General features: G+C 52.0%; 1 protein-coding gene across 1 annotated transcript; it reads left to right on the forward strand.

Annotated features, from left to right (window-relative positions):
- Nucleotides 1-13681: 13681 nt before the first annotated feature.
- CABP7 (calcium binding protein 7) lies at nucleotides 13682-83621 on the forward strand. The gene is made up of 5 exons (XM_044989438.1): nucleotides 13682-13790; nucleotides 66046-66189; nucleotides 74858-74970; nucleotides 77616-77769; nucleotides 83494-83621. The coding sequence occupies exons 1-5, from the start codon at nucleotides 13682-13684 to the stop codon at nucleotides 83619-83621; spliced, it is 648 nt and encodes a 215-aa protein (XP_044845373.1).
- The last annotated feature ends 60019 nt before the right edge of the window (nucleotides 83622-143640 follow it).

Genomic DNA, 143640 nt, shown 5'->3' on the forward strand with positions numbered 1-143640 from the left:
GTTTCATGAGCCCAAAAGCGACAGTCCACTGTGTGCATCTGTTCTGTGAATTCCAAAAGTAATGGAATGTTGCTCTATCCATGTCAGACAGCACATCAGGCAATTGTGAATCCTGTTGAGTTAGGAAATTCACGATTAACTGCACTGCCATCCACGATGTGTTAATGACAGTTAGCAGGACATTGGAGAGCAGTGCAGAATCCATCCTTTCACAAAGAGAGGGCGGGGCGAACAACAAACAAGGGCCGTTGAAAAAATACTGCAAACCGAAGAGAGAAACCCATGGAATGCTGGGACGGAAAGCAATGCATCGTGGGACATTGAGCCTGGACCCATGATGCACTGAAATCCACTTCCACCTTCCCACAAGATCTAGCAGCAGAAGGTGGTGAGCTGAACTGTGAGAAAGCTACCTACACTGCTCTTACTGTTGATGCTAGTGCCCCAAGTGTGGATGCCTTCTGCCGACTGAGGGAGTGTAGCGTGAACATGCAATATTAATTTTCTTATAGCTCTTTTTGATCGTCAACAAAGCTTTTGCCGACAAAACTCTGTGGTGTAGGCAAGGCCTTGAATGCACACCAGCAAACTATCCTGATGTAAAGGAAGTAAAAGGAAGGGGCAGAACTGTTTAAACTCTGCCCTTCAGTAGGTGTGCGTGCTTAACACATGCACTGGTGTCGGAAGTTTTTCCCCTAGCAGTACCCGTAGAGGAGTGCCCCTAGAGACTCCTGGAGTGGCGCCTCCATGGCATGGTATACAGGGGGAGGGATAGCTCAGTGGTTTGAGCATTGGCCTGCTAAACCCAGCGTTGTGAGTTCAATCCTTGAGGGGACCACTTAGGGATCTGGGGCAAAAATTGGTCCTGCTAGTGAAGGCAGGGGGCTGGACTCAATGACCTTTAGAGGTCCCTTCCAGTTTTAGGAGATTGGTATATCTCCAATTATTACACCTGAGCAACATATCTTGAAGCACACCAGTTACGGAAAAGGTAACTGTCTTTTCTTCTTCGAGTGACTGCTCATGTGCATTCCACAGTAGGTGATTCCAAGCTATATCTGTTGGGGGTGAGTAGGAGTTCATAGACACACAGGACGGAGTACAGCCCTGCCGAACCCAGCGTCCTCCTTGGTTTGGGAGACGATCGTGTAATGCGAGGTGAACGTGTGAACCAAAGACCATGTGGCAGCCCTACAAATGCCCTGAATGGGGACATGGACCAAAAAGGCAGCCAGCAAGGCTTGCCCCCTAGTCGAGGGTGCACTCACAATCGGGGGTGGGGGGACTCCCGCCAGGTCGGAACAGGTACGGATACATGATGTGATCGAGTTGGAGAGCCGCTGAGTGGAGATTGGCCGACCTCTCATGCATTCGGCCGAGGCAATGAACAGCTGAGAGGACTTCCTGAATGGTTTAGTCTGCTCCAGATAGAAAGCCAGAGCCTGTCACACATCCAGGGTGTGGAGGTGGCGCTCCTCACTGGACGCATGGGGCTTGGGGCAGAGGACCGGCAGGAAAATGTCCTGACCCATGTGGTAGGTGGAAACCACCTTTGGGAGGAATGAAGGATGTGGGCGGAGCTGGACCTTATCCTTACGTGGGTTCAGAGGTCAGGGCCCTCAGTTCCGAGACCCATCTAGCTGATGTGATCTCCGCCAGGAAGGCTACCTTCCATGAGAGGTGCGACCAGGAGCATGTAGGTAGCAGCTCAAACGGGGGGCCCATCAACCCAGCCAGCACCAGGTTCAGGTCCCACTGCGGGACTGGGGGCCTGACATATGGGAAGAGATGATCCAATCCCTTAAGGAATCGGCCAGTCATAGCATGGGAGAATACCGTGTGTGCCTGCACTGGCGGCTGGAGGCTGATATGGCTGCCAAGTGCATCTTGATGGCCGAGGGTGAAGGAGGTTGTCCAAAATGAGCTGGATCAGGGCAGCCAGGGGGAAAACGCCCTGCTCATCCGCCCATCGGGGGAACCAAGACCGCTCTGCCAAGTAGGCTCGGCACATGGAGGGTCGCCTGCTTTCCAAGAGGACACGCTGAACCCCCTCCAAGCACGTCCTCTCCTCTCGGCCTAACCATTGAGCAACCACACCATGAGGTGGAGAGCTGCTAGGTTGGGGTGGAGGAGGCAGCCCGGTCCTGGGAGAGCAGGTCTGGGCGGGATGGCAACAGCGCCGCAGGGTGACTGCCAGGCCCGTGAGGGTTCCGTACCAATGCTGCCTAGGTCATGCCGGGGCAATCAGTAGGATCCAGGCCCAGTCCATCTTTAGCTTTTCCAGGACCTTGACTATCAGTGGAAATGGGGGAAAGGCATAGAGAAACCGGCCCGACCAGGACAGGAGGAAGACATCGGAGATAGCACCCTGTCCCAGTCCCCCTCTCCCCTCCGGAGCAGAACCAGGGACAGCGACAGTTCTGCCGAGTCGCGAACAGGTCCACCAGGGGAGTTCCTCACTCTTGGAAAAGTCTGTACACCAACTGTGGGTGAAGAGACCACTCATGTTGAGAGGAGAAGTCCCTGCTCATGTGATCTGCCCACGAGTTCCAGGCGCTCGATAGGTGGTAGGCCTGTAGGCAAATGTTGTGGGCTATACAGAAGTCCCACAGCCTGAGGGCTTCCTGGCAGAGGGCAGAGGATGGGGCCCTGCCTTGCCTGTTGATATAAAACATCGAGGCCGTGTTGTCCCTGAGGACCCTGACCACCTGGCCCTCCAGGTGCGAGCAGAAGGCCGTGCACACCAGCTGCACCGCCCTGAGCTCCTTGACGTTTATGTGGAGGGCCAGGTCCTGCGCAGACCACAGACCTTGGGTCTGAACGTTCCCCACATGGGCTCCCCACCCCAGGGCCATTGCACTGGACACCAGCTCCAGCGACAGGGCCCTGTCTCTGAACAGGACCCCATGGAGCATGTTCCCTGGGGGAGGACCACCATGATAGGGAGGCGATCACCGGTTGGGGCACAGTGAGGACCTTGTCCATCCTATCCCTGGCCTGGGAGAACACTGAGGCCAACCAGAGCTGGAGGGGCCTCATCCTGAGTCTGGCATGGCAGACCACATACGTGCAAGCCGACACGTGACCCAAGAGCTGGAGACATGCTCTAGCTGTTGTGACTGGAAACCTTGTGACCCTGTCAATGAGCCCTTTCAGGGTCTCGAACCTGTCCGGTGGGAGGGAGGCTCTGGCCAATGTTGCATCCAGGACTGCCCTGATAAACTCTATGCGCTGTACTGGAACTAACGTGGACTTGGTGTTGTTCACCAACAGGTCCAGAGTGGCGCACAGAAAGAGCACCACGTGATCCCACACCTGCAACCGGGAGCTGCCCTTGACCAGCCAGTCATACAGATAGGGGAAGATCTGGACCCCCCCGGTGCCTGAGGTAGGCTGCTAATACTGACATACACTTTGTAAATACCCTGGGGGCAGTGGACAGGCCAAACGGAAGGACCATAAATTGGTAGTGCTCCTGCCCAACCATGAAACGGAGGTAGCGTCTGTGCCCCTTGAATATATGGATGTGGAAGTAGGCGTCCTGCAGGTCGAGGGCGGGGTACCAGTCCCCGGGATCCAGGGAGGGGATGATGGAGGCCAGAGAGACCATTTGGAACTTGAGCTTCACCATGTGCTGGTTCAGGCCTCGCAGGTCCAGGATGGGCCTCAGCCCCACTTTGGCAGGAGAAGTAACCCTCTTGTTTGAACTCCACAGGCACCAGTTCCACCATTCCTAGACCAAGGAGCTGCCCCACTTTCTGCTCGAGCGGGGCCTCGTGAGAGGGGTCCCCCAAGAGGGATGGAGGCAGAGGGTGGTTGGGCAGGATTGAGGACCCATTGGTCCGAGGTCAGCCACGACCACTCCGGGAGAAAAGCACACAACCAGTTGGAGTAGGGAAGCTTTATTGTGGGTTGATCCCTGATGAGAACTGGCAGGGGGCCCCAGGCGTCTCGTCAAAACCGCCGTTTCCCTGCCTGTTTGCCCTTGGAGAACCCAGGCTGGAAGGCAGACCGGGACTGCCTCTGTGGGCATTTCTTATTGTCCCGTGACTTTTTATAAGTGGGCTCATATTTAGCGTGGGTGGCCTGGGCAGGAGCCTGCTGCGGCTTAAATTTAGGTTTAGACGGAGCTGAAACATAGAGGCCCAGAGTCTGAAGCGTCGTGCAGGAGCTTTTCAGGCCATGCAGTTTTATATCCATTTGTTCCACAAACAGAGCCTTGCTGTCAAACGGGAGCTCCTGCAAAGAGTCTGTGCCTCACTAAAGGAGCAAAGAATCCTGTGGCACCTTATAGACTAACAGACATTTTGCAGCATGAGCTTTCGTGGGTGAATACCCACTTCTTCGGATGGGTATTCACCCACGAAAGCTCATGCTGCAAAACGTCTGTTAGTCTATAAGGTGCCACAGGATTCTTTGCTGCTTTTACAGAACCAGACTAACACGGCTACCCCTCTGATATTGTGCCTCACTAGACAGCCCAGACAGACAGAGCCACGATGCCCTTCTCATGGACACTGCGGAGGCCATGGACCGTGGCCGTGTCCACCGCATCCGATGCTGCCTGCAGGGTTGCCCTGGCATCAGCTCTACCCTCCTCCACCAGAGCTTTGAACTCCTTCCTGTCACGCTCCTGGAGGGAGTCCTTGAACTTGGGCAGAGAGCCCCACAGATTGAACTCAGACCGGCCCAGGGGAGCCTGATGGCTCGCCACCCATAACTGGAAGCTCGAGGACAAATAAATTTTCCTTCCAAATGAGTCCAGCCTCCTTGAATCTTTATTTTTCAGAGTAGGGGCTGGTTGGCCCTGCTGCTTCCTGTGGTTGACCGACTCGAGCACCAGGGAGTTAGGGGCAGGGTGGGTGTACAGGTATTCATGCCCCTTGGCGGGCACATAATACTCGGTTCTGCTCTCTCAGAGATGGAGGCCAATGAGGCTGGGGTTTGCCACAGGGCATGTGAAATTTTTGCCGCCCCTTTGTGGAGAGGCAAGGCCACCCTGCCCGTACCAAGGCAGACAGGACATTAGACAGGGAGTGTGAGGGCTCCTCCACCTCCTCTGTCTGGAGGTTCAGGCTTGATACCACCCTTTTTAATAGTTCTTGGTGGGCCTTTGCGTCCTCCTGTGGGATGGAGGGAGGAGGGGCCATAATCTCCTCATCAGGGGAGGGTGAGGAGGTGGGTGCGGTACTTTGCCTGTCCACCAGCACAGGAAGATCCACCAGCTGGTCGGTCTCTGGGCACGGTGCATCAGGGGCCATGGTGCCCACTGGTACCATTGTGCCGGCCATGGGGCCCGGTGTCCCTGCACCTGCTGTGGCACCAGGAGAGCGGGCTGTTCAGCCTGGCTGGCCTGACCTATCGATGGATGGCTACGAAGGAGGCCGGGCTGACATATGACCTGCCGCTGTCCCTGGACCTGGAGGAGCGGTGGCGGCGGGAGCGGTGCCGACCCCGAGACCGCGACCTTGACATGGAGCACCAGTACTGTCAGTAAAAGCTGCTCGGCAATCGGCTCCAACAGGCGGATCCGCGATGGCGACTTGCCGGCAATCGACGCCCGGGGCTGTGGGAGCACTGCCGTGGCAGGGTCCTGGAGCGAGACGACGAACGGGAATGGCATTGACATTCCTGTCGCAACCGGCTGCGATAGCCCCTCCAAGACAAGGACCTTCGGCAGCGTCTGCATCCGTCCCGTCAGTGTTTACTTCTCGAGGTGGAGCAGTTCCTGGAGTCCCAGTCAGACCGAACCCAGGCAGACAACCTGGTGAGAGTCTATGGCGACCTACGTGGACTATGCACGGGATGGTTGCTGAGCGGCGAATGGCATCGGGAACATTCCCTTGACCGAGACCGGTACCAAGTCGGGGGTGACTGCGGAGATCCCAGCGGTGGCTTGCCTCTGGAGTGTGGGTCCAACATTGGCGGTGCTCCTGGTACCAGCATGGACATGTCGTCCCGGGCCGCCTGCAGGGCGTGGAGGGCATCTGGACATCCAGGGAACCCTGCTTCGACTGGGCCAGGCTACTCCGCTCGACTCGAGTTGGAGGCCTAGAGGCCAATGGAGATCAAGGACTGCTCAACACGGGCCTAGTCTCTGTCCCAGATTTACTCTGGTGCTGCGGCGGAGAAGGCCTCTTCTTAGCCTTCTTGGCATGCCCCGCAGATGGGGGGCAGTGCCAACTAGTCGATGGCACTGGGGGGTCGCCACACACCATCACTGAGGTGCCCGGTGCCAATTCGGAGCGGTGCGCCGGAGTCGAGGTCAATGCTGACTCCATGAGGATGGCCAGGAGCCAAATGTCTCTCTCTCTCGGTCCGAGGCTTGCAAATCTTACAGCGATCACTGAGATGGCTTTCACCCAAACAGGGTAAACAGCCCATGTGCGGATCACTTACTGGCATCAGGTGCCTACAAGTGTCACACAACTTAAAACCCAGAGCACGGGGCATGCCCCATGTCCTGGCCCGGGCGCACTAAACTAAACTAAAGCTAATTGAGTATTAACTATAGGTCACATACACTGAACAAACAAGAGATCTGGGGATAAGCTACAGCCAAGCTGGAGCAGAGCAGTTCTGAAGCACCTTCACTGGCAGCAAGAAGGAACTGAGGGTGGGGGCAGCGCGCAGCCATGGAAGCGCCACACTAGGGGTCGCTAGGGATGCTCCCCCACGGGTACTGCTAGGGGAAAAGCTTCCAGCACCAGTGCACGTGGTGAGCACACACACGTATTGTGGAATGCACATGAACAATCACTTGAAGAAGAACAGTAGGAGACCAATATGGCTCCATCAGGAGCTCTTTAATGACCTGACAACCCCAAAGGAATCTACAAAAGTGGAAACATGGCCAAGTTGCTAAGAAGGAGTACAAAAGAATAGCACGAGCGTGTAGGGACAAAATCAGACAGGCCAAGGCACAAAATGTGTTACACCTAGCCAGGGACATACAAGGCAATAAGAGGTTCTTTAAATACATTAGGAGCAAGAGAAAGATGAAGGCAAGTGAAGTCTTCTAATCTTCTAAGGAGAGCTAATAAATGATGATGATAAGGCTGAGCGGTATAATGCCTATTTTGCTTCAGTCTTCACTAAAAGGGTTAATGGTGACCAGATAATCAACACAACTGTTATGAACAACAAGGGGGAAGGAATGCAAGACAAAATAGGGAACGAACCAGTTAAAGAATATTTAGATAAGATGTATTCAAGTCAGCAGGGCCTGATGAAATTCATTTATGGTACATAAGGGACTAACTGAAGCAATCTCAGAACTGTTAGCAAAAACTCTTTGAGAACTCCCAGGGGACAGGAGAAGGGCTGATATAGCACCTAGCTTTAAAAGAGTGCACAATGTGGACTGGGAATTATAGACCAGTCAGCCTAACTTCGATACCTGGGGAAATACTGGAACAGATCATGAAACAATCAGTTTTAAGCACCTAGAGGATAAAAGGGTTATAAGGAATAGCCAGCATGGATTTGTCAAGAACAATCATACCAAACCAGCCTAATTCCCTTCTTTGACAGGGTTGCTGGCCTAGTGGCAGAGGGAAAGCAGCAGACGTGCTAGATCATGATTTTAGTGACGCTTTTGACACAGTCCCACATGACATTCTCATAAGCAAACGAGGGAAATGTGCTCTAGACGAAATTACAGTAAGGAGGGAGCACAACTGGTTGAAAGACCTTAGAGTAGTTTTCAATGGTTCACTGTCAGACTGGGAGGATGGAGTCCCACAGGGTCAGTCCTGGGTCCGGTATGACTCAATATCTTCATTAATGACTTGGACAGTGGAGAACATGCTTATAAAATTTGTGGATGACACTAAACTGGGAGGGGTTGTGAGCACGCTGAAGGTCAGGATTAGAATGAAAAATGACCTGGACAAATTAGAGAATTGGTCTGAAATCAACAAGATGAAATTCAATAAAGACAAGTGCAAAGTGCTTCACTTAGGAAGGAAAAATTAAATGCACAGCTACAAAATGGAGAATAACTGGCTACGCAGCAGTACTGCTGGGAAGGATCGGGGGGTTACAGTGGATCACAAATTGATTGTGAGTCCCCTGTGTAATGCTGTTGTAAAAAGGGTGAATATCATTCCGGGCTGTATTAACAGGAGTGTCTTATGTAAGACATGGGATGTAATTGTCCTGCTCTATTCTGCACTGGTGAGGCTTCAGATGCAGTATTGTGTCCAATTCTGGGTGTCACACTTAAGGAAAGATGTGGATAAATTGGAGAGAGTCCAGAAGAGAGCAACAGCAATGATAAACAGTTGAGAAAACCTGCCCTAGGAAGAAAGGTTTAAAAACATTTATTAAAATAAATGTGTTTATTCTTGAGAAAAGAAGACCAAAGGGGCCCCTGATCATCTTTAAAAATTAAAGGGGTTGTTATAAAGAGGCCAAGCAGTGACCAATTGTTCTCCATGTCCATTGAAGGTAGGACAAGAAGTAATGGGCTTAATCTGCAGCAAGGGAGATTTAGGTTTGATATTAGGAAAACCTCTATTAGAGTAGTTAAGTACTGGGACAAGCTTCCAAGGGACGCTGTGGAATCCCCATCACTGGAGAACTTAAGAACAAGCTGGACAAACACCTGTCCGTGCCAGTCTAGGTTTATTTGGTCCTGCCCCCGCACAGCAGGCTGAATAGATGACCTCCCAAGGTCCCTTCCAGCCCTACACAGCTATGATTTTATACTTCCGCCAAGCAGTGTGCATCCACACCAAAGTAAGACGCCAGTGGCACGAGCTTCCTCGCAGCAGTGTCCTGCCAAAGCTCCCCCCACATCGCCATAGCAGAGTATCTGATAGGTCGCCTCTCCTGGTAAGCAAGCAGCGCTGTGATTAATCAGTGACAAAGTGAGAAATAAGTTGCAAAATGTAATCAGTGCTTGGGAGGAAGAAAGGAATAATTGAAAAGCGTTTCTGTGCCGGGATGGCTTTAATCAGTAGCTCCTTTTTGCTGCTGCAGGCTATTTTTCCACTGAAGATTACTGATTTTTACACAGATGCAGATTGGATACGCAGGGCTCAGACGATGCACCCCAAACTGGGGGCGCAAGGGGAGGGAGAACCATCCTGCAAATGGATGTCTTTATTCTGGGCTCTTTTTGATGTTCATAATGAAGGATTGAACAGAATTCTTCTCTCCCTTCCACCATGGCCAATAGCTCCAGCAAAAGCCGGAGAATGGCCCTGGCGTCACCCCACAGCGAGAGCAGAACCAGGCCCCTTGTTAGCACCTAGCCCCACGCCCAGCACTGATTGTCCTGAAGGCAAAGCACCAGGCCTTGCTGAGTACTAGTTACGGGGGTTTGGAATGGAGCTGGGATTTAGGACACAGCAGTTGAGGAATGACTTGGATTAGTTAGCCTGGAAGGAGGAGTTAGGGACTGATCCTGCTAACTACTGAGCACCTTCAGTTCCCAGTGAAGTTAGCAGGATATGAGGGTGCTCAGCACCACACAGGGTCAGGCCTTTCTAGGGGACTTGACTAAATTATCCCAGACTAAGACCCTGACTAAGGGATTGTCACTGAAGTCAATGGCAAAACAGCCATTGAGTGCAGCTGGACAGGGTCAGGCTGTGTGAAGGTCACAGTTTCCCTCTTCCTTTTGTGCCCTGTGCTGTGATACAAGATGGGGGGGGGGTGTCACTCAATGAAATCAAAGGGCAGGACACTTAAACCAATACAAAGAGATTCTCCTTCACACGGGGTGCAATCGACCTGCAGAACTTTCTGCTGCAGGAGGGCTAGATACCACAGCTGGATCTACAAAGGACCGGAAAATCCCACTGCCCCCTCATGCAGCCAAGGGCTATTAAACCCCCTGACCAGAAATGGTAGGCACAACGGGGACTTGTTTGTCCGAGATGGACCATTGCCAGAACCAGGACAACGAACACAGCTGGACTTATGGTCTTGCCTAGTAGAGCAGAAGGCGAGGTTAGCAGGTGAGGTGGCTGGATGGTCTGATCCAGTACAGCTGGAGCTGGGATACCCCGTTGAATGGAGGAGTGGGCTGACCCAGCATGAAAGGAAGGCAAATCACCACTGATCAGATTCATTTCAGCAGGAGGGAAGAGTGGACCGAGCAGACCAGTGACCTGGTGTTGCAAATTCAGAGTACAAACCCTTCTGTCAGAAACTGTGAGGGTGATGGTCATGCCTAGCGATCAGAGCTGGAGCAGTAATGCATGTTGGTCAGAGCCAGAGTCAGGAGCCCAGGGCGGGGTTGGAATGAGGCTGGAGCAGGCTGAGTCTTGGGGAGTCTATTGCCACCGACAGGCCGGAGTGAGCTCCAAACCCTGGAGTGACAGACTGAGTGGCTGGGCCACCTGTGAGGCTTATATACCTGGTCTGGGAGTCACAAGACCAGTTCCTGGCTTGTGGATTGGCTGAAGCCTAGCACAGGAGTGACTCATCACCTTACACCTTCTGTCGCAGAGCTATGGATGAACCCAAACCGTCCTGCACTAGGGAAAGCTCCAGTGCAACTAGTAGGTGATTCTGCATGGGCCCTGCTCCCCTCACACTGCCTGGGAGAGGAGCTGGGGGTGCCCTGTTTGCTGCATTGACCCCTACAGTCCCCATACATCAGGCTATGTTTTTTCTCATGGCCTGCTGAAGCTGCACACTCTTGTCAGTGACTATTGGTGCAGGGTGGCTTGCTGGCAAATATTCCCCATTAAGAAGGCCTGGGAGGCTGCTGTTGATCATTCAGTTCTACTGCCCAGAGCCTGAGAATGCATCCCCCTACCCGCTGCCGGGGGCAAGGCCAATTCCCTTGGATACGTTCTGCCCCATTGACAGTTTGATAGGTGACCCGCGGCCACTGGCTGCACCAACAAGGGGCGGGCTGGTGTTACCCATTGTGGGTGTCCTTGGCTCGTTATAGTCCTGCTGTATCACAGCACCTGGCTACTAAAGCCATAGCAGCTGCTAGGAACAAAGGAGGAGCTTGTGGCTAAAGCTGAGATGTGGGAGTCAGGAGGCTTAGGCTTGACCCTGTGACCTTTGGCAAGCTGTGTCTGCTCCCTCTGCCTCGGTTTCCTCTTACATACAGTGAGGATACTGGTACTGATCCGACCATGCAGGCAGGGAGGGGCTGTGTGAGGTTTCGGGAATGTTTGTAAAGTGCTTTGAGCTCCTCAGCCAGAAAGAGGTTAGAGAAGGACAACAGGATCACGGTGAAAGCCGTGCCCATAAAAACAGAGCGTAAGGCCCATGGCAGGAAATGCCACTGGCCTGGGGACCCAGACCAACACATCCCCATGAGAAACCATTTAACAGCCATTGTGCCAGGGAAAGGTGGCAGCCGGTTTAAATTCCTCTGTGGCTCTGCACAAGCAGTGGCAATGAGCCAGGGATTGGTTAGGAGTGTGCCATGGCACTTCACAGGCAGATATGAGGTTGGAGTTTCCGCCTGGAGCAGCCCACAATCTGAACAAGCCAAACTCAATTCCTCTCCCACCCACGCACATAGTGCCCCGCCCATGTGCTGCTCTTCTCACTGCTTGGATGAGATGAGAACACAGTCTCCATGATTTAGCCTCACAAACTTTAAGGCCAGAAGGACCGTCATGACCATCTGGTCTGACCTCCTGTGCACTGCAGGCCACTGAACCCCACCCACCCACTCCTGTAACAGGCCATAACCTTTGGCTGAGTTACTGAAGTCCTCAAATCCTGATTTAAAGACTCCATGTTACAGAGAATCACCTCTTACTAGTTGAAACCTGCAAGTGACCCATGCCCCATGCTGCAGAGAAAGGGGAAATTATTCAATCCCTGGTCTCTCTGTTGGGACTGCCCACAAGGGAGGGGGCCATTTGTGGTGGTAGCTATTACAATGCAGACCCACTGAGACCCAGCAAACTCGTTTCACACCAGCCACCCAGTTGCTATCAGGTGGTAATGACGTGCAGTTACTGCTGCAGTGCATCTCCTCTGCTCCCTACACTGGCTTCCCATCGAATATTGAACTGAGTTCAAGGTCTCAGTCCTGATCTTCAAGGTGCTCCATAGCCTGGGAACAGGGCGCCTAAAAGCCCTAAAGCTCCAGGATGGGGACTGTGGAATGAACTCCCCAAGCCACCCCAAACCTCACCACTCCCACGCCAAGGGCAGGACGCTTTGCCTTGACCATGTCCCCCCGGCGCAAGGAGGAGAGAACAAACTTGTGACAGGTGTTAGTCACATTGCTTAACGCCCGACTGGGAGATGCTCTGACGCTACAGTGTTGAGCACAGCACAAGCTCCTATTAGAACAGAACAGAACAGAACTGCACAGGCTCTGCCTCCCATTGCCGGGCAGCTGGAGCCAGCCAGTCCCTGGCAAGCCCATGAGACTGATCTGACTGAAATATCTTCCTGCACATTCCACAATGCCCCATTTCTCACCACTTCCTCCGAAGCATCTGGGACCCATCTCTGTTGGAGGCAGGAGCCTGGGCTAGATGGTCTGATCCCGTCCTAGGTTCTTGGCCTTCCTCACTGCACAGCTTGTGCACAGTCACAGTGCGATGGGGTCCTGCACACGTTCGATATGTGTGACCGGTTTGGCTGGGAGAACATAGGGGAACCATTGACAGCAGGATGAGACTGAGAGATGGGCACTCAGCCCTGCTGGAATGGATTTGTGTTCCCCACACAGCCCTGCACAATGTGACTCCCTACACACAGGCCTCTCCCAGGCGCTCTCCAGCAGTGCCTAGGCAGAGTTCTGCGCCTCCTTTGCTGCCACAAAAAGACTCCCTGGCTCTGGGCAACGAAGGGCAGGCTCCAGAGGCCAGGTCATAGGCCATCTGGCGCCATGTGGCATGGCACAAGAAACCCGCTGTCTGCTCCAGCTGCAGAGCCCTGCAAATGGAGCCAGGTTTAAAGACAGACCCAGGGCAAGGGGGGCCTTGTGGGAACTGGGCCGAGCAGAGTCTAGGAAGCCAAGGCCAGGGAGCACTAGCTAGTGACTCTCCAGGGCTGGGGCCCACCTAAGCCTGGTGTGAGCGGCCGGTGCTCCCTGGCCTTCCTCCCGCTTCCTGCAGGTGGTTTCAGTGCTTCGTTGCGCGGTGGCCGCTCAGATGTTCACTTGCTTGGCGGTGGGGGGAGCATGTGCGCGCCGGGAGCCAGGCAGAGGCAGAGGCAGAGGCAGAGGCAGGCACCGCACAGAGTGGAGAGAGGTTGCCACAGCAAGTCTAGGGCTGAACTCCTGCTGGGGAAACTTAGCGCACTGCCCGCCCTGCGGCACCCGGCCCGAAGCCAGGCAGCCCCCCAGAGGCCTCGGGGCAGGGGCTAGATGGGACCCGTGCTCCCGAGAGTCCTGGGGTGAAGCACTAGGGAGGATGCCCAGCCGTGTGCTGCTGCCTGCCTGAGAGCCGCGGGGATGGGGAGCGGGGTTTGACTGGAACGAGCCGCCAGCGGGACCGTTTTGCCGGGGGACCCACCGAGCCGTGTGTGTGGAGGGCGCAGGGCGGCCAGCGAGGCTGTCATCGCCCCCGGAGCCGCTCGCCCGCCCCAGCCTCTGCCGGCCCGGAGCGGGGCAGCTCTCGCTCTCCCGGGGGGCCGGCGGGTGCGGGGGGAGCCCTCTCCCCGGTCCCACGCTCCGGCCCCGCCAGGGCGCCTCGGATGAGAGCGGGGGGTCCCGCGGGGGATCCGGGCCGCTCCCGCCATGCCGTTCCACCCAGTGACCGCGGCGCTCATGTACCGGGGCATCTACACCGTCCCCAACATCCTCGCGGAGCAGCACCCCGTCGAGATCCCCGAGGACGAGCTGGAGGGTGAGTGACCGGCGGGCGGCGGGCGCCCGGCCCGGCGATCTGCAGAGGGGCTGCGGGGGGCTGCAGCTCGGGGCTCCCTCCCTTTGCGGGGTTACTTCGCCCGGCAGCCGCGCAGGGTGGGGGGGGGGCACCTGTTTCCTGGGAGCCGGTCGCGGCCGGAGTTTGGCAGCGGTCAGTGTCCGCTGCGATCGCCAGAGCCAGCCCTGCGGAGGCGGCCGGGGCTGCTGGGGGGTCGCGCTCGGGGCAGGCGCGGCTGGGCCGTGGGGCGAGCCGAGCGAGCTGCCCCGCAGGACGTGCCCGGTGCAGGGGGGAGCAGGGGCCAGACAAGCTGCCAGGGATTGGCGCCCCAGCGCCGGCGGGCTGGAGAGCGGCGGGGGGCCAAGCGCTAGAGCAGAGGGCACCTCCCACCCTGGCGGGGCTGGGGGCTTCCCTGCCAGGGCAGGGCCCTGCTCAGGGGCCGGGGAATCACCCCCGCCCCAGGGCTGCGCTGCGGCTCCAACTTGACCCCCGCCCCCCCGGCCGCCTCCCTGCTGGGCGCGCTGCGCCGGCCCGGAGAGCCCGGGGGCCGCTGTCCCCGTGCCAGTGCGGCAGCCCCGGGCGCCGGCTGCCAGCCACCGCCATTGGCATTCCGCTCGTGTCGGCCCGGGCGATCTGGGCGGGCTCCCGCCAGCCAGGCAGCCCCGCCGCGCTCCCCGTGCGCCCGGCCGCGGGCAGTGCGGGAAGCGGTGTCAAGGCAGGAGGCGCAACCCGGGAGGGGCGGGGGAGCCGGGCGCTCGGCGTGGGGTGCCGCATGCAACAAGCGATTGATCTACTGCCACAAAGGCACCGTGACAGGGCACGGCCGGTGCTCGCTGTCCAGCGCGGCCGGGTCACCCTCACAGGGCACGGCGGGTGCTCGCTGGCCCAGCGCGGCCGGGTCACCCTCACAGGGCACGGCCGGTCCTCCCTGTCCCCCAGCGCGGCCGGGTCACCCTCACAGGGCACGGCCGGTGCTCGCTGGCCCAGCGCGGCCGGGTCACCCTCACAGGGCACGGCCGGTCCTCGCTGTCCCCCAGCACGGCCCGGGTCACCCTCACAGGGCACGGCCGGTGCTCGCTGGCCCAGCGCGGCCGGGTCACCCTCACAGGGTACGGCCGGTGCTCGCTGTCCCCCAGCGCAGCCAGGTCACCCTCACAGGGCACGGCGGGTGCTCGCTGTCCCCCAGCACGGCCGGGTCACCCTCACAGGGCACGGCGGGTGCTCGCTGTCCCCCAGCGCGGCCGGGTCACCCTCACAGGGCACGGCGGGTGCTCGCTGTCCAGCGCGGCCGGGTCACCCTCACAGGGCACGGCGGGTGCTCGCTGTCCAGCGCGGCCGGGTCACCCTCACAGGGCACGGCGGGTGCTCGCTGTCCAGCGCGGCCCGGGTCACCCTCACAGGGCACGGCCGGTGCTCGCTGTCCCAGCCCGGCCCGGGTCACCCTCACAGGGCACGGCCGGTGCTCGCTGGCCCAGCGCGGCCCGGGTCACCCTCACAGGGCACGGCCGGTGCTCGCTGGCCCAGCGCGGTCGGGTCACCCTCACAGGGCACGGCCGGTGCTCGCTGTCCCAGCGCGGCCCAGGTCACCCTCACAGGGCACGGCCGGTGCTCGCTGGCCCAGCGCGGCCCGGGTCACCCTCACAGGGCACGGCGGGTGCTCGCTGTCCAGCGCGGCCAGGTCACCCTCACAGGGCACGGCCGGTGCTCGCTGGCCCAGCACGGCCCGGGTCACCCTCACAGGGCACGGCGGGTGCTCGCTGTCCCAGCGCGGCCCGGGTCACCCTCACAGGGCACGGCGGGTGCTCGCTGTCCCAGTGCGGCCCGGGTCACCCTCACAGGGCACGGCCGGTGCTCGCTGGCCCCCAGCATGGCCCGGGTCACCCTCACAGGGCACGGCCGGTGCTTGCTGGCCCAGCGCGGCCGGGTCACCCTCACAGGGCACGGCTGGTGCTCGCTGTCCCAGCGCAGCCCGGGTCACCCTCACAGGGCACGGCCGGTGCTCGCTGGCCGAGCGCGGCCCGGGTCACCCTCACAGGGCACGGCCGGTGCTCGCTGGCCCAGCGCGGCCGGGTCACCCTCACAGGGCACGGCGGGTGCTCGCTGTCCCCCAGCACGGCTGGGTCACCCTCACAGGGCACGGCGGGTGCTCGCTGTCCCCCAGCGCGGCCGGGTCACCCTCACAGGGCACGGCGGGTGCTAGCTGTCCAGCGCGGCCGGGTCACCCTCACAGGGCACGGCCGGTCCTCGCTGTCCAGCGCGGCCCGGGTCACCCTCACAGGGCACGGCGGGTGCTCGCTGTCTCCCAGCGCGGCCGGGTCACCCTCACAGGGCACGGCGGGTGCTCGCTGTCCCCCAGCGCGGCCAGGTCACCCTCACAGGGCACGGCGGGTGCTAGCTGTCCAGCGCGGCCGGGTCACCCTCACAAGGCACGGCCGGTGCTCGCTGTCCCAGCACGGCCGGGTCACCCTCACAGGGCACGGCCGGTGCTCGCTGTCCCCCAGCACGGCCCGGGTCACCCTCACAGGGCACGGCCGGTGCTTGCTGGCCCAGCACGGCCCGGGTCACCCTCACAGGGCACGGCCGGTCCTCGCTGTCCCAGCGCAGCATTGGTCACACTCACAGGGCACGGCCAATCCTTGTTGTCCCAGCACAGCGTGGGTCACACTCACAGGGCACGGCTGATCCTTTTTGTCCCAGCGCAGCATTGGTCACACTCACAGGGCACGGGCAATTGTTGTGGTTGCAGCACAGCGTGGGTCACACTCACAAGGCGCGGGCAATCATGGTTGCAGCACGGCGTGGGTCACACTCACAGGGCATGGGCAATCGTTGTTGTCCCAGTGCGGCGTGGGTCACACTCACAGGGTACGGGCAATCATTGTGGTTGCAGCATAGCATGGGTCACACTCACAGGGCCTGGGCAATTGTCATTGCTCCAGCGTGGTGTGGGTCACACTCATAGGGCATTAGCCATTGTTGCAGGCCTAGCACAGTATATCACAGCTGTACAGCATGGGTGGTTGGCGCTGTTTTAGCACATTATGTCACAATCTTATGACATGGGTGATTGTTGCTTTTTTTATTTTTAATCCCACTATGTCATAAGCAACTTTTACCTTCCTAGCCCCCTCTGACCCATGTGGCTTGTTTTTGTATAACAGTGTCACCGTGTAATTACAAATGCCTGTTGCTTTCTCACAGTGTGATTGGAGCAACTATTGCTCTTATATCCCAATAACAGCAAGGCATCTGGTGGCACCTTAAAGACTAACAGATTTGTTTGGGCACAAGCTTTTGTGGGTAGAAAACCCACTTCTTCAGGTGAAGAAAGCTTATGTTCAAATAAATGTGTTAGTCTTTAAGGTGCCACCAGACTCCTTGTTGTTTTTGTGGATACAGACTAACAGGGCTACCCCTGATACTTTACATCACAATGTATTTCTATCAGAGGAAGATATGAGTAACTGGTGCTTATGTGTTGCAGTGAGCTGCGTTTGTGTAACATTTTGTCACACTAGTACACTGACAAGCTGTTGTTATTATAATCACAACATGAGCTGAGTGACTGTTACTTTTCTATCCTATGACATGAACAGCTCCTGCTCTTCTTTTGTGTCAGGATATGATGAGGGTGGTTTTTGCTTTTCTTTAACTAGGTCACAATAATATGACAGGACCGCCTGGGTCCTAGCACAATGTAATGTGAGCAACTGTTGCTTTCTCATCACAATGCAACATGACTGTTGCTTTCCTATCACAATGTGTCAGGATACAATGTGAGCAACTCTGGCTTTCCTGTCATGAGAACAGCTGGGTCGCAGTGGCTATGTTTTCCGTCGCTCTTCCACTGTTAATTCCAACAGGGATTCTCTTCTTCCGATTTCCAAAGCAGACACAGGAGGGAGCAAGCACCAAGCGTAGGGGCCCTATAAAGCTTTCTCCATCCCATTCCTACTCACACACACCTCCAGCTGGCACCTCCTTCACCACCTCTGCCAAGGGCTAGTTTTCAGGCAATCTGGCGGTAGGAGGCAAACCATCCTCCCCCCTGCTGCTTGAACCCAAGCTGCCCAGAAATGCCTGGCAGCAAGTGGTGCTTCTGCCCCTGTAATCCCTGCTATGCCCACAAAGCTGACATTGAAATGTCCCCTTTGGATGTCTTGTGTGCAATGAGTTGGGGGCTCTCAGTTTAATGGCTGGTGAACAGGCGTGCACCAGGCAGAAACGTCCCCAGGTCCTTGCAGCCAGACTGAGCAGAGAGGCCAAGGACCACTAGGATCACAGAGACTGAAGTACCCTAGAAGTGGGCAGGGTAGGCTTGAGGCACAGGGGTGAGGTTGGGTGCAGAGAAGCTGGCCCTGCTCTTGTCTCTGTCCTGGGGCTGGAGAGAGCCCCCCCCCTCGCCCAAGACACCCTCCCCGGCGCTAAATCCTAGGGCTGGTCAGAACGTCCTTTTCATTGATATATGGCATATCACCACAGTGTTCCCCAGACATCCTGGTCTCAGGGCAGATTGGGATCGGAAGCTTTCTGTGGCCCAGAGATGCTCTGCTCACCTCTGTTCAGAGAGAGGAAGGCAGAATGGACAGCCAGTGCTTTTCAAGTGCAGAAAAGATGTTTCAACACAAACCCGCTTCGCGAAAACATTGGGCAGGTTTTGGTTTCATTGCCATGTGGAACGGGCACATCTCAAAACCACAAATGTTGGCACAGAACAGAATTGCCGTGCGCTGGCCAGGTCCGCAACCTGCACTGAGGTTGGCGCCACTGCAGCCACTGCAGCATGGGCTGGCACATCCCAGCTAGCTCACTAAAAACCAGCGGTGTAGCCAGGATGGCACAGGCAGCAGCACAGCCTAGCTGCCCAGTACTATCCCACCTGCGACCCTAGGTACATACTTGGGCACCTCACCCCTGCCACCGCCTGTGCCACCATGGCTAGCCTGCTATTTGTAGTGAGCTAACTCGGGTATGCCTGCACATGCTGGCCTGATTGCAGCATAGGCAGACCCTAAAGGAGAAAACATCCCAGCCGAGAGCAAGGTTCCTCCGCGCTCTTTGATTTCACTCAGGGAAGCAATGGGGCAGGTGACACCAATGAAGCTTGCTCCCACCTCTGTCCCTGCCAGGCTGCTGGCAAGCTTGGCACAGGAGGATTCCTGAGCACCTGGATCACCATAGGCATGTCAGAAGCTGGAGTGCCAGGAACATCAAAGCCCCTCTCTCCCTTGCCCCTCATGAATATGATCCTCCCCTCGACCTTCTAAAGTCTCCCCCTGCTCTTCTGTGGATATGGTGCAACCTGCCCATTCCCGCCCTGAATCATGGGACTTGAGGAACATAGGAACTGCTTGGCACAGACCATTTGGACCCTCTAGAGCAATGTCCCATCTCCCCGCTGTACTGGACCTAGACCGATGGCCCATGCAGTCCAACCAGCTGATGGCCCCAGCCGTATGGTGGCAAGTCTCCAGAGCTGTTCAATGCCTGATGTGAAGCCCCCATAACCCATCTTGTTAGGCTGTGCTGTGCTGATGTGCATTCTTTGCTGCGCTGCCAGCCTGGCCTCACCTTCTGCACAGAAATAGATGGGGAACGCTGGATGTGGAGTTTGGGGGTTCATGATCTTTGCAGGAAGTGGTGGGATTCCCTGTTGCTTGGGAAGCCTGGGTCTTTCTGTGTCACCTTAACCTGGGTTCATGTTTAAGTATGATTTGGGTTTTGTAGAAACCTGTGTTTCATTCTGAAGGGAGCCTGCACTCTCTGTTAGAGGTCGGGGAGCCGAGATGGGTGGGAGCCATATATAATATCCAGGCTGCTGCTCCTGTTCCTAAGCTCACGCTCTGCCTTTGATTCTTGCTTCCTGCTCACCCTCATTTCTTTCTCCCCGCTCCATCTCTGCTCCTTTTGCTTCCAGTCTCCCTCTTTAAATGGAACAAGAGCCCAACAACCCAGGAATACAGCAGCTGAACCACTGGGGTCAAATGCCTCCCTGCTAGAAGCCTGCTGAAGCCAGTGGGCTTCCATGAGGAAGACTTTGGTGCATGGTCTCAAAATTAGAGTGCAAGGAAGGACGATCTCATAGTTAAGGCTCCCAGCTGGGACTCAGGAGATCTGGATTCAATTCTTGTCTCTGCCACTGACCCCCTGCATGACCTTAGATAAGTCACTTAGTCTCCTTGGGTCTTGTGATGTTCCTTGTCTATTTGGACTGTAACTTCTCCAGGACAAGGACTGGATCTAACTGCACAGTGCCCAGCACAGTAGGGCCTGGATCATGGCTGAGGTTTCTAGCTGCTACTGTAATACTGAGGAGTTAACAGTGTTAACAACATTCACAGTGTCTCTGCATAGATTAATGCCTGACCCTGGGGCACTCTCCCATCCTGCCCCAGGGAGTTCCCCAGGTCAGTCACATTTTGTGTGAAACACACACATTCCCTTTTCACTGTCCCCAGGGGATGGGGTGCCAGGGGCTCTCAGTGAGCCATGTCTCCGCCATTCCTCATTATCTGGCCCTCTGTCCTGTCTCCTCCCCCTCTCTGCCTTTCCCACCTAAACAGCCTTGTCTCCTCAGACATATCCCCCCCCCACCCTGGCCCACCCCCATTCCTGATGCCTCTGAACATTTCCACTGCAGCGTCTTCTCTGCTCATCCTTCTGGAGTGGAGGGTTCAGGCTGAATGCAGCTGCCAAGGTGAGGCTGAACCATTGCTTCAGAGCAGCTCCCTGCACCTCTCAGGATGCTCCTGCATGCAGTGGGTCCTTCCAGCCAGCCCCTCCCTCAGCCCCCTCACAGGCCCCTGTTCTTCTTGGCCCCACACTGTGCTCTGAGCCCCCTCCTGTCTCATACCAGCTGCCCTGTCTAAGCCCTCCCATATGCAATATATAGCCTCACTTTCTGGTCCCACGCCCCCTTCCCCTCCTGCAGGCAGTACACCCTCTTCCTTTGGGTATGAACTCTGCCCCCATTCCCTGCTCTACCCCCCTTTTCAGTACAGCCTCCCTTCCCCACCTGTGCCCCTCTCTGGAGCCCGGCGCTGGGCAGAGAGCTTTCAAACCAGCCCGTCCAGGCAGCAGTGTGGCTTGACAGATCCAAAATCACCTACCTTAGAGCCCTTCCTTTGCTGTCCCCTGATCTTCCTTTATGGCCGAATCCCATGACTACCCCAGTGCTGTCCCACCTCTCACAGCCCTGTGCACTATATGGGCGAGCTTTCTGACTGGCCACTGGCTCCTAGTCCTTGTCCTGGGGGTTGTGCCTCTAAAGCCCCTGGTTGGCTTTGCAAACCTAATCCCCCATTTCCAAAGCCTGGTGGGATCATAAGCCAAGCCTCCCCTGGGAGGGCAGCAAGTGTTGTTATCCCTGTGTTACAGATGGGGAGACTGAGGCACAGGATATGAAGTGACTTGCCCAAGGTCACCCAGCAGGCCATTGACAGAACCAGGAATCGAACCCTGGCACTTTGGGCATCTGGCTCCACCCAGCCCCCTGTGCTCAACCTACTAGACAGCACTGCCCCTCACATCACCTTTCCCTCTTTTAAATCAGCAATGAAAGGAGCCGCCCCAGCCAGCTCACACCAGGGCACTGATTAAATTCCTCCCCCTAAAGGGGTCCCAGATCAGGGTATTTATCTTAGAAGCAATTGTAAGACTGGAATCATTTCCTTTAGACAGGATAGGAATAAGAGGGGACCAGAGTCTATGTAATAGTGACTGGGCTAGAGAAGGAAGATTCAGTGCTTCTGTTCTTGTTTCCTAACACAAGAACAAGGGGACAAACAATGAGATGGAGATGGGGGGCGGGTCAAAACCAAGCAATTTTCACACAATGCATATTCAGACTGTGGAACTCACTGCCACTGGAAGCCGGCAAGGCCAAGAATTTATAGCATGAATCAAAAGGGATTGGGCATGTATATGGACAGTGAAAATATGCAAAGTTATCCTAACTAATTATAACAATTGTGGAAGAAAGATAAAACCTGGTGCTTCAGGGTTTAAGCTGATCTGTGACTATAACAACCCAGGGTCAAATCTAATATGGGGTCAGATTATCCCAAACCTGCTACTACTGGGTTCTTACACCTTCTGCTGAAACACGTGCTGGCCACTGATGGAGAGAGAAAACAGGACTAGGTAGACCTGCCTATGTTCCTAAGTGAACTAAATGCCAGGGTATTGGAAGGTGTAGGCGTTTATCAGACAAGAGCTTGGTGGTGGCTGTCGGGGTGCCCTGAGCTGGAGGAGTGGGAACATTACCAACTCCCTGGTGTTCCTCTGCCTGGACATGCTCTCATCTGCACGGCAAGCTCTCAGTGTTTGGGTGGGACGCCCTTTTCTTTGGGGGGACTTGATACTTAGCTCAGTGGTGGCAGGACGTCCTCAGGCTCTGCAAGGTGGGAAAGTGCCAGCGCAGAAGACAATGGGCTGCTCAGGGCAGTGGTTTCACAGCAATCAGGACATTCCATCTACTGAGAGACCCCTTGGCACAACACATCAGCTCCTTGGAACCGTGTTATGAAGGACAACGTTTGTGTTTAAATCAGACTCATCCCATGGCTCCTGAGTTAGCAGGGATTCCAAGTGTGGATTCGGCCCACCAGCCGCTTTAATCCGGCCCTCAAGCTCCCATTGGAGAGCGGGGTCTGGGGCTTGCCCCGCTCCAGCCAGGGAGCAGGGTCAAGGGCCACTCCACGTGGCTCCCAAAAGCAGCAGTATGGCCCCACTCCACCTCCTATGCATAGGGGCAGCCAGGGGCCTCCACTCTGCACACTGTCCCCACCCCAAGCACAGACCCTGCAGCTACCATTGGCTGCAGCCTGCACCTGCCCCAGCCCTGATCCCCCTCCTGCCCTCCAAACCCCTCAGTCCCAGCCCAGAGCACCCTCCTGCACCCCAAGCCCCATTCCCCAGACTCACCCCAGAGCCTGCAACCCCAGCCAGAGCCCTCACCTCCCCCACACCCCAATCCCCAGCCCAGAGCCCCCTCCCGCACCCTGAACTCATTTCTGGCCCCACCCCCGAGCCCACAGCCCTCACCCCCTCCCACACCCCGACCCCAATTTTGTGAGCATTCATGGGCTGCTATACAATTTCTATTCACAGATGTGGCCCTCGGGCCAAAAAGTTTGCCCACCCCTGAATTAAACACTCTCCCTGGCTAGGGAATCTTGTCCTGAGAGTTACAGATCCAAATCCCAGCATGGGGCACTTCTGACAGTGACCCTGGAGGGGTCACCTGAGGGAACTGAACCTAGGACCTCTCAGTCTAAAAGTATGAGCCTCTACTGCTAGAGCTAAAGGTGCAGGCCCCCTGGCTTGGCGGCAGTAGCAGACACCTATAACACTATGTGTCCAGCCACTAGCAGGGGAACAAAGATCTGTACTGTGGTGATTTCCCTTGGCCAGATGTTTTCCAAGCCCGCTGGAGGGTAACAGGAGAATTTCTATTCTAGTCTAGTTCTTATACAGCCCTCACCACCATAGCACATGGGGAAGAAGCAGGTGATCCAGGTTCATGGACACTCCCGCCTGCCTGGTCTCGCTGTTTGACTTTGTGTTTTGTAGCAGCCATTTGTTGATAACATCAGCAGGATCAATTCAATTCAATTAGGCCTCAGCTCCTTGGCATCCGCAAACTGTTGCATATGGATGAGTTAGGAGCGGACATGGAGGCAGAGGGGCCAGGACACACAGTGACAGGACGAATGGGACAGAGACGGTGCCTTTTCTTATGTCTAAGTGCCAGGCACCCCAGCAGCACAAAGGAAACGATCAATCATTTTAATGAAGCTCAGATCATTACACTTGGCATCTTCAAGTTACTTACAGACATCAGCTAATTAATCCTCACAAGCCCCAGGGAGGTGGGGAAGTATTAGCGTCATATTTCAGAGGGGGGAATTGAGGCACACAGGGGTCAAAGCCAACATTTCAAACCTAAAGTTAGGTCCCAATTCTGAAAGTTCAGGCTACCTCTGTGGTTACTGGGAGCTTCTTAAAGTGAGGCCATGGGACAGCAGAGAAAGGCACAGTGCTCAGTATCTGCACTGCAAGGATACCCACCCAGCGCTGACTGAGGCCTTGTCCACACACACAACTAGCCCTGGTTTCACTGAAATCAGTTTTAAAACCCATTTAGCTAAATTGGTGCCAACCCTGGCCTGGCCTCTGATCTCAGTTTAGAACTGGTTATGCTGGCTCAGCTCCTGCCTGCTCACCACTGCCAGCTAAGCAAAAATAAACCCAGTTAAATGCAATTTAAGAGTGTCCACACAGGGGCTTTGAACCAGGTTAGTTAAAGTCATGCAACTTTGTGTTTGGAGACAAGGCCGGAAAGTCCAAAGCCTCACCCCAGTATGCAAGGGGCTCAGTGTAAGATTCTCTGGGCAGGAGGTAGCTTCTTCTTGGGTGGTTCCCAAGTCCTGGTCAATAGCTTGGAGGGGATGCCCCAGGGCTCTAGAGTTTGTGTTGGCAGCCAAGCTTTGGCATGTGTATCCAAATGGAATGGCTGAGGCCTGCCTGCCTTTTTATACTGAGACAGCCACCCTGTCTTTGGCAAGATGACATCTTTATCCCACCTAGTGCACCCATCCTGCTCCCACATTTCTGCCTGTTGAGCACCTCCTCAGCAACATCCCACAGTGAAATCCTGGCCTCAGTGAAGCCAATGGGAGATTTTACCACTGACATCCATGGAGCTGGGACTTTGCCCCGGAAGGGACCACACCTTTTACACAGGGTGGATCTGATGAGAAGGAGCAGCCCCCGCAGGAAGAGGTGGGAGTGGAAGCAAACAGGAGCAAGGTGATGGCCAGGCAGGCAGGCAGCTGTCTCCCACCTCCTGCTCATCCTGGATCCTGACATGAGCCCTGGGAAAACTCGGCCCCAATTTCACAGCTATGCCCCGAATGCCACGTTCTACTCAATCCACTGTGCAGTGGTGGAGAGCCGCCTGAGAGCTGCTCAGCAGCACTGGGGCACGGAGTGGTAGGGTCAGCCCAGTTCCCAGCAGACAGGCATCCATGTCTCAGAAACCACCACCACCATCATCACTAGAACTAACTTTCAGTCTCAGCAGAGAGGCTGGGTGATGAATGGGTTATGGAGCCTGAATTCCCTCTGCCAGCTGCAAGCATGTCTACACGGGACACTCTAGGAAATTAATCTGAATTAACTAAAGGTGTGAATTTAAACGGCATTATTAGTTAGATTGCATTAAACCCCTGTGTGGACACTCTTTCCAAATTAAAGTAACCTTAATTCACTTTACATTTAATTCACTTCCAATGTTAATTTGGATTAACTTTCCAAAATCTCCTACACCTAGAGAAGCCCTGAAAGGTGTCCCCTCCAGGGCGGAGCTGGGGAAGCCTGCCCCGCTCTGCCTGCGCTGTCTCAGCTCAGCAGCGGAGCAAACCAGGAGAGGAGCTTACTCCCTTTGGTGGAGGTCATTGTAGCCCACACAAGTGGAGAATATGGGTCTTTGTCACCCTCTAAGTGACTGGGCTATATAGGTGGCTAACAAGGCTGCTGCTGTAGCTGGTTAAAAGGATTCTGGCTTTAGCGCCTGTGGGAGACTCAGCTTTTAGCACTGTCAGTCACCAGTTCAAGGCCGCCTGATGGCCTGGGGGGTTGGTCTCTAGCTCACATGACAAGCATCAGTGTGTGGAGCCAGAATGCAGCTGGGGAAGTGCGTGGGGAACCAAAGACAATGCAGGCCCAGAGCAGTGAGTGCATGCACATGGCTGTAGCTGTGCAGGGGCACATCCCCCAAGCTAGCCCCAGCAGGAGGTGCTGGACTGATGGGGGAACCAGGGTGGGGGACCCTCTCAAGAACAGTCTGGAGGCCTGATACTGTACAGCATCTGGGCAGCTGGATTTTCAGACTAAAAAAGTTGATTTTATGGAGGAAAAAAGCCACAGGAAATGTACCAGGTTTTACCAGGGGGCTTAACTGTAACTCCCCAGGGGCACCTGGGCCCTTAGAAAAGGAATCAACAGCTGCACCCAGAGCCAGTGGGGCCAGACTAACCTCCACTGCTCCCTGCCATGCTGGGACTGCCTCTTCCTTTCAGAGATTCATGCACCCCCTCCATCTTCCACTTGCTTCACTTTCCTCCACCTGCTTCCCTTCCCCTTTCAGATCCACCCTTTGGCTCTGTCCAGCGCCCTCCCCCTTCCCTTGCCCTGCTCTGTCCTCCATCCACCAACAGCCCCAGCCCTTGGGCCAGGAAGGCAGAAGGAGCTAACTGCATGAGCTTGTTGGCCCTGGCACGTGGAGGTGAAGGGCAGCCAGCAGTGGAGGGCATGGGCTTCTTCCCATCTCCCCAGGGAGGCTGCCCGAGCTACCTTCAGAGGTGAGGAGGCAAATGGCGGGCTCCCAGCTGGGGCGCTTCTGCTTCTCCTGGTGACAGAGTCCCAGCCGGGTACCTGCTGCTCCTGTGTCACATGCCCTGCCTGGGGAGCGCTCCGTCACCAGAGGAGGGGGCTTAGGGCAGGCAGGGAAGGGGGGACCTGCACATTTTAACACACACACCAGTCTGCAGGGCAGCCAACCCATCTTTCCCCTGCGCTAATTGTGCTGATCTGGCCCTGAATCCTCACCCCCCACAGTTGGAAGGTGCTTGGATCTGGGGGTCTTGATTTTAAAAAGACCTTTGTTCAAATCAAGCCATTTGTGGCACGTTTCCCTGAGTTCCAGCTCTGGGCACTGCAGGAGCCACAAGGAGAACAGAGGCCTTGAAATGGCAGCTAAGCAAACACAGCTCCATCAGGGAATGCCACAAGCCAGAGACACTGAGCTTCTTAAAGCTAGAGAGACAAGGGGGACCTGGGCATCCCATCCCATCTCCCAGCCCTGCCTCCAGTTCACATTCTGCTGGGAGGGGAATCTGCCCAGACACCCACAGCAATCATTGTCTAGCTGCCAGAGCAGCTAGAGAGCCCCCAGGGAGGGCACAGAGCCACCCACCCTTCTCTCCCCCCTTGCTGTGTATTGGCACTGCCGGCAGGCACCCTTTCAGCCCGGATACTTGCTACAGAGTAGAAACTGGAGGGGTCTCAGAGGAGAGCAGCCCTGGGAATTGCTAAGGAGAGAGCAGAAGCTAAGGCAGTGTGACTAGGGGCCAGTAGCCCCTGGGGCTGTATTCACTCACTGGCGTAGGGCTAGCACCCAGAGGCTAATGGGAGCTGCCGCCCCAGAGCAGGGCAGAGCTAGTTATTAATAACTAGCATCTCGCTGTTCGACTCAGCGCTGCACAGGCCACTCACCGCGTAGGGCCCTGAGTCAGGTCCCCTGGCTCTCTCCATGGAGCCCCTCCCCTGGGGGTGCTTAGGAAGTCAGGTGCCACCCAGAGCAGAGGTGGAGAGCAAGAGGGTGGGGCTAGCGCCGGCTGCCTGGGTGCTGTTGATGGAGCCAGGTTGTGGCATGCGCCGGCGGGGGTTATTTCTAATCCTTACCCTGCCATTGGGCCTAGAGTTATCCAAGACCAGGCTGATCTTTAAAAACCCGCCCTTTGGAGCTCAGCAGTGCACAGCATGTGGACTGCGTGTAACCTTAGGGAAATCTGGCCTCTATCATCAAATTGTCCAACGCAACCCCTTGGTTTTTGGTGCCAACTTGGGGCACCACCTGCTTATTAGCCCCACTCCACCATGACTCCCATTGGCTCCCACTGTTATTTCCATTCTTCCCAGGAAAGAGCTTGCTGCCTGTAGGGGGCCCCCTTTGCACACACTCCAGTGGCAGACCAACAAGTCTGCCTGCCTCAATTTCCCCATGAAAGGAACAATCTCTCATTGTCCATTACAAAGTCCCTTCTCTGTGCATAATCTGGTCGGGTACACCAGGGCAGGAGTTCCCCAAACCCTTGTGGTGAAGCCATTCTTGACACACCCACCACAAACATACAAAGGTACAACTACTTTTCCATTGTCTCTGCAGGGGCCACTACCTCCAGGCTCCCCCCAAGAGCGAACAGCAGCACTGTGTTCCCCATTCCTCATGCAGGGCCCCCACTGTGTTCCCCATTCCTCATGCAGGGCCCCCACTTTCCAGACCCCCAACCTGAGAGCAACCAGTCTCCATAGCCCCCAGGTCAGGTGTCCCCAGGAGAACTCCCCAGTGTCCCACTCCCCAGGCAGAGAGTCCTACCCCTGCTCAGGGCACATCCCTCCCAAATCCACTCTCTTGCTTCTGAGCTCTGCTTCCCATCACTGAGCTGGAGCTGCCCCTTTTGCCACAGCCCCAGCCCGCTGCTCATAGGTCGCCAGCTTTGGGCAGGGCTCACCAGCTGTTCAGCTCTCTAGCAAGTCTCCTGTAGTGCTCTCCCAAACAACTCCTGCTGCTGCTTCCTGTCCCTGGCACCTCTTGGACAGCTCCCATCTCCTCCCTCTGTAGCCAAGCCCTGGTGTCCTCTTTTAAACCTAACTGGGGAGGCAGCTCACCCATCACAGGTGCACTGGCCTCTTCTCTCTTAAAGAGCTAGTGACATTCCCGTCTCCAGCTTAGGAACTAAATGGGCTACTGGCCATTGTGACCAGACAGTCCCCATCTGGCTGTGTAGCTGAGGGCTGCAGACGCTGGCAGGCCCGGGCTGCTGAGGGGGCTGCAGCTGCTAACACACCTGGGCTGGTAGTGCCTAAAGGCCAGTTGTGACTAGGGTGACCAGATGTCCCGATTTTATAGGGACAGTCCCGATTTTGGGGGCTTTTTCTTATATAGGCTCCTATTACCCCCCACCCCCTGTCCTGATTTTTCACACTTGCTGTCTGGTCACCCTAGTTGTGACAGAAGTGGAGCTGAGATGTAATAATCTGCAATCATTTTATGAACTGTGTGTGACCAGGTCAGCAAAGGAAAGCTATTTTGTAGTGAGTTATAAAGCTTTCCTGTGTGAATCTGATCCACCTTATACCAGGACTGTGGGAAGAACAGATGGTCCTTGTGGTCCCTCCTAACCCTATGATTCTAAAAACCAGGGAAGTAACTCAGTGGCTTGCCAGCTAAGAACATTTAGGTGCACATTAGGAAGACGATGGGGTCCAGCTGCTAGCTTGAAAGATCCTACATCTTGTCTCCAACACGTGGTTTTGCAGTGCTGGGACCTATCAGATCAAAGGGCTACACACAATTAAAAGAGCATTTTCGTTCCTAGAAGCTGGCGGGACCTGCGGGGCACTCCAGAAGCTGCTAGCTAGGCAGGCTGGTACAAAGAGCGAGAGACGCCTTAGGGAACTGCAAGCAGTGCCTTGAGGCTGGTTTGTGTTTAAAGTCTGTTCTCTCTAGAGTGCTGCTGTTCTAGATAAATGATCCTGTGCTTCAAAGGGGCCTTTTGGTCACTAATTACCACTGTCCCTGTTCCAGAAGAAACAGAATTGCAGATGCTGGACATAGGAGGTCAGGCCCGCTGGGGTTAGCACCAGGAATGCAGCTCTGCTGGTGTCTGAGAGTGGAAGAAACACATGTTTCCATCCCAAAAAAGAGGGGATGGCCTGAGAATGACCAGGAGGTGTTAGTCCCCCTACCTGTGACTCTAATAACCAGCCTTGGTACGAGGAGACCACATCCTAATACTTCTCCAGGGAGCTCTTCCAAAGGTGAGGAAGTACCATTATCCCACTTTACCACAGGGGAACAGTGGCACAAAGAGATTAAGTGACTTGTCCAAGGTCCAACAGGGCATCCGTGGTCCTTGAACTCAGCCCTCCCACGTCCCAGGCCCTTCCCCGGCGACGGGAACACAAGCCATCTCTCCTTCACACCTCGAGCTAGTCTGCCCCCATCACTAGCTCTTGTGGGAGGAGAATCAGATTTTACTGCTGTCTGCATCCCACCCTGGAGCAGAGGGATCAGTCGCTCCGACCTGCTTCTCCCATCAGTTCCCCCAGAGACATGCCAGTGGTGAGAGCTTAGCTGTTCCCACCTCCCTCGCCCTCCTGGAGGCTCAAGAAAGAGGGTGTGGAACCACTCGCCAAGCGAGGGAGGAGGGGCGGAAGGGGCCAGGAATGGCTGCACAGGTGGGTTAAGGGGAACCAGAGGCATTGAAGGGGTCAGGTGTGACCCTCAAGCGATGAATGGCTTTTCCCTCACTCATAAACGCTCACTTCAGACAGATTCCTGTTCCTAGCCCATGCCTTTCACTGTACATCCACACTGCGATAAAACCCCACTGCACCACGGCCCTGAGCCCGGGTCAGCTGACAGGCTCAGGGGGCTCTGGCTGCCGGGCAAAAAATAGCAGTGCAGACGTTGGGCTCTGGAACCCTCTCCCCTCGTGGAGTCCCAGCCTGAGGCCAAAGGTCTACACTGCCATTTTATAGCCCCACTGCCAGAGCCCGAGCCAGCTGAGCCAGGCCAGCCGTGGTCCTGTCACAGGTCTTTTATTGCAGTGTAGACGGACTCTAACAATCCCCTGCTAATCACCCAAGGAGCAGCTGCTTGCACAAGTTTCTCTCTCATGCACTCCCATGAACTGTCTCTTTCACTAATTCACTTTTCTCTCTTATCTGCATGTCCCTGTCTTGTGCCTCTCTCTCTCCTACCTCTTGCTTCATGGCAGATTGGCCTCTGCTCACATTTGTTCACTCTTCTCTCTGGCCCTCCCTTTCTTTTAATTCCCTCTCTCTTTCCGCTCCTACTGCTTGATCCAGCAGTGATGTCATAATGCAGCTTTGTGAGATCACTGTTTCCAGGACAACAAATTGTGATGTCACACAGAAAGGAAACCCCCACTTCAGGATGCAGCAGTCTCTTGTCCTTTGGTCCTAAGCAAATATTGATGATTCCACCTTTCCCTCCCAGTACTGAACCCATCCCCTTCTTCACCTAAAACCTCCCTGTTTACTCTCTGCTCAGCCTGGAGCAAAGAGCCTCCCAATTCCCAGCAAACTATTAAACAATGCTCCGTACAAATATCCTAAAAATTACTGTAGTGACACCACTGAGCTCCGCAGGGTTAGCTCCCACCTCTCTATCTAGGAGGCTCCCACTCTGCCTCCTGCTCTAGAAAAAATATCCTTCGTAGGAACAGATATTTTGATAACAGAGACCTCTTCAGTCTAGCACTCAAAAGACCCAATGGTTGGGCACTGAAGCTAGACAAAATTCAGCCTTGAAATAAGCACCATTTTTGACAGTGAGGGTAATAAACCATTGGAACAAATCACTCAAAGATGTGGCAGATTCTCTATCACTGTCAATTTTTAAATCCAGATGGGCTGTTTTTCTGAGATCTGCCCCAGTTCAACCTGGAATTCACTCAGGGAAGTCCTAGGGCCTGTTAAGTAAGACTAGATCATTACTTTGTCACATCTGAACCTCTCTCAGCACTAAATCATTAGCACAAGATTCTATCTCCAGTGCCCCCTGCCAACCAAACAAGGATCCGGGAGTGCTATAGGCTGCATGCACTATGTCCTATCACCATGGTCTCTTTTCTACTGGAGGTCGTACAGTCTAGTGCATAGAGCCCTAGAATCATAGAATTGTAGAACATCAGGGTTGGAAGGGACCTCAGGAGGTATCTAGTCCAACCCCCTGCTCAAAGCAGGACCAATTCCCAACTAGATCATCCCAGCCAGGGCTTTGTCAACAGGGGCGGCTCTAGGAATTTGGCCGCCCCAAGCACACCGGTCCCGCGGCTCCAGGGGACCTCTTGCAGACGTGCCTGCAGAGGGTCCGCTGGTCCCGCGGCTCCGGTGCACCTCCCGCAGGCATGACTGCGGAAGGTCCGCCGTAGCCGCCTGCCGCCCTCCCGGCAAAATGCCGCCCCAAGCGCGCGCTTGGCGCACTGGGGTCTGGAGCCGGCCCTGTTTGTCAAGCCTGACCTTAAAAACTTCTAAGGAAGGAGATTCCACCACCTCCCTAGGTAACCCATTCCAGTGCTTCACCACCCTCCTAGTGAAATAGTGTTTCCTAATATCCAAGCTAAACCTCCCCCACTGCAACTTGAGACCATTACTCCTTGTTCTGTCATCTGCTACCACTGAGAACAGTCTAGATCCATCCTCTTTGGAACCCCCTTTCAGGTAGTTGAAAGCAGCTATCAAATCCCCCCTCATTCTTCTCTTCTGCAGATTAAACAATCTCAGTTCCCTCAGCCTCTCCTCATAAGTCATGTGCTCCAGCCCCTTAATCATTTTTGTTGCCCTCCGCTAGACTTTTTCCAATTTTTCTTGTAGTGTGGGGCCCAAAACTGGACACAGTACTCCACATGAGGCCTCACCAATGTCAAATAGAGGGGAATGATCACATCCCTCGATCTGCTGGCAATGCCCCTACTTATACAGCCCAAAATGCCATTAGCCTTCTTGGCAGCAAGGGCACACTGTCGACTCATATCCAGCTTCTCATCCACTGTAACCCCTAGGTCCTTTTCTGCAGAACTGCTGCCTAGCCATTCGGTCCCTAGTCTGTAGCAGTGAATGGGATTCTTCCGTCCTAAGTGCAGGACTCTGCACTTGTCCTTGTTGAACCTCATTAAGTTTCTTTTGGTCCAGTCTTCTAATTTGTCTAGGTCCCTCTGATCCTATCCCTACCCTCCAGCGTATCTACCACTCCTCCCAGTTTAGTGTCATCTGCAAACTTGCTGAGGGTGCAGTCCACGCCAGCCTCCAGATCATTAATGAAGATATTGAACAAAACCGGCCCCAGGATCGACCCTTGGAGCACTCCACTTGAAACCGGCTGCCAACTAAACATGGAGCTGTTGATCATAGGAATCAAGAGCCCAGGATTCTATTCTTTCTTCTACCACATGTACTTGGGCAAGTCATAGCACCTCTCCTTTCCCTCCCACACTTTGTCTGTCTTGTGTATGGAGACTACAAGCTCTTCGGGAAGGGATTGTCTCTTATCAGGTGTATGTGCAGCACCCGGCACAGTGTGGCCCTGATCTTACATGTGGCCTCTAAGGGCTGCTGTAATATCAGTAGCAATGATTATCTACTGAACTACATGATTCCCGCACTAAAATGGAAAAGCCCCATCTCCTGTCAAATCAAGACCCCTCCAAACATCCCACAGCTTGTCAGCTTCAAACTGCCCTTAAATATATTCTGTATGACCTTAATCCTTCCGATTTCCTCATTCTGTCTGCCAACGCAGCAGGCCATCTAAAATCCCCCAGGAAAAGCAATTGTCGAGCTGTCTGGAAAAAAGGAGAAATTTCATGGGGGAGGCTTTTCCCCAGTTGCCATGTACCCTAAGGGAGACCCGAGAATATCCCCATATCAAAGGCATGGCACCCTTCCTGGCAAACGCCAGATACCACACCACTAAAATACTGCCTCAGACACAGGATCTGCCATTGAAGAGACCAGAGCAGGCTCCTGGCCCCAACACTGGCTATTACCAGCTGTTGCAGAGGAAGGGGGGAGGGATAGCTCAGTGGTTTGAGCATTGGCCTGCTAAACCCAGGGTTGTGAGTTCAATCCTTGAGGGGGCCATTTAGGGATCTGGGGATTGGTCCTGCTTTGAGCAGGGGGTTGGACTAGATGATCTCTTGAGGTCCCTTCCCAACCCTAATAATCTATGATTCTATGCCATAGCCTGCCCCTAAAGGAAGTCCACTCCTGACCTATTAGTTAGAAGCTGGTTCATGCCCTGAAGCATGCAGCTTTATAATGACTGTCAGTCCCCATGGACTAAAAAGGTGAGCCACTGAGCTGGCCTCGAATAGGGGAGCCCACACTGTGATCCATGCAGCTCTTACTGCTGGTCTGTGGAGAGCTGGCTGCTCACATGGTGCTCATGTAACTTACTGGGGGGTGTAGTACAGGTCACCCTCTGTGCTGATCTGCAGAGGTTATGAATCTGTTTCGGTCAGCAGTTACAGAGATGTGGCTCCTTCATTCAATCTGTAGCAGCTTCATGTGTTTAACTCTAGAGCAGAGGTGGGCAAACATCTGGCCTGCGGGACTGTCCTGGCTGGGGAGGCTACCCCCGACCTCTCCCCCCTCCCCCACAGCCTCAGTGCACCATGCTGCCAGCGCTCTGACCCATTGCTTGTGGCGGCATGGCTGGCTCCAACATGGTAAGGGGGCAGGGAGTGGGGCATCCCAGGAGGCAGTCAGGGAGCAGTTGGATGGGGTGGAGGTTCAGGGGGGGCGGTCAGGGGACGGGGAATGGGTGAAGGGGTTGGATAGGCATGGGAGTCCCAGGGGGCCTGTCAGGGGGTGGGGGTGTGGATACAGGTCAGGGCAGGAAGCGGGGGGGGGGGGGTTTGAATGGGGGGTAGGATCCCGGGGGGCAGTTAGGAGCAGGGGGTCTTGGGGGGGGCGGTCAGGGGACAAGGAGCAGGGGGGGTTGGATGGGTCAGGAGTTCTGAGAGGGGCAGTCGGGGGTGGGTTGTGGGAGGGGATGGATGGATGGATGGGGGTGGGGCCCAGGTTGTTTAGGGGGGCACAGACTTCCCTACCCAGCTCTCCATACAGTTTTGCAACCCGAATGTGGCCCTCGGGCCAAAAAGTTTGCCCACCCCTGCTCTAGAGAGTCCTGGTTCAATCCCAGGTATGCCAGCCAAGATGGCAGCTGTCATGCTGGCTTCTCTTCCTTGACTCCAGCTGCTGAACTGCATTAAAAGAAGCAGGGTCTGTTAAACCCGTACGTAACCTGCCTTGCTAGGTAAGCAATGCGTAGCGTTGCCATGGAGAAGTTATGAGGTTGAGAATGGCAGAGGATGAGATCCATGCAGAGGCTAATGGATCTACCCTCTAGCACAGTTCCCAAGCTACCTTTCCCACTCTACGTACTTTCTTCTCTGTGGCCCAGTGCCCCAGATACCACACGAACAAGGCTCATGAACTCTTATCATCCCACATCAGTCTCCAGACCAGCCGCTGGTTCCAGCAGATCCACCATCCTTTGCCAAGTAACTTCCCCATCAGAAGTTGGGTGACTGACCAGCTGGTTGGACATCAGAACAGTCTGAGAACTCCCTGGAGGAGCAGGTCTCTTCCAGGCAAACCAGCCAAAGGCTGCAGCCACCTTGCCAGAAAAAGGAAGAAAGATCAATCTCTCTCTCTCTCTCTCTCTCTAAACAGTCTTTAGGAAGAGTAAGGAAAGCAGTTGTAATACTAGAGCAGGAATTGGGCTGTAACAAACCTACATCAAAAGGCACTCCAGTGCAGCTTCACCTTTTATGCACACATCCAAGTTACTCGCTTCATACACGCTGTCAGCGCGTGCACTGGGGAGAGCACTTTTCAGTTCCAAGCAGACTGGAGGTGCTCTGCTCCACTTTCGAGAGGTAGGAGTTCAAGCGTTGTGTGTTCTTAATTCAATCACAGACAGTTACATCATTTTTTCATGTGTCTTGCATTATTAAAGGTATTCTCACAGCACCAGATTTAAGCAGGCAAGTTCCTGGCTGAGCTGTACATCAAGGTAGAACTGAATTATAAGGCTATTCCTCCCCCACCTTACATGTTATCAGTCACAGACTGGTCATGTCCATTATGATACTGCTATTTACAAACAGTGTCTAGCACCCTCCCAGGCCATATGTTCATGAGCAAGACCTGGGCAGCTCAGCTATAAGTCAAGTAAACTATTTTCCCATCTCTCTTCTGTCTTCTCTCCTTTACAGACAGCGAGCTGAGCCCACAGGCCTCCTTAAACCCCAGGAGAATCTAACATTAGGCAATAGCTTCCAAATCAATCTGAGAATGTTGTGTTGTCACCCCACTGCAGGGGCAGAGTTAAGGTTGTTGAGGTTATTTGAGTGTGATTGTGTGTTGTTATGGCAGAGCAACCTTAACTCTGAATTAGAGTTGCCAACTTTCCAATTTCAGAAAAACTGGACACCCCTGCTCTGCCCCCTCCCCTGAGGTCCCGTCCCCTGCTCCCTCCCCCAAGATCCCATCCTCTGCTCACTCCTCTCTGCCCCTCACACCCTGCACCCAGCTCGGAAACCTCTTCCAATTCTGCTCCTGCCCACGCTCCTCCTGTCCACCACCAAGCTGCTGATCCGCAGTGGCTGGTGGGTGCTGAGCGCCCACTATTTTTTTCCATGCTCCAGCCCCCACAGCATTGGCAGCTATGGTAGTGTGTACCTGTGCACGCACTTGAAAGATCCCCATATACAAAATATGAGAACTTGCTGTCACCCCATTATCTCGGGCATTTAACTCCACAGTGACAGGTTCATCATGTTTTAAGCTTATCTGTCATAAAAACAGTGAAGAACTTGCTGTTTGACGTCAACATGGAGATGTCTGTCTACTTGCCTTGCATCCAAGAGACTGATAAAAATGGCCCAGAGGTAAATATTTTTCTGCTTAGCATTATTTATAAGGTTGAATAATTATATACATGAGATAGGCACATTTCTGTTCTTTGTATTGTTGGCATTATCCCCATGAGCAGCGCCGGGCCCCGCTCTCCTCACCCGTCCCTCGCAAGGCAGCACATCAGGCCTGGTATCTGGTATGTCAAGCTGGATTCTTTGGATATTGCAGATAGGGTTACCACCGGGCTGCTTTTTGACTGGCCTGGCTGGGTTTTTTATGGATTTGCCAGTTGCCAGAAAAATAATTTAATCTGAGTCTGCCAGCCTTTTTTACACGGGGCTAAAGATTTGCATTGTTCTCCCAATATGCTGGGATAGCTCATGGTAAAAGTTTCTTTGTCCAGTTAAAGATGCTGCAGTGTTCCCACTTCTGCACTTTAAGCAATAACAGATCAAACCTGTTGAAAATACAGCAGTTGTCTGCAAACACACAGCGCAGGTGTGTGTAAGGCTTTGGCTACACTTACACTTCAAAGCGCTGCCGCGGCAGCGCTGCCGCAGCAGCGATTTGAAGCGCTAAGTGTAGTCAAAGTGCCAGCGCTTGGAGAAATCTCTCCCAGCGCTGTCCATACTCCACCTCCCTGTGGGGAATAACGGACAGCGCTGGGAGCCGCGCTCCCAGCGCTGGGGCTTTGACTACACTGGCGCTTTGCAGCGCCGCAATTTGCAGCGCTGGAGAGGGTGTGTTTTCACACCCTGCTGCAGCGCTGCAAATTTGCAAGTGTAGCCAAGCCCTAAGAGGGGTTGGGTCAGAAGAGAGTGAGGAGCCGTGCAATGGTGTCTGGCTTAGCTATCCGTGTTCTCTCGCTAGATCCTGTAAGTGGCTGTTAAAGGAGGGGTTGCAGAGTTGCCTTGTGGTTGGGATTGTGGTGGGCTTGCCTTGGCGGGGGATGGGTTCCAGGGGTTTTGCATTTCACAGGTGGTAACCCTAATTGCAGAGAGTGAGGGCTGATGTTACTGGAGCCTGATCCTCCTCCCGTTGAACTAATAGGACTTTTCCCATTTGCCTCGGCAGGATCAGGATCACACCCACAATGTTACCTAGGCCTGGTTCCTCCCACAGCCTGCATGGTCCCCCTGGGACTCTAGCCCACAGTTGGGGGATACACCATATTTCTCCCTTCTCCATTGCTTCATCCTCCCCTGCTGAGACCATTTCTCTGCACTGTCTCTCCCTTTCGGGGTGGGATCCACCAAATCTTCCTGGTGTGGAAAACAAGTTATGGCCTCTTTGTCTGTTGTCTCCATAGTGGCCATTGGTGGTTGGAAATGGAGAAGAGTCCAATCAGAACCTTGAATCCAGGACCTCCCTTACCTTAGGGTGTAGAATCCAGATTCAAAAGCAGATCTGGATTCAAATTTTACAGCTTGTGCCTCTCTCTGTAATGGGAGATACACCCCAAAGCACGGACACCCCAAAACTGGTAGAAGGCTTCAAAATAACTGTGCTTTGCCCTGAGAAGACGCTATTCATCTATATAGCAGCACGCTCTTTGCAAATGAGGGGCTGTAGCATTAGCCCCATTCTAGAAATGGAGAAACTGAGGTAAAGAGAAAGCATGACTTGCCTAGGATCATGCACTGAGTCAGCAGCAGAACTGAGTGGAACCCAGCTGTCCTGACTCCCAGCCCGTTGCTTTGTCCATTAAGACCCAGCAGGACCCAGTCTGCTCTACAGATCTGGATGTTGATCCAAACTTTGCCTCTCCAGCTCCATCTGTTCTCAAACGTGCGCCCTCCTGGTGCCTTTACTTTAATAATAATCATCACTAACTCTTGACAGCACCTTTCATTGGTCAGTTTCCACACACTGTACAGAGGAGGTCAGGATCATGATCTCCATTGTACAGATGGAGAAACTGAGGCACAGAACGGCAAGGTGACTTGCCCAAGGTCACCCAGCTACACAGCCAGGAACAGAATGCAGACCTCCTGAGTCTAGTGGACTATCTACTAGGCCACACTGCTCTCCTGCTAGCCTCCTTCCGGGCACGGGCAGGGCAGATGCAAAGAAACGAGGGACACTAACTCAGCCTCTGTACCAGAGACCCTTGCTAGCACTCAGCCAGGCAGAGCTATGAATCAATGGTGGCGGGGAGGGACAGGTGGGACACTGTGTCCCAGCCCCACCTGTGCTTCCACAGACCACTTATCCCAGGGGCTTTCCCAGGGCCAAAGCAGGAGCGTGGAGTTGGTGGCGGGGAGGACTCAAGTCACAGAACAATTAGCGAACAGCAAAGGTCGCTAATCAACGTCAGCGCCTGACAAGTCCGACCTGACAGGGAGCACTCGTCAGGCATCCAAATGAGCCAGGAGCTGGGGGGAGGCTCAAGACAACTTGGTCACTCCCCTCCATGCCTGATGCCTGTTTAACCCTCCTGCCCGCCAGACTTGGCAGCAACAAGGGCCAGGTTTAGTATCTAGAGGTTCGTTTTCAATAACATAATGCAAAAATCGGCTCAAGCCCCCACCCAGTGACCTGGGACAATTATACATCACCCCCTGGGGTGCATCTAATAGGCAATACTTCCCCTCTCGCAAGCACAGAATCTGAGTGTAGCAAAAGCCTTTTAATAAAGGAGGGAAACAATGCAGCATTATGTTGGGGAAACACCACAAACAGGATTCATAGCACAAACCATGAGCAAAAGACCCACCTCCAAGTAAGATTGGCAGTGTCCTTTTCCCCTCAGGGTCTTAAGTCCAGCAACCCAAAAGTCACCCAACCCACAGTTGCTGTCCTTGGTCAGTGCAGCCCTAGAGTTCAGAAGTTCATCTGCAGAGTTCACCTCCCAGCCTGGGTGGAAGCAGGGGGAGGTATGGAGGCATCTTACACTCTCTGCTGCTCAAGCCCTCAATGGCCGATTGCCATGCCTCTCTGTGGGGTTCTGCTCCAATCCTCTCCACCAGCCACCCAGCTGGCCACACCTCTCCACTAGCCATTCTGCTAGCTGCACCTCTCCACTGGCCGCGCCTCTCCGCCAGCTGTCCAGCTGTCCACACCTCTCCACTAGCCGTTCTGCTGGCCGCCCCTCTCCACCAGCCACCCAGCTGGCCACACCCTCTCCGCTAGCCATTCTGCAGCCGCGCCTCTCCACTAGCCGCCCCTCTCTGCCAGCCGCCCAGCTGGCCACACCTCTCCGCTAGCCATTCTGCTAGCCGCACCTCTCCACTGGCCGCGCCTCTCCGCCAGCTGGCCAGCTGGCCACACCTCTCCGCTAGCCGTTCTGCTGGCCGCACCTCTCCACCAGCCACCCAGCTGGCCACACCTCTCTGCTAGCCATTCTGCTAGCTGCACCTCTCCACTGGCTGCGCCTCTCTGCCAGCTGTCCTGCTGTCCACACCTCTCCGCTAGCCGTTCTGCTGGCCGCACCTCTCCACCAGCCACCCAGCTGGCCACACCTCTCCGCTAGCCATTCTGCTAGCTGCACCTCTCCACTGGCTGCGCCTCTCTGCCAGCTGTCCTGCTGTCCACACCTCTCCGCTAGCCGTTCTGCTGGCCACACCTCTCCACCAGCCACCCAGCTGGCCACACCCTCTCCGCTAGCCATTCTGCACCCGCGCCTCTCCACTGGCCGCGCCTCTCCGCCAGCTGTCCAGCTGTCCACACCTCTCCGCTAGCCGTTCTGCTGGCCACACCTCTCCACCAGCCACCCAGCTGGACACACCCTCTCCGCTAGCCATTCTGCAGCCGCGCCTCTCCACCAGCTGTCCAGCTGTCCACACCTCTCCGCTAGCCGTTCTGCTGGCCGCACCTCTCCACTAGCTGCCCAGCTGGCTGCGCCTCTTTACTAGCCATTCTGCTGGCTGTGCCTCTCCATTAGCTGTCCTGCTAGCTGCTTATCAATGTGGTTTAGGCTCCCCCCCAATTAACACAGCTCTCAATGATTTCAGCTGTTAGTAGGGGAGCCTCACTGCTGGTGCATCTGGATAGTCTTCTTGCATCAGAACCACTGGCCCAAAGTAGGTCTAATGCTTAGACCAAAGTATCAGTGATTTCAGCTCTGCAGCATGTAACAAAACACCTAATTGAGCCACACTTAGCTCAGTTATTACACAGTGAACAAATTAAAGTGACATTTAGAGCCCTCCAACAAAACCCACATAAATACCTATCCCTGTCTCTCTATGGGCTTTGGAGCCCATGTCCCCTGCTTAGCGAGTGCTGCATAGTTGAGGGTGAGTCCCCCAGTCAGACAATGCCAAGTAAAGTTCTAATGTCTTTGATTCACCTAACCAGGATAAGAACCCTTTATTACGCCTGCCCCAATAACAAAGAGACTGGGGATCCCACAGCAGCCAAAGTGACCATTTGGGCAAGCAGTCCCATCATGCTAGGCAGGGTGGGCGTGCCCATGCAAATGAAATCAGCCCCTGAAGTCCTTTTCCACAGCTCACCACCAGATGTCAGGGGAGAGCTCATTCTGACTCTGCGTACACCTGTGCTTCCCTCTCTCTGCTAATGGGACAGCTGTGGAGGCTCACAGTCCAGCTAGCAGTGCGGGGTCCTGGGGCAGGCAGCCACAGTCGGCGGGGGATGGGAAGAGTCGGATTTTTGAAATGGTGGCCCTAGGCAGCGCTCAGGTCTAGTGTTGGGAGACAGGGAGGGGCTGAGGAAGGGGGACGGGGACTGATCACCTCAGAGTTTTCTGCTCAGAGACACAGGCGGTTCACACAGTGAAGGAGGGGCTGGCGAGCACCCAGGAGTGCCCTCAGAGCAGTGCCCACCCCGTGCCATCGGAGTGTGCAGAGAACGACTCGCCAGACACTCTTTGCATAGCTGCCAGTTTATGTGACGTGCCTGGCACGCCCGTGTCTCAGCCCAGCTCACTGGGTGAGCACCCCTGTGATCCATGGTGAGGCTGGCCCCATTGGCCCTTTCCCGCTCATGAGTCACTCCCTGCCTTCCTCCTCCCTTGTCTGGCTGCAGGGCCCCCTTTCCCCCCTCCCTGCATGCCCCATCTGCCACCTGGGAGTGAGCTTTGTACTGCAGGTGCAGGGAACACTCAGGCCGGCAGGAGCCCTTTGATATTAGCCCCTGCCCCACAGGTAGATGGGGCCCATGGAGAGAGGTCTTCATCCCTCACCTTCAAAGGCCAGAGCCTCTCTGCGCTAAAGGCTGCCTCATGGGCTTCTGCCTGTGATGCTGCACAGCGGAGTTGAAGGATCTGCCAGGCTATCAGAGATGAGATTGACGGCTGGCATCATCTGACGGGGAAAGACGTTAGAGCATGGGTGCAAGTGGGCACGGGGGCATGGGAAAGGCTGGGGTGCTGCAGAGCAGCTGCTCCCCGCTGAGATATAGTTGCCAGATGCCCGGTATTTGACTAGAACTCCCGGTTGAAAAGGGATCCTGGCGGCTCCAGTCAGCATTGCTGACCAGGCCGTTAAAAGTCTGGTCAGCAGCGCAGCAGGGCTTCGGCAGGCTCCCTGCCTGTGTTGGCTCTGCATGGCTCCTGGAAGCAGCTGCATGTCTCCCCTCCAGCTCCTAGGTGTAGGGGCTGCCAAGGGGCTCCGAGCTCTGCCCCCACACCAAGCACCAGTTCCGTAGCTCCCATTGGCCAGGAACCGTGGCCAAATGGGAGCTGCGGTGGTGGCAGCACGTGGACCTGCGTAAGAGCCTGAGTGAGGACATACTGCTGCTTCCGGGAGCTGCCTGAGGTAAGTGCCATCCGGAGCCTGCACCCCTGAATGCCCCCGTGCACCCCAACCTCCTATCCCAGCCCTGATCCCCCTCCTGCCCTCTGAACCCCTCAGCAGTAGCGGATTTGCCATGGAGCCACTGGTGCCATGGCGCTGGGCCCACACTCCAGGGGACCCCGGCCAGGGCCACTCTTCTCCGCTCTCCTGCGGGGGGCAGAAGCTTGGTGCTGCTGGCACTGAGGCTCCTGCTGCAGTAGGGCAGCCGAACTCCCCCTCCCCTGCCTCCTGTCACAGCTTGCTCCCTTCCGCCCTCCCCCTCCCTGCCGCTGATCAGCTGTTTGCCGGCAGGAGAGCAGCCCCAGCACGCTCACCTGGGGAGGGGAGGCACAGAAGAGGCGGGGCGGGGCCTTGGGGAGGGGGATGGAACGAGCAGACCTACTCTGACTGCAGAGCTGCACAGCCAGGCTGAAAAAAGAAGGGGCTGCTCAGCAACCGGGACTTTGCAGCTGGACACCACCTTCTGGGTCCTAGTGCTGGCTGAGCTCCCTTCCGTGCACTGGGAGCCACCCTTCATCTTGTACAACAGTGAGTGCCCATGGTGGGGCAGAGGCAGTGGGGAAGGAAGGGGGTGGGATGAGGAGGAGATGGAGTGGTGGGGAAGGGGCATGGGATGGGGAAGAGAAGGGAATAGGGCAGGTGTCATGGAGTCCCTGGGCGATGCCCTGGAACTGCTCCCCACCAAGCCAGTCAGGACTCTGGGGAGCCTCCTCTCCCTTAGAGCAGACTGTCCCCAGGGCAAGAAGCTCCCACGGCTTCACCTCCTGGGTCTCTCCTTGGAGCATTCAGCATCCTCTGCCCCTCCAAGTCCGCCCAGGCGGGGTCCTGGGGAAGCCACAGGGTCCTGCCCCCCCACTTTGCAGTCAGACTTGACTCTCAGCCAGCCAGTAAAACAGAGGTTTATTAGATGACAGGAACACAGTCCAAAACAGAGCTTGTAGGTACAGCAAACCGGATCCCTCGGCCGGGTCCATTCTGGGGGGCAGTGAGCCAGACCCCCACGTCTGCACTTCACGCCTTGTCCCCAGCCAGCTCCAGCCTGAAAAACCCTCCAGCCCCTCCTCTCTGCTCAGCTCCTTTCCGGGGCCAGGAGGTCACCTGACCTCTTTGTCTCCAACACCTTTAGTTGGCACCTTTGCAGAGAAGGGGCCCAGGCCATCAGTTGCTAGGAGACAGAGTGTCAGGCATTTATGTGCACTGGCCATTTGCTCTGCAGCAACCATACGCCCTTATCCCACCACCTAGATACTTAAGAACTGAATAGGGGACACTGAGGCACCAACACTATATTCAGAGAAAACATTAAGAACATTCCCAGTTTGTCACAGCAGGGATCTGCAACCTTCGGCACGTGGCACGCCAGGGTAAGCCCCCTGGCGGGCCGGGCCGGGCCGGTTTGTTTACCTGCCACGTCTGCAGGTTCGGCCAATCGCGGCTCCCACTGGCCGCGGTTCGCTGCTCCAGACCAATGGGGGGCTGCAGGATGAGGGATGTGCTGGCCGCGGCTTCTCACAGTCCCCATTGGCCTGGAGCGGCAAACTACGGCCAGTGGAAGCCGCGATCAGCTGAACCTGTGGACGTGGCAAGTAAACCGGCCTGGCCTGCCAGCAGGCTTACCCTGGTGGGCCGCATGCTGAAGGTTGCTGATCCCTGGGGTAGGGGAAACGGGGGCCCAGCATGCAGATCCCCTTAGTAGCAGCTAGGGCTCCCCAGTTAAGCAGGCCCATCAAACCCTCACCCTGACAAGCCCGACCTCCCCTGCATCTGTACCACCCCCATGAGCCCCCCCGACACCCTCCGCACTGAGCCCCAACCACCTACACCTAGACCCCCACCCAAATGAACCCTGTAGATAAATCTCTGTATTAAGCATCTTCACATAACTTTCATATGACTTTGTATTATGCCTCTCTATATAACCTTGTATTAAGCCTATCCATATATAACCTCTAACTTTCATATGACTTTGTATTATGCCACTTCATATAACCCTGTATTAAGCTATTTTCATACAACTTTGTATCAAGTCTTTTGATATAGGAACTTTGTATCAGATCCCTATGTAGCAAAACCTATAGAAAACTTTGTGTTAAGCCCTGGTATAATGTTATAGCCCCTAAGGACAGTTAAAGTAGAAGAAAAATGTCTTTTTGCTAAGAGTAGAACAGGGGTAGGCAACCTATGGCACGGGTGCCGAAGGCGGCACGCGAGCTAATTTTCAGCGGCACTCACACTGTCCAGATCCTGGCCACTGGTCCGGGGGGCTCTGCATTTTAATTTAATTTTAAATGAAGCTTCTTAAACATTTTAAAAACCTTATTTATTTGACATACAACAATAGTTTAGTTATATATTATAGACTTATAGAAAGAGACCTTCTAAAAACGTTAAAATGTATGGCCGGCACGCGAAACCTTAAATTAGAGTGAATAAATGAAGACTCGGCACACCACTTCTGAAAGGTTGCCGACCCCTGGAGTAGAATAAGATCTCTCCTGCCCCCCCTTAATCAATTGCCGTGTTGAATGAATGAGGTGTGAATGAGCGAGGTGTGGAAGGCAGCACCTCCAGACAGCTAGTTGGAGAGGGGATGGAAGCCAGACCCAAGGACAATCAAACTTGTCAAGTGGGCTCACTAAAGAAGAGCAGAGACATATTGATGGCCTGGGGGCCGGGGGGGTTTAGAAGCCAGCACCTTCTGCTGGAAACACCCTCTTTGAACAGCACTGGGGCAACAGCCAGAAGGAAGCAGCACAAAGGACCAACTGACACAGACACAGATTTTGAATCTGGTACAGATTTGCATGAGAGGGAAGCTGCTATTAATGTGAGGTGTCTTGCTGAGGACCCCGGGTCTTGTCTTGTCAACATTGGAGCATCCATCCAGATCGGCAGAAGCCCGGCTCCACCCCTCCCCCAGCTAACTCACCTGGCCAGTGCAGTTAAGGGGAGCAACTAGCTGGTAACAACAACAGGACAGAGTGTGTTTGTGTGTGTGTATGTGAGTGCATGAGTGTAATATAGAGCATCTGCATATGATACAGTGTTGATTGATGCCACATTCATTGGTAATACATGCATTTGCCTTATTCCCCCTGAAAAGATCCTGGGCAGTACTTTTAAGTACAACAACCCCACCTCCCCTGCACCCAAACTCCCCCCTGCCGCTGAGCTCCAACCACTTTCACTTGGTCCCCCCTGCAGACTCCCATTGCCCCTGCACCTGGCACCTCCCTGTGCATCCAGATCCCCCACTGAGCTGCCTGCACCCAGACTGCCCCCCACAGAACCCTCTTACCCCCCTCTGCATCCCCCACACTAAGTCCCTCTGCACTTGGATCCTGCTGCCGGGCTGAGCCTCCCTGCCCACATCTGGGGTGCCTGGCACAAAAGGGGCAGGGCCCCAGGGTGTTTCTGTGCCAGGCCTGGCCCTTGTGCTGTGTCAGGGTCAGGTTCAGCCTCACTGCCAAGTCCCTGTCCCGGGGGGTGGGGGAGGCTGCAGGGTGACCTCCCACCTCCATGCAGCCAGTGGCCTGTGCTCCCCTGGCCATGGTGGAGCTTCCACATTTATTTATTATAAAAAATATTCAGAATTTTAAAATATTCTGCACAGAATTTGATGCAGAATTCCCTCAGGAGTATGGGGCGCTGTACAGCTGTGATGGTGGGACGGTGAAGGGGATCTGTGGGTGGGGGAGCTGGGCAGGGGTTTGGTGTGCAGGGTGCTGTGCAGTTGTGGTGGGAGGTCAGCGGGAGGGGTCTCTGGGCAGGGGGTGCTGGGCATAGGGATCTGTGGGGTAAGTCTCTGGGCGAGGGGGCGCTGGCATAAGGGCAGGGCACGGAGGCAGTGTGGAAGGGGCACGCTGGCAGCACAGGGCTGGGCGGGCCAGTGTGCATCTAGCAGTTTCGGGTTTGTAAACAGTGCCCTTGTGCTGGGCTGAGTGGGGCCACTCCCACTGCGCCTCATTGCCCCCAGCTGGCCCCTCGCTCTGCGGACCACCCCCCATCACAGGCCCTATTTCCCCAATGAGGGCCCACAAATATGTTTGGCAACGGGCCCACAAAAAGTTAATCCAGCCCTGCCCCTCAGTCCCAGCCCGGAGCACCCTCCTGCACCCCACCCCCTTCCCCTCCCCCAGTCCTGATCCCCCTCCCGCCCTCTGAACCCCTCAGTCCCAGCCCGGAGCACCCTCCTGCACCCCACCCCCCTTCCCCTCCCCCAGCCCAGATCCCCCTCCCGCCCTCTGAACCCCTCAGTCCCAGCCCAGAGCACCCTCCTGCACCCCACCCTCCTTCCCCTCCCCCAGCCCAGAGCCCCCTCCTGCCCTCTGAACCCCTCAGTCCCAGCCCGGAGCACCCTCCTGCACCCCACCCCCTTCCCCTCCCCCAGCCCTGATCCCCCTCCCGCCCTCTGAACCCCAGTCGCAGCCCGGAGCACCCTCCTGCACCCCACCCCCTTCCCCTCCCCCAGCCCTGATCCCCCTCCCTCCCTCTGAACCCCTCAGTCCCAGCCCGGAGCACCCTCCTGCACCCCACCCCCCTTCCCCTCCCCCAGCCCTGTTCCCCCTCCCGCCCTCTGAACCCCTCAGTCCCAGCCCTGAGCACCCTCCTGCACCCCACCCCCTTCCCCTCCCCCAGCCCTGATCCCCCTCCCGCCCTCTGAACCCCTCAGTCCCAGCCCGGAGCACCCTCCTGCACCCCACCCCCCTTCTGCCCCAGCCCAGAGCCCCTTCCATACTCCAAACCCTTCAGCCCTAGCCTGGAGCCCCCTCCCGTACTCTGAACCCCTCATCCCCAGCCCCACCCTAGAGCCCGCACCCCCATCTGGAGCCCTCACCACCACCCCACACACACCCCAACCCACTGAGCCAGCCCTGTGAAAATGAGTGAGTGAGTGAGGGTGAGGAGAGTGAGCAACAGAGGGAGGGGGGATGGAGTGGGGCGGGGACCCAGAGAAGGGGGGGGTCTCAGAGGAGGGGTGGGGCAGAGGGTGGAGCAAGGGTGTTTGGTTTTGTGCAAGTAGAAAGTTGGAAACCCTATGCTGGGGTGCAACGCTGTTTCCTGCTGTTGTGGCTCCTGGGCTCACAATTGCTTTCAGAGAGAGACCTGATGGTGAAAAAGATCAGACCCAGGTGCTGGAGGCAGGGACCCTGCAGGGCAGAAGGAGGACACTCCATGGCCAGCAGCCCGGGGAAGGTAGGGAGGGGAAGGTGTGAGCCATTGCTCAGGGTCCTCTCCATATCTGGCCTGGTGTTTCTATCTCCCCTGCCCCATCCAGCAAACACAGGCCCAAGCCCAGCCAGACTCCAGCCCAGGGATAAATGGACACAGACACCCTGCTCTCCTCCCAGACTATGGGTGCACAGACACACCGGAGCAGACAGCTCAGAAACTGGACATGCAGACACACCGGGCTGGGCCCCCCAGGCGCTGGCAGGACTCCAACTGCCACATTGAGCAGCTGGCCCCGCTACTGAGGCCGTGAGGTGCTCCTGCAAATCAGAGAGTAAATAACACAAGGTTGCTAACTATGTTTGTTTCCCCTTCACTATTTGTTTGGTTCATTTATTGAGACTAGATTTACCAGCTGGGACTTGCCAGAATCTCTTCCCTTCCTTCCTTCTCTTCTCTAATCACCCAGCATCTTCCAGTTCTCCAAGCCTATATAGAAATAACTGCCCAGGGCCTGAGCTCAACCCTGTATCTGAGGGAGGCCAGAGTTCCCACCTTCCCTCTGGGGATCCTGCAGATCTCCAAGCCTGCCCTTTGTCCCTGGGATTCCTGGGTCTCTGAGCAGAGACAAAGGCTGCCCCACCTTTGCAAGCTCCCCCACCCCTGAGTTGCGGATCGCTCTCAGCAAGCTGTGCGTGATGGACTGCTGGGAATCAGCCACTGATCCAGTGCTCTGGGCACTGTTTCCAATTAGCCCCTCCTCTGGGCGAGGGCCTGCAGAAGGAGAGGGGCTCCTGATTACCAGATCAGAGTGGGGCTGGGTACCTAAGGAGCAAATTAGCACATACACATTTCCATCCCCAGCTCTGGTAGTTAAGCTGGGGATGGAAATGGTAGTTAAGCTGAGGCTGTGTGAAAAGTAGGGCTGCAGGAGTCTGTAGAAGCACTGTGACTAAACTACAGGGGGTGTCTCTGAGCTCTGTGTGAGAGCAGAGAGGATGGGCACAGAGGGTGCCTCCCCTGCTGGAAGGGTACAGCCATTGCTGTGCTCTGGAGCTGGTCCCAAAGTCATCACTGATGGGTCTGAGCTCATCCACTCGGGAAAGTGAGACAGACACCACCGTCTGATGCTGTCTGATGGACACCAGTGGGAATTAACATTCCACCATCACTGCAGAAACCTAGTGGCCCCACACAAGAGATCTCATGCCCTCCAGGAACCCTCCATTCTCCCCACATGGCTGGAGCGGACAGGACTCTCCCCCAGGAGATGAGCCAGTCTCTGCTGAAGTTATTCCCTGCCCAGCAATGAGAGCGGCAGAGGAGAGAGAAAGGGAGTCTCTGCCACCCACCACTCACGGATGAGTTAGACACTGCGTGGATGGACAAGGGACGGGGGGGGTTCCCCTGTGACTGCTCGGCTCAGCAAGCACATGGAGACAGGCGCCAGGAGGAGAGACAGAGACTGGTTTTGACTGAACAAACATGACATCTGGAAGGCAGTGAGTGAGCAACTGATTTATCATGGGGATCTCCCAGAATAAATCACTTTGCGGGACTGACATGCTTGCAGTGGGGCCTGGAGACTTTAAGGAGAGAAAGAGCTTTTTTTGCAAAAGAAGTTTACATTAGGGGGCCTTAATTCTTTGATTGATCAAAATTCCCATGTACAAATGGGCTCTTCATTATGGTGAAAACAAATGAGCCTGGGTTCTCGCGGACCATTGGTGCAGATGGGACAACATCATCATCATCATGTTCCCATTATACCTCTGGCGTTTAGGGCAGCAACGAAGCTCCACTCCTGTCTGTTTCTGGCAAGTCTTTCAGTGGTTCCCCAGCTGTGCCCCAGGTTTCTCAGCTCAGCTTCCACGGCTCTTTGCCATGTTGTTTTTGGACAGCCTCATTTTCGCTTGCCTTCAGATGTCCATCTAATCGCTATTCTGGTAATAGGATCAGTTTCCATCTGAAGCACATGGTCAATCGATCTACAGTGCCTCCTGGTTACGATTGTGCTCCGGTCCTCTTGGCTGCACTGTGTGACTAGATCTTGGTTTGAGATTGTTCTGGGCCAGAAGAGGGGACAAGAGTGTGGCTTAAAGGGTTAAGACAACACACACCCATGCATGCAGGTCTGTTGTGCTCTCCTGATCCCCCTCATAGCATGGTTTGCTCTGGGGGGCAGAGTCTGCACCAAGTGAAAGGGATGTAAAGACAATTGAACCAGCATCTCCGGGAGGCAAACACCAGAACGGTGTTCGGGAGGGTGATCGGAGTGAAAAAAGGGTTAACAAGGAGGGAGGCTGAAGAAACTGACGTTGTTGTATAATGTATTTTGGTGCCCTGCACCCTGTGCAGGGCCAAACCCAAGCAGTGCGGTAACAGCTATGTGCTCATTTTGACCCCATGTTCCCCCCACATCCCCGGTGATGGAGGGGCTACAGGGCTACACCTGGGCAGCACAGCAGAGCTCCCACCCCCAGAAATTGGGCCCGTAGCACAGTACAGGCCGAGGTTGCCTAGGCCTTAGTTGGGCCCTGCCCGTGGCACATAACATGCATACGGCTGTGGGGGCCACTGGTATCCTCTAAGTAGAACAGAACTTACCCAGTTTGCAGCCTCCAGCCTGGAGCCAGACACCCTGCATTGTAATCAGAGTCTGGGCTCAAACCTGGATGCGCCTCGCCTGTAGGCAGCGGCTCAGCCACTACTGCTAACAGGGAGCCCCCAAGTCCCTAGGGGCCATGCCAGGCTGAGGCTGCTAGAAGCTGCTCTGGGCTGCTCGGAGGCTATGACTGACAGGGACTGGGAGCCGTAGAGCGGCTCTTTGAACTCAGGTTTCATGGCATATAAGGAGGCTTGGAAGGATCAGACTTTTATCGGGAAATGTCAATTTCACAGCACACACGCAGATCAGTGCAAAGATGTTTCCATCAATAATAACTGAGATTTACAGAGAGGCACAGTAAGAAATGCTGCTTCTGAGGGCTTGATTTGAGGAGATTGACTTGGTGTATTTTGCATGTGATGTTGACAATTTGTGCTGTACGGTTATAAAGCTTTAGCTTTCTGAATCTCAGCATCTACTGGCATTAAATAATTGTCTGACCCCCACGATTGTCTGACCCCTCCCCACAATTTCCCTAACAGTGAACATTTACACTGATTGAAATAAAAAAGCTTAAAAATAAATATCGACGTTCTCCCTCTAAATTATACAGAAATAAAGCTCCAATCCTGCCCCTCCTACGTGTGAGGAGCCAGCAGAGGATGAAAACCAGCTGCTGTTTGCTAGGCTTGCGTAGAGCTGAGTCAAGCCTCCCAGGAGGTGCTGATGTGGTAGAAGTAGGGATTCAAGGACCTGTCTCCTGTGTCTGTCTGCGTGTGGTGGGCAGGATCAGGCCAGTGATGCAAGCTAACAAAATCCAACTGACCCCAAAGCAAGGGCTCAAAGCCTTGCTCCTGCTGTGCCCCGATGACACAGCATGGCCAGAGTCTGAGACCAGTGTCGGTGCGGGCACTGCATGGGCTGCAGGTATGGGGCACAACAGAGGAGAAGCCAGTGGTAGAGTCCACACACAACACGCTGTGTCTGCAGGTACCAGAGCACCTCAGTGCTAGTTCCTGGGCTCCATAGCAAGTTGCCTTGGTCACATCTGCATTGCACAGGCATCCAGCCCGCACTGACTAAAACCCAACCTCCTCCTGCCCCAGTGCAGCCCTGGAATGGATTCTCTTGGTCACTGGAGCAGGTGGGGAGGGGGCATAGTCTCTTCTTGATTTGTCTGGAAGTTCTGGTGAGGTCAGTAATCCGCTGGGGATGGTCGCAGGATACTGCAAACCAGGGCCCAGCTACCATGGGAGTTAGGCACCTAGATGCCTTTGCAGCCTTTGGCCCAAAAGTCTAACTTTGCACGTCAGGGTTTGTTCCCCGGAGATGCAGTGATTGCTCAAAGCCAGGTTAGACAAAGAGCAGCAGTGCCACTTCGTATCCCCCAAACGGGCTGAGCGAGCGAGCGAGCAAGTGGCCAGTTGCTCTGGCAATAAGCAGTGGGAATTCATTTGTCTGCAAAGTCTGCACAGACCTGATTTCTGTAACGTCACAGACACAGCAAGATTCCAGCGGGTGGTCTATGGGTGGAGACATGTCTAGCTAAACTATTGAAAAGTTTGTTCACTGTCTCACATATGTATTAACGATGCAAATCAAGCAAGAGATATAAAGTTACATTCTCAAAGGGCATAAAGTACTTCATTATTATTGTTCATTAATTGTTATTATTCTTACTATTCAACAGTTACACTGTGCTAGCACCAGACAACTACAGCTAGCTCAGAGCGTCAGTGTGCTTGGTGGAGTACAAACAAATACTCAATGACCAAGTCTTAGCCACTGCGCACTAGCGAAGCGTTAGGAATTGTTTATTTGTATTACTGCAGTGTCAAGGGCAGGGGGCCTGAGGCAAAGCAATTTCGGGGGCCCCTTCCATAAAAAAAAGTTGCAATACTATAGAATGCTGTATTCTCATGGGGGTCCCTGCGGGGCAAATTGCCCCACTTGCCCCCCCTCTGGGCGGCCCTGGTGGAGGGGTCCCAGTCAGGGGCCGGGGCCTGACTGGGGGCATTCTGCATTCTTAGTGTGAATTAGGGAGCACATTTTATTTTAAATGTAAAGCCTTTATTATCTTATCTTCTTTAAAAAAAAATCCCTCATACTCTGTTTCTATTGCCCACTCGTCAAACACTGAAGCCCTCCAGTAGCCAGAAATTACCTTATACCTATCTCATAGAAGATAGATATAAGGTAATTGAAATTCCTGCTTCACCTCTCCCAAGTGTTATAGCCTAGTGAAGAAAGGACCTACCTTATATTCAAAGGGCCTGAGTGCGAGCCCTCTTGAAAGTTGTTCCCTTTATTAACATTGCTATTAACTCATTTCCTATCTCTTTCAAACTGATTCAAGGTTCATTCATCGTGAAGAGAGCTGATCAAAACCATTTCATGCAGAGCAGGAGCCAAATTGCAGCAAGAACAGATCAGCCACTGAGTGACAGCCCGGGGGGCTGGAACAATTTGTATAGTGGGGGTGCTAAGAGCCATTGAACCAAACTGTAAACCCTGGATATGATGGAAACCACTTCATGCCAGAGGGTGTGGCAGCCCCCCCAGTTCCAGCCCCTATGGTGACAGGCAGTGTAGTATAGTGGTTAGGGCACCAGGTCAGGGGGCCTGCGTGCTACTCCCCATTTGACCACTAATCTGCTGTGTGACCTTGAGGAAAACTCTTCTCCATCTACCTTGTCTGCTTGGATCCTAAGCTCTTCAAGCCAGGGACTGTTTCTTACGATGTGTCTGTACAACCCCTAGCACAGGGGTCCCCGGCGCGGTGCCCGCATTGCGCCATGGCGCCCGCGGGGGCAGCTAAATGCGCTCGCATCCTGGCCACTGGTGGAGCATCCGCCGAAATGCTGCCGAATTTCTGCGGCGTTTTGGCGGCGACACCTCTCGATGACGTCGCTTGTCGGCGGCAAGTGGCGTCATCGAGAGGCGTCGCCGCCGAAATACCACAGAAATTCGGCAGCATTTCAGCGGCTGCTCCACCGCCGCCATGGTCCTTCGTCTGGCACCTGCCAGAGGAAAAGGTTGGGGACCACTGCCCCAGCACAATGGAGCCCTGATCTCAGTGCTGCCACAATACCAATCACTATTAATAATGGTATGGGCTGGGTTAAACCTCACTGACACTGGGGCTGCAACCACCACCTTGCCCTTAAGGGAGCTGTCAGAAGCCATTCAGCTCCTGTATGGAGCCAGGCAGCTGAAACAATAGAAGCCTCCTCCCACAACAAAGACACTTATGAAGTCACTCAGCACTTTGAACTACATGGGCAGAGGGGCTCCGCTGGGTATTAGAATCATAGACTAGAATATCAAGGTTGGAAGGGACTTCATGAGGTATCTAGTCCAACCCCCTGCTCAAAGCAGGGTCAATCCACAGACAGACTTTTGTCCCAGATCCCTAAATGGCCCCCTCAAGGATTGAATTCACAACCCTGGGTTTAGCAGGCCAAAGCTCAAACTACTGAGCCATCCCTCCCACAAAACAAAAGTATTGTTTTAGCAGAGTGTGTGTAAGACAGAGAAGCAGGAGAAACACCACAGCAAGTGACAGCAAAGTCAGCAAGGAAGCACCAGACACAGCCACAGAAGAACTAGCCGTGTGAGCCTGAGACAAAGCTAAAGGAGAGCGCTTTGGGGCAGAGTGCTAGCTAAAATAGGCATGGATCTATGAGCAGAGAAACTGTCTGCTGCTGTTTGACTCCTCCTGCAATGAGGGATACAGGACTTCGTACGTTCTTTGGGGAAAGGATTGCATCAAAGATATCACTGATTCCACCTCCAATTTCTCCACCTTATGGACACAGCCTGCAGGAGCCCAAATTTTGGCTAACCCCTTGGGTCAAAAAGGGAAAATGATAATTAATAATATAATAAATAATAAGCAGTCATGGTCGAAAAAGGATGGACTATGCAAATAGTCTTAGAATCCCAGCTGTTGGAGAGGGGGAAACCAAGTGGGTCATCTGGCCTATCACATTACCAGGGCAGTGTGCCTGCAGTCTTCCCTGGTGACGTAAAGAAGGAAATTATCATCACCAGAACAGGATACCCTCAAGACTAGATAGGCTCCATCCCCCACTCTCAGAGCTCATGGGTTTCTGGCCAGCAAAGCCACCACTGGGAGTCCATTACCTTTCACCACACCCAAAGAGCAAATGGGTATTTTCAGCCTGTAATCTTTATTTTACAGGCAATGGTGGAAAATAGCTAAGCTTGGAAGGATTACGTTTTTATCGGTAAATGTCGGTCACCATGGATTTCACCACACATGCACAAACTGACAAAAGATATTGTCATTGATAATAGGCAAAATGTAGAGATAGGCAAGGAGCGAAAAATGCTGTTTGAGAACTTCTTAGGGTTTGAAGTGAGGCTATTTACTTTGTATCTAGTGACATGTGATGTTGACAATTTGTGTTTCAATGGTTATAAAGCTTTTACTTTCTGAATCTCAACATCTATTGTTGTAAAATAATTGTCTGACCCATCCCATTGTCAGATGTCTCCATAATTTCCTACAACCATGAAAATTCAAATCAATAAAGATAGAGGGGGAAATGCTTAAAAGGAAATATTTGTCAACATTATAAAAAACTGAAAAGTAAATTCTGCCACTCTTAGAAATAACAGCAAGAAGGAACAAAATTGAAAAATCCTTGGCTGGTGTGTAAGATGCTGCATGGTCTCTGCCCCATAAAATGCCCCGATAGGCAGTCTCCTTAGGACTTCAAAGGCATAGTATAGAGAAAAGAAAGCCCTGATAGTTCCATAGCTACATACGCCACAGGGCATGACAGCATTCACCTCTGAAATGGGGCCTTGTCACATTCTACAGCCAATCCCCTTCTGTCCTGCTCAGCAAATCCCTTAATATTTTCATTCCCTCCCTTCTCCTCTTCACACGCAGACCCCTCTATCTCACCTACCGTTCCCTCTCCTCTGCCCTGATCAGGGGTGGCTCCACGCACCAGCGCAGCAAGAGAGTGCCTGGGGCGGCAAGCTGGGCCAGGGAGGACGAGGAGGGCGGCAGTCAGGGAGCCTTCGGTGGCATTTCTGCGGGAGGTCTGCCGGTCCCACAGCTTCGGTGGCGAGTGTGCCAAAGGCTCGGGACCGGCAGATCTCCCTCAGAACCGCCGCCGAATCCGCGTGACTGACAGACCTCCCGCAGAAACGCCACCAAAGGCTGCCTCACTGCTGTGCTTGGGGCAGCAAAAAACATACAGCCGCCCTGGCCCTGATTCAGCCTGTGCTTCCCTTCCCGACAGCGGGGCTGCCAAACTCCATAGGAGGTGCTTGCCACACTGTAAAATCAAAGCCTCCCCCTCCCCAGTGGTTTCTGGCTCTTGGTGTTTAATTTACACCCTGCCATTTGCAGCTGGTGAGGTCTGGACAGGTGGGAACCTCAGAGTGAGCTAAATACATCAGACAGGGATACCAGCTGCCTCCACACCACACAGCTGCACAGAAGGAGAGAGCAGGGAAAGTCAGGGAGCTGATGCACTGCAAGCTACAGGCACAGGGCACATGCAACACATATAGAGTGATATTGACCAGAGATGAGCAAGCACGTCCAGTGCAGGACTAATTAGGTTTTCTGTGAGACTGAGGTCAGTACACCCAGCCATGCCAGAACACAACTGATATTGATACACACACGGGTCAACATAACATTACATACTCAAAGACACAGCACCATAGGCCCAGGGTGAGATTTTTCAAAAGCACCAAAATTAGAGCTAGTCCAAAAATCCCAATTATTTTTCATGGGACATTTTTTAAAGATTGGATTGTTTTCTGAATTTCCTGTGAAATTATTTTGTTTATTAAATCAAAAACTGAAACTGAAAGGCAAATGACTTTTTTTTCACTTTTCAAAAACACTTTTTGCGTTTGAGTAAAAACCAAATGATCTGTTTCCTAAACCTGAGTCAAAAATGTTTACCTAACAGCTGAACCTTTTGCCAAAATCCAAAACATTTTACAGTGAATGATTCTGTTTCCAGCTTGTTACTGAGAAAATGGACAAATGTTCATTTTGGTTGAGAAACATTTTTTGTCAAAACAATGTGTTCTGCACCCAGGTCTGCCACTTTGTGGCCCTGGACAAGTCACTCCCCACCCCCATCTGTAAAACTACCTACACTCTTGTTAAACACTGTGAGCTCTATGGATAAGAAGTGCTATATATGTGCAAATATTCGCTAGCTAGATGAGTCTCTCTCTCATATACACACAGTTACACACCCATACTATTATATGTAGCGTAATAATACCTGCTTACATTGAGTGCTTTCATCTTGCAATTAATTCATTAATGACTTTACAGTAGGGTGCATTGGGAACCTCAGATCAAAGGCCTGCTGCCTGTAAGCGTAGTGCGTTCTTTGCAATACAGTAGAGTATTCCAGTCAGAAACTGACACCGAAAAACCCACTGGGACAGAAACAACAGCAGCAAACACTCGGGGGTGGAAGGAGGGGAGGACTGCACTCAGACACAAGCCTTACAGAGTTGTGGGACTGCATAAATATTTTATTAAGATGATGTTTAAAAAAAGTGAATGGTACAGAGTTTAAGTGTAGAAGATTCTGGTTATCAGGGAATAGCGTACAGATTATCAAGGGGTGTGAAGTTCCGTTTAGTATCAGATGGCATAAGGAATACATAATCTGCAATATCCCCAAGTGGGAGTAAAAGGTTGATGGGTCAAAGTACAGACATTGAGCTATGAGGGTATCTTGTTCATATGATTGCTATGTTCAGGTGTGGAGTATAATGAGGGGATACGATGATGAGGATGGATTGACCCTCATTTGGTGAGATTTAACGTTCAGTGAGTTTATGGTTCCAGTTCATATGGTCCAATGGAAAAAGTCTCTCGGTCCCTTTCTTGTGTTCGATGCACAATGTTGCTCTGGCTCGCACCTCCTGGTACTGTCAGTGGCCGGTGTTCAGTGTAGATGTCCCTGGACCATCGGATGGTGTCTGAGACCATGAGGTGCCACATGAGCTGTGCGTAGCATCGACTGATCCCACAAGTCCTCAGCACACGCTCGTTGCAGGGGTCCCAGGCACCCAGGGCTCCAATGATCAGGGCATCCATCTGCACCTCGTAGCCCTTTGCTCTCAGGATGTCAGCCAAGGGGGTGTACTTTTCCAGCTTATGAGCTCGGCTTTGTGAAAGGTCGGGGTCCTGGTCTCAAAGGAGACCGTGACGTCGACGAAGATCATAGAATCATAGAATCTCAGGGTTGGAAGGGACCTCAGGAGGTCATCTAGTCCAACCCCCTGCTCAAAGCAGGACCAAACCCAACTAAATCATCCCAGCCAGGGCTTTGTCAAGCCTGACCTTAAAAACCTCTAAGGAAGGAGATTCCACCACCTCCCTAGGTAACCCATTCCAGTTCTTCACCACCCTACTAGTGAAAAAGTTTTTCCTAATGTCCAACCTAAACCTCCCCCTCTGCAACTTGAGACCATTACTCCTTGTTCTGTCATCTTCTACCAATAAGAACAGTCTAGATCCATCCTCTTTGGAACCCCCTTTCAGGTAGTTGAAAGCAGCTATCAAATCCCCCCTCATTCTTCTCTTCTGCAGGCTAAACAATCTCAGTTCCCTCAGCCTCTCCTCATAAGTCATGTGCTCCAGCCCCCTAATCATTTTTGTTGCCTCCGCTGGACTCTCTCCAATTTATCCACATCCTTCTTGTAGTGTGGGGCCCAAAACTGGACACAGTACTCCAGATGAGGCCTCACCAGTGCTGAATAGAGGGGAATGATCACATCCCTCAATCTGCTGGAAATGCCCCTACTTATACAAGGAAGAAAGGAGAGCAGTAGAACAGAGACCCTGGACTTCAGAAAAGCAGACTATGATTCTATGATTCTATGATATTTGCACTGTTTACTTTATCTGTGATTGCAGTGAGACTGGCCATTGCAATCTAGTATTTGTCAGGTTCGTTCTTTGTTCACCAGAATGAAGACCAGTACCATGTTTGCTTTTCTCCAAACTTCTCGTACCAGTCCAGTTCTCTAGAGACTCTTCAATGTATTAGTGTCAGTAATGGAGTAACTCTTTGAACTAATTCACTTAGCAGTAGTGGATGCTATTATAAGGGGATGATGAATTATGTATTCATGGGGCCCTTCCATCCCTAGGCTTAGTCCTTCCACATCACAGTTGTGTGGCACACTGATGGTAGGAAAATCGCCCCATCATTGTCCAGACTGTAGCGTTCTGTGACTAAAGAGATTTCAGGTCTGTCAATCTGGTTTCATTTGCCAGCTTTAAATTCACTTGAAAGAGGGAGAGCTAAAAAACCTCACATTACATGATTTCTAATTCATGTTTAATGTTCCTATTTATTTCAAATGGCCAATTTCTTACCTGATGTATCTGTTCTGTTCTTTTCCTTCCTTACATTTTTCTTCTCTCTATGAAAAAGCCACACGGTGAAAGGAATGAAATAGAGGAAGGCTGATCTGGGGCAAAGGAGCTGGCCTGGGGCTCAGGAAATCTGGGTTCCTTCCAGACTGCCACAGACTGGATGGCCATTGGCAAGTCTCTGTGGGCTTCATTTCCCATCTGTAAAATTGGGCTAATAGTTCTCCTTTTCTCATGATGTAGTCATGTTTCAGTGCTGGGGTTCCCGGGTGCTGTGATATAGCAGCAGGGATACAGTCGTCTCTCAGTGCTGGGGTTCCCAGGTGCTGTGATATAGCAGCGGAGATACAGTCGTCTCTCAGTGCTGGGGTTCCCAGGTGCTGTGATATAGCAGAGGGATACAGTCGTCTCTCAGTGCTGGGGTTCCCAGGTGCTGTGATATAGCAGCGGGGATACAGTCGTCTCTCAGTGCTGGGGTTCCCAGGTGCTGTGATATAGCAGAGGGATACAGTCGTCTCTCAGTGCTGGGGTTTCCAGGTGCTGTGATATAGCAGCGGGGATACAGTTGTCTCTCAGTGCTGGGGTTCCCAGGTGCTGTGATATAGCAGAGGGATACAATCGTTTCTCAGTGCTGGGGTTCCCGGGTGCTGTGATATAGCAGCGGGGCTACAATCGTCTCTCAGTGCTGGGGTTCCCAGGTGCTGTGATATCGCAGAGGGATACAGTCGTCTCTCAGTGCTGGGGTTCCCGGGTGCTGTGATATAGCAGCGGGGATACAGTCGTCTCTCAGTGCTGGGGTTCCCGGGTGCTGTGATATAGCAGAGGGATACAGTCGTCTCTCAGTGCTGGGGGTTCCTGGGTGCTGTGATATAGCAGCGGGGATACAGTCGTCTCTCAGTGCTGGGGTTCCCAGGTGCTGTGATATAGCAGCGGGGATACAGTCGTCTCTCAGTGCTGGGGTTCCCGGGTGCTGTGATATAGCAGAGGGATACAGTCGTCTCTCAGTGCTGGGGTTCCCAGGTGCTGTGATATAGCAGCGGGGATACAGTCGTCTCTCAGTGCTGGGGGTTCCTGGGTGCTGTGATATAGCAGCGGGGATACAGTCATCTCTCAGAGCTGGGGTTCCCAGGTGCTGTGATATAGCAGCGGGATACAGTCGTCTCTCAGAGCTGGGGTTCCCGGGTGCTGTGATATAGCAGCGGGGATACAGTCGTCTCTCAGTGCTGGGGTTCCCGGGTGCTGTGATATAGCAGAGGGATACAGTCGTCTCTCAGTGCTGGGGTTCCCAGGTGCTGTGATATAGCAGCGGGGCTACAATCGTCTCTCAGTGCTGGGGTTCCCGGGTGCTGTGATATAGCAGAGGGATACAGTCGTCTCTCAGAGCTGGGGTTCCCGGGTGCTGTGATATAGCAGCGGGGATACAGTCGTCTCTCAGTGCTGGGGTTCCCGGGTGCTGTGATATAGCAGAGGGATACAGTCGTCTCTCAGTGCTGGGGTTCCCGGGTGCTGTGATATAGCAGCGGGGATACAGTCGTCTCTCAGTGCTGGGGTTCCCAGGTGCTGTGTTATAGCAGCGGGGATACAGTCGTCTCTCAGTGCTGGGGTTCCCGGGTGCTGTGATATAGCAGAGGGATACAGTCATCTCTCAGTGCTGGGGTTCCCAGGTGCTGTGATATAGCAGAGGGATACAGTCGTCTCTCAGTGCTGGGGTTCCCAGGTGCTGTGATATAGCAGAGGGATACAGTCGTCTCTCAGTGCTGGGGTTCTCGGGTGCTGTGATATAGCAGAGGGATACAGTCGTCTCTCAGTGCTGGGGTTCTCGGGTGCTGTGATATAGCTGAGAGAGGGCAGTTGTGTCTCAGTGTCACGGGAGCCCAGGTTCTCTGTTGTAATCCAGAGCTGAAGGAGTTAACACAAAGACCTTGCAATGTAGGTTGGTTTCAGAATCTCTTTGCCTGAGAACCTGGTACAATTCTTCTTATCGACATTGATGGTTATGGAGCCAGTAACTGAGAGGCATTATAGCTGTGCGTGTGCATTGGCCGTGCCAGCACCTGCCTGGGGTTCTAAGCGGCCAACAGAGAAGCTTCTCCAAAGGGAGATCCACAGGAGGTGGCCCTAGAGAGTCACTGCCGCCTTCGCCAATGTCACCTTCCTACCAGGGGCGTTTCACTGTGCAGGGAGCCGGGCACTGGCGCCTGGAGAAGCAGGCAGTGGCCCTCGTGCTGTGGGCCTGGTGCAGCAGGGGCTGAGGATTTGAAGAACCCGCATTCTGGATGTCAGTGCTGCCAGGCGAACGGGAGGCCAAGTGTGCCAGCCTCTGCTCAGCTAAGTGCGTGAAGGAGGAGGAGCTGGAGCTTGGATGCAGTGTGGGGCAGGGAGAGAGGGCTTTGGGAAGGGGAGAGAGAGGGGATGGAGGCAGGACCAGTAGGGACGGGGGGGAAGGTGAGATAGGAGCATGCAGGTGACAGCAGGAGGTAACGAGGGCAGGGAGCAGAGAAAGGGGACCAAGTAAAGGAGAGTAGGGAGGGCCGGGAAGGAAGGAAGATCCTGGGAGGGCTGGGGGCGTGAAGCGGGACAGGGAGTGAGAGGCAGTGAAGGTAGGATCAGCACATCGGAGGGCTCAGGTGAGGGCGCCGCATACAAGAAGCGGGTGATGGCAACTGTGGGTCCCCTCCCATAGGGGCCATGTGCCACATGAAAACCAGCCCCTTGGGGACCCACAAACCACCAGATCTTCTCAAGAACACCCCCAGAATGGCAGGCAGCTGCAGCCTTGCCAGTCTAGAGGAGCCCGTGTAGCCAGAACGGAATGGCCGTGATCTGATGTACTGAGAAGGGAAAAGGTCACATGTATGTGCAGTGACCAGCCCCCGTGGGATTGGCCTGGGTGGGGTGCCGGGGGTCAGCTGGAGGGAGGCATGTAGGGAGCCATCACAGTATGTGAGCAGACCCTTCATTGCTTACCCACACGGCGCACACAGAGCAGCTCAGCAGTCCCTGCTCTTTAGCAGATTCCCTGGCAATTGTTTGGGCAGGTCCCTGCTATAGACGAGGAAGTGATGGCGGTGATTAATTTGCAGAACAGTAATGCGAAGCAGAGATATAATTACAGGCAAATGCCCAGAAAGCGGCTGGTGCGATGGTGAGCTGGATAGTTAAGTAAAGACACAGAGATGCCTATAGACTTAATCGCCTGTGTGGCAGCAGGAGAGGGGAGGTGTCGTGCTCACCCGCCAGCTAAATGCCAGCTTCCTCCAATCTGCAGAGAGCTGCCACTGCGAACTCTTGTCTTTGACACTGCCTGTTGAAATGATGGGTCCTGCTGGACCTGGGTCTGTCACATGACACAGGACAACTTTGCTGCTGCCTTTGGCTATTGCTACACTACAGTTTAAGTCAATATAAGTTATGTCGCTCAGGGGTGTGATGTAATTTATGGCAATTTAAGCTACCGCTGCTCACTGTGGGTGGAGTAATTAAGCCAACAGGATTAGAGTGGCTACACAGAGCACTTATAGCCGCATCAGTGCAGCTGCACTGCTGTAAGCTCGCTAGGATAGCCATGGCCTGAGGCCCTGCTTACAACACAGAATAGATCCTGGTACAAGGGCTAGGCATAAAAGTGCGGTGGTCCAGTGCTTGACTTGGTGTCATGAGGGCTGAGTTCAACTCCCAGGTCTGCCACTGTCTTAGGCCTGCTCCACTTAAAAGTTTAGGCAACATGGTTATGGTGCCCAGGGGTGTGAAGCACCATAGTTAAGCCGACCTAACCCCCGGTGTGGATGTGGCTTGGTCGACAGAAGAATTCTCCTGTTGACCCAGACACCACCGCTTGGGGAGGGGTATTAACTACATTGACAGAAAAACCCCTTCCATCACTGCAGGAAGAAGCTACACTACAGTGCTGCTGAGTGCAGACATGGCCATACTGAGAGACCTTAGACAAGTCACCTCTCCTCTCTGTGCCTCAGTTTCCCCATCTGTAGAATGGAGATAATGCCACTGATGCCGCTGTGTAAAAGAGCTTTATAATCTCTAGATTAGGGACCCAATCTAAAACACAGTGCAGTTCAGGAATCAGACCCAAGAAGCCCTCTGTAACTTCTAAGTATTATGCGACCTAGTTCACTTATAAGCCCTGTTTTCAGACACATCCCCTCTAAAATCAACAAATAAAGACCCATGGGAGTTTTGACACAGTCCCCACGTGACATTCTGATAGGTGAGCTGGAGAAATTCAGGCTCGGCAGAACTACCATTAAGTGGATACACAATTGGTTAAACAACTGCAAACAAAGAGTAACTATTCATGGAATGATGTTGGATTGGACAGAGGTTGCAAATGGGGTTCCACAGGGATCTGTTCTGGGCCCAGTGTTGTTTAACATCTTCATTAATGCCATGGATGTGAGACTAGAGAGCAGACTGACCGAGTTTGCAGATGACACAAAGCTGGGGGCGGGGGTTGCCAACACTTCAGAGGATAGAGCTAAAATTCAGAGGGATCTTGATAAATTGGAGAACTGGGCTATAGATAACAACATAAAATTCAACAAAGACAAATGTAAGGTGCTCCACTTAGGAACAAAAACCAAATGCCCAGGGATAACTGGCTTGGCAGCAGCACTACTGAGAAGGATCTGGGAGCTCTGGTGGATCACATCCTCAACATGAGTCAACAGTGAGATGCTGTTGCCAAAAAAAGCAAATGCAATGTTAGTTTGTATTACCAGAGGCATAGCATTCAAGTCACAGGAGGTGATAGTGCCACTCTACTCGGCACTGGTTAGGCCTCAGCTGCAGTACTGTGTCAATTTTGGTTACCAGTGTATAGAAAGGATGTAGAGAAACTGGAAAGGAACCAGAGGAGAGTGACAAAGATGCTCAAAGAGATGGAATGCAGGCTATATGCGCAAAGGTTGAAGGAACTGGGTATGTTTATGTAACCCTTCTGCCAGGTGGACCCAGCAGCCACCAGAGCCGGGTTCAATATCTAGGGGTTTCTTTCCATCGACACAGCACAGGACCAGCTCGAGCCCCCGCCTGGTAACCTGGGAAAATTACACACCACCCCGGGCACCTCTGGGAGGCAATACTTCCCCACTCACAAGCACAGAGTTTGAGTGCTGAAAATTAACTTTTAATGAAAGGAGGGAAGTCACGCGACATTAATTAGGGAAAATGCCACAAGCAGGATTCATAATCATAAAGCTGTGAGCAGGACGCCCACCCCAGAGTGCCTGGGGCTTTGCCTTCTGCCTCATGTTCTTGAGTCTAACAAGCAAAAATTCCTTTTCTGTGCCCCTCTCTGCCCCTCACCATACCCCACTCAGTGGTTGTCCTTTAGTCAGTGAGGACGCCAGGGTTTAGAGGCGCAGCTGTGTGTGTTTGCCTCCCACCCAGGGAGGAAGGCACCTTGCTTGCTTCAGCATCTGAGCACTTGCTTTGGTTGGCCGCCCTGCCAGCTGCAGTTCCTCTCCTCTGGCTGTCCCACCAGTCCTGGATCCTGCTGCCTCACCAGCCACTCATTCACTAGCTGACTGTGAGTCATCTTCTGCTGCTACTTGCCTCTCTGCTGTGACCTCTGCACATCAGTCTCTTAGGGCTTGGCTACACTTACAAATTTGCAGCGCTGCAGCAGGGTGTGAAAACACACCCTCTCCAGCGCTGCAAATTGTGGCGCTGCAAAGTGCCAGTGTGGTCAAAGCCCCAGCGCTGGGAGCGCGGCTCCCAGCGCTGTCCATTATTCCCCACAGGGAGGTGGAGTACGGACAGCGCTGGGAGAGCTCTCTCCCAGCGCTGGCGCTTTGACTACACTTAGCGCTTCAAAGCGCTGCCGCGGCAGCGCTACCGCGGCAGCGCTTTGAAGTGCTAAGTGTAGCCACAGCCTTAGTAATTCTGAACTCTGCAGGCTGTGCAGAAACTGCCCCACCTCAAGTGATTTCAGTTCTGATTATTTAAAATAGTAAAGAGGCTCCTAATGAAGCTTATACAGCTCTTTATCTGAACAGTGGGGAGGAATGGGTTAAACCAGTCTGGAAAGGACCCTAGTGGAGGTGCCACACACCTCCTGGCTAGAGCACCTGTCCCCACCCCTTTTACTTCCACAGGCCTCTGACCCCCTGGCTTAATGAGGTCCTTTCAGCCAAGGGTCACCCTCTCATTTAGGACAGGTTAAGCACAGTTCATTGAATATCAGGGTTGAAAGGGACCTCAGGAGGTCATCTTAGTGATGTCCAAAACCCCCTGCTCAAAGAAGGACCAATCCCTAGACAGATTTTTTGCCCCAAATCCCTAAATGGCCCCCTCAAGGACTGAATTTACAACCCTGTGTTTAGCAGACTAATGCTCAAACCACTGAGCTAGCCCTCCCCTCCTTGTTCACAATAATGCCAACATTGGTAACAGCATTTCACTACCCCTGCATTCAGTATACTAAGGTGCTTTGTAACCCAACACCAGCCAAAGTTGATCACTTTGAGCAACACAGCGCTCTATCTACTGGATAACTAAGCAGAGTAGGTGTGCTCATGTAAATACCGTTTGCTCTTGAAGTATCTCCCCCTCCCACCTAGTTCTCAGGGAAGAATTCAGCAGACCATGCTTACATCTAGTTTGGAAAAGAGGAGATTAAGCGGGGGACATGATACAGGTCTTCAAATACTTGAAAGGCTGCCGTAAAAAAGATGGAGAATAGTTGTCCTCTCTTGCCACAGAGGGCAAGACAAAAGGCGATGGGTTCAAAGTACAGAAGTGCAGATTTAGATGAAATCTCAGGAAAAACTCCCTACCTGTAAGAACAAGAGGACAACGGAACAGATGCCCAGGGAGGTCATGGAAGCTCCTTCCCTGGAGGCTTTCAAAAGGAGGCTGGAGCCATCTGTCTGGGATGGTTTAGGGTACGTCTACACTACCCGCCGGATCGGTGGGTAGTGATCAATCTATCGGAGATCAATTTATCTCATTTAGTGTAGACATGATAAATCGATTCCCCAATCACTCTGCCGTCAACTCCTGTACTCCACCGCCGCAAGAGGCGGAAGCGGAGTCGACGGGGGAGCAGCGGCAGTCGACCCCGCGCCGTGAGGACGGGAGAGAAGTCGACCTAAGATACATCGACTTCAGCGACACTATTCTCTCCCCCTCACCCCCAGTGTAGACCAGGCCTTTGACACAACTCCTGTATCTTGGCAGGGAATTAGACTAGATGACCCCTGTGGTCCCTCCTAGCCCTATGATTCTAAATTGGTAGAATTTTTCTACCTTGTTCCCTGCAACTCAAGCAGCTGGGTCTGGAGCGAGAGCTTCCCCCCAAATCCAGGCGGCGTGTGATGTTCACAGTTGGAACATTCACATAACCCTTTTTTAGACACGTGCTCACTCAGAACTCAGTAAATACCCAGGGTGCAGACACAACAGGGATGGCTTCGCTCCATGGTTATTAGAAATGAATCCATTAAACAGCAACAAGACACTTTCAAAGGGCTGCAGCTCGTGGGCTGGAGCTGGCGGCTGGCATGGTGTAGTGAACATGCTGAAACACCAGGGAATGAGCCGCTCTCCAGACATCACTGTAACAACGTCATTAGGCCAGAGCCAATAAAATCATGCCTGTAAAAGCTATTTTTAAGATTGGTTATTTTTCAACAAACAGGTATTTAGTCACCTAACTCCCATTGATTACCATGGGAATTAGGCATCTAAATACCTTAGAGGCTCTGGGCTTTGGTCTCTCTGTGCCTCAGTTTCTCATCTCTGCACTGGGGATAATAGTTCTGCTCTGCCTCCTGGGAACGTGTGAGGATAAACGTGTTAGAGATCATGAGGTGCTCAGGGACTGGCGCCGGAAAACGACTCTCGACAGATAATGCTGTGAGTTTAAGCAGCACATTTCCAGCTGAAGATCCCATCCCTACAGGACAGCAGACATTCCCAGTGAGAATCACTACCATGCCGAGGGGGTGGGGAGAATCGGACCCCTGTCTGAACTACCCCCTGGGAGTCAATGCCCCAGGGCAACCCAGCTGCCACACTCACTCCCCTCCCTCTCCACAGAGATCAGGGAAGCCTTCAAAGTGTTCGACCGGGATGGGAACGGCTTCATCTCTAAGCAGGAGCTGGGCACGGCCATGCGCTCCCTGGGCTATATGCCCAATGAGGTGGAGCTGGAGGTCATCATCCAGCGGCTGGACATGGATGGTAAGTCTCATCTCTCCTGTCTCTTCTGCCCCTGGGCGTGGCGCTGCCCCGCAGACCCTAGGACCTTCCTGGGACAGGCCTGCAGGGGCACAGCAGAGATCCCTCATTCCCCTGGGACTTCTCCCACATTCCTTCCTACTCCATCCTCTCTTCCTCTTTCAGCCGCTCCCCTTTGGAGGGCGATGCCTCTGGTCCCCAGTGCCCCTGCTCTCAGTACATGGGGCTAGGCATGGGCCTGGGGTGCAAAGCAGAAAGCCCAGTCGGGGAGGCAGCAAGCCAGGGCTGTCACAAGAGGCCAGCACTTCCCCAAGAGTGAGCCGGGCTGGACTGGGAGGAGGTGTGGCCAGGGAGGCTAGGGGATGCCCTCCCAGGGAGGGAGAAGGCAGAAACATCCCCCCTTCCAGGATGCTGTCCCCCACACACTCCATATCTTCCTGTGTCTGTGGGGTGATTCCAGCCCAGAGGAGCAGAGATGGCAGGGCCAGGAAAGCCCTCCCGGGTGGCCCATTCTGATTCCCTATCAGGGCAGGATGTCTCACTGCCTCGCTGGGGTCTGGGTAGCTGCAGCATCTCAGCCAGCAGGGAGTCACAGACTGCAGAAATGGGGTCATAGGTGCTGGAACTAGGGATGCTGGGGAGGCTGCTGCACCCACTGGCTTGAAGTGGTTTCCATTATATCCAGGAATTACAGTTTGGTTCAAGGGCTCTCAGCACCCCTCTATACAAATTGTTCCAGCCCCCCTGCATGGCGTCGTCATTTACCCAGCTCAGCCTGCTCCCCATGCCCCCAAACTACCGCAATCACACTGCCCCAAGCAAACCCCTCTCTGCCAAAGTGCCCCTTCGCTCTCTCCACTGAATTCCTCACTCCCTCTCCTACCATTGCTGTCATCTCTCTCCCATCTTTCGCTGTCTCTTTCCGGCTAGCTTTCTTTCACATCATCTTTCTCATTTTGGGTTTCTCTCCAGCTCCTTCTCCTGCCACCTCTTCATCTTTCACTTTCTCCATTTCTCTCTCCCGCTCATTCACTGGCTCCATCCCTCCATCTCTCATGGCTCTCTGGCCATCTCTCAGGGTCCCTCATATCCCCCATAGTAACTCTCATTGACACATATCCTGCAGCGGGGAATCGTACCCCTTAGCATTCTCCTCCTCCCTTATCTCTCTCCTTCTCTCCATCTCTCCTACACTGCTCCATCCTCTGTCTTCCTGCGCTCCGTTGTCTCGCTGCCGTGACTCTTAATGCAAGCCACATTGCCAAAGCTATTACAGATTTGATGTCACCAGCTAAAGAGAATATTTTCTTTGAGAATGGATATAATCTCTTTGCTGTAAAAGGTGACAGCTCAATGAAATACGCTCAGGTGTGTGAGTGTGACTGCAACTGTCTGAGTATGGGATGGACGTGCTGCCAGAGCTGCCTTCCTCCGCAGCCACTCACACTGCCTCTGCCCTCTGCCGCAGTGGAGCTGGAGCTGTGCTGTCAGCTCGCCACTCTTGTCTTGGAGTACCTGGGCCAGTGGGAAAGGAAATGCAGCTGATCCATATTCCAAGGGCTTCTCCTTTTCTCTAGTTATTTTCCATTTTTGCTGCCATCTGCTCATTGCAAGCACCTGATCCTTCTTGCCCTTTTACATTTCAAATATTTGTTAAAGAGGTGGAAGGCAGCTAGTTCTCAATGGTGGCAGATGACAGAACAAGGAGTAATGGTCTCAAGTTGCAGTGGGGGAGGTTTAGGTTGGATATTAGGAAAAACTTTTTCACTAGTAGGGTGGTGAAGCACTGGAATGGGTTACCTAGGGAGGTGGTGGAATCTGCTTCCTTAGAGGTTTTTAAGGTCAGGCTAGACAAAGCCCTGGCTGGGATGATTTAGTTGGGAATTGGTCCTGCTTTGAGTAGGGGGTTGGACTAGATGACCTCCTGAGGTCCCTTCCAACCCTGATATTCCATTATTCTATGATTCTAGTTATAGGCTCAATATTTAGAGTTTACAACAGGATTTACAAAATCCTAATAGGAATAGAAACATTTGTGTAAGATGTGGCAATGTGTGTACCGCAGTGCCTTCCGGGATGTGTCCATCACAAGAAAAGTAGCCTACTACTGCTACCAGGTAATGATATTGCTCCTTTACTTCAAGTGATGGAGCGCTGTACTGTGGATCTGAAGGCTTAGGGTTCTACCTCCCTGCTGAGCCCTGTAAGGGACTGTTTCAGCTGTAGGAATTTTTTTTTTACTGAAAGCAGTTTTAAATGCACACCTTCCCCTGCAGCATGGGGAACCTAAATATCACAGTGCTATGCTCAGCCCCAGAACCAGGAAATGAAATTGACCAGCCTACAGTCGTTTCACTGTCAAAGCTGAGTGCAGTGAAAAAATAAGCAACATGACCAGTGAACAATAAATTAGATTTCAATAAACCCTTTCAGATTTAATCTTCTAAAGTGCTCTTGGTAACAAGGATGAGGGGGAAATGCAGATATCTGTGTGCATGCATGTGGACTGTGTCCATTTAGGCAGTCAGCCAGCGTAACATTGGAACCAGAGTGCAGTTTGATCTCTGTTTCCCGTCGCACCATCTCTCCCTCCCACACATCTCAAACTGGAGCTGTAGTGGAGTCAGCTGTCCCTTCTGTGACCGGAGAATCCAGGGCGGGACAGTGCAGACTGGGAGCTGCAGGACCAGAGAGACCTCCAGGGGGTGTCTGTGCCCAGCAGCCTTGTAAAAGAATTCCCTGGAACTCATTACAGTCAAGTCCTGTCTCTTTTGCCATGAAGGATCCATCACTTTCCCTTATCTAACGGTTTGCTAGCAGAACCCCCGGCACCAGACAGCTCTGTGGCATGAGTCTGGGCTTGTTTTATGGTGGAGCCCCTTCCCCAGGCCTTTGCCCTCCCTCCCAGTCTCACTGTGTCCCCTCCAGACTATTCACCACACTGCCTCTAAGGCCACCCTCATCCTTCCCAGAAACCCTCATCAGCTCCCTTTAGTGCAACAGACTCAGCCTCTCCCAAGCCCTGTGGGACCTCCTACATCTCTGAGCTTGTCTTCTGCTTTCCCAGCCACTCCCAGCTCTCCTCCCAATCCCTCACCTTCCTGCTCACCTTCCACCCTGTAACGCTGGCAGGGCCTCTCACCTCCCCGTCAGGTTCCCTATGTTTGACCCTTTGAGCGCACTCCTGTCCCTGTTATTTCATTTGTTGTCCCCCGGAATCGCTTGGCTTCCAGGTCCTGTGGATCCTTCCCTTAGGCTGGGGGGAGGCTCCGCCCGCCCACTTCCTGGATCCCAATAGGAGGAACCTCTCACCTCCTTCAAGTCTCTCCCTAAAACCCACCTCTTCCAAAAATACTTCCCCCTCCCTCTCCTCCTGGGCCATCGCTTCTCTCATCTGTGTTAGAAGGGGTAGAGAATATCTTTGCCTCTGTGTCTGTAAGGAGCTGGGTACTCTACGATGCACTATAAACACTTAGTATAAATATTCATCATCATCATCATCATGGCGGCTGTGATGACATATGAGCTTCGTTTAGTGGCATTCAACGACCTGGTGTGACTACTAATTTGCAGCCTGTTTCTCGAAGGCTGGGAAGAGCTGGGCATCACCGCCCCAGCCCAGCTCTGCTGCACTGGCTTTGATCAGCTGTGCTTCTGTCAGTGACATCTCGTGGGTGCGGTGAGAGCTAGAGGGGATCAGAGAGCCTTAGGCCTGAGATCCAGAGCTGCTGGATTTGTTTCCTTGCAAAAGGTGATAACGTTACCAAGACCAACAGCAACATAAAGACTGCAGGGAACATGCTGCTAGCGAGACATGTGTCTATTGCACATATACCACACCCTGTCAAGTAAATAAAGGAGGGACTTGGGATGAGAGTTTGTGCTGGGCCTTCAGAAGGGGCTTTGAGATTCTGGGCTACTCCAGGGGCTCTGTGGCCCCCATCAGAAATTAGAGCAGCCCAAGGGGTGCTCTAATTTATGGAATCCTCCCAAGCGCTGCCTATGCAGTGCCTGCAGCAGTGCCGAATCCTTATAGAGGTGTGAGCTATGGAGATGCTCCCTCCGTGCCAGGGCTTGCAATGGGCACTGCATAAGGCTGGTTATGGCAATTCTACACCATGCCTGCATTGCAGCCTTTCCCCCAGCCCATTGCTGCAGAGTTTCATCCCCTATGCAGCAGCACAGCAGCATTTGGAAGCTGGGGCAAGGGACAGAACCAGTCCCTTTGTTTTTCCACACAATGGGTTGGACTCTGATCTCTCTGACATGGGTATAATCTAGAGCAGCTCCACTGTACAGATGGCCACAGAGTAATGGAGATCAGAGGCAGGTTTACAGTCCTTTGATCACTTTAAAATCTGCACCTGTTGCTCTTTTACTGATCTGGGACCTTAAACAGCATGTTAATTTATTGGATGGGGGGGGGTTCTTAACTTTTTAAAGCCCTTCAGGCAAGGCTGCCAGCTCCCTCCCTTATTAATTTTTATGCCAGCACTGGAGATCAAAGTTCTTTTTATCCACAGGACAGGTACAGCACAGACCCATGCAGGGCAAGCACCCCACTGCTCTGCCCCACCAATGTGGGTCAGCCCTGCCCTGTAGGGGTCCAGTTCTGGGCGAAAGGGGAGTTTAGCCTCCAAACATCATTCTCTCCTTGCTCTCAATGCCATCAACAAGGCCAATTCAGCAAGTTGTGGAGGTGGTTTTGTGAGATCCCAACTCATTTCACACCTTCCCCCTCCAAAGGCCTCCCAAGCCAGCCCCCCATCCATCCCCAAGGTCTTTGTCCTGCAGGATGGACTTGTCACAAAGCTTTGTTCATGGTGATGCATGGTGTCTTGAGCACTAGGCCTACTGGTGTAGGATAGACACCTGATTCCAGGGAGGGCAGCAGCTCCATCTCCAACACCCCCTAGTCTCTTTAAAGGCTTCCTGACCATAGAATATCAGGGTTGGAAGGGACCTCAGGAGGTCATCTAGTCCCCCAGACAGATTTTTGTCCCCAATTCCTAAATGGCCCCCTCAAGGATTGAACTCACAATCCTGGGTTTAGCAGGCCAATGCTCAAACCACTGAGCTATCCCTCCCCACGTGGAAGAGAAGCACGCTCAAAAAGCATGGCACGTGGCCTGCCATGCCCGATCCCCCCCTCCCACAGCCTGGGGATGATCTTGGCCCCCTGAGATAGGTTCGGAAATTGAACTCCCTGCATTTGGGCTGTTCTGTTTCCTGCCCAATCGGGCTTGTACAGGGATTGAAGGGTTCCCTTCGCCACCAGCAGCCAGACCGTGTTCAACTATGACTGAGACAGGGGGAGGCAAATATGTCACTCGTGTTTCATGTACTGCATGCCAGGTAGTTGCACGTGAGAACTCCAAACTCGGAAAACTAAAAGGACAATTTAGAAAGGGCATTCCAGCCATGTGCACACAGACTGATTTTGTGGGGCATCTTCACACTGTTCCCTCCTGCACCCTGTGCTCCTCCCTCCAAGTTCCATGCAGGTTGCTACAATGGGGAGGGGGTAGTTTAAATACCACTCTGTTCCTAGAAGAAACTCGGCCTCGTTAGCTAACATCTTTCCTTTCTGGACTGGTTAAACATACTGGTGCTCCAGCTTCCCATCCCCTTGTAATAGTGCTCTTCCTGCAGCATCCCCAAAGCTCAGATGGCCCATCTTCCCCGGTAACCCCTCCCCAGGTTCTGATCCCCAGCTCACCAGCGGCATTGTCACAGAAGCTCCCAGGCTCTGCTCTCCAGCTCAGCCCTTTCATTGTGTCTCAGAACCTTAGCAATGAGGTGGGATCAGAGTTTCTTGTTGTCCTTTGCTGGCAACAGTTCAGGGAGCCCTGTGATCTTTGGGGGTTTTTGTCTCTGAGTGTCCGATCCTGCTGGCGGGCTGCAGTTCTGGAGAGGGCCCTACTCTCTCAGAGACAGCGGAAGGAAGTTACCAGCATAAAGGAGAGCATTAATGCTGGCACCCCCTGGCTTTGCTGGCACAGGCCCCAGATCTCTGGGGTGGATATTAGCAAGTCCCAGAAGGAGGCTGCGGCCCTGTCTCACTGCCCACTAGTCTCCAGTGTATTGGCCTTCCTGCTGCCCACAAGCATACTTCCCTAATGGGACCTCCATACCTGCTTGCTCTGGGGCAGCGAAGGGAGAACCAATCAGACCAGGACTCTTAGACTCAGACTTTAAGGCCAGAAGGGACCATCATGATCACCTAAATCTGGCCACCTAGAACCCCACCCACCCATTGCTGTAACAGACCCCTAATCTCTGGCTGAGTTACTGAAGTCCTCAAATCATGATTTAAAGACTTCATGTTACAGAGAATTCACCATTTACACTAGTTTAAACCTGCAAGTGATCCATGCCCCACGCACCAAAGGAAGGTGAAAAAAACCCCAGGGTCTCTGCCAATCTGACCCAGTGTCTGTGTCCTGGGGACAGGTCTAAAGTACAGGCAGGTGGGAGAGCTACAGAAATGATCAAAGGTTTAGAAAACCCGACATGTCAGGGAAGGTTAAAAAAAGGGTTATGTTTAGTCTGGAGAAAAGAGGACTGAGGGGGGAACCTGATAACATTCTTCAAATACGTTAAGGGCTATTAAAAGGAGGATGGTGATCAGTTGTTCTCACAAGATGAACAGAGGGTCATCTCTGGCTGAGATCGTTCCCTATCTCCTCTGCTCATGTCTCTCTCACTCGGATTGTTCTCTCTTCTTTTTTCTCTGCCCTAGCTGTCTCGCTCTCCTTCACTCCATTCTATTTCCCTCCCATCTTTCTGCCTGTCATCTCTTTACATCTCCTCTGCATCACGCTCTCTCCTTCTCACTTACCCTTCGAGCCACATGATAGGCAGGAGCCCATGCTCACACTGACTGGCCAGGTCCCTCTCTTGGTGCCGATGGCTTAATCCATCGTGCCCATGTGGCTCACACTATCCCTGCCTCTGTCCCCCATGTCGCCCGCCCCTCCCGGCTGCCACAGATATTGCTATGCAATGGCATGTCCCCACACAGCATGGATGCTCTGTGCTGTGTTGATCAGTGGGGGATTCCCCAGCACCAGCCCAGAGGCTGTATCTGGCCCGTTAACAGGGCTGCATTTGGAAATCAGGGTTTGGCACAAGCAGCCAACCCTGCTGTGTGAACTGTGCAACAGAGCATTACCACACACGCGTCCTTTGAGCCAGGGGGACGGGGCGGGGCACAAAAGCCACTGGGCAGAGCTCCGGCCCTGTCAGAACTTCAAAGCTGTCGGAAGGGTTCAAAACTGACCCATTTTTCATCTATTCAAAATTTTGCATTTACTTATTTAAAATTGAATATTGAAAACACCACAGAAATGGTTATCAAAAAATTAACCTTTGGGAAAACATTTCAACCCAAAATATCAAGGGGAGGGAAGGGCAGGAGCTTTTTTGAAAATAAATCCCAGAAGATTTACAGCAGCTTGTAAGTTCTGGGGGCAGGGTCGGCCCCTTTGCTCCGGGTGTCTACAATGCCTAGCGCAACAGGCGCCAGGCCAGGGCCGGGGCTCTAAGGCGCTACCGCAACACAAATCATATTTTGACAGTGGCGATGATTTTTCTTGAAAAAACGAGTCATTTTGGGGAAAGTGCCAGCTTTTCACTGAAAATGAACCTTTCTGTTCAAACTGTGCCAACTCTCACCCCTACGAATCTCACTGTCCCTGTCGCCAGCTGGGCTCCTGCCTCACAGCCCCCTGGCTGCCCCCACAGGGTGCTTGTGGGCTGTTGAGCCCTGAGCTCCTCACTCTCTCATCCAAGTTCAGCCTATTTTCTTTCCTATTTCACATGCTCTGCTGCCTTTCTGCAAGTCCCCATCTCCACTGCTCCCAGCTCTGGGCCTGAGTCTCACCGGCACCAGCACAGAGTCGGTGGGAAAAGCTACTCAATCTAACCGGGAGCATTTCATGCCCCTTTGCACAGTTCCAGGTGTCGGGCAATGCAAATCAAGCCCTTGTTTTCACATACCCCAGCATCTCTTTCTGTTCAGGACCAGTCTCCCTGCCCCCACACCTGATTCTCTTGCAAGTTTCTTTTGTCCCATTCTCCCTTTACCACCCTCTGTCTCTCTCCTCTTCAGTTCTTCTTCCATAGCTATTGGGTCCCATAGGACTTGTGGTAGGGGAGGGGAGGCTAGGGAGGGATTTGGCCCGTTCCCGTCTTTCCACAGGCCCTCTAGTGCTGGTGCCCCCTGCTGGTGGTTGATGGGAAGAGGCAGCACTGAGGGGACAGGGGTGGATCTCTCCAGCGAGGCCTGGGGAATGGGCAGGATTCCCCCCCACCCCACCTCCAGCAAATCACACAGGCCACATCCCCATGCCAGAGATGGAGCCCCTGGATCAGCAGCCCCGGGGGTCTGTGATTGCCACCCCCCAGGGCAAACCATTAGCATGGGTCAGAAAACAGGGGACCCCTTCCCCCCCGCCCCAGTTTGACAACATGGGGAAATCATTTTATCGATGTTCTCAGAAGGAAATTCAACTTTTAAATAAAAACAATGTTCCAGTTTGGGCTGAAATCACTTTGGGTTTGGCTGGAAAATGTATCCACAGGGCACCAAAGGGGGAGAGAAGACAGAGCTCCAGTGAGCATCCCACCTGCACCCAGGGGAGGTAACTCCTGCCTCTTTCTTTCCCAGGGGATGGGCAAGTGGATTTTGAGGAGTTTGTGACATTACTGGGGCCCAAGCTCTCCACCTCAGGGATCCCCAAGAAGTTCCATGGCACAGACTTCGACACTGTCTTCTGGAAGGTAACTGGTGCCTCATCTGTGGGTCTCTCCACGCCCTCCCTTCGCCCTGACGCCTCCTCTTGAGATCCCCAAACCTGGGGTAGGGGAGTCATGGATATAGAGGGAGAGCAGATCCCAAAGTTACTCCAGGCCAAGAAGTACAGACTGATCCCATGGAAGGAGCAGCCAGTGTTCGGGGTTGGGTGGGGGGCGTGCAGATGCATCACACGAGAAGAGGCTCTGGTAGGACAGCACCCATGAGAGTTCCTCATTTACGAGGTCCCCAGCAAACAGCCACTGCCTGTACCAGCCACAGCAGGCTCCAACGTGGACCCTCTCTATTCCAAATAGCACCAAGGGGCAGCTGATGGGGTCAGTGCAATCAGGTAAGCAGACAGCCTGAGGGGGGGAGGAGCGGATACAGGGAACGCAGCTGGAGGCAGGAGAGGTAACAACTGACGTGCCCAAAGAATGCTCATGTGACTCCCCAGGGAACCTGTGCTGACCCCACTGCTCCTACCCTGCCTGTGGTGCAGCACGGACACACTGCTGCCTTGTGCCCCAATGACAATTGCCACAAGCCCATCCAGAGAGCCCCCCACAAAGAGCCCTGACCCCCTCCCTCCACCACATGCCCCCCCATCAATGAGCCCACCCTTACCATACACCGTCCCACCCCTCCAGCAGTGACCCCTCACTCACCCACCCACCCCAGCACCTGTGTCTGCTGAAAACCCCACTTGGAAGTTTCTCAGAAGGGATTCTGGGGGTGGGAGGGAGTTGGCCTTGACCACACCTCCTTTCTGTAAAGCCAGGTCTACTTTCTGTACACCAGAGAAGTGAAGGAGCAAGCCATGGGCCTGCCTCATGCCCACTCCTCCCTTGCTCACAAGAGAAACACCTTAGGGGAGCATCTTCTTTAATGAGACTTAGCTTTGTTTTGACACGATCAGCTGCCTCTGGATCAACCCTACCTTTGGCCCAGCCCCGTTGGTCTCAGTGGGGTTACAGCAGGGTACAGCCTGGCCTCTTTCTGATTTGCACTGCTCCCCAGGAGCCCAATTCGCCCATCTTTAGCATCTCCAGGAGCCTCTCCTCTGGGTGGCTCATCAGCCCTCCTTGGACATATCACACCTGGTGCACGCTCACACGGCAGAACCCAGGGCAGGGCTTAGTTTCATTTTCCTGGTTGGGGGTGGTTTCCTGTTTGTGCTTCAACTCCTAAAAAGGAGACAGTCAGGGCCCTGATGAGAAAACTGGACTCAGGGCCCCTGACTCCTACAGTGACCAGATAGCAAGTGTGAAAAATTGGGATGGGGGTGGGGGGGTAATAGCAGCCTATATAAGAAAAAGACCCAAAAATCGTGACTTTCCCTATAAAATTGGGACATCTGGTCACCCTATTGACTCCAGCCCTATAAGAGCAAAGAGCTCCTGGTGTGACTAGGGGCTGGTGGGGTGCAGTGGCGTAGCCAGGTTTTAACAGCAGGGGGAGCAAGCAAACCTAAAAAAAGCGCCCCCCCTTGGCTCCTCTGGCCACACACCCCGGCTCCTCCGGCCACGCCACGCCCCCTCCCCACTTTGGCTGGCTCCTCCGGTCACACTGCGGCCATGCTGCGCCCCCCGGCCACGCTGCCCCCCCATGGCTGTACAGGGAGGCTGGCAGAGGACAGAGGTATGAGGGGAGGTGAAGGGGAGGGAAAGGCAGGGGCACGGGGTACACGGGGTATGGAGCTTGGGGAGGGGTTACCGGGGATGGGAGTGGGCTGGGGTCCCCGGGGCTCTCTGTGCAGAGGGGGCTGGAGCTGCCCCCAGGACCAGGAGAGCCTGGGAGGGGCTCGCCGTGTGCAGCACCAGCCCAGCTCAGCGCTGGCCCTACCTCCTGGGGGGTGGGGGAAGAAGGCAGCGAGCCCCGCCAGGCGCAGTCCGAGCGAGCTGCTTCCGCACCGGCCTGCCGCAGCCGCCCGCCCCACGGCTCCTTCGGCCGTGTTGCTGGCAGTGCTGGCCGGCAGGCGCCGCTTCCGCCCCGCGATCAGCTGTCTCCCTCCTGGGAGGGAGACACAGCTGGGAGACACAGCTGATCGGCGGGGGTGGGGCGGAAGCCGGGCAGGCCGTTCAGAGTGGAGCCCGTGAGGCGCCGCTTTTTTTAAAAAGTGGGGAGGAGAAGCAGCTGCTTCTGATGCATCCCACTAGCTACGCACGTGGGGTGCACTGTAGGGCACAACAGTCTAGCTTTGCTCCAGCCATCACTCTGGCAGGGCAGCTGCCTATCTGTGACATTGCCATCATGCTTGTCAATCACACCGTGGGCCTCCCCTGGCTCCCCTTCCTCCCTACTGCCAGCACAGGGGTCAATGTGTCCCTGCCCTCCATGGCTAGGTCACATGACAGCCATGACACCACACATACTGCATGACGGCCAGGTGTCGGGGACCACGGTGCCAGGCCTCTGCCCCATGTGAGATCAGCAGCTGCTGTGCTGCGGCTGTGCTCCCTGTGTGACCGGAGGTGTGTGGTGGTGACTGATCAGTGACAGCTGTGCCAGGCGCTGGTCCCCATGACACACAGCTGGAAGTCACATGATGCCCAAGGGAGATCATGTGAACATGGGGCGGTTCTTGCAATCCCCCCCTGAGGGGTCTGTGTGCTGCTTCCCCTTGCCACAGTGCGACATGCAGAAGCTGACGGTGGATGAGCTGAAGCGGTTGCTCTACGACACCTTCTGCGAACACCTGTCCATGAAGGACATTGAGAACATCATCATGACGGAGGAGGAAAGCCACATGGGCAATGCCGAGGAGTGCCCCGTCGACGTGGAGCGTAAGTGACCCTTCCCCAGCACTGCCACTCACTATTGCTACCATTGAGCCTAGGAGCATGGCCCAAGCCCCACGGTGCTAGGCTCCGTACAGACACTGCCCCAAGGAGCTTACAATCAGCGTCCAGGGACTTGCTGTCCATCTCTGCTGCTGCCTGGAGCAGCCAGACAGGGCTGGCCTTACCATGAGGCGAACTGATGCAGCCGCCTCAGGTGCCAGACTGTGGAGGGGCCCACAGCGTAGAAACCCAGAGCATAGAAAATTGTGTCTGCTGCTGGTGCACAGAGATGGTGGAGTGCTGTGCTGGAGGAAGGAGGGCACAAGAGACATAACAGGCAGGCAGGAGAAAAGGTGAGAGGGAATAACAGAAAGCAACAGGAGCTGCAGGGAGAGAGAGGAGGAGGAGCCCCCAGGGAGCCTGGACTGATTCACACCAGCTTCTCAGGGAGCTTCCTGGTTCCTGCTGCTTCCCTGAACCCGCTTGAGGGGAACAGGCAGTCAACTGAAGTAGTAGGAGCCAGTTAGGCCCTTAAGACGCTGAGATCTTCCCTCACTCAGGCCCTGCTACCAGCCTGCTTATTTGTCCCCTTCAACTGAGTGTTGAGAGCCACTCTAGCTGGCACAGAACAGCAGTCATGAGTGAAAGAAGAAAACGCCCCTCTGGGGCAGCATTCAGAAAAAGAAAGAAAGCAAAGGAAGCTTTTCTATCTAAGCAGGCAGGAGCTCTCCTGAGATACAGAGACACAAATGTTTACGGGGAGCCTTCCGGCCCCAGTGAGGATGTGAGTGGTTAAACCCTCGAGATTTTTTTGTCCCATGCAGTTCTCATTCATTGAACTTGGTGGTCAGCGATGCAGCATCAGCTTCTACTGAGGCTGCCAAATTTTTTAATGTAATTCGAAGCATCTATGTATTTTTCTCTGCATCAACTCATCGATGGCAAATTTTGAAGCAACATCTGGGAACATCCTCTCTGACACTGAAGCCACTGAGTGCCACACGATGGGAAATTCAAGTGGAGGTGATAAAGCCTATCAAACACCAAATTGGGAAGATAGATGATGCCATAGTTGCCATTATGGAGGATAATGCTATGACAGGAACTGTTCATGGGAGAACAGTGGCAGAGGGAAATGGAATCACCAGAAACTTTAATAACTTCAAATTTCTGTGGGGCTTAGTGTTGTGGCATGCAGGGGCGGCTCTAGGAATCCCGCCACCCCAAGCAGGGCGGCGCGCCGCGGGGCGCGCTCTGGCGGTCGCCAGTCCCGCGGCTCCGGGGGACCTCTTGCAGACGTGCCTGCGGAGGTTCCGCTGGTCCCGCAGCTCCGGTGGCATGCCTGCGGGAGGTCCACCCGAGCCGCGGGACCAGCGAACCCTCTGCAGTCATGCCTGCGGGAGGTCCACCGAAGCCGCGGTACCAGTGGACCCTCTGCAGTCATGCCTGCGGGAGGTCCACTGGTCCCGCAGCTCCGGTGGACCTCCCGCAGGCATGACTGCAGAAGGTCCACCGGAGCCGCCTGCCGCCCTGCCGGCAAAATGCTGCCCCAAGCGCGCGCTTGGCGCGCTGGGGTCTGGAGCCGGCCTTGGTGGCATGACATACTGTTTGACATAAACTTTGTAAGCAAGAGACTCCAAGGTGTTGACCTTGATATATCTGGAGCAACGGAACAACTGGACAAAGCAAAGTCAGACCTACTGTCTTACCAGTCAGATGAGGGATTCCAAAACGTTCTGAAGAGTGCACAGAAGTTGGCAGAGGAACTTCACACTTAAGCTATTTTCCCACCCATTCAAGAATACAAGAGTCACTGAAGAAGAAGACATTTTGATTACGAGGCACGGGATAATCCCATAAGAGACCCCCAAACAACAATTCAAAGTTGAATTCTTTAACCGGGTGCTAGATTGTGTAATACAGTCAGTTGAAGAACATTTCATGCAGCTCAAGGAACACAGCAGTATATTTGGGATGTTGTAGGATATTCCAAAACTCCTCACTATACCTGAAGAAGACCTACACCAGCAGTGCAGGGCATTAGAGACAGTGTTGACACATGATGACGTGCATGATGATGCGAGTGATTTAGGTGATGAACTGAAAGCCCTTTCAAGATACATTCCAGCAGGATCAATCCAAAGGCTATTCTGGAATATATGTGCACAAATAAGATGACCACCCTCTTTCCAAATGCTTTTGTTGCTCTGCACATACTTCTAACCCATCCTGTAACAGTGGCCAGTGGAGAACGCAGCTTCTCCAAGCTGAAGTTAATAAAAACACATCTACGCTCCACAATGACACAGGAGAGGCTGGTCAGCCTTGCAACCATCTCAGTAGAGCATGAGCTGGCCCAGACTGTGGACCTTCAAGAAGCAGTTCAAATCTTTGCAACCAAGAAGCAGGGCCGCCCAGAGGATTCAGGGGGCCTGGGGTCTTCGGCGGCGGGGGGCCCCCGCTACGGCGGTAATTCGGCAGCGGGGGGTCCTTCCGCTCCGGGACCCGCCGCCGAAGTGCCCCGAAGACCCGCCGCCGAATTACCGCCGAAGACCCGGCACTTCGGCGGTGGGTCCTGCTTCGGCAGTAATTCAGCGGCGGGGGGTCCTTCCGCCCCGGGGTGGAAGGACCCCCCGCCACTGAAGACCCAGAGCAGAAGAAGCTCTGGGGGCCCAGCCCTGCAAGAGTTTTCCAGGGCCCCTGGAGCAAGTGAAGGACCCGGCTCCAGGGCCCCCGAAAAACTCTCGTGGGGGCCCCTGCGGGGCCTGGGGCAAATTGCCCCACTTGCCCCCTCCTCTGGGCAGCCCTGCCAAGAAGGCACGGAAAGCAGCACTTTGATTATTCAAACAAAGAAAAATGCTAATGTTTACTATGCAGACAAGAAAAGTTACATTTGCTGTTCAGGCGTTTGAAAGTTAAGTGTTACTTAAAGTTTTTGAACAAGGCGTTTTAAGTTGTTAATTCTCCTTTATTGGGGTAAGTAGCAGAGCAGTACGATGAGAGGAGTAGAACAGGAAGAAGGCAGAATTGAGACCTTTCAGAGTTTTGGCCCAAGCAAGAGGACATGGGGGCATCATTTGAGCTCCCCGCCTCAGCTGCCAAAATGTTGTGGGCCAGCCCTGCAGCCAGACCGCGGTAAGGAGCAAGCCATACTTGCAGTCCCTGTTCCCGTGTCACCTGCCCACATCAGCCACCTTGCCCCTACAGAGTTGTCTGGAGAAGCAGGGAGCAGGCCTGTGGGCTTGTTGTGATGCATCGCAAGTGAATATGGGGCTTCCCATCCACCATGGGACACTGTGTCCCTCTCCCCCCCGCCCGGTTCCCTCCTCTCAGGTCAGGGGGCAACTCAGGAGCATGAGACGGTCAGGCCATGTGTGGGTGCGGGTCCTTGGAGACCTTGGCTTTGCCCAGCACTCTGAGCTAGAGGCAGTTTTTGTGCAGTCTGAGTTGAGTGGCCATTTCACATCCGCCCTCTGAACCAGGACCGGCACCGCCAAGGCAGAGGGGATATTTGCCCCCCCCCCCAACGCTCTTCAAGGGATCCCAAATTGTTGTCAGGAAGGCAGAGATAGGTACCAGGTTAACCCATGCTAAGCAGAGCAACAGCAGCAGAGCTGTTTTCATCCTTTATAGAAATCACAGCTAAATACTAACAGAACCCAAATTTTACTTCTTTAAAACTCTTAAAGTGCAAGATTTTCCAGGGGTCTGTCTAGCCCCAGACTCCTGGAAGGCTGCTTGGCTTTTAAATAGCAACATCAAGGGGCCCCACAATACCCCCTTGAAACACCTTCCACTGCCTCCCTGGTCTCCTTGCTGCCATAAGCCTCTCCCCCAGCACCTCTCTGGGCTCTTTGTAACACTGAGCACCATCTAGGGCTTCTCCCCAGAGGTCCAGTGCCTGCCTTTGGGTCAGGGCTGGCCACAAGGGCTTGCTCCAGATCTGTGTCTTCTCCCAGGCCATCAGCCTGCAGGAGCCATCCTTCTTCCCCACAGTCTCACCAATCTCTGGTCCTAGACTGCCAAGTTCCTTTCCCTCTCTCCCTGCAGGCCCCCCGTTGCTGCCAGCTTCCTGTCTTTATAGTCATCCCCCAGCTCCTTCCCCAGCTAGGCTTCACCCTTAATAAGGCCTGGTCCCCCTCCAGGTGCAGCCAGGCAAGTTAATTGCTCCCCCGGGCTCACATTCCCCCTTTCAGAGCCAGGACGAGGTGTACAGCCTGTCAGCACAGGGCATGACAAAAACGATTGCAGCCCTGGAGAAAATCCCATACAAGGAGAGATTGAAAGGATCTCGGGCTGTTTAGTTTAGAGAGGAGACAAATAAGAGGGGCCATGGCAGAATCTAATGTCTAGAAGGACAGCTGGCCTGTTCTGCCCCAGAGATGGCTGCATTTTGATAATGGGTAAGGTAAGGTCTTATCCCTAATTGCCTACGGGAATCAAAGTGCACTTCCTGATTTCTAACTGTACACTCCTCTCTCATTAGGGGATTCCCTGCACTCTGATTGGCTGAGGAGTTCTGAGTTCTATGACTATAGAGTAATTTATCAGTCATGGTACAGTATGCAAATCCCAGTGTTCTGACTGGCTGACAATCAGAGCATTGTTAGGCAATCACAGCGTAGGGCTTTGTACTTTCTTGAGTAGATATATTACAATTATGCAAATACATCTGCTCTGATTAGCTGCAGTAAATCCCTCTGCACTGATTGGCTACTGCTCTCAATATGAGGCCAACAAATATGGCTGATTAATATGTGGCTCCCCTGTCCACACCCTATTCCCCAGCCCACCCAAGAGAATGTCAAGTCATCACATTCTGGACATGTACACTTCTGAGCTCCCCGTACTCCCTGTATTCTACACACATCTCCTGGAGGTCACCACCTTCTACCCATGTATACTCCATGTTTCAGACATGTCACCCTGTCTAGTCACATGTGCACCACAGAGGTCACAAATATTTCCATACAGCATCTACACACACTGGAGCTCACCATGTTCCATGCACATGTGGTTGGTAGAGATCACCGTGTTCCACACCCACCTGGCCAGTAGAAGTCACTGTGTTCCATACCCACATGGACTGTGGATGTTGCTGCCCCACAAAGGCTATGATTCAGTAAAAGCAGTACAGTCTCTATGCCCAGCCACTGCAGAGACCATTGGGATCTTTGTACATCTAGAACATGGTGACATTTGCGAGTACCCAACATCACAGGCCTTCTGGGTGAGGAAAGGCGCTGACACGCTGCCCAATGCCTCTCCCTGAGGAGCCAGGGACTGCGCCAGCCAGAGATACTGAGTCTTATTACTCCTTTTTTTTTTATTTTAATTAAGAAAGTGACTGTTCTACTCTGGCTCTGGGCTGCTCGGAATTTTAATGCAGGAGGAGGCCTCTTGGGTGCTTTGCGGGCCAACTGCCGCTCTGCATGGCAAGTGGCAAAGCACCATGCCAGGGCTTCGCAGCAAAGCCACCTGGCATCTTGGAGGGAGCCTGCACAGTGACTCCCACACCTGCAGCATCCCAGGTAGGAGATGCCAGGAACTTCCTAGCAGGAAGGACTGCAAGCAGGGACAGCAAATGGAAGGAAGCAGAAGGCTGCCTGAAGTCGCTGTGTGTGAAGGGTGTGGGTGAATCTTTCAGATGAGCCTGGGACTAGGGGAGTGACAGAAGACACCAAACTAACCTGCATCTCCCCTTCCTCTCCCCCACTTCCCCCGCAGCCTGCTCGAACCAGCAAATCCGACAGACGTGTGTCCGGAAGAGCCTCATCTGCGCCTTCGCCATCGCTTTCATCATCAGCGTCATGCTGATCGCCGCCAATCAGGTGCTGAGGAGCGGGATGAAGTAACCAGACAGACAGACTGCTTACCAGAAGAACAAAGACACACAGACATATATAAATATATATATATATATTATAGACTATATACACAAAGGGGGGAGGAAAAAACCAAACTATTCCTCCATGGAACGTGTCCTGTGCACACCCACCAACTCCTCACCCACATCTGCCCTTCCCCTCCTCCGCTGGGAGCGCCCTTACAGGAGATGGGGCCATCGTGTCTGCTGAGCGCATGGGTTCCCCTGGGGCGGCTCCCACTCGCCTCAGGGCAAGAGAGGTCACCTGGACTCGCATGGCTGTTTGTGGAACATTTAGATTAAAACAAAAGTGCATGTACCGTGCATGGAGTCCCCCCCCCCATTCTGAGTGATGCAATAGCGTGTGCTTTTATAACCGGAGATTAGAGTCCTATCAGATATATAATATATTCTATATCTCTATATTTATGATAAACCAAATCATCCCGTAAGCAATACACACTCATTGAGATTTTCTATTTGAGATTCGGGCATTGCATGGACCTCAATAACAAGGGCTGGATTCCACCACTAGCTGTAGCACCATCTCCCCATAACCATCTCCACACGTCCCAGAAACCACACACTTTTCACCTCAGCTGTGCTGCTGTTGTCATCAGGGAGCCTGTTGTATATGGCCCTGGGTGTGGGGGCATTGGCAAAGACAGGCTGCAGGAATCGTCAGGTTTTACACTCAGTCTGTACTGCAGCTCGGGTCCCGTTGCCATCAGAAAATCGACATGAGACATTCCCTAGCTGCTCATGCCAGGGCATGAATAAAGCTCCCTATCAGAAAGGGGCATCCGGGCTCGCCAAGGGAGCTCACACTGTGTGTGACTCATCTGCTTTGGGCCTGTTCAGCCCCCTCTGGGACTGTCCTACAGACTATGCCCAATTGCCCACATCTTCCAGTGTGGTCTAGTGGACAGACCAGTGGACTGGGACCTGGGTTCTGTTCCCAGCTATGTCAGTGGCCTACTGAGTGACCTTAGGTAAGTCTCTGTACCTCAGTTTCCTCAGCTGTAAAATGGAGATAATGCTGCTTCCCTGACGAAAAGTGCTGTATAACAGCCGGGTTATTAGCCCAGTAACCCTCTGGGCCCCAAAGATAGTCACTGATTGCAGAATGTAGCTGGCCATAGTCTGTCCTTGATCACATCACCACCCCTCTTTGAGAGGGGGCTGCCTCAGCTCTCAGCCCCTCTGTGTCCTGTCTGGAGAGCCACTTCTGAACTGCCTTCCTGACACAGCCCTCTCGTCCCATGTCACCTCTGTGTGCTCCCTCCCCGTGTCTATCCCTCACCACCACCACACACACGCCCCTACAGCCTGGATGTAGCATCAGACCAGTGTGAATTTGGGTTTCTTTTTTTTTATGTTCAATCCAAATAAAAATGGAATTTATAAACTGATCTCGGTGTGGCCGGGTCTGGCTGTGATTGGGAGCGATCCTGGCCTGGGGCAAATCCTGCAGAGTGCTGGGGCGGGACTGGACCCCAGCACCCCGGCAGCTTTTCTATGGGACACCAGGGGGGCATGGGCAGCTCCAGGTGAGTGAGGGGTGGGAAATGAGGACAGCTGGTGCTGGAGCTATAGGTGGGAGTCGTGGGTGTGTCGGGGAGTACAGGGTGTGTTGGGTGGGGGTGAGGAGGGGCTGGGTACAGCTAGGTCAAGTCTGAGTGGTTACAAAGGGAAGTGGGTGGAGCTGAGGGGTGCGTTGGGGTGACTAAGTGCTGGCAGGGGTGACTGCAAAGGGAGGTGGGTGGGGCATGGGGTGAATGGGGGTAAGGGCATGGCTGGGTTCAGAGGGAGGTGGGGGGCATGGGTGTGCCGGGAGGTGGGTGGGCTGGAGTTAGCTGTGGCTCTATGTAACTGGCAGGTGTCTTTAGAGACATCACCTTTGAAAACAATGTTCCTTTAAGACAAACTCTTCAGGCAGCACCAGTGAGGCTGGAGTCCGCTCATGCCCAGCCCAGAGGCACCCAGCGCCATGACACAGGCTGGAATATGTGGCCGTTGTTTCACATACAACCTTCAAAGCTGCACTGGCTACACTGTGCTCTTCTAACTGCCGCTCCCAACAGACCTTCCATAGACCCAGGTGGGCTTGGTGTGCGCAGATCTGGGGGCTGGCAGGAAAATATAACCCAGAGCACAGCATCGGCTGGGACCTGGGAGCAGCTTCCATCCTGCCCAGGCAAGTTATGGCTAATGGTGGTAGCAGCTAAGTAACTTAGATTCAGAGATTCCAAGGCCAGAAAGGGCCCATTGTGATCATCTAATCTGACCTCCTGTGTAGCCACGGCCGGCTCCAGGCACCAGCGAGGGAAGCAGGTGCCTTGGGAGGCCAATGGAAAGGGGTCTGGGTCTTCGGCAGCAATTTGGCAGCGGGTCCTTCCGCCCTTCTCGGAGGGAAGGACCCGCCGCTGAAGAATGAAGCGGCACAGTAGAGCTGCCACCGATCGCGCCTTTTTCTTTTTTTTTCCGCTTTGCCGCTTGGGGCGGCAAAAAAGCTGGAGCCGGCTCTGTTTGTAGCACAGGCCAGAGACCTGCCCCACCCTAATTTCATTTGGTGACCCCTAGTTCTTGTGTTATGAGAAGGGGTAAATAACATGTAACCCCCAAGGAGATGACCTAGATTCCTGGGGCTCTGTCTGCTGGCAGCTCAGGGAGGGGGAGCCAAGGCAAACTCAGAGTCTGCCCAGCAACCAATAGGGAGTGAGATGCCCTCCCAGGGAGTTCAGGAAAGGGGAGAAGCCACTTTGGAGAGACTGGAGCCAGCCAGGGCAAGGGCAGGACTGGCTGTGTGGGGAGCTGGTGAGTCCCAGGCCTGCAGGCAGGTTCCCCCTGAGAACTGGCCTCTAGGGACCTGACAGCAGATCCCCCAGCTGGGTTTTCCTTCCCCACTGATGATTCCCAATTGGTAGCGTTTGCTGGGAAATTTCCCCAGCCAGGCTGGGTTCGCCTCCAACTCCTTAGGTGAGACCAGTCTCATAGACTCATAGACTTTAAGGTCAGAAGGGACCGTTATGATCATCTAGTCTGACCTCCTGCACAACGCAGGCCACATAATCTCACCCACCCACTCCTGTAACAAACCTCTAACCTGTGTCTGAGTTATTGAAGTTCTCAAATTGTGGTTTGAAGACCTCAGGCTGCAAAGAATCCTCCAGCAAGTGACCCGTGCCCCATGCTGCAGAGGAAGGCGAAAAATCTCCAGGTCCTCTGCCAATCTGCCCTGGAGGAAAATTCCTTCCCAACCCCAAATATGGCGATCAGTTAAACCCTGAGCATGTGGGCAAGACTCACCTGCCAGCACCCAGGAAAGAATTATCTGTAGTAACTCAGATCCCATCCCATCTAACATCCCATCCAAGAACACTGGTCATACTTACCTGACGAAAATTTGGCAATTGATCTTTGATCAATTGTCAAAATTAGGCTATCCCATCATATCATCCCCTCCATAAACTTATCAAGCTTACACTTAAAGCCAGATATGTCTTTTGCCCCCACAACTCCCCTTGGAAGGCTGTTCCAGAACTTCACTCCTCTAATGGTTAGAAACCGTCATCTAATTTCAAGTCTAAACTTCCTAGTGTCCAGTTTATATCCATTTGTTCTTGTGTCCACATTGGTACTAAGCTTAAATAATTCCTCTCCCTCCCTAATATTAATCCCTCTGATATATTTATAGAGAGCCATCATATCTCCCCTCAGCCTTCTTTTGGTTAGGCTAAACAAGCCAAGCTCTTTGAGTCTCCTTTCATAAGACAGATTTTCCATTCCTCAGATCATCTTAGTAGCCCGTCTCTGTACCTGTTCCAGTTTGAATTCATCCTTCTTAAACATGGGAGACCAGAACTGCACACAGTATTCCAGATGAGGTCTCACCAGTGCCTTGTATAACGGTACTAACACCTCCTGCTAGTCCAGGGCTGCTGCCTGCTGAGTGTGTGACTGGAGGCTGGGCTAGGAGGCTACAGTTTGGATGTTAGGGTAGTTGTATAACTTACACCTTGAGCCCTGCACTCCTTTGTGGTGAAGGGAAATCCTGGGACCGACGCAGCCTGACTCCTGCCTGAGGAGGATCCCTGCCAGCAGACAGCAGCCCCTCTGCAGTGACTGAGGAGTCCCACGTCATCTTCAAACCTGAGGATCGTTCATGGAGTTCGTGAGTGCACCAGCTTTTAGTTAGTTAGTCAGAGAATTTGTTTTGGGGACCCCCTAGTCCCTGAACTGTGTCCTCAAGCCAGGGAGTGCGGGTTTGAGGATTTTATAATCTACCGCTTGTTACACCTGTGGAGGGATTCACCACCTCCTCCCACTTGTGAGTCCTTTGGGCTGTACTGAACCCAGTCAGCCACACGGCTACACCTCTGCAGGGAAGGAGTTTGTGGTTATAGGTCATCAAGGGCCCCAGCAAAGTATGCGTACCAATGGGACACTAAGTTTAAATTTGCTACATCAAGTCACGGGTATTTTCAGTGTGGGCACCAGTGACCCTAAAAATAGTGTTTCACCCTGTTATGCTGTTTTGTCTCCTGTTTAATATAATTATTGTGTTGAATATATTTTTATGTGTTTGTGTTATTTCTTGGAAGTCTCCAATTATCTGGCAAGTAAGTGGGGATTACTCTGTAGTTAGAATTTTCCGCCCAAGCTGCCCTGGTGACCCTGCCAGGAAGGAGCGAGGGGGGTGGAGGCACCGCCAAATAATTTCATAGAAAAAAATAAAGATACACCCTGATGGGTGGGTGACGGGATCCAAAAGAACCCAGACCTGTCCATCAAAACCTGTAAGAGGATTGGCATTAAAGGAGGTAACCAGGTGGAGAGGGGCACTACAAACACTTCCTTATTTAATTTCTCTACACCAGTCATGATTTTATAGACCTCTATCATATCCCCCACCCCCCTTAGTAGGGTTACCAGATAGCAACTGTGAAAAAACGGGACGTGGTAAGGGATAATAGGTGCCAATATAAGAAAAAGTCCCCAAAAACGGGATTGTCCCTTTAAAAACAGGACATCTGGTCACCTTGCCCCTTAGTCATCTTTTCCAAGCTGAAAAGTCCCAGTCTTGTTAATCTGTCCTCATACAGAATCTGTTCCATACCCCTAATCATATTTGTTGCCCTTTTCTGTAGCTTTTTCAATTCCAATACATCTTTTTTGAGTTGGGGTGACCAGACGTGCACATAGTATTCAAGATGTGAGCATACCATGGATTTATATAGAGGCAATATGATATTTTCTGTCTTGTTATCTATCCCTTTCTTAATGATTCACAACATTCTGTTTGCTTTTTTTGACTGCCGCAGCACATTGAATGGATGTTTTCAGCGAATTAAGTTTTGTGAGATCCCTTTGTAACTCTTTGCAGTCTGCTTTGACTTAACTATCTTGAGAAGTTCTGTATCATCTGCAAATTTTGCCATCTCACTGTTCACCCATTTTTCCAGATCCTTATGAATATATTGAATAGGACTGGGCCCAGTACAGACCCCTGGGAGATGCCACTATTTACCTCTCTCCATTCTGAAAATTGACCATTTATTCCTACCCTTTGTTTCCTGTCTTTTAACCAGTTACTGATCCATCAGAGCACCTTCCCTCTTATCCCATGACAGCTTACTTTGCTTATGAGCCTTTGGTGAGGGACCTTGTCAAAGGCTTTCTGAAAATCTAAGTACACTATATCCACTGGATCACCCTTGTCCACATACTTGTTGACCCCCTCAAAGAATTCTAGTACATTAGTGAGACATGATTTCCCTTTACAAAAAACATGTTGACTTTTCCCCCAACAAATCATGTTCATCTCTGTGTCTGATAATTCTTTTCTTTATTATAGTTTCGACCAGTTTGCCCAATACTGAAGTTTGGCTTACTGGCCTATATTTGCCGGGATCACCTCTGGAGCCCTTTTTAAAAATTGGTGTCACATTAGCTATCCTCCAGTCACCTGGTACAGAAGCTGATTTAAATGATAGATTACATATCACAGTTAGTAGTTCTGCAATTTCACATCTGAGTTCCTTCAGAACTCTTGGGTGAATACCATCTGGTCCTGGTGACTTATTACTGTTTAATTTATCAGTTTGTTCCAAACCGATGCAAAGAATTCATTTAGTTTCTCCGCAATTGTCTTATCTTCCTTGAGTATCATCTTGATTGTCCAGTGGCCCCACTGATTGTTTAGCAGGCTTCCTGCTTCTGATGTACTTAAAAAATATTTTTGCTGGTATTTTTTGAGTCTTTCGTTAGCTGTTCTTCAAATTCTTTTTTGGCCTTCCTAATTACATTTTTACACTTCATTTGCCAGAGTTCATGCTCCTTTCTATTTTCCTCAACAGCATTTAACTTCCACTTTTTAAATGATGCCCTTTTTGCCTCTCGCTGCTTCTTTTACTTTGTTGTTTAGCCATGGTGGCACTTTTTTGGTTCTTTTACTATGTTTTACATGCACTATTGTGGGAGAATTCCTGCGTTAGAAGAAAGAGGGTTTCTTAGAAGGATCAGAGGGGCAAATATACCACCTGGGGGCAAATGGTCACAGAGGGAGAACCCCAGGTAGACACACTCATGTGACAAACAGCCCCTTTGAGATCTGCAAGAGCCTCTATGGCCAGCTTCCCTAGTAGTAATAGATGGTGGCCCAGTGGTTAGGGTATTAATCGAGAGATAATAATTAAGAGAGCCGGATTCAATTCCCTATGTATGCGCAACATGCCTCAGGTGATACATGACCAGGCTTAATCACCGAATTTGGCCCACTGGTTGGGTCATTAGCTTCCCCGGCTGGGGCTGGGTACTGACAGGGAGCGTGATGTGAACACTGATCCATGCCCCCACCCAGACTCCCTGTGTGCCCTGGGACAAGTCACTTAATCTCTCTGGCCTCAATTCCCCAGGAATAGAGTGGGGAGATGTCGCAAGGGTAAGCACAGCAAAGAGTCTGAGGCACTCGGGTATTATGGGAGTGTCATGGAGTGCCCGCCCCACACTGGGATCTCAAGGGTTAATAGAGCCCTAGGGAGGCTGTGCAAGAGGCAGCCAACCACAGAAGGGCTTATAGGAGCAGCCAATCAGGGCTGGGCTGGCCCATATAAGAAGAGCCCATATAAGTTTCAGTCACTCCCTGGAGCCTGAGGAGGGAGGTGGGCTGGCTGCCTTGCCTGCGGAGGGCAGCAAGTACCCTGGACAGAGCAGTGCTGCAGGCAGAGACCCAAGGAGATAAAGGCAGTTCCTGGCCACCTGTAGGGATCTGCAGGCTGAGGCCCTGAGGCAAGGGCAAAGAAGGTTACTGGGGAAGTGGCCCAAGAAGATCTACAGAGGAGTCGGAGGGGACACAGCAAATGGGGGCCACCTTCAGAGTCCCTGGACCGGGACCCAGAATAGTGAGTGGGCCCAAGTGGGGGAAACGGAGTGTGACACAGCCCACAGTGTGAAGACAACGCCGCGGTCCTGGGAGTGATGTGGGCAGGGCCGACTCTAGGCACCAGCGTTCCAAGCATGTGCTTTGGGCGGCACTTTTAAAGGGGCAGCATTCCTTTTTTTTTTTTTCTCCAGTGGCGGCACTCTGGTTTTTTAGGGGTTTTTTTGCTTCAGCATTGGATTGGATGAATGGACTATAAGGTGGATAGAAAGCTGGCTAGATTGTCGGGCTCAACGAGTAGTGATCAATGGCTCGATGTCTAGTTGGCAGCCAGCATCAAGCAGATGTGCCCCAAGGGTCAGTCCTGGGGCCAGTTTTGTTCAACATCTTTAATGATCTGGATGATGGGATTAATTGCACCCTCGGCAAGTTCACAGATGACATTAAGCTGGGGAGAGAGGTAGATAAGCTGGAGGGTAGGATAGAGTCCAGAGTGACCTAGACAAATTGGAGGATTGGGCCAAAAGAAATCTGATGAGGTTCAACAAGGACAAGTGCAGAGTCCTGCACTTAGGAAGGACGAATCCAATGCACCGCTACAGGCTAGGGACTGACTGGCTAAGCAGCAGTTCTGCAGAAAAGGACCTGGGGATTACAGTGGACAAGAAGTTGGATATGAGTCAGTGATGTGCCCGTGTTGCCAAGAAGGCCAATGTCATATTGGGCTGTATTAGTAGGAGCATTGCCAGCAGATCGAGGGAAGTGATTATTCCTCTCTATTTGGTACTGGTGAGGCCACACCTGGAGTTTTGCATCCAGCTTTGGTCCCCCCCCGCCGCTACAGAAGGGAGAGAGTCCAGCGGAGGGTAACGAAAATGATTAGTGGGCTGGGGCATATGACTTATGAGGAGAGGCCGAGGGAACTGAGGCTATTTAGCCTGCAGAAGAGAAGAGTGAGCGGGGATTTGATAGCAGCCTTCAACTACCTGAAGGGGGGTTCCAAAGAGGATGGAGCTAGGCTGTTCTCGGTGGTGGCAGATGAGAGAACAAGGAACAATGGTCTCAAGTTGCAGTGAGGGAGGTCTAGGTTGGATATTAGGAAACACTATTTCACTAGGAGGGTGGTGAAGCACTGGAATGGGTTACCTAGGGAGTTGATGGAATCTCCATCCTTAGAGGTTTTTAAGGCCCGGCTTGACAAAGGCCTGGTTGGGATGTTGGTGTTGGTCCTGCTTTGAGCAGGAGATTGGACTTGATAACCTCCTGAGGGCTCTTCCAACCCTAATATTCTATGATTCTAAGTGATGGCAGCCAGATGCCACCAGAGGAGGGCGCATTGGCATACAGAGCTAATCCCCAGGACCACCATCAGGAAGCGCTGCAGTGGTGAGTCGAACCTGTCACAGGGAGTAGAGGCCGTATAAGAACCATAGTTAGATTCCATTATCCAGGATCATTCTTCCAACAGTCTTTCAGGGGTGCTATTTCCCCTATATTGCCCTTGATCTTCCCCAGGGAAGACAGCACTCTGTGGCCCTTTAGTTAGCGATTGTCTTGATGTGCAGCATCCCAGCTATGCGGTTCATTAGGTCTTGCTAATTTTCCCTCCAGCTGCAGATTTTACCCTTACATAGAAAATTGGCTCAGCTTCACCATAAGAAAGAGAGGAAGCAAGAAATGGTTTCCAAAAGCAGAAGAGCCTGAACTATAAAAAGCACCATGTAATTCCAAGGGTCAGAGTTTAGCTGTAGCTGCAAAGTTCCTCGACTCAGCCCATCAAGAGCACGTTGGGTTGTTTAGGAACTAGCTGAAGGTGCCGTGGAAATTGTTTTCTTTCAGTGGTGTAAGGAGGAGATGGATAGCTCAGTGGGCCAGGTCTGGGCGACAGGAAGCTTTACACTGCCCGTTTGATTCCAAGCAGATCATCAGTGAGTAAAAGCTGAGCTATCCACCATCCAGGGGCGGCTCCAGGCCCCAGCGCGCCAAGCACGTGCTTGGGGCGGCAAGCCGCGGGGGGCGCTCTGCCGGCGCCGTGAGGGCGGCAGGCAGGCTGCCTTCGGCGGTTTACCTGCGGAGGGTCCGCTGGTCCCGCGGCTTCAGTGGACCTCCCACAAACGTGCCTGCGGAGGGCAGCCGGTCTGCTGTGCTTGGGGCGGCAAAATCCCTAGAGCCATCCCTGCCACCATCTGGGTGACTGGGTGAGATGAGCTTGTAGGTCTCAGACAGCTCACTCCATCACAACAGGCAGCAGAAAGCCCAACAGTCACAGAGGCTGAACTCCCCTCTCACTTCTCCTGTTGTACCGCTCCAGCTCAGGGCTGAGGTGTGTTGACAGGGGACGATGTGTGGGAATCGTGCATTGCTGCATTTATGACAACAAATGCTGGCAGGGTTATTAAAGCTGGTGCTTTGGGATCAATCTCTAATTAACAGGGACCAGGGTGACACCTAACGTGGGGGAAGATTGTCCAACATCTGCTGTGCCTGCAGGGAATTTGCACCTTCTTCTAAAGCACACGGTGCTGACACTGTGAGAAACAGGATGCTGGACTAGATGGACTCTGGCTCTGAGCCAGGCTGCCTGTGCCTGGATTGTGTGCTGCCCATGCTGTGTCTCCAGGGCTCTCACTGATGGGGTACACACCCCTGGAATAACATTCACTATGAAATGTGAGTCATTTGATCTAGTTAAAATAAATGTTGGCTTCTCCCTTATTTTTCTGCTGCTCTGAACACAGGAACTTGATATGAAGTACAGAGGACTGCATGTGGCCAGTACCTTCCAGGTAGAACACACACAGTGGTACAGGGCACTGCTCACTGTGCCTGGTACCGTCCACACATGACATGGGTTCTGTGCTCCCAAATGTCTTAGGTCTGTCCAGGTGCACCCAACCTGCTGTGTTGCTTATCAAGCCAGGTGAGCGCCAGTCAGAACACAACTGCTGCACGGCATTCCACTGATTGTTCATTCCCCATCGAGGAGTTAAACCCTTAGTGTCTGTGCTTTGGCTGTTCCTCTATTGATCCTGTGCCTCCCGTGTAATATGCAAGCTGTGCAATATCTGGAATCCGTTTTTGTTTGTTTGTTTGTTTTCAAGCCCTGACATTTTCTGTTGACATTCTATTAGGATTTTAGGGTTATTTGCCTTACAAAGTACCTAAATCTGAAGAACAGGCAGTGCAAACCACTAGAGATCGGGACCATTTGCCAGCGCTAATGACTAAATCCTGGCTCCGGGCAGCAGGCTAACCCTGGAGTCAACGCATGATCAAAAATGATCAAGAAAAATCAGGGGCAAGGCAGCCTGAGAGAGACTCTTAGCTCAGCTCCATGCCCAGACAGGGCTGGTGTTAGGAGAGGCTGCCTTGGGGGCTAGCTGCCTAGTCCCATGACTTCTCTGGGGCCACCCTGTCCCTAGCTCAGCTGGGTGCTGATGCACCAATGCATCTCCTGCCCAGATGGCTGGACAGCTTTCAGGTGGTCTCCCCCTTCACTAGGCCATCACCCCCCATCCACAGGCCAGCAGCAGCTGCCAGGGTCACTCCACCAAGAAACTCTGCCCTGGCCATCCCACCAGCCAGGGCAGCTTTCAGGGAGTAGGAGGAGTTCTGGGGGAGCAGAGCTCCCTGCCAGCCAGGGGCGGGAGTGGAGGTGACCTGACCTCCTGCATGCTCCCACTTATTTTAACACCTGCTCAGCAGCTCTGGATTGCTGGGCTGTGCCAAGCCTCAGCCCTCTGTCTGTGTGCTCCCTGGCTTGGCTGCCCAGGCCTCAGCATGATGAGTGGTTCAGTAGCTGTAGGAGATGTCACGGGAGCAGCTGCCGTGGGTTCGCTGGGCTCAGCCCCTCTGACTCACTTGATGTGGGGAAGGGATAGCTCAGTGGTTTGAGCAGTGGCCTGCTAAGCCCAGGGTTGTGAGTTCAATCCTTGAGGGGGCCATTTAGGGATCTGGGGCAAAAATCTATCTGGGGATTGGTTCCCCCTTTGAGCAGGGGGTTGGACTAGATGATCTGAGGTCCCTTCCAAGCCTGATATTCTATGATTTCAGGAAGCAGGTTTCAGTGGGTCTCTGCTTCAGCATTTCTGGCTGGTTGGAGTGAGGTCAGGGTAGGTCACTGGCCCAGCAGCCTTAGCTCCCTGCTCTGCCGGCAATGCCCAGGCATACAAGAGCTAGCGGCTGGTGCTATAAGGTCTAATCTCCCACCTGCAGAGACAGCACTAGGTTTATAATGGCGCCATGGTGCCAGGCCCAGAGTCACAAGGGGCTGAGCCGGCCAGGAAAGCTGCCCCTGCCCATGCTCCCCCTCTTCCCAGCCCCATCCCCACTCTGCCCCTTCCCCTGACTGCAGCAGAGGTCAGACCCAACCCCGCCCTCACCCGGCGGGAAATGGAGCAACCCAGCCCCAGCCTGCTCTGCTCCGCTCCGCTGGCTCCCAGCCACGCCATCGGGGAGTGCTGGGTGGTGGTTCCCCCGTGCCCCACAAGTTCCAAGGCTGGGAGCCAGGGGAGCAAAGCGGAGCAGGCTGGGGCCAGGTCACTCCGCTGCCCGGTGAGTGTGAGTTCAGGCCTGCCCTGCGCTCACCAGGCGGCAGGAAGGGGAGTGACCTGGCCCCAACCTGCTCTGCCGGCTTATGCTGGGGGGAGGTTTCCCCCCTGCCCCCAAGCCTGGGGAGGAGATGGGGCAATGGAGAAGGGCATGGGATGGGGAAGAGAAGCGGATGGGGGGAGTGGGGGCAGGGGGGAAGCTGGAGCCCAGCATGCAGCATCCCCTTGGCAGAAGCTGGGGCTCCCCTGTTAAGCAGGCCCATTGAACCCTCACCCTGACAAACCCCACCACCCCTGCATCTGTACCACCCCGACGAGCCCCCCCAGTACCCTCCCCACTGAGCCCCAACCACCCGCACCTGGACCCCCACCCAAATGAACCCCACCTCCCCTGCACCTAGACCCCCCTGCTGAGCCCCAAACACCTTCACCTGGATCCCTGCAGAGTCCCATTGCCCCTGCACCTGGAAGCCCCCAATGAGCTTCTGTGCATCCAGATCTCCCACTGAGCCACCCGCACCCAGATTGCCCCACAGAACTCTCCTACCCCCACCTGGATCCCTCCACACTAAGTCCCTCTGCACTGGGATCCTGCTGCCGGGCTGAGCCTGCTCACTCACACCTGGAGTGCCTGGCCCAGGGGGCAGGGCCCCAGGGTGTTTCTGGGGCAGGCCTGGCCCTTGCACTATGCCAGGGTTGGGTGCAGCCTGACTGCCAAGTCCCTGTCCTGGGGTGGGGTCGGGGGAGGCTGAAGGGTGATCTCCCACCTCCATGCAACCAGTGGCCTGTCCTTCCCACTGCCATAGAATCATAGAATATCAGGGTTGGAAGGGACCTCAGGAGGTATCTAGTCCAACCCCCTTCTCAAAGCAGGACCAACCCCCAACTAAATCATCCCAGCCAGGGCTTTGTCAAGCCGGGCCTTAGAAACCTCTAAGGAAGGAGATTCCACCACCTCCCCAGGGAACCCATTCCAGTGCTTCACCACCCTCCTAGTGAAAAAGTTTTTCCTAATATCCAACCTAAACCTCCCTGTGACGGTACCTCCAATAAGGCTTTATGGAAATAGGCTTAGAACGTGTTTTATGCTACATATGCTATGTAACATATCTCCGTAAAGCTTATGATCTACTGAATGCATTAATCCTATTTGTATGCAGGTATCATTTTTGTAGTCAAAGTTATGAATGTTGGCTGTGCACTGGCTTGGTTTCTAAATAACTTCAGTAGCACATTTGGTGAGTTCCTGGAGAAAGGAATGTTGAAATTAAGTACCTAATCAAGAAACACTTAAAGCAGGGGTCCCAAACCTTTTCAGGACCAGGGACCGGTCATGCCTGCGGAGGGAGCGCTCGTCCCGCGGCTCGGGTAGACCTCCCGCAGGCGTGCCTGCGGGCGGTCCACCGGCTCCGGTTGAGCTGCCGCAGGTTGAGCTGCTCCCGGGGCTCAACCGGAGCCGGTGGACCTCCCGCAGGCGTGCCTGCGGGCGGTCCAGCTGAGCTGCGCGACCAGCGAACCGTCCGCAGTCATGCCTGCGAGAGGTCCACCGGAGCCCCGGGAGCAGCGGACCTCCCGCAGGCATGACTGCGGAGGGAGCGCTCGTCCCGCGGCTCAGGTAGACCTCCCGCAGGCACGCCTGCGGGAGGTCCACTGGGTCGGTTCGCGGCCCGGTTTGTAAGAGGCCGCGGACCGGTACCGGGCCGCGGACCGGGGGTTGGGGACCCCTGACTTAAAGGACAAAAGAACAGGAGTACTTGTGGCACCTTAGAGACTAACAAATTTATTTCAGCATAAGCTTTCGTGGGCTACAGCTCCCTCATCTGAAGAAGTGAGCTGTAGCCCACGAAAGCTCATGCTGAAATAAATGTGTTAGTCTCTAAGATGCCACAAGTCCTCCTGTTCTTTTTGCGGATACAGACTTACATGGCTGCTACTCTGAAACTTAAAGGACAATGGATCTTGGAATGCACCAATCCACATCAGAAGTCTACTTGAGGACATTCAAGGTAGCATGTAAACAATGGATGCTACCTGTAAAAACTGTGAGTCGTGCATGGACATGTGACTTGCCCAGGTGACTCCTAAACTCCATCTTGGAGCTGGACTTTGCATAGGGGTGAGGAGGCGGTTTCCACCCACAAGAGAAAGTCTATTTAAACCCCTGGGAGACCCCTCCATTTGTCCTTCGGCTGGCTAAAGAAAGGAGCCATCATGAAGAATCCCCTAGCTACCACCTGAGCTGAAACAAGAGCTGTGCCAGGGGAAAGAATTGTGCCCAGGCCTGGAAGGTCTCCAGTCTGAGGAAAAAACTTACTAAAGCATCTCTGAGGGTGAGATTATCTGTATTCAGTTTGATTAGACATAGATTTGCGCATTTTATTTTATTTTGCTTGGTGACTTACTCTGTTCTGTCTGTTACTACTCGGAACCACTTAAATCCTACTTTCTGTATTTAATAAAATCGCTTTTTACTTATTAATTGACCCAGAGTATGTCAGAGTATGACTTGCATCCGACGAAGTGGGTATTCACCCACGAAAGCTCATGCTCCAATACGTCTGTTAGTCTATAAGGTGCCACAGGACTCTTTGCTGCTTTTACAGATCCAGACTAACACGGCTCCCCCTCTGATACTTGCACTAGTCCTTGTTGAACCTCATCAGGTTTCTTTTGGCCCAGTCCTCTAATTTATCTAGGTCCCACTGTATCCTATCTCTACCCTCCAGCGTATCTACCACTCCTCCCAGTTTTGCTGAGGGTGCAGTCCATGCCATCCTCCAGCTCATTAATGAAGATATTGAACATTACCCCCAGCCCGCCCTTCACTCTGGAGACTGACCATCCTGCCCCCCTGCACCTTGTCGCATGGAGGCCCACAAATATGTTTGGCGCCAGGCCCTCAAAAAGTTAATCCAGCCCTGTACACAGATCCTTATCCTCCCCACTACCCACAGCTAATCTCTGCACTGTGAGGTTCATTGACACCCACCCCCGCCCTCGTCCCAGAGCTGGGGCAGAAATACAAATCCTAGGAGGCCACTGGCACCTTCTCAGCCGCAAAAACCAAACCTGCTGGACTCCACAGCATCAGCGCAGTTTCACTCTATGATTCTGAGTTTGTTTGAATCCCAAATCCACAGAGCAGCATGGGACATGCAAATCCATGTGGACGGAACCAAGGACCATCTCCCCCGCAAACCACTGTACTGGGGTACTCTGAGATGTGCTTGCCTCTAGTTCCATTCTCGTTCTAAAACAGATTGTGGTATAAACACACACATACACCCAGACACGTGCACACACACACACACACACACACGCATGCATACACAGACACATGCGCGCACACACAGACATACGTACACAGACACACACACACAGAGACAACTATACACACACATACAGACGTACACAGATGCATGTAAACAGACTCAGGCATATACAGACACATACACAGACAGACGTACACACAAACACACTTTCACACATATGCACACTACACGTATGTACACAAACATGTATGCTCACACACGCACTCTGCGCTGCTCTACAGACCTCGGTAATTTCAGGTTCTAGTCACCCCTTCCCACCATGGTTCTACGTCTGCCTGGAAAGGGATCCAAGATGTAACCAGGATGGAGCTCCTGAAACCCCTCAAGAAGAGGGCTAGGGACCTGTGCAGCCAGGGAGCGCCACAGGGCAGCCTTCCTCTCCTGCAATCATCGCCCTACTCCCTGCAAGACAGGGCTTCAGCCTCTTCTGCTGTCCTCACTCTGCCTGCCAGGGAGCCATGCAGGTGCAGGCCAGGAGAAGGGATGCAAAAGAACATATGATGAGCACCTGGCTGGATCCACTTGTATAAGTGATAATTCCCTCTTACCTTCTGGAGCCCATCTAGCCTCCTGCTCTGTTTGTTTCCTGCCTGGCTGGCTGGGGCAGGGTTCTAGATCTGCACTCCCCTCCCTCCCTCCCTCCCCCCACCCCCCAGCCCCCGAGCACTTTGGAGCATCGTTTCAAGGAACCTGAGGATTCCCTCAATGCTGAGAATGCCCAGCTTGCCACAGAACCCCAGGCAGCCCTGCCACTCTGATCCAGAGGGTCAGGCTCATGGATTGCACATGACACCAGCTCTCGTCCGCACTTCATCCCCAGCAATAATGAGCTAGTCCAACCGCTGTCTTGAGATTGCGAGCAGAGCTCTGCAGCAGCACTGGACTAGTCCATGGACCACTACAGAAGCAGAGCCTCTGACCCATCACCTATTGCACCAGAGCCAGAAGGTGCCTGAGGCTGGGGCAGGTACAGAGACTTCCTCCCCTGGATTCACTGAGCAGGATCCAGGCAGAACAGCAATCCCTCCACTGAGTGCAGGACTCTGCTCCGTCCTAGCACCCCAGGGAACACTAAGCACCCCAAAGAGCCCCGGAGCTGGCCAGCTGCCAATTGGATCACACATCAGCACCTTCTTCCTCTTTGCACCTGGGAGCTCCAGGCGGGAATTGTTCCTTCCGGCTGCACAAATTCTCCCACAGCCTGTGCCCCTCAGGCACACACTGGGCCTTTCTGATCCACTCTCTCCCCGTCTAGTGGTGGCTGGGTCATACAGCCAGGCTGAGGGGCAGCCTTGGCTAGCACAGGTGGGTCTTTTAGATCAGGCAGTAGAGGCCTGTGAGTTTAGCTCCAGAGGTCAGAGGGCCAATGCCGGCTGCCAACAACCCACCCAAGGGTGCAGCATAACACCTCTTCAGGTGAAGCCATCACACTCACTGCATTGCCCAATGCTCCCTCCGACAAAATGGCTCCCGGCTCACAGACAAACTAACCGCTTTCTGTATAAACATTTCCAATGGAACCGCGGCCCCGATTCAGAGATTGCTGCTCCTTCTCGTCAATATCGAGATACATTCGGCCTCTGAGTAAACGTGAGTCCCAGCTTCCCCTTGGTCAAAATTCCTTCTTAGTTCAATAAATCTGGCTCCTGGCCATGGAGAAAAGGCAATAGCGGGCTATTATTCCATCCTAGCTCCACAGAGCTGCATGCCAGGGAGTCATGGAGGGGGCAGCACTGGAGAACCCCCAGCTGTCCCCCAGACAACAACCTCATTTATTAGCTTCCAAGACAGCAGCTGCTCATTGGAATTGGTTTCTCCTGGGGTCACCGATTGAAGGTGATTCTCATCACAGGGGCCAGATCCTACCACCGCGGGGACGGGGAGGATTGTGTCTGGTGTCCCCCTCCCATCTCACGCACAGAAGACGCCAAGTGGGGGAGCTACCCAATGAGCAAGGCAATAGGCAGCTCCTCCCCTGGCAACCTTGCCCTATGAAACCCAATGAGGAGTCCCACTTTCCTACTGGGACTTAGGAGGCCGCATGCCTGCATGATTTTGTTTCAGAAGCTGCAAATTTTAGCAGACACCACAACTTTTATAATTACACAATTTGAGTGGTATCCCAGACTAATCCCCTGAGGTCTCAAACAAGGGAAGAAATCAATCAGGTTCTTAAAAAGAAAAGCTTTTAATTAAAGAAAAAAAGAAAAGGTAAAATTTAGCTCTGTAAAATCTGGATGGAAGTTTACAGGGTACAGCTTATAAAAACTAGAGGGACTCTAGCATAAGTACAAGTACAGCAAAGAGGTAAAATATTGTTCCAGCAAACACACATTTGCAAATACAGAAATTAATCAAAAGACTAATCCGCCTTTCTAATACTCACTATACTGAATAGAAGAGAATATTTCAGGAAGCTTGGAGAGCCTGGATATACGTCTGGCCTCTCTTAATCCAAAGAGAGAACACACCCCCAAAAACAAAGAACACAAAGACTTCCCTCCACAGAGATTTGAAATTCTCTTGTCCCTTGATTGGTCCTCTGGTCAGGTGTCCGTCAGGTTCACTGAGCTTGTTAACCCTTTACAGGTAAAAGAGACATTAACCCTTAACTATCTGTTTATGACATCCTGACACTGTGCGCCAGGTCACAACGCCACTCGCTCAAATTTGACTTGGCTGCCCTCCATCGTGACACAGCAAGTGCCATTCTGACTGGTGCACGGAGTCACAACACCACTCACATTTAGTCCAGCTCTCCCTCCGTTGCACAGGGTCACAAAACCACTCAAATTTGGGCTGAGATTACCGAACCAAGTGATCACCTGCATGCTGTTTGTCCACCACTGTTCAAGGACTGGTGTAAATACACAAATTTCTCTAAGCATAGAACCAGACTCCATAGGACTGATTGCTCCTCTGTAGGGAATCTGACTTGCAAAGCCTTGATATCAGGCCACAATATTCAAAGCATAATATTCCAGCACAACTGCAGCTAGGATTTGGAAATTCATCACATTAGTGAAGCAATGGAGTTGCTCTGAGACAGACCCATTTGCCCCAGACTGCTTCTGTGAGAGCTGCTGGTTGGCTCTGCGGCTTAAGAAGACAGCTCTGAATGACACTAATAAAGTCAAAAGAACCTGTCACAGTGGAACAGATAATTCCCTTCACAGGCCTCTTATCAGCTTCTGGAAAATAATAATATCTTTAAAAAGACAAATGGAAATGTTCTAGCCGGAGTGTTGAGAAATCACTGAGGCCCGTCTCTGTGAGCAGAGCAGGAATAAGGTGCTAAGGCGACTCGGCTGCCTGCCGGGGCTGTTAACTGGGACATAAAGAAATAAACATATTGATTTTTTAAAAGAGAGAGAGGGAAGGAGGGGGGGAATGCAAGGTTAAATAAATGGAAAATACAAACCTACTGGATATTGTGAAGGATCGCCCGAATCCCCAGCTGGCTTAACATCAAGATAGCCCATTCTATGCCATCCATGTGGGCACAAATGATACTGCAAGGTGTGACACTGAGTGGATCAAGAGTGACTACAGGGCTCTGGGAGTACGGGTGAAGGAGTTTGGAGCGCAGGTGGTATTCTCTTCGATTCTTCCTGTCAAAGGTAGAGGCCCGGGCAGAGACAGATGCATCATGGAGGTGAATGCCTGGCTGCGAAGATGGTGTCACCAGGAGGGCTTTGGCTTCCTTGCCCACGGGATGCTATTCGAGGAAGGACTGCTAGGCAGAGATGGCGTTCACCTTTCGAGGAGGGGAAAGACCCTATTTGCACACAGACTGGCTAACCTAGTGAGGAGGGCTTTAAACTAGGTTCAATGGGGACAGGTGAGCAAAGCCCACAGGTAAGTGGGGAACATGGAGACCTGGGAGATGGGTCGGAAACAAGAGGGAGCGTGGGCTATAATGGCAGAGAGAAAGGAGGGTCAGGGCAAAACTGGGAGGCAAGATCAAACCAGTATCTTAGATGCCTATATACAAATGCGAGAAGTATGGGTAATAAGCAGGAAGAACTGGAAGCGCTAATGAATAAATACAACTATGACATTGTTGGCATCACTGAAACTTGGTGGGATAATACACATGATTGGAATGTTGGTGTGGATGGGTGCAGCTTGCTCAGGAAGGATAGACAGGGGAAAAAGGGAGGAGTTGTTGCCTTATATATTAAAAATGTACACACTTGGACTGAGGTGGAGATGGACATAGGAGACGGAAATGTTGAGAGTCTCTGGTTTAGGCTAAAAGAGGTAAAAAACAAGGGTGATGTCGTGCTAGGAGTCTACTACAGGCCACATAACCAGCTGGAAGAGGTGGATGAGGCTTTTTTCAAACAACTAACAAAATCATCCAAAGCCCAAGATTTGGTGGTGATGGGGGACTTCAACTATCCAGATATATGTTGGGAAAATAACACCGCGGGGCACAGACCATCCAATAAGTTCTTGGACTGCATTGCAGACAACTTTTTATTTCAGAAGGTTGAAAAAGCTACTGGGGGGAAGCTGTTCTAGATTTGATTTTAACAAATAGGGAGGAACTCGTTGAGAATTTGAAAGTAGAAGGCAGCTTGGGTGAAAGTGATCATGAAATCCTAGAGTTTGCAATTCTAAGGAAGGGTAGAAGGGAGTACAGCAAAATAGAGACAATGGATTTCAGGAAGTCGGATTTTGGTAAGCTCAGAGAGCTGATAGGTAAGGTCCCAAGACTGAGGGTATGGCTACACTTGAGAGTTGCAGCGCTGGGAGTTACAGCGCTGGTCGTACAGCTGTGTAGGGAAAGCACTGGTGTGTGGCCACACTCACAGCTACCAGCGCTGCAGTGTGGCCACATTTGCAGCATTTGCAGCGCTGTTGGGAGTGATGCATTATGGGCAGCTATCCCAGCGTTCAAGTGGCAGCAACGTGCTTTTCAAAAGAGGGGGGTGGGGTGCAGTGTGACAGGGACCGGGGGAGAGAGAGAGTGGATTTTTGGAGCCAACACTGTGTATCAGCTCCCTGCCTTGCAAAATCAGAAAATTTTCCCGACCCCTTACTCTTAATTGCAAACAGCCTGCAGATCAGATAAGCAGCTGCTCCAAGGGACTCCCTTTCTCTCCCTCTCCCCAGCTGTTTCTATCGTCAAGCAAACACTCTTCCCTGTGCCTGCCTCATTCACAGCAAGGTAGTGGGTTTATCTCATTTGATTGTTCAGTCAGTTACAGATTGATCACGGCAAACAGGAGCTGTTTGTTTTTTAGATAAGCAGCCCCCAGAGCCCCGAGTTCACAACAAAACAAAGAGAAGCAGCATAACAAAACAAAGGGAGTAATTTAGTTAAAAGCATTCTGGGATATCTCCTAATACCCTGGAGGCCAATAACAGCGCTGGTGTGTGGCCACACTTTACGACCAGCGCTGCAGCACCAGTGCTGCAATGCTTATACCCCAAGCAGACCCAGGTGTACGGCCAGCGCTGCAGCCAGGGAGTTGCAACGCTGGATGTGCCCCGCAGGTGTGGACAGTTACTAATTGCAGCGCTGGAAAGCCTCCACCAGCGCTGCAAATCTCAAGTGTAGCCATACCCTGAGGGGAAAAACAACTGAGGAGAGTTGGCAATTTTTCAAAGGGACACTATTAAGGGCCCAAAAGCAAGCTATTCCGCTGGGTAGGAAAGATAGAAAATGTGGCAAACGACCAGCTTGGCTTAACCATGAGATCTTGCATGATCTAAAAAATAAAAAGGAGTCATATAAAAAATGGAAACTAGGTCAGATTACAAAGGATGAATATAGGCAAACAACACAGGAATGCAGGGACAAGATTAGAAAGGCAAAGGCACAAAATGAGCTCAAACCAGCTATGGGAATAAAGGGAAACAAGAAGACTTTTTATCAGTACATTAGAAGCAAGAGGAAGACCAAGGACAGGGTCGGCCCACTGCTCAGTGAGGAGGGAGAAACAGGAACAGGAAACTTGGAAATGGCAGAGATGCTCAATGACTTCTTTGTTTCGGTCTTCACCGAGAAGTCTGAAGGAATGCCTAACAGAGTGAATGCTAATGGGAAGGGGGCAGGTTTAGAAGAGAAAATAAAAAAAGAACAAGTTAAAATCACTTAGAAAAGTTAGATGCCTGCAAGTCACCAGGGCCTGATGAAATGCATCCTAGAATACTCAAGGAGCTAATAGAGGAGGTATCTGAGCCTCTAGCTATTATCTTTGGAAAATCATGGGAGACAGGAGCGATTCCAGAAGACTGGAAAAGGGCAAATATGGTGCCCATCTATAAAAAGGGAAATAAAAACAACCCAGGAAACTACAGACCAGTTAGTTTAACTTCTGTGCCAGGGAAGATAATGGAGCAAGTAATTAAGGAAATCATCTGCAAACACTTGGAAGGTGGTAAGGTGATAGGGAATAGCCAGCATGGATTTGTAAAGAACAAATCATGTCAAACCAATCTGATAGCTTTCTTTGATAGGATAACGAGTCTTGTAGATAAGGGAGAAGCGGTGGATGTGGTATACCTAGACTTTAGTAAGGCATTTGTTACGGTCTCGCATGATATTCTTATCGATAAACTAGGCAAATACAATTTAGATGGGGCTACTATAAGGTGGGTGCATAATTGGCTGGATAACCGTACTCAGAGAGTAGTTATTAATGGTTCCCAATCCTGCTGGAAAGGTATAACAAGTGGGGTTCCGCAGGGGTCTGTTTTGGGACCGGGTCTGTTCAATATCTTCATCAACGACTTAGATGTTGGCATAGAAAGTACGCTTATTAAGTTTGCAGATGATACCAAACTGGGAGGGATTGCAACTGCTTTGGAGGACAGGGTCATAATTCAAAATGATCTGGACAAATTGGAGAAATGGTCTGAGGTACACAGGATGAAATTTAATAAAGACAAATGCAAAGTGCTCCACTTAGGAAGGAACAATCAGTTTCACACATACAGAATGGGAAGAGACTGTCTAGGAAGGAGTACGGCAGAAAGGGATCTAGGGGTTATAGTGGACCACAAGCTAAATATGAGTCAACAGTGTGATGCTGTTGCAAAAAAGCAAACGTGATTCTGGGATGCATTAACAGGTGTGTTGTGAGCAAGACACGAGAAGTCATTCTTCCTCTCTACTCTGCGCTGGTTAGGCCTCAACTGGAGTATTGTGTCCAGTTCTGGGCACCGCATTTCAAGAAAGATGTGGAGAAATTGGAGAGGGTCCAGAGAAGAGCAACAAGAATGATTAAAGGTCTTGAGAACATGACCTATGAAGGAGGCTGAAAGAATTGGGTTTGTTTAGTTTGGAAAAGAGAAGACTGAGAGGGGACACGATAGCAGTTTTCAGGTATCTAAAAGGGTGTCATCAGGAGGAGGTAGAAAACTTGTTCACCTCAGCCTCTAAGGATAGAACAAGAAGCAATGGGCTTAAACTGCAGCAAGGGAGGTTTAGGACATTAGGAAAAAGTTCCTAACTGTCAGGGTGGTTAAACACTGGAATAAATTGCCTAGGGAGGTTGTGGAATCTCCATCTCTGGAGATATTTAAGAGTAGGTTAGATAAATGTCTATCAGGGATGGTCTAGACAGTATTTGGTCCTGCCATGAGGGCAGGGGACTGGACTCGATGACCTCTCGAGCTCCCTTCCAGTCCTAGAGTCTATGAATCCTTGCCCCAGCCGCCAGGGGCAAAAAGTAGGCGAAGCTGTATTGCCTCTGTATTCCAGCCATTCCCTGCTGAAATGGCCCCTTGGTCAGCTGGGCATAACTTAGAGCAGTCCTGATGCTGCTCTAAGTTACACCAGGGACCAGTACTGCATCTCTCATAGCTGTGCCAAGCTCACCTTTGTTTGTAGCTGAGGATCAAGCCCAATTAAGTTACCCCAGAACTAGGCCCCAATCCAGCAAAGCACCTAAGCCTGTGCTTAACTTTGCACAGGAGGATACCCATCTCTGTTTGGAGAAACACTGAAGCACATGCTTAATTCCCTGGAACTGAAGCATGTGATTAAAGATAAGTACCTGCTTAGGTGCTTTGCTGAATCAGGGCCTTTGTAGCTGTCCCACTGAGCCCCTCCAGATTGACACCAGTCTAACCAGAATCTGTCCCAGTGCCTTTTGTATAGAACTGCTTGCAGATAGTCCCCCAGCAAATGTGTACTGAAACAGAGCTAGAGTGTTTCACAAATGAAAATCATGTCTCGTTTATGTAAGATACCTGAAAATGGCATTTCTACATACACTCCACAGGGACCTCCGATTCCAGCATAATGGATAATCTTCCCCTAAATAGATTAAAATAATAAATAAAACTATGGCAAACTCTACAAGTAGTGAACATAATTTTAAGTGTTAATTCTGCCTCCCTTGTGTCTGCACTGTGTTCTCCATGTATATTTCATGCCTGGGATCACCATTAAAATATCTAAGAGGAAATCAAAGGGAAGCACAACACACTGGAAATACACAGTGCAAAAATCAACTGCCAGCTGATCAAGCAAAGGGTCTGGATCTAAGCGGCAGTCCAGTTCACCAGAGTCTTTGGAAGATTGGTGTCTCCAGGACTGGCTCTAGGCACCAGCAAATCAAGCACGTGCTTGGGGCAGCACAATTTCAGAGGTGACATTCCAGGCGCTCTCAGAGGGTTTTGTTTGTTCGTTTTTTTGGTTTTTGTGGTTTTTGGTTTTTTTGCTTCGGCACTTGTGCTCTCGGAGGTGTTTGGGTTTTTTTTGCTTGGGGCGGCAAAAAACCGAGAGCCATCCCTGAGTGTCTCAGGGCTCAGCTGGGGCAGTGTACTCATTGGAACAGCAGGGGATGGTACCAGGCAGCACAGAGGGTGTCAGGGTTCCTCCCCATTTTGAACTCTAGGGTACCAATGTGGGGACCCGCATGAAAGACCCCCCCCAAGCTTATTTTTACCAGCTTAGGTTAAAACTTCCCCAAGGCACAACTTTTTCTTGTTCTTGGATGGTATCGCTGCCACCACCAAGTGAGTTAGACAAAGATTCAGGAAAAGGACCACTTGGAGCTGTCCTGAGGGGCCATGGTGCTACAGACCAGGACTGAGGTACATTGGCAGAGATTTTGGGGCTCCAGATTGGAAGAGAGGGAGGATTGGGATGCACTGGAAGACACAGAGGGACCCAGGGGCAGGGGCAGGACTGCAGCTCTGCGCTGAGGGAGCCCTGGAGTGTCATGGCAGGAATGGCTGCAGGCCAGGCTTGAGGAGGACTGGCAGAGCTATAGGAGGCTCAGGACTGGAAGAGCACAAGGGGCATCAGCAGAGCTGTCCTCCCAACAGTGGCTGGAAAGTGGCATCTTGCTCCTCCCGCTCCCATCTGTAATGATATGTCAACTTGCAGTATATCAGTCAGTCACTAGATGTCTGCGCATGCTGTACACAGAGTTCCAGCTAGGGTGTGATCTGGTAAACAAAGGAGACAAGGCTTGAACTCAAGCTGTGGTGCAGCCTGTTTGCATCTGCAGTTGTTTTGTTTAATTATTGCCTCCTGTTTAAGAAGATGTGATACTCTACATATCGTGGTCCCCCTCCCCTTCCTCCTCCAAGATAGAGACAAGAGCAATGGGACACAGGAATGAGGGGCCACACCCTCCCCCCACCAGTGTCTTGCTCTCAGAGAAGCCTGGGCAGAGAGGACACGGGAACATACCTTGTCAAGTGTGGAGCCTGAGGACATTTTTGTCCTTTCCTCTCAGCAGATCTTGGTTTTAGAACAATATTCTGCTGTCACAGTATTTTAATAGTGTTCTTAACCCAATATTCTCCACGCTTCAGTGCCCTGGGTATGACAGATAAATGCTCTGGCATTTGTATTCCTGTTCTATTTAATTCACTTTACCCATTACTGATTTCCTTTTCCTGTGCCCACTCTGGATCCGTCTCTCAGCACATCATGGTACAGGGATGCCTAATTGTATATCACACTTAATCGGCAGTAGGTTTAAAACAAACAAAATGAAATATTTTTCTCACAATGCACAGTCAACCTGTGGAACTCCTTGCCAGAGGATCTTGTGAAGGCTAAGACTATAACAAGGTTCAAAAAATAACTAGATAAATTCATGGAGGATAGGTCCATCAATGGCTATTAGCCAGAATGGGCAGGGATGGTGTCCCTAACCTCTGTTTGCCAGGAGCTGGAATGGGTGACAGGCAGGGCCAAATTAACTCTCCTGTGGGCCCAGGACTATTAGATTTTGTGGGGCCCCTGTGTACAGGTCTTTTTCCTGGGCGGGAATTTGGTGCAGGAGGGGGCTGGGGCAGGGGATTGGGGTGCAGGATGGGGTGTAGAATCTGGAAAGGAGTTTGGGTGCAGGAGGGGGCTTCTGATCTGGGGCAGGGGGTTGGGGTAGAGGAGCGGGTGCAAGGTGCAGGCTCCAGCCGAGAGATGCTTACCACAGGCAGCTCCCGGCTGGTGGTGCAGCAGGGCTCAGGCCGGCTGCCTGCATGCCGTGGCCCCACACCACTCCCAGAAGCGGCTGGCTGCTAGCACATCTCTGTGGCCCCTCTGGGGAGGGGGACAGCATGTCTCCATGCACTGCCCCTGCCCACAAACGCTGCCCCTGTATCTCCCATTGGCTGGTTTCCAGCCAATGGGAGCTGTGAGGATGGTGATGGGGGAGGGGACAGCGCGTGGAGCCGCCTCCCCCCTGCCAGGGCCACAGAGCTATGCTAGCAGCCAGCCACTTCCGGGAGCAGCGTGGGACCACAGCATGCAGGCAGCCTGCCTGAGCCCTGCTGCACCGTGGGACTTTTTAGTTGGAGATCGCTGACTGTGATTTATTTTTGTGGGTCCTCCCATGAGCCGGGGCCCTGGGCTGCAGCCCCTAAAGCCTCTGCCTTAATCTGGTCCTGGTGACAGAGGATGGATCATTTGATGATTCCCTGTTCTGTTCATCCCCTCTGGGGCACCTGGCACTGGCCATTGTCAGAGGACAGGATCCTGGCCTAGATGGACCTTTGGTCTGACCTAGTCTGGCCGTTCTTATGTCAATGACACACAAATTACGCAGTGATACCGAAGATGATGTCAAGTGATCTCTGATACTGATCTACAGTAACTGGCGACTATTTAGATAGTTTTCTGGGGTCCCGTGGTTTCTAAGGTGGCGTTTTCTCTTCTCTGACCCCCCTTTTCTAGGCATGACAGTGTCCTATTTTCCCTTTGGCTGGGTAGGGCTTTGTCATTGCTGGCATTTCACACAAACACAAGCAACGTCAGGCAGAAACTTCCAAACCAGGGAAAAACAAAGCACATTAAAATAATGGGGCCATTTAGGATGAACTTAGATAGTGAGCTACTCAAGTCAGAAACTTTCTGCCCTGTGTTTGTACAGCACCTTGCACAACGGGGCCCTGGTCCAGGACTAGGGCACCTAGGGGCTGTCTCAACCAAACTAAATACTAATAATGAACCATCTACATCTCAGCCAGCCATGAAAACTGTAGTGGAAATTACCAGCCTTACAACTACTTTGGATTCTCCATTCGCCAAACTGGAAGCTCAAGCAGACAAGAAGTTAGAAAAGATGAGCTCTGTGATAGCAGAAGTACCAGAAAATGGAAGAACAGATTGCTACCCTGTGAGCTGAATAAATGCAGAGAGATAATCAACAGGAGAAATGGCAGAGGAAACAGAGCTGGCAGCCAACTGGATAATCAATTTGAGAACTGAAGAGGAAGCAAAAATCTCAGAGTGACTGGGCTACCAGAAGGGACTGAAGGAAAGCAACCCACCTCTTCTTTCAGTCCATGGAGTCCCTCTGTGCTTTAAAAATAGCTGGATAAAACTGAGCATGCACAGAATCATAGTATGGCCAACCTCAAGAGATCAGAAACCATGAATCAGACCCCCAAAACGATGAGATTGGCCCCTCCAAATCACAAGATTTAAAAAAACCCCACCAAATCTGTGTTTTTTAATCTGTGATTTGACTTTTTACCTCCCCTCTGCACCTCTGCCAGTGTGCATATGAGAATGTCAGGTTGAAAAGTCAATCCTGAATGCACACATAAATGCACGCCTCTTCCTGGCAGCTCACCCCGAGAGAGGGGAATTGGCGTCAATTCCCTATCACCATCTCTCCCCTCCTGGTTTATTTCCTTTGATAAAAGAAGAGTAGATGGTAAATGATTTGAGAACCACTGACCTAATCAATGCATTCTGAGTCACACTCACACATAGAACTGCTATTACTTTTTGAGGTCGATGAGTTACAGCTATACATATTAAAGAGCTTACATTAACTCCTGCTTTCTGAATGTAGCAGAACAGGATGCAGAGAATATGACAGGAGAGGGGGGCTCAGACAAAAAGGAGAATTGTACATTGTATGGAACAGCAGATGAGAAATATGCTCTGTCATTATATAGGAGTAAACTCAGACTTTGTGTAGTACTACGATAAAAGAACCGATGACATAGTCACAAGTAAGCATGAAATAACTTATCAGTGTTAACTAATGGGCAGCAAACCAATAACCAGTGTCCTGAGAGAGCAGCGGGTTCTGTAATCTCCCGTCATTAAATATTTCAAAAAAATTAAGTGTTGAAAGTATTTGTAATATTCCAAAAAGGATCCTCTAACAACAGGGTTTCTATACAAAAACTTGTATCAATCACTCTCAGAAGTGACCCCGTCACAGTGCGGATTGGTTCATCCTTGTGCAAGAAGCCGTATTTCCCTGCTTCCCCCCAGCCTTGCACTTCTTTGCCTGAGACTGGGCAGCACTTACCCCGCCCCACCCCCACTGCCCCCCATTGCTGCCCTAAGACTTCTCCGCCACCTCCCAGGGAAGGGAGGGGTCAGGGAGCTGCTGCTGCATCCAAGGCAGCCTTGAAAAATGCTCTTGCTTTTAGGGCAACAAGGCACAGGTTAATCCTCACTGATTACCCATGGTAGGTGCTCACAGCATGCTTCTATTTCCAAATAACTCCACTGATGCCCAGCCACAGCGGCTGAAATTCAGAGATCAGGTAGAGCCTTCACTCTGCTAGATCCACGTGGCTATATCCAACTACTCTAGAAATATTCCTCAGTGGCCAGAAGTCCACCTTCACATCCCCTGGAGGAGCTAAGAACTTTCCCAAGAGTATGACGCCAGTGGCAGAATATACGAGAGGGTGGCATTCACATCTGTGCAAGATTTATGCAGCACTTAGGCCTGGTCTACACTGCAGTGGGGGGAGGGAGAGATCGATCTAAGATACGCAACTTCAGCTATGAGAATAGCGTAGCTGAAGTCGATGCATCTTAGATCGAATTAAAATTATAATTTTGCGTTCTCGCAGCGCGCCGCAACTCCCCCGTTGACTTTGTTCCAGTTCAAACTCGCTGAGCTGGAGTTCAGCAGTCGACAGGAGAGCAATCAGGGATCGATTTATCGCGTCTACACTACACGTGATAAATCGATCCCCGATAGATGGATCGCTACCCGCCAATCCGGCGGGTAGTGTAAATGTACTCTTATATCCTACTTAAATAAAATTTGAGATCTCCTGACTTTTTAGGAGGGCTGTATCTCAGGAATCTGTTGTTCAAACGACCCCAGATTTGGACCACTAAGCCTAGCTCAGGCCCCCATGAGGCAAAGCAGTTTTCAAGAAAATCCAAATGAGCACATGGGTTTTAGGTCACTTAATAAAACTATCTGTTAAACAATAAACAAGTCTCAACCTTAACTATAGCAGTGCTTCCACTCTATTATAATAGAGCGAGAGTAGTACATGGGCCTTTGCAGAGGGGTGAATTTCACTCTCAGTACATATCCATTTAGCAGGAAGAACAGGAGTACTTATGGCACCTTAGGGCCTAACAAATTTATTTGAGCGTAAGCTTTGTTAGTCTCTTAAGGTGTCACAAGTACTCCTGTTCTTTTTGCGGATACAGACTAACACAGCTGCTACTCTGAAACCTGCTGTTTAGCAGGGATACCCTGCAGAAAATAGGAGGATTCTCCCCTTCATGTGTAATTTGTGCTATACAGAGATGGCAAGAAGGAGTCATCTACCTTCTCTGCAAACGTCACCTACCTAAATCACAGGAGTTACAAGCAACTATAGAAGATTTCTGCAGATGTATGCACCCAACAGGAACAAACTTTGCCTTTAACTCTAATTCTACCCAACCAAATACAAGACTAGATCTCCCTTGACCATTCCAAGGACTTCTTGACCATGTGGAATTTACAGAAATTGGTGTTAATCACCACATCAGACCATGCAGCAGATTTCCTGGGTTTTACAATTAAGGCATTATCTAAAGATTTGAAAGTTTAATATCATTCTCCTTACAGGATGCTCAGTTTATGCACAAAATAGGAAACTCCATAATGGGCTATTATTTAACTAACAACCCAAAGGAAATTTCCAAATCCGTGTTACAATAGGAACTCCATAATGCTATTTTTAGAGGGCAAATTGTTATAGACTAGAGCAGGTCCAATATTTGAATTTCTGTTCCCCAATATTCCATGGAACACACCGCTGACATGATACTACTTTTTGGGCAGACTCTGTTAGGCCTTGTTTTAGGGGTAGCCCATTAACATCTCTTCCAGCTATCTTAGGGTATGTCTACACTACGAAATTAGATTGATTTTATAGAATTTGATTTTTAGAAATCGATTTTATACAGTCAAATGTGTATGTTCCTACTAAGTGCATTAAGTCAGCGGAGTGCGTGCTCACTACCATGGCTAGCATCGACTCATGGAGCGGTGCAGTGTGGGAAGCTATCCCACAGTTCCCACAGTCTCCGCTGCCCACTGGAATTCTAGGTTAAGCTCTCAATGCCTGATGGCGCAAAAACATTGTTGCGGGTGGTTTGGGGTACACGTCGTCAGTCTCCCTTCCCTCTCTCCCTCCTTCCATGAAAGCAGCGGCAGATAATCATTTGGCACCTTTTTTCCTGGGTTACCCATGCAGATGCCATAGCACGGCAAGCATGGAGCCCGCTCAGCTCACCGCTGCTGTTGCGAGCATTATAAACACTTCACGCATTATACTGCAGTATGTGCAGAATCTGGCTAAGAGATGGCAGTGTTAGAGAGCTTATTCCTTCACTCTCCCACTTCCCTGGCCCTTCTTGCATGAACAGAGAGCAACAACACCCGAAGTCTGAAGGTGCAACCAATTCGGTGTTTATTGGGGTGAACTTCCAGCAAGCTTAAATCCAAGTTCCTTTTTCCTTATTTTCGAATCCCAACTTACTTCCTGTTTGCCCCTAATTTATATAGTAATATTCTTAGCTATACCTTAACCAATCATTCTACTAAAATTTACCTAACCAATCCTAACATATTGTAACATGATTAGCTAACTGTTGTGTATTTGGTTGTCATGGTTTTTGCTGCTATGGCAACTGAGTTAGAATATTATGGTCTGTAAATAAAATGGAGGTTTTGGTTAGCTGTCTGCTCTCTGGCCTCAAGTGATTGCTTCCTACTCCGGCTGCCCCAAGGATATAACACTGGCGACGAGGATGGGATCCTGGTGCTGCTCCAGTAACAGAAGGAAGTAGAAGTCAAGGTAAAGACCAAACAAAGAAAAAAAGCTGCTTCTTTGCACTGACTGTGAAAGTGAAACTAAAAATCATGGCTACTCTGACCAGGCCCCTGGAGCCTTTTGATGAGAATACAGAGCAGTGGCATGTGTATACTGAGCGTTTTGAGCTTTTTTTTATTGCAAATGACATTACAGAAGCGAAGAAGGTGCCAATATTCTTAAGTGTTGTAGGGGCTAAAACCTACTCCCTGCTACACAGCTTACTACACCCTGTTAAGCCAGCAACTAAATCTTACAGTGACATTGTGGAAATCCTGGGGTCCCATTTTTCCCCAAAACCACTGGTAATTGCTGAAAGATATAGGTTCCACAAAAGAGACCAAAAGGAAGATGAAACAGTTGTACAATTTGTAGCCATTTTAAAAAAGCTAGCAGAACACTGTGAATTTAAAGAAATGTTAAATGATGCCCTGCGTGACAGGTTAGTGTGTGGCCTGTACAGTGAAGCTATACGGAAGCGCCTACTGACAGAGGCTCAGCTTACCTTACAGAAGGCTGTTGATATTGCTGTCTCCATGGAACTGGCTACAAGGGAGGCACAATACATCGGTGCACCCCCTAGGGTGCAAAAAGTGTCACAAGAACCGACCCACAAAACTGTGCAGAGTCAAGAATGTTACCGCTGTGGTAAGCCAGGACACCAGGCATCAGAATGCTGGTGTAAGGACCTGGTGTATCGACACTGTGGCAAAAAGGGACACATTGAGTGTGCCTGTAAACAAAAGAAAAAGAGGCCTGTGGTCTGGCCGACAAAAAGAGGAACCTTGCATACTCTAGAGCAGACCCAGGATGATCAAGGAGACACCTCATCACAAGAGGAAGTGCCACTGCATGTTTTGTCTTTGGCAATGGGCTCACATGAATACTGGGTAACCCCCTTATTGGAGGGCAAACCTATACGCATGGAACTGGACACCGGTGCAGCTGTCTCGCTGGTCTCTGAGACTGTGTATAAAGAAAAGCTACAGCATCTTCCGCTTAAGGCAACAAAAACTGTTCTGAAGACGTATACGGGAGAAGCTGTGCCCATGGTGGGCACTATTGATGTTAAGGTGGAGCTCAATGGACAGGCCGCTAGATTGCCACTGTTTGTGGTGAGAGGTAACTACCCAGCCTTAATGGGTAGGTCTTGGCTTGGGAAGATTCAGCTGAACTGGGCAGAAGTGCACCGGATGTCTAAAGAAGAAACCAGTCTAACCCCTATACTAAGGAAACATGCTGCTGTTTTTGGAGATGATTTGGGAAGTATGAAGGGAATCACTGTGACATTGAATATTAAACCTGGCAGTCCACCAAAATATCTGAAAGCCCGAACTGTGCCATATGCCATCAGGCCAAAGGTTGAAGCAGACCTGGAGCGCCTGGTCACCAATGGAGTCCTAATACCAGTTACCCATAGCTCATGGGCCACTCCTATCGTTCCAATAGTGAAGAAAGATGGCTCTCTCCGGATTTGCGGTGATTTTAAAGTCACTGTCAACCCAGTGTTGTGTGCAGAGCAATACCCGCTTCCCCGCATCGATGACCTCTTCGCAGGCCTGGCTGGGGGACAAAAGTTCAGTAAGATTGATCTGAGTCAAGCATATTTACAGATGCACGTCGATGAAAAGTCCCAAGAGCTGTTGACTATTGTGACTCATAAGGGGCTTTATCGATACTGTCGCCTACCCTTCGGAATAACATCGGCTCCCGCCCTGTTCCAGAGAGCTATGGACCAGATCTTGTGTGGCTTGTCAGAAGTTCAGTGCTATCTGGATGACATCCTGGTCACTGGAAGAAATGAAGAGGATCACTTAAAGAATTTAGAGGCTACCCTACAAAGATTGGAAGAGTATGGCCTACGAGTTCGCAAAGACAAGTGTGAATTCTTCAAGCCCTCTGTTGAATATTTGGGACACATAATCGATTCTGCAGGTCTTCATAAGGCCCCTGCAAAAGTTAAAGCTATTGTGGAGGCTCCCCCACCACGAAATGTAAGCCAGCTGCGCTCGTTTCTAGGACTACTGAACTATTATGGAAAGTTCATCTCACAGTTAGCCACACTGCTAAAACCACTTCACGAGCTCCTTGGGCAGAACAAGGCCTGGAAGTGGACTGAAGCCTGTGATGTTGCATTTAACAAAGCTAAGGATGCATTGTTAAATTCTGAAGTTCTAACACACTTTGATCCATCCTTACCCCTGCAATTGGCCTGCGATGCCTCCCCTTATGGAGTGGGAGCAGTCGTGTCACACATTATGCCTTCGGGAGAAGAGAGACCTATTGCTTTTGCTTCACGCACTCTAAGCAAAGCAGAAACTAACTACGCCCAAATCGAACGTGAGGCATTAGGAATTGTTTTTGGAATTCGGAAGTTTCATCAGTACCTCTTTGGGCGAAAGTTTACTCTTCTTACAGACCATCGACCTCTGACGTCAATTTTTGGACCCTACACAGGCATTCCCCCATTAGCTGCTAGTCGTATATGCAACGTTGGGCATTGTTACTTTCAGCACACACATATGAAATCAAATATCGGAAATCCACTCTGCACGGCAATGCAGATGGCCTCTCGAGGTTGCCTTTGCCGGTCAAACATCAAGATAGTGCCCAAAAGGAAATCTTCTACTTTGAACAGGTAGAGAATACACCCATCACTGCTACTCAGATAAAGAAGGCAACTCGCGTTGACCCAGTATTGTCCCAAGTTATGGACCTGGTGATGCATGGAAAATCTCGACAAACCTCTCCGGTCTCATCCGACCTTGTTCCCTACATGTCCAAACGGATGGAGTTATCGGTCCAATCTGGTTGTTTGTTGTGGGGGAGACGTGTCATTATTCCACCCCCGCTGAGATCACAGATGTTAGAACAGCTACATTCCGGTCACTGTGGAATAGTGCGCATGAAGGAAATTGCACGAAGCTATTTTTGGTGGCCTGGATTGGACAGCGCTATTGAAGAGAAGGCAAAAGCTTGTATGTCATGTCAGGGTGTGAGGAATGCACCCCAATGGGCACCCCTACACCCATGGGACTGGCCTGAAAACCCGTGGCAACGTATTCACGTTGACTTTGCTGGCCCCCTTGAAGGAAGCATGTTCTTGGTGGCAATAGATGCCCATTCTAAATGGCCAGAAGTCTCTATAATGCAGTCCACTTCTGCAGAGAGTACTATCCAAAAACTACGAGGACTCTTTAGTCGTTTTGGTCTGCCAGAACAACTTGTGAGCGACAACGGACCACAGTTCGTTTCTCAGGAGTTTCAAAATTTTATGAAGGCAAATGGGATACACCACATCACGTCAGCACCATATCATCCGTCCACCAACGGATTAGCTGAAAGATTTGTGCAGACAATGAAAAACGCTTTGAAATCAGCAAGGGGACAACACTCCATTCAAAAGCGTCTGGATATCTTCTTACTTTCCTACAGAAACACCCCTCATGCTACGACCCAGGCATCCCCAGCCTTTCTAATGTTGGGACGACAGCTGCGCACTTGCTTTGATCTGCTGAAACCTTCTGAACCCCGACAAATTGTGCAACATCAGCAGCAATATCAAGTCATCAGACGGGCACCCAGAGCAAAAGACCGAACCTTTAGCCCGGGACAGCCAGTTTTGGCTCGGAATTATACTTCCAGAGCTAAATGGGTCCCAGCCACAGTCATCACTCAAACAGGACCTGTTTCCTACACAGTCCGGACTGCAGAGAATGTTACCTGGCGGCGACATGTAGATCAGCTGTTGCCAGGTCATGCCAGTCCTCAGGACCCATCTGCAGTTGAGGGGTCTGACTTCACCTCTTCTGGTGAGGCACCGAATCACGAGTCACCTGTTCCTGACTGTTCTCCTCCATTACTGCCGGCGGCTGAGATACCCCTTTGCCCAGCACGAGCTGATACCACCTCCTCACCCGTTCGTGCTGCGGACCCTGAGCCCCTAGTGCTTTCGGGTGCAATAACACCAGAAGTTCGCCATAATCCACCTAGAGACAGAAGGCCTCCTCATCGGCTGGATCTCTAGCTAGGGCGAACCCACGGTTATGGGGCAAAATAATCCCCAGGGTTTAGCCGGGAATGGAGGCAGTCTACCCTCCTTCTCTAGTCTAGTGTGTGTTTTTTTTTATTTAGGGGATGTTCTTATTAGGGGGGGAGGAATATGTTGTGTATTTGGTTGTCATGGTTTTTGCTGCTATGGCAACTGAGTTAGAATATTATGGTCTGTAAATAAAATGGAGGTTTTGGTTAGCTGTCTGCTCTCTGGCCTCAAGTGATTGCTTCCTACTCCGGCTGCCCCAAGGATATAACACTAACCAATTATATCCCACCACCTTAATTAGTTTACACCCAGCAAAATTAATTATACAGCAGACAGAAACAATCACAGAACCAGGCACAGACCATGCAAATAAACATAGCAAAGTGGGAACTATAATGACAAAACAATACAGAAGTGAGGATTTCACAACTACATCTATACAGACATAAGGGTTTCCCAGCTGTGTCTATTGATACGTGAGTTCTTACCAGACAGAAAACTAACAAACTAAATTTCCTTTTACATCTTCTAGACTCTTCCCTTTCTCTGGAGGTGATAGATCGGATCACCTTCCGAACAGCCCCAGATTGCCTGATTTCAATGTGACTAGTTTGGAATGTGAGGATGTGACTGCACGCTTCCCAGCTTATAGCTGCCTCTGCTGCTTAGCCAAAGGCATTGGCCTAAAAACAGGGCCTCAGACTGTCACAGGGAGAGAAGGCCTTTACACAGATTCTTTCTTTTATACCTCTATAACTAGCTAAATGATAAACATATACCTACATTCTTAAAGTATAGGCGTTTGCAGACAGGCTTGAATATCTATATCCTAACAGGCAGCACGAGGACGATTGTGAGGAGGACATGGACACAGACCTTCCTGAAAGCACGGGATGGGGCAGTTGGGGCATCAGAGTGGCAGCAGGGCTGGTTGATACAATGGCACGCCGATTCTGGGCCTGGCAAACAAGCACAGACTGGTGGGACCGCATAGAGTTGCAGGTATGGGATGATTCCCAGTGGCTGCGAAAATTTCACATGCATAAGGCCACTTTCCACTCACTCTGTGAGTTGCTTACCCCCATCCTGAAGCACAGGAATACCAAGATGAGAACTGCCCTGACAATTGAGAAGTGCGTGGCAATAGCCCTGTGGACGCTTGCAACGCCAGACAGCTACCGGTCAGTTGGGAATCAATTTGGCGTAGGCAAATCTACTGTGGGGACTGCTGTGATTCAAGTAGCCAGTGCAATCACTCATGTTCTGCTACCAAAAGTAGTAACTCTGGGAAATGTGCAGGTCATAGTGGATGGCTTTGCTACAATGGGATTCCCTAACTGTGGTGGGGAGATAGATGGAACCCATATATCCCTATCTTGGCACCGGACCACCTTGCCAACCAGTACATAAACCGCAAGGGGTACTGTTCAATGGTGCTGCAAGCACTAATGGATCACAAGGGACGTTCCACCGACATCAACGTGGGATGGCCGGGAAAGGTGCATGACGCTCGCATCTTCAGGAACTCTGGGCTGTTTGAGCAGCTGCAAGAAGGAACTTACTTCCCAGACCAGAAAATTACCACTGGGGATGTTGAAATGCCTATAGTTATCCTTGGAGACCCAGCCTACCCCTTGCTCCCATGGCTCAAGAAGCCGTACACAGGCAGCCTGGACAGCAGTAAGGAGCAGTTCAACTCTAGGCTGAGCAAGTGCAGAATGGTGGTAGCAAGTGCCTTTGGACGTTTGAAAGCGCGCTGGCGCTGTTTGCTGACTAGGTTAGACCTCAGCACAACCAATATTCCCATTGTTATTGCTGCTCCATAATATCTGTGAGAGTAAGGGGGAGATGTTTATGGCAGGGTGGGAGGTTGAGGCAAATCGCCTGGCAAATTGCCTGGCCAATTTTGAACAGCCAGACACCAGGACGATTAGAAGAGCACAAGTAGGTGCCCTGCGCATCAGAGAGGCTTTGAAAACCAGTTTCATGACTGGCCAGGCTACAGTGTGACAGTTGTCTGTGTTTCTCCTTGATGCAAACCTGCCTCCTTTGTTGATTTTAACTCCCTGTAAGCCAACCACCCTCCCCGCTTTGATCACAGCTGGCAAAGGAAATAAAGTCACTATTGTTTTGAAACCAGGCATTCTTTCTTTATTAATTAAAAAAAAGGGGAGATAACTGATAAGGTTCCCCGGGTGGGGTGCGGGAGGAGGGAAGGACAAAGCCACATTGCTTATTGTAGCCACACTACAAATCAAACTCTTTGAACGACAGCCTGCTGTTGCTTGGGCCATCCTCTGGAGTGGAGTGGCTGGGTGCCCGGAGTCTCCCCACGTTCTTGGGTGTCTGGGTGAGGAGGATATGGAACTTGGGGAGGAGGGCAGGTGGTTGTATGGTAGATGCAGCGGCAGTCTGTGCTCTTGTTGGCTTTCCTGCAGCTCCACCAGATGCCTGAGCATGTCCGTTTGCTCCCCCATCAGCCTCAGCATTGCATCCTGCCTCTTCTCATTGTGCTCACTTAATGCTTTCCTGGGCTCTGTCACCGTATGCCTCCATGCATTCAGCTGTGCCCTATCAGTGCGGGAGAACTGCATGAGCTCAGAAAACATGTCATTGCAAGTGCAGTTGTTTTTTTTTGCCTTCTAATCTGCGATAACCTCTGGGACGGAGATGATAGGGGGAGCATAGAAACATTTGCAGCTGCAGGGGGATAAAAAGGGAGAGTAAAATTTAAGATGATACATTTCTGAGAACAAAAGGGAGACTCTTTCACAGTGAGTCAAGCAATTCACAGCAGACAGCACATGTGCTTTAGGTACTAGGTCGCATTTTGCCTCTTATATTGAGTGCTTGCTGGTATGATGACACATCACACACGGCTGGGCAACAGAATTCAGTTTCCAGGCAGCCATGGTAAGCCAAAAAGTATGCAGGTTTGTCTTCTAATGCCTTCATAACACGTGGGAATGTTTTCAAACTGCAGTGCCCTTCTTTCCGATAGTAAGCAATGCCGGTAGGGTTTGTCATTTAAAAGGAGGGGCTGTGGTTTTCAGGCGGATGTGCAGCACACACCTTCCCCAACCCCTCCGCATGGCTATTTGGGATGATCCCCTCCCCCCGCCGCTTGGCTATTCTCAGGGATGATCCCTTTTAGCCAAGCGCAAACAGCCCAGCATGAACAGGGTCCTTTTACTGTTCCCTTACAAAAATTCCCCTATTTCAACCAGGTGACCATGAACGATATCACTCTCCTGAGGCTAACACAGAAAGATACAGACCGAATGTTGCTTGAATGTGACCAAAACCCAGGACCATTCGCTGCCATATTTGTGCTGCAATGATTCCAGATTACTTGCTACTGGCTTGGCATGGTAAAGTGTCCTACCATGGAGGATGAAATAAGGCAGCCCTCCCCAGAAACCTTCTGCAAAGGCTTTCAGAGTACATCCAGGACAGCTTTATGGAGATGTCCCTTGAGGATTCCCGCTCCATCCCCAGACATGTTAACAGACTTTTCCAGTAGCTGTACTGGCCGCGAATGCATCCCAAGTCTTCAGGGCAGATCAGACATTAAACACTATTGCTTTTAAACCCTGTACTGTAGTTACAAATGTATACTCACCAGAGGTGCCTTCTCCGCCTTCAGGGTCGGGGATCCTGCCTTGGGAGCGTATTGGCTCCAGGGTGATGAAAAGGTCCTGGCTGCCGGGGAGAACGGAGTCACCGCTTGCCTGCTACACATTCTCCTCCTCCACAAAATCCTCCTTCTTGTTGCATGAGACTCCCCCTTGCAGGTGTCCACAGACAGTGGTGGGATAGTGGTAGAGTCCCCCCCCTAGAATGCCATGCAGCTGATCATAGAAGCGGCATGTATGGGGCTCTGACCCAGAGCGACCATTTGCCTCCTTTCTCTTCTAGTAGGCTTGCCTGAGCTCCTTGACTTTCACATAGCACTGCTGTGTGTCCCTGTTGTAGCCTCTGTCCATCATGCCCCGTGCGATTTTGGCATATATATTAGCATTTCTTCTTTTTGATCGGAGTTCTGCCTACCCAGATTCTTCTCCGCATACAACAATCAGATCCAGTGTCTCCCGTATGCTCCATGCTGAAGCTCGTTTGCAATTCTGGGGGGACTGCATGGTCACCTGTGCTGCTGAGCTCGCCACGCTGACCAAACAGGAAATGAAATTAAAAGTTCCCGGGGCTTTTCCTGTGTACCTGGCTAGTGCATCGGAGTTGAAAGTGCTGTCCAGAGCGGTCACATTGGAGCACTCTGGGATAGCCCCCGGAGGCCAATTGCATCTGCAACATCGATTTGCGTCCGCACTACCCCAAATTCGACCCAGCAAGGTTGATTTTAGATCCACTCCCCTCGCCAGGGAGGAGTACAGAAGTCGATTTTAAGACACCTTTAGGTTGCCGGAATGGGGTTGCTTGTGTAGACGCATTCATTATAAAATCGACCTAATGTGGCTAAATTCGACCTAACCCTGTATTGTAAACCAGGGCTTAAGTTCATACATCAGCTGCTTTCAACCACCTGAAAGGGGGTTCCAAAGAGGATGGATCCAGACTGTTCTCAGTGGTAGCAGATGACAGAACAAGTAGTAATGGTCTCAAGTTGCAGTGGGGGAGGTTTAGGTTGGATATTAAGAAAAACTTTTTCACTAGGAGGGGGTGAAGCACTGGAATGGGTTACCTAGGGAGGTGGTGGAATGTCCTTCCTTAGAGGTTTTTAAGGCCCGGCTTGACAAAGCCCTGGCTGGGATGATTTAGTTGGGAATTGGCCCTGCTTTGAGCAGGGAGTTGGACTAGATACCTCCTGAGGTCCCTTCCAACCCTGAGATTCTGCGGTCTCTGAATTCCAGGCAGTCAGCACTCATCACAGATCTCCTGTCATGCAGCAAGTCATGAATGGACAAGTTAATGCCAAGCCATTTACCTGCAGCTTGGTGCAGAATTTCTACCAGGACTCTCTGATGAGTCTCTGAGGCTTGTACCAGGTCTCTCAGTGCTTGACTCTGCAGTTCTGGGAAACCCGTTTGATGCAGAGTTGGTGGGAGAGGGCATGGAGCACAGGAAAGCTTCTTGTTGTGATGTTGTCAGAATCCAGCGCAAAAGCTCTCCCCGTTGTGCTCATGGCAGGGGCAGCCGCATTATGCATGTGTTTCTGCAGAGTGAATTCTTAAGCACGTCTTCCCAGGCGCGCGCTGCTTGCTTGCAGAGCCCGTGCATAATTTATAGAGATGCTGGTAGGCTGTTCTCCCCCCCCATCTCCTTTGTAAAGGTCTGATACAAGCAGCTCATATTCCCAGAGCCAAGGCGTAAAAAATCCACGGCCTCCACCTGCCCTGTGGATTATTTTTCACTGTCTGGTGGCTGTTGTCACAACAACAGCTTAGGTGAATTGGGATACATGGCACCTCCGTGACTTAATAAAGTTTTACAGATTGGGCATAGGGAAAGGAAGCACTGCTTTCGATTTAGCTGGCTCTGCCTGTCTTCCCCCCACCCACCTCTCTCTCTCCCTGCGTGTGACACATGCTCACTCTCTCTCTGGATGGAGTCCAGGATCCCGGCGGCTGAGAGCATTGTAAGGCACTGTACACGTAAGCATTTCTCCTGCAACTGCAAGTTTCTTAAATCACATCCACCGTGGTTCACCCACCCAGCAGCGTCTATATGATCCCCTATAGCTGTTACGGGTTGGGTTACCCTAGTTACAGGGCAGATGTAAATGTTGCCTTTGCCTTACAGAAATGTGAAGAAGCCATTGTAAAGAAGTGGCTGAAGCATTAGCACCAAACACAGGCACATGGAAAAGCCAGAACAGAAGGGGAATCTTGTCACCTCAGGGGTTTCATTTGCAGTGGTGAGGGCGTGGATTGGTGGAACTGTTTTTTTTCTGTGTGTGGGAGAGAGACACAGCATAAAGGGAGAGACACAAAAAGACAGAAGGAGAAAGAAAGCCAAACAGCCACTGCCTGGAAGCCTGGTTTGAGGCTCTGGGAGAAGCCTAGAGAGAGGCATTGGATTGGGGTGCCGGTGTGGACATCTGAGCAAGGACTCTCTCTCCTGTGGTTAGGGGAGCAAGACTTGGCACATTCTTATCAAAGAAACAAAATTACCTCAAAAGAAAATCCTGACTCTTCTTCCCAATTTCCCCTCCTAACTGGAACAACCTGCAAGACCTCACATATTTGGCTATCTGTTTGGGTCAAAAGGGGGAACATTATTATGGGAGAATCTCAGCTTTCATTAAAGCTTGGAAGGAAAGTTCTAGCCTGCCTGGTTGCAGAGAAAAGTTTTAAGAGGTAACCTCTAATGAATATAAGAATGGTCATACTGGGTCATACCAAAGGTCCATCGAGCCCAATATCCTGTCTTTTGACAGTGGCCAATGCCAGGTGCCCCAGGGGGAATGAACAGAACAGGGCAATTTATCAAGTGATCCATCTCCTGTCATCAAATTCTGACATGTGAGAGAGGTTTAGGGACACTCACAGCCTGGGGTTCATAGAATCATAGAATCATAGACTTTAAGGTCAGAAGGGACCATTATGATCATCTAGTCTGACCTCCTGCACAACGCAGGCCACAGAATCTCACCCACCCACTCCTGTAACAAACCCCTAACCTATGTCTGAGTTACTGAAGTCCTCAAATTGTGGTTTGAAGGTTTGAATTCTCAAGGTGCAGAGAATCCTCCAGCAAGTGACCCGTGCCCCATGCTGCAGAGGAAGGCAAAAAACCTCCAGGGCCTCTGCCAATCTGCCCTGGAGGAAAATTCCTTCCCGACCCCAAATATGGCGATCAGTTAAACCCTGAGCATGTGGGCAAGACTCACTAGTCAGACACCCAGGAAAGAATTATCTGTAATAACTCAGATCCCACCCCATCTAACATCCCATCACAGGCTATTTACCACTAATAGTCAAAGACCAAATAATTGCCAAAATTAGGCTATCCCATCATACCATCCCCTCCATAAACTTATCAAGCTTAGTCTTAAAGCCAGATATGTCTTTTTCCCCCACTACTCCCCTTGGAAGGCTGTTCCAGAACTTCACTCCTCTGATGGTTAGAAACCTTTGTCTAATTTCAAGTCTAAACTTCCTAGTGTCCAGTTTATATCCATTTGTTCTTGTGTCCACATTGGTACTGAGCTTAAATAATTCCTCTCCCTCCCTGGTATTTATCCCTCTGATATATTTATAGAGAACAATCATATCTCCCCTCAGCCTTCTTTTAGTTAGGCTAAACAAGCCAAGCACTTTGAGTCTCCTTTCATAAGACAGCAAAGAGTCCTGTGGCACCTTATAGACTAACAGATGTATTGGAGCATGAGTTTTCGTGGGTGCATCCGACGAAGTGGGTATTCACCCACAAAAGCTCATGCTCCAATACGTCTGTTAGTCTTTAAGGTGCCACAGGACTCTTTGCTGCTTTTATAGATCCAGACTAACACGGCTCCCCTCTGATACTTTCATAAGACATTCCTCCCTTCTCTGTACCTGTTCCAGTTTGAATTCATCCTTCTTAGACATGGGAGACCAGAACTGCACACAGTATTCCAGATGAGGTTTCACCAGTGCCTTCTATAACGGTACTAACACCTCCTTATCTTTGCTGGAAATACCTCGCCTGATGCATCCTAAAACCGCATTAGCTTTTTTAACGACCATATCACATTGGCAGCTCATAGTCATCCTGTGATCAACCAATACTCTGAGTTCCTTCTCCTCCTCTGTTACTTCCAACTGATGCCTCGCCAGCTTATAACAATAATTCTTGTTATGAATCCCTAAATGCATGACCTTGCACTTTTCACTATTAAATTTCATCCTATCACTATTACTCCAGTTTACAAGGTCATCCAGATCTTCCTGTACGATATCCCGGTCCTTCTCTGTGTTAGCAATACCTCCCAGCTTCGTGTCATCCGCAAACTTTATTAGCACATTCCCACTTTTTGTGCCAAGGTCAGTAATAAAAAGATTAAATAAGATTGGTCCCAAAACTGATCCCTGAGGAACTCCACTAGTAACCTCCTTCCAGCCCGACAATTCACCTTTCAGTACGACCCGTTGCAGTCTCCCCTTTAACCAGTTCCTTATCCACCTTTCAATTTTCATATTGATCCCCATCTTTTCCAATTTAGCTAATAATTCCCCATGTGGAACCGTAGCAAATGCCTTACTGAAATGGAGGTAAATTAGATCCACTGCGTTTCCTTTGTCTAACAAATCTGTTACCTTCTCAAAGAAGGAGATCAGGTTGGTTTGGCACGATCTACCTTTTGTAAAACCATGTTGTATTTTGTCCCAGTTACCATTGACCTCAATGTCCTTAACTACTTTCTCCTTCAAAACTTTTTCCAAGACCTTGCATACTACAGATGTCAAACTAACAGGCCTGTAGTTGCCCGGATCACTTTTTTCCCCTTTGTTAAAGATAGGGACTATGTTAACAATTCTCCAGTCGTACGGGTACAACCCCTGAGTTTACAGATTCATTAAAAATTCTTGCTAATAGGCTTGTAATTTCATATGCCTGTTCCTTTAATATTCTTGGATGAAGATTATCTGGGCCCCCTGATTTTGTCCCATTAAGCTGTTCAAGTCTGGCTTCTGCCTTGGATGTGGTAATATCTACCTCCATATCCTCATTCCCATTTGTCATCCTACCATTATCCCTAAACTCCTCATTAGCCTCATTAAAGACCTGGCCATCTTGGCTGATAGCCATTGATGTACCTAACCTCCAGGAATGTATTTAATTCTTTTTTTGAACTCAGTTATACTTTTGGCCTTCACAACATCCCCTTGCAATGAGTTCCACAGGTTAACTGTGCATTGTGTGAAGAAGTACTTCCTTTTATTTTAAACCTGGTGTCTATTAATTTCATTGGGTAACCCCTGGTTCTTGTGTTATGTGAAGGGGTAAATAAACTTCCCTATTCATGTTCTCCACACCAGTCATGATTTCAAAGACCTCTATCATATCCCCTCTTAGTTGTCTCTCTCTTTTCCAAGCTGAACAGTCTCAGTCTTTTTAATCTCTTCTCGTATTTTCTAATGTCTCCTAACATTCTGTTAGCTTTTTGGACTGTCACTGCACATTGAGTGGATGTTTTCAGAAAACTATGCACAATGACTGTAAAATATCTTCTTCCGTGTTAACAGCTAATTTAGACCCCAGCATTTTATACGTATAGTTGGGATTATGTTTTCCAATGTACATCACTTTGCATTTATCAAAATTGAATTTCATCTGCCATTTTGAGGTATCTTTGTAACGCTTCGCAGTCTGCTTTGGACTTAACTATTTTTAGTAATTTTATATTGTCAGCAAATATTGCCACTCAGTGTTTACCTCTTATTCCAGATTACTTATGAATATATTGAACAGCACTGGTCCCAGTACAGACCCTTGGGAGACATCACTATTTACCTCTCTACACTGTGAAAATCGACCTTTATTCCTACCCTTCTGGTCTACACTAGGCGTTTAAATCGGTTTTAGGAGCGTAAAACCGATTTAACGCCACAACCGTCCACACTAGGAGGCACCTTATATCGATTTTAATGGCTCTTTAAATCGGTTTCTGTACTCCTCCCCGACGAGAGGAGTAGCACTAATATCGGGATTAACATATCGGAATAGGGTTAGTGTGGCCGCAAATTGACGGTATTGGCCTCCGGGCGGTATCCCACAGTGCACCAGTGACCGCTCTGGACAGCATTCTGAACTCGGATGCACTGGCCAGGTAGACAGGAAAAGCCCCGCGAACTTTTGAAATTCATTTCCTGCTTCCCCAGCGTGGAGAGCTCATCAGCACAGGTGACCACGCACAGCTCATCAGCACAGGTAACAATGCAGTCTCCTGAGAATCGAAAAAGAGCCCCAGCATGGACTGCACGGGAGGTACTGGATCTGATTGCTGCATGGGGAGAGGATTCAGTGCTAACAGAACTGCGTTCCAAAAGACTAAATGAAAAAGTATTTGAAAGAATTTCTAAGGCTATGACGGATAAAGGCCACAGCAGGGACTCAGTGCAGTGCAGAGTGAAAGTTAAGGAGCTCAGACAAGCCTACCAGAAAACCAAAGAAGCAAACGGAAGGTCAGGGGCAGGTCGAAAAACATGCCGCTTCTATGCTGAGCTGCATGCAATTTTAGGGGGCTGCGCCACAAGTACCCCACCCCTGATCGTGGATTCCGAGGTGGGGGTTGTAATCTCTGCCATGGCTGAGGATTATGCAGACGGGGAAGATGAAGATGAAGAAGAGGAGGAAGACCTAGCAGAGAGCACACAGCACTCCGTGAGCCCCAGCAGCCAGGAGCTTTTTATCACCCTGACGGAATTACCCTCCTCCCAGCCCTCACAAGCAACTATCCCAGACAATGACGCCATGGAAGGGAGCTCTGGTGAGTGTACCTTTGCAAATAGCAAACATTGTTTTTTAAGCAAGCCTTTTTTAATGATTGATTTGCCCTGAGGACTTGGGATGCATTCGCAGACAGTATAGTTACTTAGAAAAGTTTATTAACATGTCCGGGGATTGAGAGGAAATCCTCCAGGGACATCTCGATGAAGCGCTCCTGTAGGTACTCCAGAAGCCTTTGCAGAAGGTTTCTGGGCAAGGCAGCCTTGTTCCACCCACCATGGTAGGACACTTTACCACGCCATGCATGTAGCAAGTAATCAGGTATCATTGCGTGGCAAAGCATAGCAGCGTATGGTCCCGGTGACTGCTGGCATTCAAGAAGCATCCGCTCTTTATCTTGTTGTGTTATCCTCAGCAAAGTGATATCGTTCAGGATAACCTGGTTAAAAATCAGGAATTTAAGTAAGGGGGGTGGCCATTTTTCTACTGGGTTCGTGGACTGCAGCAACTTAAAAAAAAACCTTTCCTGCACGTAGCGAAGCGGGGGGAGGGGAGGAGTGAAATGCCGATGATCTTTTTTGTGTTTGGTCACCGGCGATCTTCCCCAAGCTACCAGCCACGCAGTGGGTGGGGGGGTGGGAAGGTTGTTGATTAGCAGGGAGCTAGCGTGGTATTAGCCATGCGTTGAGGGGGAGGGGTAAATCACTACAGAAGCCGAAAGACAGTGGCTTACCATGGCCGCATGCAAGCTGAATTCTGATGCCTGGACCTGTGTCTGTGAGATCTGTAACTCCAGAGCTGCAAGCACTCACTATTAAGATGAAAAATGCGACCTTGTAGGGAAATCACATGTGCTAGGTGAATAGTGCTGTTCACTGTGAAAGAGTATAACCATTGTTCTGTAAAATGTATCTTTCTAAATATTTATCTCCCTCATGCAGCTGCAAATTTTTCAACCATCCCTCCTCCATCCCAAAGGCTAGCACAGATAAGGCAGAGGAAAAAGAAGACGCGAGATGAGATGTTCTCGGATATTATGGAAGTTACACGCAATGAAAGAGCTCATCTGAATGAGTGGAAGGACGTGGTATCAAATTACAGGAAAGAGGCCAGTGAACGTGAGGACAGGAGGGATGAACGTGAGGACAGGAGGGACAACCGAGATGAGAGGTGGCGGCAGGAAGACCGGCAGGAAAATCAGCGGTGGCGGCAGGAAGATCAGCGGTGGCGGGATGCAACTCTGGGGCTGCTGCGTGATCAAACTGACATGCTCCGGCATCTGGTGGAGCTTCAGGAACGGCAGCAGGATCACAGAGTGCCGCTGCAGCCCCTGTATAACTACCCTCAACCCTCACCATGTTCCACATCCTCCTCACCCAGACGTGTAAGAACGCGTGGGGGGAGGCTCCGTGCACCCGTCCACTCCACCCCCGTGGACAGCCCAACCAGAAGGCTGTCGTTACTGTGAATTTTTTTTAATGGCCTTCTCCATCCCTCCTTTCCTCCTCCCAAACCACACCCTTACTTCTCTCCCTCTTTTTATCATGAATTAATAAAGAATTCATGCTTTTTAAATGAGAGTGACTTTATTTGCATAAGTAAGCTGTACTCGAAGGGGGAGGGGGAGTTGCTTACAGGGACTGAGTCAATCAAGGAGGTTGGGTGTTCATCAACAAACACAGCAGTCACACTGTACCCTGGCCATTGATGAAGCTCGTTTTCAAAGCTTCTCTGATGCGAACCACTTCCTGGTGTGCTCTTCTAATCTCCCTGGTGTCTGGCTGCGCGTAATCAGCGGCCAGGTGATTTGCCTCAGCCTCCCACCCCGCCATAAAGGTCTCCCCCTTACTCTCACAGAGATTGTGGAGAATACAGCAAGCAGTAATAACATAGGGGACATTGGTTTGGCTGAGGTCTGAGCGAGTCAGTAATGTCCGCCAGCGCGCCTTTAAATGGCCAAATGCACATTCCACCACCATTCTGCACTTGCTCAGCCTGTAATTGAACAGATCCTGACCACTGTCCAGGCTGCCTGTGTATGGCTTCATGAGCCATGGCATCAAGGGGTAGGCTGGGTCCCCCAGGATAACGACAGGCATTTCAACATCCCCAACTGTTATTTTCTGGTCTGGGAAGTAATTCCCTTGCTGCAGCCGTTTAAACAGAGTAGTGCTTCTGAAGACGCGAGCGTCATGAACCCTCCCTGGCCATCCCACGTGGATGTTTGTGAAACGTCCCTTGTGATCTACCAGTGCTTGCAGCACCATTGAAAAGTACCCCTTCCGGTTTACGTACTGGGTGCCCTGGCGCTGCGGTGCCAAGATAGGGATATGGGTTCCATCTATCGCCCCCCCACAGTTAGGGAATCCCAGTGCAGCAAAGCCATCCACTATGGCCTGCACGTTTCCCAGAGTCACAACCTTTCGTAGCAGCAGCTTAGTGATTGCTCTGGCTACTTGCATCACAGCAGCCCCCACAGTAGATTTTCCAACTCCAAATTGATTCCCGACTGACCGGTAGCTGTCTGGCGTTGCAAGCTTCCACAGGGCTATCGCCACTCGCTTCTCTACTGTGAGGGCTGCTCTCATCTTGGTATTATGGCGTTTCAGGGCAGGGGCAAGCAAGTCACAAAGTTCCATGAAAGTGCCCTTACGCATGCGAAAGTTTCGCAGCCACTGGGAATCGTCCCACACCTGCAACACAATGCGGTCCCACCAGTCAGTGCTTGTTTCCCGGGCCCAAAATCGGCGTTCAATGGATAGAATCTCCCCCATTACCATCAGGATCTCCAAAGCACAGGGGCCCGCGGTTTGAGAGAATTCTGTGTCTACGTCCTCATCAGTGTCATCGCCGCGCTGCCGTATCCGCCTCCTCCTCGCCTCGGTTTGAAGGTCCTGGTTCACCATAGACTGCACGAGAGTGCGCGAGGTGTTTAAAACATTCACGATTGCGGTATTGAGCTGAGCAGGGTCCATGCTTGCTGTGCTATGGCGTCTGCACAGTTCACCAAGCAAAAAAGGCGCGAAATGGTTGTCTGCTGCTCAGGGAGGGAGGGGTGAGGCTGTACCCAGAACCACCCGCGACAATGATTTTTGCCCCATCAGGCACTGGGATCTCAACCCAGAAATGCCAAGGGGCGGGGGAGGCTGTGGGAACTATGGGATAGCTACGGGATAGCTACCCACAGTGCAACGCTCCAGAAATCGACACTAGCCTCGGACCATGGATGCACACCACCGATTTAATGTGTTTAGTGTGGCCGCGCGCACTCGATTTTATACAATCTGTTTTGCAAAACCGGTTTATGTAAATTCGGAGTAATCCCGTAGTGTAGACGTACCCTTTGTTTCCTATCTTTTAACCAGTCACTGAACCATGAGGGGCCCTTCCCTCTTATCCCATGACATCTTATTTTGCTTAAGAGTCTTTGGTGAGGGACCTTGTCAAAGGCTGTCTGAAAGTCCAAGTACACTATATCCACTGGATCAACCCTGTCCACATGTTTGCTGACCTCCTAAAAGAATTCTAATACATTTGTGAGGCATGAGGTCTCTTTACAAAGACCGTGTTGACTCTTCCCCAACATATCGTGTTCATCTATGGCTTGAACAGCCCTAGAAGGTCAATAAAAAGAGCTCAACAATGGTTATTTTTAAAGTGCTCATGACTTTTAAGCCAATTCCATGGTTATTTTGGGGCCTGAGTTTTGGAAGGCTGGGCCTGAGGACCCTGAAGATGTCTGCACTTGCAGGGGAGCCTTGTGTGTAGCAATGGTTGGAAGGTGTCCAATACATGGCATGGTGGAACTCTTTTATTCCCTCTGTACTACTGCTTATCCTCTAACTCACTTGTTGCCCTGCCCTCATTAGGCCCACCCTGGGTGCACCTCACTCCTCACCAGTGGAGCTGGATCACTTAAAGGGGCAGTTCCCCCGTGACAAGTGATGCCACTGCAGCTCTGGGGTGAGCTCCGGGCAGATCTCTAGGGAAGTGGACTTTGTCATCCCACATCAGCGCCATGCTCCTTTCCCACTAGTCAGCACTGATTTCCTAAGTCCAGAAACGGTGCTGAGTGGAATTACGCTGCTCCAGGAAGGATTTATCCATCAGTAGCAGCTCAATTTCCTCCTCCTTCTCTGTTTAAATTGGTTGTCTTCCAAAGCCACCTGGATGCATGATCACAAGTACATTTGCAGCCACCTCTATGAATTAATGAGTCCCAGGACCACGGCGTGCAGCTGTGTTCTTTCCATGCTGGCTGATACCAGTTTGAAAATGGCACTGGCTTGCAAAAGACAGATGAATCCTGGGATCTGAGGAGAGGAATCATGGGAGTTTGCTACTGTGACCCCCAAATCCCAGAATTCCACTGGCTTCCAGCAGGTATCCCATAACACACTGCAAGAAAAATCCCAGAATGCAAAGCGTGCAGTAGTCAGTGCTGTGTGTATGGCTGATCCAGAGGGAAGTAGATATTAGCCAGCCATGTGGATGTAACTATTTTGGAATAGTTATCTGAAAGAATTAGTGCGCATAGCCCTGCGCCACCCACAAGCCCTAAGTACTGAGATGTTGCTGTCTGGTCATGGGCAGATGGTCCCAGGCTGAACTGCTGGCACATCCACAATACATTCCTGTATTGACTATGGCACAGTGAAGAGGTGGGAAGCTCACATTCTCAGTGTCAAAGAGGCATGACATGCAGGCATATGTATGTCTTGGGACTGGCTGGAGGCTGGATGGGGATAGAAGGGCAGAGTTGAGGTTGTCTGGGTGACCGCTCATTAAATAGTGTGACTTCAATGTTGCATTTCTTTCTTGTATTTGTTTTTAAACTAGGATGCTCTAAGAAAAGTTCACCGCCCCTAAATTGCTGATACATAGTTACAGTCAAGTTCAGATACCCCAGTCTTTTTAGGCTGGGAATTTCCTGGGTGTTTTTAAGAGTGGCTCAGTGACAGCTGGATTGGAACAGCCTAGTTCTGGTCACTGTTACAGCTCGAGCTGTCCAGCCAGGCAAACCCTAGGTCTGCGTCAGCCCCTCTCATAAAGCCTTGACTCCATATTATAACCTCAGCCATTTTGTCTGTGCTGCGCCCCCTGGGTTAGGAGTGATGGTGACAGTCTTCCATGCCCTGCTGTTGTTCACCCTCTTCATATGCAGCCTGGAACCCGCTCCCATCCCTCCTAACGTTATGGTGATATAAATTATGTGGGGAGCTTCGTGAGTAGTAAAATTAGCCAGATCCCTTGGAGTTTCTGTTGCCCTGGGTGACCTTCCCTTTGGGCTTGGGGAAGAGCACAGCAGCCCTGATGCCATTCTTAAACATGAGCAAATCCCAAGTAATTAAATCCAGCCACTCTCCACAGACACCTCCTTGGCACAAACACCTTTCAGGGCCACTAGGATCAAACAAGCCCGGAGTTTCTAAGCTATGTGGTTGGTTGAATTACTCCTCTTTATTATTAGCACTGTATCTCCGAAACAGCTTGTCAGAGCCACTGTAAATTTGGCAAAGGAATGCTACTTCGGCCAAGCCACAGCCCCACCAGGTTTGAAGTGTGTAAATTTTGGGAAGAGTTGAGAGGGGGCGAGGTGGAATGCAAATGCAGGGTTAGACTAGGAACTTGACTGCTTAACTCGGAAGAGACCAGCGTCACCCCATAGCTATATCTCAGTCCCAGCCCCTGCAACTCACTAACCTCTCACTACACGCTCATCCTCCCCCAAGGCTGAACGGTTCGTAACTCAGAACCACACTTGAAAGGTAGGAAAAACAATAACACCTCTAAGAAGATTTTCCTCAGATGTCTGCCGAATGAAATGTGACAAAGGATAAATAAATTCGTGGGAGGACACGGGGCACAGAGGTGCCTGGGAACTGATTTTAATTAAAAAATGTTTTTCTTGTAAAATCTTGCATGATCTCTCCCCATAAAGCACAATCTGGGGGAAGTGGATAAGCAGGATAAAGCTGTACATACATCTGAGGGCTCTGAAGACATCCAAGCTATTGATATGTGCATATAGCCTTAGAGCTCTGAGTTACCTGTAGCATCCTATAAATTACTGGCTTTTATAGCCTTGTATTTTACTGCGTGGTGTCTGGAGACGTAATGACACAATGTATCATCGCCAGCAGTTATGGGCTAACTTGTAAAAAGGGCATTGAAAGAACTTGCCTGATTGACTGGGAAAGCTCTGAATGTGAGAGTCAAGAGCAGGCCGTTGTCATGCTTGAGTAAGGTGCCTGACCTGGGGAGCACTGGTGGGTGAAGCAGCAAGCGCGGGGGGCAGCTGGATGTGCACATCGGGCGGGCTCTCCCCATCGTCTCCGGCTGCCAGACTGGATCAGAAAGCAGTTACAAATCCACCGGGCCTTTTCCTACGGTTACTTTCCCATGGCAGCGATTGCTATGGTTGCCATGGCAGTACTGGGAGGGGGTTGTAGTCCACAGCAATGCTAAAGGGCAAGCAGGTGTCCATGGGACAATCTCCAAGGATTCAGTCACATTGTGACAAAGTCTGAGATCCCCTGGTCTCCCTCCATGATGCCCAGAAAAGTCAAATACGTGGCTGCAGCCGGATCATCTTGTGCTGTGATGCCACGAGGTCTCAAAAGCTAGGCCAGACTGGTCTGTGTCAGTGCTTGGGTAGGAGTCCCCAAGGAGCACGGCTGCTGCCTCAGCCGTGGTGCTGTTCCTTCGAACTCAGTACTGAAGCAAAGCCTCAGGGTGTTGCTAGGGGGCGCTGTGCTGCAGGAGATGTACTTTTGCCTGGGATGTACTCACCAAGCCAACTTGCAGTTTTCAAAGATCCCTGGTTTTTTGTAAGAGAAATGAATGTAACTCTTGAATTTCAGCTTTGACAATTCACACTTTTCCATCGCACCCCCTCCCCTACATTGTCGTGTAGTGTTGTATGTGCTATAAAGCAGCTGGTATGTCCCACCCCAGAGGCAGCTGCCGATCAGTGGTGGAGGACTGTAAATCAGTTTGCAAAGTGCTTTGGGATCCTTCGGGATGCAGCATGATGCGTACATGTGAGATCATAATTAAAAGAGGACAAAATGGCAGGGTTTAAATGAAAGGATTGGTTTCAATGGGACTACTTGGGCTTATGGATTTTAGGAGAGATGGCACACCAGCACTTCTCTATGGCACCATCGCTGTATGGAGAATATCAATGTGACCCTAAGAACCCCTCAGTGCTCACTGGCAAAGGGCTGCTGTTCTATATCAGTAACCCCAGACATGTCTGACGAACTCACTACACATGGCAAACCACTTTCAGACTATTTAGCGACCAAGAATATCATGTAAGATCTTAACTGAAAGCCAGGATCACACTGGTCATTAATTTCATTGTGAACTGCATGTACGGGATGGGGTATACAAACCCCACACTGGGCAACAAGGGGTTAAGGAACTACTCTGGGCCCAGCCAGCCCCGCCCCACCTGTAGGAAATGGAGTTAAAAGGCAGGGGAGCAGCTCATGTGGGGGCTGCCCAGGGAGAGAGCAGACCTGCACCCTGAAGCTCCAGCAGAGGAGAGCAGAGGGATGGCAGAAATCTCTCCCTCCGAAGGGAAAGGAGGACCTGCCCCAGGGACAGCCCGAGAGGGGAGCATCCCCCTCTCCTCCTCCTATGGACTCTGGACTTTGGCAATCCCCTTTATTTCCTCGGGTTGGACTCTCCCTTGGACTGAGCTGGCCCCGGACACTGCATGCCACCACATGTGCGGGCAGACAGCCTTCACGCTGCCTTAACCCGGAGGGGGAACTGGGACAATCGCAGAGGAAGATAGGATGTGGCCCAGGGAGCGCAGCCTTAAGCCACCTGGGATATCAGATAGTGGGGGCCTGGGTTAGAGACTGCTGGAGGGACAGAGCCCAGGCTCCCCTACCAACCGCTCCCCTGCAGGTCACAGGCCTTAGCCCTGACCACTAGGTGACACTACCCCACCAACCAATCCCCAAGTGAGGACCATCACAATGTATAAATACCATGTAAGAGATAGGTGTGTGTGTGAATACTGAAAATATGTTCCTAAGAAAGCCCAAATCAAGGCAGTGTTGCCAAACAGGTTTCTAGTAGACAATGGATGTATATTCACCTGTCTGCCTCAGCTCATCTGCAAATTAAGCATCATAATGGACCTGCATTTGCATACAAAGCTAAGGATGTGAAGCCAGTACAGCAGGGATTAAACACAGAGGGGTATCCTGAGTCTGGGGTTAAAACAATGATTATGGGGGACAGAGCCGTAACTAGCTATTTTTGCGCCCGAGGCAAGAATATAAAATTGTGCCCTCCCCCCACCATATAATTCCATAGTAGTTACTTTGTAAAAAAAAAGAAAAATACATAAATAACAGGAATAATAATGATAATAGAACATTTATTTATTTTAATCAGAAGATCTGCGTACAAAATCAACTAATGCATATAAGGTGTGCGTCACAGTGCACCATGAACCGTGGGGGTCGGGGGCTCACAGCCCAGCGCAGGGGTCGGGGTCGGGGCTCACAGCCCGGCGCAGGGGTCGGGGTCGGGGCTCACAGCCCAGCGCAGGGGTCGGGGTCGGGGCTCACAGCCCGGTGCAGGGGTGGGGGTCGGGGCTCACAGCCCGGCGCAGGGGTCGGGGCTCACAGCCCAGCGCAGGGGTCGGGGTCGGGGCTCACAGCCCGGCGCAGGGGTCGGGGTCGGGGCTCACAGCCCAGCGCAGGGGTCGGGGTCGGGGCTCACAGCCCGGCGCAGGGGTCGGGGTCGGGGCTCACAGCCCGGTGCAGGGGTCAGGGTCGGGGCTCACAACCCAGCGCAGGGGTCGGGGTCGGGGCTCACAGCCCGGTGCAGGGGTCGGGGTCGGGGCTCGCAGCCGTGTGTCCCTGTCGGGGTCGGGGCTCACAGCCCGGTGCAGGGGTCGGGGTCGGGGCTCACAGCCCGGTGCAGGGGTCGGGGTCGGGGCTCACAGCCCGGTGCAGGGGTCGGGGTCGGGGCTCACAGCCCGGTGCAGGGGTCGGGGTCGGGGCTCACAGCCCGGCACAGGGGTCGGGGTCGGGGCTCACAGCCCGGCGCAGGGGTCGGGGTCGGGGCTCGCAGCCCGGTGCAGGGGTCAGGGTCGGGGCTCGCAGCCCGGTGCAGGGGTCAGGGTCGGGGCTCGCAGCCCGGTGCAGGGGTCAGGGTCGGGGCTCGCAGCCGTGTGTCCCTGTCGGGGTCGGGGCTCACAATCCGGTGCAGCGGTCGGGGCTTGTAGCCCCACAGCTACGCACAGGGGTCAGGGCTGGGGCTCACAGCCAAGCATCACGGTCGGGGCTCACAGCCCGGCGCAGGGGTCGGGGCTCACAGCCCGGCGCAGGGGTCGGGGTCGGGGCTCACAGCCTGGGGTCAGGGCTTGCAGCCGCACACTGAGGTTGGGGCTCACAGTCCGGCGCAGGGGTCGGGGTCGGGGCTCACAGCCCAGCGCAGGGGTCGGGGTCGGGGCTCGCAGCCGTGTGTCCCTGTCGGGGTCGGGGCTCGTAGCCCCGCAGCTACGCACAGGGGTCGGGATCGGGGCTCACAGCCCGGTGCAGGGGTCAGGGCTCGCTACCCCCCACATAACCGGGTCGCAACCCCGCCCCCCATTTGAGAACCAATGCTTTACTGTAGGGTGTATTCTATTTATTTTCCATTTACATTGCACACTTGTCATGATGCAATGTGCATATTATGTGATTATAATTTTTAATAAAATAAAAAGAATTTAAAAACTTAATTTGTCTTTTTCTGCCCCCCTCAGCTTTGCGCGCCCGAGGCAAGTGCCTCAGTCGCCTCGCCCTTGTTACGGCACTGGTGGAAGGCGCTAAGGAGGAAGCTAAAGGACACCCTCTTCTCCTTTGCTGAGGCAGCAAAAGGGCAGCATTTTTGCATTAATGAAAGAGGGATCCCAGCCACGCTGGTGGAGCCGTTGGAAGATTGAGATAAACTACTGTAGACAAGGGTGTTAAGTTTAGACCCTGGGAAGCATGTTTTAGTTTTGTTTTATCTGTAAACTTTCTGTTTCCATGATCCTTATTCATTAGTGCTTAAATCTTAGCTTTGCATAATAAATGTATGATTGTTTTCACTATAACTTAAGAACAGCCAGACTGGGTCAGACCAAAGGTCCATCCAGCCCAGGATCCTGTCTTCTGACAGTGGCCAGTGCTGGGTGCCCCAGAGGGAATGAACAGAACAGGGCAATTATCGGATGATCCATCCCCTGTCATCCAGTCCCAGCATCTGGCAGTCACAGTCTAGGCCAGGGACACCTAGAGCATGGGGTTGTATCCTTGACCATTTTGACTAATAGCTATGATGGACCTATCCTCTATGAACTTGTGTAATTAGTTTTTGAACTTGCAGCAGCTCCCGACCCTCTGCCCTGAGGCACACACTCCTCCCGCCCCAGCTCACCCCTGCTCCGAGCATGAGCACTCCGAGCACGCCGTCACTGCTTCACTTCTCCCACCTCCCAGGCTTGCGGCACCTAAGCTGATTGGCGCCGCAAGCCTGGGAGGCGGGAGAAGTGAAGCAGCCACGGCGTGCTCGGGGAGGAGGCGGGGCAGAGGTGAGCTGGGGCGGGGAGTTCCCCTGCGTGCCGCCCCCGTCCCCCCCTTACTTGCTGCAGGCGGCCCTCCCCACGCTCCCCTGCCTCAGCTCCCTCTGCCTAAATGCCGGTGGTGACCGGGGCGGCTGAAGATCCAGCCACCACGGTCACTGCCGAAGAACATGGTGCCCCCCAAATCCCAGCGCCCTAGGCGACTGCCTAGGTCGCCTAAATGGTTGCACCGGCCCTGCCTCGCAGCACACGAATCCTGCACTGGGAAAATCCCTTCCTCTCTCCATACTTCAGTTCCCCAGCTGTAAAATGGTGATAATGATACTTACCCAGCTCCTAAGAGGTGAGCAAGGAGTAATCTCTCAGTGGTACAGAGCGATCAGCTCTGGCAGTGCTAACAGGAATTGTGGTGGGGCTGTTCTCTGCCCTGTGTGATACAGGCGGTCAGACTAGATGATCACAGGGGTCCCTTCTGGCCTTGGAATCTCTGAACCTTGCTCCCTACAGAACTTTGCTGGGGACTGTACTTATTAATCATCCAAATGATTGGAGTACTGTCATGGATGGATATAAACTGTTCAGGAAGGACAGGCAGGGCAGAAAAGGTGGGGGAGTTGCGTTGTATGTAAGAGAGCAGTATGACTGCTCAGAGCTCCAGTATGAAACTGCAGAAAAACCTGAGAGTCTCTGGATTAAATTTAGAAGTCTGAACAACAAGGGTGATGTCGTGGTGGGAGTCTGCTACAGACCACCAGACCAGGGGGATGAGGTGGACGAGGCTTTCTTCCAGCAACTAACAGAAGTTGCTAGATCACAGGCCCTGGTTCTCATGGGTGACTTTAATCACCCCGATATCTGCTGGGAGAGCAATACAGCAGTGCACAGACAATCCAGGAAGTTTCTGGAAAGTGTAGGGGACAATTTCCTGGTGCAAGTGCTGGAGGAACCAACTAGGGGAAAAGCTCTTCTTGACCTGCTGCTCACAAACAGGGAAGAAATAGTAGAGGAAGCAATAGTGGATGGGAACCTGGGAGGCAGTGACCATGAGATGGTCGAGTTCAGGATCCTGACACAAGGAAGAAAGGAGAGCAGTAGAACAGAGACCCTGGACTTCAGAAAAGCAGACTTCGACTCCCTCAGGGAACTGATGGGCAAGGTCCCCTGGGAGAATAACATGACGGGGAAAGGAGTCGAGGAATTTTAAAGAAACCTTATTGAGGTTGCAGGAACAAACCATCCCAATGTGTAGGAAGAAAAGTAAATATGGCAGGTGACCAGCTTGGCTCAACAGTGAAATCCTTGCTCGTCTTAAACACAAAAAAACAGCTTACAAGAAGTGGAAGATTGGACAAATAAACAGGGAGGAGTATAAAAGTATTGCTCAGGCATGCAGGAGTGAAATTAGGAAGGCCAAATCACACTTGGAGTTGCAGCTAGCCGGAGAGGTTAGGAGTAACAAGAAGGGTTTCTTTAGGTATGTTAGCAACAAGAAGAAAGTCAAGGAAAGTGTGGGCCCCTTGCTGAATGAGGGAGGGAACCTAGTGACAGAGGATGTGGAGAAAGCTAGTGTACTCAATGCTTTTTTTGCCTCTGTCTTCACAGACAAGGTCAGCTCCCAGACAGCTGCACTCTGCAGCACGGTATGGGGAGGAGGTGACCAGCTCTCTGTGGAGAAAGAAGTGGTTCGGGGCTATTTAGGAAAGCTGGACGAGCACAAGTCCATGGGGCCGGATGCGCTGCATCCGAGGGTGCTAAAGGAGTTGGCCGATGAGATTGCAGAGCCGTTGGCCATTATCTTTGAAAAATCATGGCAATCGGGGGAGATCCCGGACAACTGGAAAAAAGCTAATGTAGTGCCCATCTTTAAAAAAGGGAAGAAGGAAGATCCAGGGAACTACAGGCCAGTCAGTCTCACCTCAGTCCCTGGAAAAATCATGGAACAGGTCCTCAAGGAATCAATTCTGAACCACTTAAAGGAGGGGAAAGTGATCAGGAACAGTCAGCATGGATTCACCAAGGGCAAATCATGCCTGACTAACCTAATTGCCTTCTATGATGAGATAACCGGCTCTGTGGATGAGGGGAAAGCAATGGATGTGCTATTTCTGGACTTTAGCAAAGCTTTTGATACAGACTCCCACAGTATTCTTGCCAGCAAGTTAAAGAAGTATGGGCTGGATGAATGGACGGTAAGGTGGATAGAAAACTGGCTAGATGGTCGGGCTCAACGGGTAGTGATCAATGGTTCCATGTCTAGTTGGCAGCCGGTATCAAGTGGAGTGCCCCAAGGGTCGGTGCTGGGGCCGGTTTTATTCAATATCTTCATTAACGATCTGGAGGATGGTGTGGACTGCACCCTTAGCAAGTTTGCAGATGACACTAAACTGGGAGGAGTGGTTGATACGCTGGAGGGTAGGGCTAGGATACAGAGGGACCTAGACAAATTAGAGGATTGGGCCAAAAGAAATATGATGAGGTTCAACAAAGACAAGTGCAGAGTCCTGCACTTAGGACGGAAGAATCCCATGCACTGCTACAGACTAGGGACCGAATGGCTGGGCCGCAGTTCTGCAGAAAAGGACCTAAGGTTACGGTGGACGAAAAGCTGAATATGAGTCAACAGTGTGCCCTTGTTGCCAAGAAGGCTAATGGCATTTTGGGTTGTATAAGTAGGGGCATTTCCAGCAGATCGAGGGATGTGATCATTCCCCTCTACTCAGCACTGGTGAGGCCTCATTTGGAGTACTGTGTCCAGTTTTGGGCCCCACACTACAAGAAGGATATGGATAAATTGGAGAGAGTCCAGCAGAGGGCAACAAAAATGATTAGGGGGCTGGAGCACATGACTTATGAGGAGAGGCTGAGGGAACTGGGATTGTTTAGTCTGCAGAAGAGAAGAATGAGGGGGATTTGATAGCTGCTTTCAACTACCTGAAAGGGGGTTCCAAAGAGGATGGATCTAGACTGTTCTCAGTGGTAGAAGATGACAGAACAAGGAGTAATGGTCTCAAGTTGCAGAGGGGGAGGTTTAGGTTGGACATTAGGAAAAACTTTTTCACTAGTAGGGTGGTGAAGAACTGGAATGGGTTACCTAGGGAGGTAGTGGAATCTCCTTCCTTAGAGGTTTTTAAGGTCAGGCTTGACAAAGCCCTGGCTGGGATGATTTAGTTGGGTTTGGTCCTGCTTTGAGCAGGGGGTTGGACTAAATGACCTCCTGAGGTCCCTTCCAACCCTGAGATTCTATGATTCTATGATTCAAAGATCTCAAAGCACTTTGTTGACAGTCTAGTGCCCTCTTATAGCCCCATTACTGTAGTGTCTTTGCTGTATTTTCCTTCACGCACCCTTTGGGCAGTAGTGCAGAGCTATTCCGCCCATTTTATGGACAGAGGCAAAGTCATTTGTGCAAGGTCACACAGGAAGTCTGTGGCAGAGCAGGAAATTGAAGCTTAGGTTAGGTCTACGCTGGGGTGGGGGGGGGAACCTAAGATACGCAACTTCAGCTACGCGAATAGCATAGCTGAAGTCAGTGCATCTTACGTCAATTTACCTGGCCGTGAGGACGGCGGTGAGTTGACCGCTGCTGCTCCCCCGTCAATTCCGCTTCCGCCTCTCGCCACAGTGGAGTTCCGGAGTCGACGGCAGAGCGATTGGGGATCAATCATTACCCACCGATTCGGCAGGTAGTGTAGACATGCCCTCAGTCTCCTAAATCAATCTCCTAGAACTGGAAGGGACCTCGAAAGGTCATCGAGTCCAGCCCCTGCCTTCACTAGCAGGACCAATTTTTGCCCCAGATCCCTACGTGGCCCCCTCAAGGATTGAACTCACAACCCTGGGTTTAGCAGGCCAATGCTCAAACCACTGAGCTATCCCTCTAAGCTAGTGTCTAACCACTGGGCCACTCTGCGGAAGCATGGAGCCGAGATTGAGCCAAGTGGACAGTCTCGAGCACAAGCAAGAAAGATATAAACGCTTTGAAATGGCAGCAGGAGGCCACATTTTAAAACACTCCAAAACCCCCTGAATATCCTGAGAGAAGAAAAGTTGATTTTTCTGCTTTGATTTCCATTTGTCTGGGGGACAAATTCCAGCTGGGCCCTCATTAGGGGTTACTGAGTCTGCACACTCAATTTGTTTGGGTTTTTTAACATTCTGCCCATCAGCTGGGCTGGCTCAT

The sequence above is a fragment of the Mauremys mutica genome, chromosome 16, assembly GCF_020497125.1.
Source record: "Mauremys mutica isolate MM-2020 ecotype Southern chromosome 16, ASM2049712v1, whole genome shotgun sequence".
Taxonomy (NCBI): domain Eukaryota; kingdom Metazoa; phylum Chordata; order Testudines; family Geoemydidae; genus Mauremys; species Mauremys mutica.

Excerpts from the sequence above, each read along its gene's own strand:
- CABP7 (XM_044989438.1), top strand. The coding sequence starts at position 13,682 with ATGCCGTTCCACCCAGTGACCGCGGCGCTCATGTACCGGGGCATCTAC. Across the intron at positions 13,791-66,045 it reads CCCCGAGGACGAGCTGGAGG|AGATCAGGGAAGCCTTCAAA; the intron begins GTGAGTGACCGG and ends CCCTCTCCACAG. Across the intron at positions 77,770-83,493 it reads GTGCCCCGTCGACGTGGAGC|CCTGCTCGAACCAGCAAATC; the intron begins GTAAGTGACCCT and ends CTTCCCCCGCAG.